Source organism: Labeo rohita, chromosome 8, assembly GCF_022985175.1.
Source record: "Labeo rohita strain BAU-BD-2019 chromosome 8, IGBB_LRoh.1.0, whole genome shotgun sequence".
In the NCBI taxonomy this organism is placed as follows: Eukaryota; Metazoa; Chordata; class Actinopteri; order Cypriniformes; family Cyprinidae; genus Labeo; species Labeo rohita.
Genome location: NC_066876.1, coordinates 7,113,566 through 7,257,744, shown reverse-complemented (window position 1 = coordinate 7,257,744; position 144,179 = coordinate 7,113,566). Strand labels below are relative to the sequence as shown.

The 144,179-nt window shown below is 36.7% G+C and overlaps 4 protein-coding genes across 9 annotated transcripts in view; 2 read left to right on the top strand and 2 right to left on the bottom strand.

Annotated features, from left to right (window-relative positions):
* The window catches only part of adgrd2 (adhesion G protein-coupled receptor D2), a 34,283-nt gene extending 14,788 nt beyond the window's left edge, over positions 1-19,495 (bottom strand). The window contains exons 1-13 of the mRNA XM_051116614.1: positions 19,293-19,495; positions 17,671-17,720; positions 17,503-17,563; positions 15,710-15,940; positions 11,134-11,781; positions 9,520-9,645; positions 9,333-9,418; positions 8,935-9,213; positions 7,550-7,661; positions 7,334-7,459; positions 7,140-7,251; positions 6,555-6,660; positions 1-35 (exon numbers count right to left, since the gene is read on the bottom strand). The exon at positions 1-35 is cut by the window's left edge and continues 18 nt beyond it. Coding sequence (XP_050972571.1) covers positions 1-35; positions 6,555-6,660; positions 7,140-7,251; positions 7,334-7,459; positions 7,550-7,661; positions 8,935-9,213; positions 9,333-9,418; positions 9,520-9,645; positions 11,134-11,781; positions 15,710-15,940; positions 17,503-17,563; positions 17,671-17,720; positions 19,293-19,329 — 2,009 coding nt within the window. The 5' untranslated portion in view covers positions 19,330-19,495. The remainder of the gene's footprint in view (positions 36-6,554; positions 6,661-7,139; positions 7,252-7,333; positions 7,460-7,549; positions 7,662-8,934; positions 9,214-9,332; positions 9,419-9,519; positions 9,646-11,133; positions 11,782-15,709; positions 15,941-17,502; positions 17,564-17,670; positions 17,721-19,292) is intronic.
* A 44,988-nt stretch (positions 19,496-64,483) lies between these two features.
* On the top strand, positions 64,484-69,441 carry fgf17 (fibroblast growth factor 17). 2 transcript variants are annotated; one of them, XM_051116676.1, is made up of 5 exons: positions 64,484-64,857; positions 65,212-65,248; positions 65,806-65,950; positions 66,435-66,541; positions 68,869-69,441. In XM_051116676.1, the coding sequence occupies exons 1-5, from the start codon at positions 64,826-64,828 to the stop codon at positions 69,157-69,159; spliced, it is 612 nt and encodes a 203-aa protein (XP_050972633.1). In that variant the 5' UTR covers positions 64,484-64,825; the 3' UTR covers positions 69,160-69,441. The 2 variants fall into 2 exon arrangements, with proteins under 2 accessions (XP_050972633.1, XP_050972632.1); XM_051116675.1 differs by having other exon boundaries at positions 65,770-65,950.
* A 1,860-nt stretch (positions 69,442-71,301) lies between these two features.
* bcl2l16 (BCL2 like 16) lies at positions 71,302-102,296 on the bottom strand. 5 transcript variants are annotated; one of them, XM_051116678.1, is made up of 5 exons: positions 102,126-102,293; positions 101,408-101,501; positions 100,086-100,195; positions 99,533-100,003; positions 95,727-96,900 (listed from the first exon to the last, which is right to left on the bottom strand). In XM_051116678.1, the coding sequence occupies exons 4-5, from the start codon at positions 99,998-100,000 to the stop codon at positions 96,769-96,771; spliced, it is 600 nt and encodes a 199-aa protein (XP_050972635.1). In that variant the 5' UTR covers positions 100,001-100,003; positions 100,086-100,195; positions 101,408-101,501; positions 102,126-102,293; the 3' UTR covers positions 95,727-96,768. The 5 variants fall into 5 exon arrangements, 4 of the variants coding, with proteins under 4 accessions (XP_050972637.1, XP_050972635.1, XP_050972636.1 ...); XR_007828232.1 differs by lacking the exons at positions 95,727-96,900; positions 101,408-101,501 and adding exons at positions 71,302-77,403; positions 79,966-80,187 and having other exon boundaries at positions 99,533-100,195; positions 102,126-102,296; XM_051116679.1 differs by lacking the exon at positions 101,408-101,501.
* Positions 92,727-95,417, top strand: tubb2b (tubulin, beta 2b). The gene is made up of 4 exons (XM_051116644.1): positions 92,727-92,875; positions 93,826-93,934; positions 94,023-94,133; positions 94,213-95,417. The coding sequence occupies exons 1-4, from the start codon at positions 92,819-92,821 to the stop codon at positions 95,271-95,273; spliced, it is 1,338 nt and encodes a 445-aa protein (XP_050972601.1). The 5' UTR covers positions 92,727-92,818; the 3' UTR covers positions 95,274-95,417.
* Positions 102,297-144,179: the final 41,883 nt, after the last annotated feature.

Here is a 144,179-nt window from a genome sequence, read left to right as displayed (position 1 = left end):
AAAGAACAGACAGGTGTCATATTCAGTGAACTGTTCTAAAAAATGAAAAAGAGAAGCACTGTGGTTTGAGTCAGGCATGAAAGTCCAACAACACACTTCCAGTTGGACACTTAATCAGTCCTGATTAATCTTCATATTTAAAGTTTTATTCGACAAGGATGGATATAATTGATCAGAAGTGACAGCAAAGACATTTATAATGTTGCAAAACATTATTTCCAAAAAATAAAAAAAATAAAAAAATAAATAAAAATAATAATAATAATAATAAAATAATGATAAAATTGATAAAATAAAAAATAATCACACTTTTCACAATTATATTAAGCAGCAAAAACATTTCCTGAACAGCAAATCATGTTAGATTGATTTGTGAAGGATCATGTAACACTGACTGGAGTAATGATGCTGAAAATTCAGCTTTGTGTCACAGAAATGACATTTTAAAATAGATCCAAACATAAAACAGGTCTTTTAAACTGTACTAAAATTTCACATTATTTCTCTTCTACTGTATTTTTGATCAAATAAATGCAGCCTTGGTGAAACATTTGAACGGTAATGTAGATTTAAGTCTTTAAGTTTTCACACAAGTCTATCCACGTATTCAGAAGACTTGGAATAAAACATGCATATATTGTTCTGTTAAAAGAATAGTTCACCCTAAAATTAAAATAGTCAAATAGCTCTTGGATTTTATCAAAGATATCTTAATTTGTGTTCTGAAGACAAATGGAGCTCTTACGGGTTTTCTCCCTCTGCTGCTACTACTGCTACTTCCTGTTTGTCACTATATAAAGACTGGCCATGTGCTTAGTACTTCGCGAAGTATTGCCAGTTCCATCTGCCTTACCGAGCGTTTATATTACTCTGTTGGATTACCTGTTGCTATCTTGCTTTGTTTCTGGATTATTGAGTTTACGGATTACCCCTGTCGGATTGTTTGCTAGATTGGACTGTCTTCTCGGTATTTGACCCACTGCCTGTTTTTTACTCTGCTGCTTGGATTACCTTTGTGTTGTGTATGCTATTGGACTGCCTTTCCGGTATTGACCCCCTGCCTGTTTCTCTGTACTCTGTCAACGTGAATAAACAACCGCAAATGGATTCTACTTCTGCCTCAGCGTCCTCGTTACAGAATACTTCGCCTCCCATGAATCCAGTGGAAGTTACGAATACACGACCAACCATGGACCCAGCAGATCGTCTCATCAGTCTCAGACAAGGAAACCGTCCAATAGAGGATTACGTAACCAACTTCTGTGAACTGTGTTATCAGGTGAACTTTAATGATACATCCCTTAAAGATCTTTTCCGTTTTGGCTTATGTAAGGACATTTCATATCTGATGCCACGCAATACCCCACATTGGACTCTTGAAAGTTACATAGATCTTGCACTCCGGTTAAGCGGCTCACCTTACACTGTTGGGATTGCGGACGAGGGACCCCGCAATCCCGCAATCCCGCAGCAACCACCACGCCACAGCCAGCTCAAGTCACGTCCACCAAGCCAAAGCCTGTTCACGTCATGCCTGCCAAGCCAAAGCCTGCTCACGCCACGCCTGCCGCTCCAGGGCCTGCTCACGTCATGGCTGCCCGTCCAGAGTCTGCACCTGTCATGGCCGCCCGTCCAGAGTCTGCACCCGTCATGGCCGCCCTCCCACAACCAGTCCACAAGATGGCCACCATCCCAGAGCCACTTCACAAGATGGCCGCCGTCCCTGAGCCAGTCCACAAGATGGCCGCCATCCCAGAGCCAGTCCACAAGATGGCCGCCATCCCCAAACCTGTTCACAAGATGGCCGCCATTCCAGAGCCAGTCCACAAGATGGCCGCCTTCCCCAAGCCAGTTCACAAGATGGCCGCCATCCCAGAGCCACTCCATAAGATGGTCGCTGTCTCCAAGTCACGCCACATGATGACCCACGTTCTGGACTCACCCCTAATAGCTGTATGGACAGCTAAGAAGGCACTCCCTCATGTCACGGCAGCTACCCCTGATTCAGGTCAAACTGCAGAGCCAAGTCAAGCTGCAGGTGCATCTTCAGAGTCAGGTCAAGTTGCAGCTGTGTCTCCTGTGTCAAGTCAAGCTACAGCTGCTGCTCCAAAGTCCAAAGCTTCCAAGTCCAGTCAAGCTCCAGGGTCAAGTCAAGTTTCAGAGCCCAGTCAAGCAACAGAGTCAAGTCAAGCAACAGAGTCAAGTCAAGCAACAGAGTCAAGTCAAGCCAAAGCTACTGTTCTCCATGAATCAAGCCAAGTTACAGCTGTTCTCCATGAGTCAAGCAAGGACACAGCTGTTCCCCATGAATCAAGCCAAGTTACAGCTGTTTTCCATGAGTCAAGCCAAGACACAGCTGTGCCCCACGAGTCAAGCCAAGACACAGCTGTGGTTCTCCATGAGTCAAGCCAAGACACAGCCGTGCCCCACGAGTCAAGCCAAGTCACAGCTGTGCCCCATGAGCCAAGCCATGTTGTTCCTGAGCCAAGCCATGTCGCAGCAGATCTTCACGAGTCAAGTTGCTGCTGTCTTCCCTGAGCCAAGCCATGTTGTTCCTGAGTCAAACCAAGTTGCAGCAGATCTCCATGAGTCAAGTCAAATTGCGACTGTCGTCCATGAGCCAAGCCAAGCCACAGTTGTTCTTCATGAGCCAAGTCAAGTTGCTGCCGTTGTTCCTGAGCCAGGCCAAGCCACAGTTGATCTTCATGAACCAGGTCAGGCCACGACAGGCCTCCCTGAGTCAAGTCCGGCCATGGCAGGCCTCCCTGAGTCAAGTCCGGCCACGGCTGTCCTACCAAAACCTCACCAGGTCCCCTTTAACCTTCTCAAACCACCTCACATATCAGCTGACCTCGCAGAGCCCACGCTCCCAAGCCACGCAGAGCCCACGCTCCCAAGCCACGTAGAGCCCACGCTCCCAAGCCACGCAGAGCCCACGCTTCCAAGCCACAAGTCCATAACATCCACACCCTCAAAGTCACCAGACATCCTACTGTCTACTGTGCTGCCTGTAATGGCTGTTGCCATTTTCAGTGTGTGGGCTGCACACTCTGCTCCAGAGGCCTCGTCTGTCCACAAGTCTGCTCCAGAGTCCTCGCCGGTACACGAGTTAACTCCAGAGGCCTCGCCTGTCCATGAGTCTACGCCAGAGGCCTCTTCTGTCAACGAGTCTGCGCCAATGCCCCCAGAAGCAGCAGCTCCGGCTGCAGAACCCCCTAAAGGGGTGGCGTTTCCCCAAGGACTCTCTGCCTGTCCTGTCACGGCCATGAAGGACGTTTATAACTTCCCTGCCTCACCTGCCCAAGCATCTGCGCCCATGCCCCCAGAGGTGTCAGCACAAGCTGTGGATCCTCCTATGGGGGCGGCGTTCCAGGATGAACTCTCTGCCCGCCAGGTTGCAATCAAGAAGGCCAATATGGAACACTCTGTCGGTCATGCCACGACCAAAGAAATCATTCATGTATACACCGCTCTGCTATGCATGTCATTAGTCCCACTATGGATAACTCTGCTCCTGTCTGCTCTACCTGCCCTGCAATGGCTCCCTGTTCTGCCTGCTCTGCCTGCCTCGCCATGGCTTCTTGTTCTGCCTGCTCTGCCTGCCTCGCCATGGCTCCCTGCTCTACCTGTTCTGCCTGCCCCACCATGGTCCCCTACTCTGCCATTGCTCCATGGCCCAGGCCCTCCAGTACTTCATGGTCTGCTACTGCTCCATGGCCCAGGTCCTCCAAGGTTCCACTGTCTGTCACAGCTCCACGGTCCTGGTCCTCCAAGGTTCCACTGTCTGCCACAGCTCCATGGTCCAGGTCCTCCAGTGCTTCACTGTCTGTCCCTGCTCCACGATCCAGGTCCTCTAGTGCTTCACTGTCTGTCCCTGCTCCACGATCCAGGTCCTCCAGTGCTTCACTGTCTGTCCCTGCTCCACGATCCAGGCCCACCTGCTCTACATGGACCTGGCCCTCCGTCCCACCCCCTGTTTTGCTTCTGTTCCCCCACCCACCTGGACTGTTGCTGTTTAGAGCGCCAGGAGTCGCTCCTGGGGGGGGGGGGATTCTGTAACGCCAAGCCAGCAGAGGGAGCCCTCACCCTAGGACTGCCTGCACGCTCCCTCTGCTGCTTCTACTGCTACTTCCTGTTTGTCACTATATAAAGACTGGCCATGTGCTTAGTACTTCGCGAAGTATTGCCAGTTCCATCTGCCTTACCGAGCGTTTATATTACTCTGTTGGATTACCTGTTGCTATCTTGCTTTGTTTCTGGATTATTGAGTTTACGGATTACCCCTGTCGGATTGTTTGCTAGATTGGACTGTCTTCTCGGTATTTGACCCACTGCCTGTTTTTTACTCTGCTGCTTGGATTACCTTTGTGTTGTGTATGCTATTGGACTGCCTTTCCGGTATTGACCCCCTGCCTGTTTCTCTGTACTCTGTCAACGTGAATAAACAACCGCAAATGGATTCTACTTCTGCCTCAGCGTCCTCGTTACATAACAACATGAGAGTGAGTAATTAATGGCAGAAATTTCATTTCATTCACCTCTTTATGGCTGCTTTTTTGTCCTTTTAAAGCGTGAATGCCTCTTATGATTAAACTATGAAAAAGATCTGCTTTGAAATTCAGCAAAATCACCTGTTCCATGACAAAAAAGGAAGTCTTATAGGTTTGTAATGGAACTCATGTGTGGTCAAATGATTCCTGTAAATGACTTTTTAAATGTTACATTTGTGACTGAAAACTATTGTGTGCGACTATGAAAAAATATTTAGGAGCACTAGTGCGAGTGACCCGATCAGCATATTTGTGTTTGCAATGAGGGGAGCTTCAAAGGTTTCTATGTGTCTTTGCTTTGCAACTTTGAGTAATGCATCACAGACATATCTCACGAATCCTTTCATAAAGTCTAAATAAGAGGTTCATTGTGCAGTGTAGAGAGCTTCGTTGATTATAATGGGACTTTGTGAGGTCACTAAAATGAGTGACAGCTTTTAATGATTTAAGGAAGTGTAAATGAGATATTGATTAAACACAACAGTTAAATAAACGAGAAGTAAATATTATATGACTTACATAGTCTGACTATAACACTATTGCCTGATTTTGCTCTTTCGTCATCAAAAATGGTTTAAAAACAAGTCACAAGTGAGCTGTTGCGCATCTCCTTTTACACACTTTCGTTTATCAATGAACGTGCATTTTTAAACTAATCTAGTGAGCCAATGATTCAATTTCCCATTCATAAAGACAGTCCCTGCATCCCAACGTTCATACTATCCATCCTAAATAGTATGTGAGATTACAATAAGTGTGTCCCAAAACATAGTATGCTGAAAAGAGTATGCCAAAAGTCCCCGGATGGTCTACTATTTCAGGTTGATCTTTGAAGTGTGAATCCATGCACACTCTAATGGCTAATATTGCCCACAGTCTATTGCTCTACAAACACGAATAAAATGCATTAAAAACTACAAACGTGGTGGATATGCATGGGTTGTGCCTAGAAGGGATACATCTCCAACCGGAAACTAACAATGAAATGAATTGTTCTACCTACTGGATTGTGTGGGTTTTTTTTAACGTCTACACCTACCCCAACCCTAAACTTAGCCCTTACTATAATACAAAAACAGTTTTACTGTTGTACAGTATGACAAAGATAACGTTAGACTGATGTGCGCATGAGATGTTTAGAAAAAGGGGTCTGAGTGACTAATAATCAACATTTACCTGGTAAAAAAAATATTTATTTAATGTTATCTGTGTTATATTTCATCTGCAACAGCATTGCGAACTTTTATAAAAATCCTTTTGATCGTTAACTTTTAAATGCATCATTATGCAGAAAATATGCGCAGAGTATTCGGCATGAAAGACCTACGACTGGGAGAGCAACATGCTTCTTCCTTTCTCTCCAATACGGTAGGAAGTTAAATTAAATTAAATGTGGAGGATGTTAACTGTGACAAGATGATTGACAGGTTACTGTGACAGGGTAAAGACGCAGTTGTGTGACGCTATAGTATGTCCCAAAGCTTGCCTACTCTTCTACTACACACCCAAAAGTGTGTACTTTTTCTTCACCAAAAGAGTACATACTTTTAGGGCATAGTATAAGTAGGCACATTGGGACACAGCAAGTCACTTGCTTCATTCCTGAATGAATCAACCATTCGAACGAATCAAATGAATGAATGATTCAGTGATAAAAATCAAGTGAATTATATAATAAATGAATAATAAAGAATTTGATATTTCTTTATTCAATGTCCTTTAATAAAGTTAGAAAAATGCCATCACAAAGGTAAAAACAAAATTCCCCTGTAAATTACTTTAAAGAGTCAAATATCACCTCGTAATGGGAAGGCTAATTTTTGATCAGATTTTCTGATTACTGATTAGAAGGTGCTTCTAAAATTTTGACTGTGCTCCTACATTTTTTAAGTCAGGAGCACAAGCGCTCCTAAAAAGAAAAGGGGGCACAGAGCCCTGGAAATGGGTTCAGAGCTACAGAAAATTTGCTATTACAATACAAATTCTGCATCTTATTTCCAGTACCTGAATCCTGTGCTGGAGTGTGAAGTTTATGGCCATGCTGATCGGCTTTCCATCTGCCAGCACTGTACTGGAGATGACTGATGAGCCCAATACTGTTTGAACTTTCCTGATTTATACAATCACACAATCCCATCAGAAATATGACAACACATACATGTTGTAATTGCACTGTAATATGAAATAACAAGCAATTCTCTGTGTATTTTTGTCTAAGCTAAAAGCAAATTCTGTAATAAGGAATTTTTTAAAGCAATTTAAGTTTGATGTGTCACACACTTTTAAAAATAGAGGCTTGTTATTGGCGTCTATGGTTCCATGAAGAACCTTTAACATCAATGGAATCTTTACGTTGCACAAAAGGTTCTTTATAGAAGAAATGGTTCTTTAGATTTTTAAAACGTTCCTCACACTCAGAAAACAATGGTTCTTTTAGGAACTGTCCACTGAGGTTCTTTGTGAAACAATGGTTGCTCTATGGCATGGCTGTGAAAACTCATTATAGACTCTTTATTTTTAAAAGTGTGTTTATGTAGTGCTCATAATTCATTAATCTAATGCATCAGCATACTGTGTATCATGACTTACCTATGAGACCCATCACTGACTATAGGAGAAGAAAGGGTAATGTTCTCCTCCCTGTCTGAGAGACATTTCACAAAGTTGTACCATGTATTCAGCAAAGTCACCTTTTTGAAGCCTAAACAAACATATATAAAAAATTAAGGGAAGAAATAAAACACAATTAAAAAACTTAATGCCCTAGTTAAAAATATCCCTACCATTGTTCTGTAGTTCCTTCATGTTTTCAGCTGGAACAGAAATGCAGTCACTATCTCCCACATCCAACCCACAAAATGCAGAAACGTGAGAACCTTCAGACAGCAGCTTCTGTTGGACCTGCATCTCTGCAACACAGGACCACAGTTTTTTGACTTTGGTTTATATTTCAGTGCTTGTCAGTCTGTATGTTTCCTCTGTATGTCTGGGTAACTTACTGATATTATCGCTGTGTATCTGCACACTGTCTGTGTCGTCCATCAGCAGAGAGTTAAGGTTGCTCGCCATGCGGTCGACAGTCTGTACGACTGCCATTGGGCCCTTCACTACCTACAAAGCACAGATTTGTAAAGACATTCTTTTGGACTACTGAATCTCAACAGCCATTCACTGCCATTATAAAGTTTAGAAAAGCCAGGACATTTTTTAATGGACATTTTTAGAACTATCCCTTCAAAGAAGTGTGTCAGTCTATGAGATCATCAATCTATTGTGCTCTTACAAAGTCCTGATTTTGTTTTGGGGGTGTTCTAGAACATGCTCTCATGCTTTGTGGTTCTAAAAACGCATTATTTTTCAGATAATTTACATTATTACAATATCTTTTTCCCCAGCCTGGCAAAAATGGCTCGATTAGTTCTGGGTTTAATGAAGGCCTGCTTTCCGAAAAACAAAATGTGTTGTGACTGGTTGGCTGTCCCAGTGCACTGTGATTGGTGAACAGCTTAGACAGCGTTTCAGTACTGCCACGCCCCTTGCCAAAGCAGCAAGTTCCATGTACAACTGAGTGATTCTTACATTTTAAATATGGACATTTTTCTTACAAAAACGCATTGATTCACTACAGGAGGCCTTTATTGAACCCCCGGAACTGTGTGAGGCACTTTTTATGATAGATGCACTTTATTAGACTTGTTTTGGACTGATGAAGAGAAACACCCGTCTATGCCGTTCTGAAGCTTGGGAATGCCAGAATAAATTTAATATAACTCCAATTGCATTCGTCTGAAAGAAGGAAGTCATATACACCTAGGATGCATGGAGGGTGTTAGGTCCTGTCTTCAGCCTGTGAGATCGCGATACATGATATTATCGTGCTAATTTAATTATTTACGTACTTATTTTCATTGCCCAAAATCAGCTCCAGCATAAGGATGGTAATGTTTTTAATTTGACTTAATTTGTATTTAACTTGACAACAATTGGATAAAAACATTGCAAGTTACTAATTATAATGCTTACATTTCAAAAAGCAGCTAAATCATCACTGATTAGCCTAGCCTAGTCTAGTGCAAGTTTACGAAATAAAAATGTTCATTATTACATCCAACAACATGTCTAACTTACATCCCTGCTCCGGCATCGAAACAATAGAGGTCTGACTGTTACAGCTGACAGGTCTGAGGTAAGACGCTCATGTCAATCAACTATTGTGGGAGCGGCCTCTGTGGGTGTGACGGCACACCGACAGGCATCTGAGAATGGCTCGATTTGAAACACACATTAATGTTAAAACAACAAGTGAACTTTGCATCCGATGACCCCTTTAATAATTAGTAATTAATCAACACAAAACAGTTAATAAATACATTGCTTCGGTCACCTCTTTGATGCTGTTCCATTTACTGACATTGTCTTGGCTGATGAGTGAATCTGCAATGGTGATGAAGCTCTGGCCGAGCCTCTTCGCATCGTGCCGACTATGGTTGGTGGTGCTGGGCAGGTCAGCAGCCCGAGAGAGAACATGCATGAGAGAGACCATGTCCCTGTCCTCCAGCTGCTTGTGCTCCTTCAAAACAACCTGCTCAGACACGTTCAACAAACGGGACACTGAGGTCCAGCTCTGCCCATCTACAGTATCAGACAGCACATCGTCTGCAGTCTGAAAGAAATAGGACAAAATACAAGATGCTAACGCAGATCATTTTTTTTTGTATTTTCTGTTATACATTTGCTTGAAATATTCACGCTAAGAAAGCACTTTTTAGAAATGGACTGTACCACGCCATACTGCATGAGACTTCGCATGAAGGAGCTTGGGTTGGATGTCAGAGATTCTCTCAGGTTCTTCATCTTCAGATAGTGGTCTGCGGATCAGAGAGCTCACATTCTTCAATACATTCACACTTTATTGAGCTATAGTAACTCCCACATACATGCTCTCTCTCTCTCTCACACACACACACACCTATGCTGACTTTGCAGATGAAGGGAAACATGTCTGTGCAGGGGACAGTGCTGTGCTGAGGATGATGATCAGACCAGCCTTTTATCTCACATTCCTTTTCCCTTATCTGTGCTTTCTTCAGCGACCCTGCAAAAACAGGCATAGTATTTTTAAGTTAACAGAAACTTGGATGGAAATTACAATTAATTATTGATAAAAACAATATATAATATACAATACATACAATTAAAAGCTAACATTTAAATCTGCATTGACACTTAAAATAAATGTATTAAATAGCAAATATAACAGAGAAAATATTTTTTTTTAAATAGTTTTGTAATATATATATATATATATATTGAAATATCAGAAGATCCAAGAAGAATCGGTAAACAAATAATGATAATAATATTTATTATTATTATTATTATTATTATTATCATTACTTAACAATATATGTATATTTTAACATATGGTAAAACATTTTAACATAATTTTTTTTTTAAATGTTGAACTTAATACTGAAGTAATATTATAATAAGATACAAGAAGGATCTGTAAACAAATAATAATAATAATAATAATAATTATAGTAAATTATTATTTGAATTATTTTAAAATATATGTAGGTATTTTAACACATAGTAAAACATTTTTAACACGCACACACGCATATACATATGGGCCATTCTACAAAATTGCTGCAAACTAACCTTAAATAACCTTAAGTAACCTTAATATATATATATATATATATATATTTATATATATATATAGAATCATCATGTAGTGGGTACTTTCAGTTGGGAGGTGGCTGTCCCAAACCCTAACCCCTAAATTTCAACTTATGAAAATTATATTTAAATAATGCATTTTATTACATTATTGTTTTTAAAAAGATTGTTTACTTTGTAAAAATTAAACTTCAACTTATGAAAATTAAATTTTGTATAAATTATGAAACTTCATGTAAAAAAAAAATAAATAAAAAAAAAATAAAATGTGTCCCGCATTTTCACGTCACTACCGAAACTGTGTGTTTTAGTCCATTGGCTAAGACTGATTTGAACTACACCCCTACATATATGGTCAGGAAATATTCATGTGTCCCTTTCTCTCAAAGCTACATGTTGAGTACAGTAGATGGGCCCCACCATTTTGAGGTAAATATGTTCAAAAGTATGGAAATTTGTGTGTAACTTTAAAGAATGTCACTACCAAAACCATTTTTTGGAAGTTATTCCATAACATTTAGTTTTTATATGTGCACAACTAGCTAACATGTGGTGATTAGCATTTTGTTGATTTACCTCTGAAAACTTTTTAATAAAATATAATTGATATATTTACAAGGAAGATATAAACAAAATCTTAATAGGTCAATATAACCCTTCCTATTATATTATATATTACTGTGTTTCAGGAGTGACAAATTCCGAGAGAGGACAAATGTGTACCTTGGATATTATACAATTTGCATACATACAAAATTTCTGGAAAAAGACACATTTTGTCAAAGACGTTTCCAACTCTGACCTTGAATCGATTCTGTAGAAAATATATACATGTATTATACATGTATTCACATTATTATTATTGTGGATAAGTGGTAAAACGACAGATGAAGCTAACCTGGACAGCTGAGTGTTGCAGACACATTCTGGACAGACTGATGGACAGTGAGGTTCCAGTCCTGCCATCTGAATATGGCTCTGTGATTGGTCAGTTGTGAGCAGGTGTTCAGCGCCGCCACCTGTTCTGGCTCCAGAGCTTCTCCCCAAACGTTCAGGTCAGTCAAGTTTCCATAAAACGGATCCGTGAAATTTCCACCAAAAGTATCCTGGTCTTGTCCCAGTACAAATATCCCGTCTCCGTGGATATCCTTTTCATTTTCCCGAGCTCTCCCTTTCCCACCATCTTCCTTTTTCCCATCCACATAAATTGCCCAATCTTTATGGGTCGAGCGCCACGTGACGCAAACATGATGCCAGTCTCCATCAAGGGGCAGCTCGGCTTTGTACGATGGGTGATGTCCTTGAACGATAAGCGCTAGGCGGACTGTTCTGTCATGACTTTTCTTGGGCAGAGTTCCGCGCAGCTGGAATTCATTGGTGAAAGCACGCGCTGCGTAAGAGAACACCGTGGACACGGCCTCTCGTTTCTGCGGCGGGTCCCACTGTACGCGCACACAAACGCTCACAGCGGACAGTGGTGGGAATGAGGCGTTCACACGGGCATAGCCATCTTTAGACTTGAAAGATAATCCTCTGAGCGTCATATCTGTTAAGTTTCAGAGAAATTAATTGACTTTACTGAGATATTAGCCCCTTTCATGCAGTAATACCAGTAAATTACTGTAAAATTACTTAAATAACTTTCCTGAACGAAAAATGTATTTTTACAAGTAAGTCACCATTCACACATTGGTAAATTCTGTGATATCATTAACCAGAAATGACCTCTTAATGGCTGAGCCTCCTGGTGTTTTGTTTGTAAACATGGAGGGGTATGGTGCAGTGTTCTGTCGATGTTTTTAATTTTGTGTCAGATGTTCATATTCACGCAGCTGCTTTTGCTTCAGAGACTTCAAACCGAACTACACAGTGCGGTAAATGCAGGGTTGCCAGGTTTTCACATCAAAACAATTACTACTCAAAACTAGCCCAATCACGTTTCAAGGGTAACATTTTTTCTTTTTGTATTTTACCCCCCAGTAAAAATTACGCTGGGGGGTAAAATACACGTTTTTTGGCGCTTCCCCTGGTACAATGTGCATTCCAGAGGCTAAATATAACATTATTGGGGTTATTTGGGTTTCTCCAAGCGGCAACCTCCCGGTCTCCCTCTTGAAGCCAACACGGAAGTGACTAAAACTGCAATTCATCGACTGCCGGCTAGAGACTGGCTGCAAATGTTAAAATGCCCAACTTCACAGCAGAAAAAGCTAATTTTAGCTAATTTTGCCCTTTATGTCAACTGTGAGGGGAGTGAAGTTTTTTATAACTCATCCATTTAATTTATATTAAGCTGTAAAGTTCTGCATAATTTAGGGCGTGGCCACTTGAGTGACAGGTGGATTGCCGCTGCTGTCACCACCATTGCGCTAGGCGGGCGTGGTTTCAGCAACCAGCTTAACCCAAGTCCCGCCTATTTGCCCATTTTCGATTATCCAGGAGTGATGTGCAATGACGCAATTCCAAGATGGCGACAGGCGACGGCCGACTCCCGCCCACTAAGAGCTTCAAAAATGCTCTTCAGAAACCTACGGGTGACATCACGGACACTACGTCCATGTTTTTTACAGTCTATGGGTTTCTCTTGTGAACTATATGTAAACGTCTTTTATGTGAAACATCTTACTCAGGTCAATACTAAATAAAAATGATCCCTCTTATTTCAGTAAAATAATGGTGTACATTTTTACTTAAAGGGGTCATCGGATGCCCATTTTCCACAAGTTGATATGATTCTTTAGGGTCTTAATGAAAAGTCTATAATATACTTTGGTTAAAAATTCTCAATGGTTGTGTAAAACAACACCCTTTTTACCTTGCCAAAATGAGCTCTGCAAAAATCATCCTATTCTGGTCAAGGCTGCTTTAAATGCAAATGAGCTCTGCTCACCCCGCCCCTCTCTTCTCTCTGATTTTTTACAGATTTATCAAAAACCACTGCAAGGATTTCTGTCATTATAGGTTAGATTTGTACCAACACACATTAATGTTACATGTACAAACTTACATGTAAAAGTGAACTTAGCATCCAATGACCCCTTTTGTCACACCCCTGGACTTTCTAGTTGGTTTCTCCCATCATCTCCCCTGCAGTTCTGTGTATTTTGGTTTCTCCCTCATTGTCAACACCTGTGTCTGTAATCAGTCTGTGTGTATATATAGCGTGTGTTTCCCCTCTTGCTTTGTTGGACGTTAATGTTACTACCCTGTTTTCCTGTGTCTCCTGTGTTCCCTGTTGGATTTATTAAATACCTTTCGTTTATTTACGTCGTTGTTCGTGTGCTTCGTCTGAGCGTGACAGAACGTCCAACTGAAACAGTTTTTTCGTGCTTTCCCCTCTGTTTTATTTTTCGTCATTTTTTCCACAGTCTTTTTCCGTTGTGTTTCCCCCATGGCTTCCCTACTCCGTCCTGAATTCATCCTCCTTCGGCTGAAGCAGGGGGATTTACCGCTCGAGGGATATACCATCATGTTCCAGCTAGTAGCTCACACCACCAGCTACCCGGACGACGCGCTCTGTGCGTTTTATAACGCCAGCCTCAATGCGTCATGCAGAGCGCCGTCGTCCGAGGACGGCCCTCGAGCGGATTTTGCCGCATTTGTGGAGTGGACACTGGCGAGAAACAAACCCTCGTTCCCCGCCTGCTCCTTGGAGAGTCTCGCTAGTGCCACTCCGGACCCAGAACCCAGCCAACCACCACCCCGACACGCGGAGCACGAGCCCGAGCCCACCGCAGACGGATCCCACGCTACCAGCGCGACCCAGGAGCCATCGCCCATCGGAGCGACAGAGCGAGCGATCGCCACGGAGCTGGAGGAATTTGCGTCTGACCAGGTGCGAGAGCCGGCCACAGAGCCTGCGACGGTGGACGTTCCTGATGGGCGTGAGGGTGCTGAGGACAGCACCGCCCACTGCACCACCGCTGAGGGTGAGCAGCGCCTGGATCTGGGACAAATTTTTCTGGAACAAAATTTGACTAATGTCTTTGAAGATATATATGAAGACATGCCCGCTCTCCTTCCACCATCTAAATTACCTGACTGCCTGGATTTCCCACCCACCCTCCCTCTGTCTATTGTTTCTGCGGCCTCAGTCCCGCCACCGCTGTCTCCTGGCAGCCCATCTGCTCACCCTCAGCCCACCATCTGTGCGGTGGGTTCGCCGCAGGTCTGCCAGTCTCCATCGGTGTCATGGCTGGAGGATCCCTCATCTTTGCCTCCAGCCTCTGAGTCCTGGACTCCACCTCGGCCCTCCGACCCTGCGGCTCCACCCCGTCTCTCAGCTCCCTCGTCTCCACCGTCGCCCGTCGGTCCACCAGCTCCACCGGGCTCCATCGTCCCTCCGGCTCCGCCCTGGTCAGTCGTCGCCCCACCTTCACCTCTGGACTCCACTCCTCCGGCTGCACCTCGTCGCTCCGTCCCTCCGGCTCTGTGGACCTCCTCCCTCCCGCGGGCACAGCCTCTGTCCTCTGTCGCTCCGGCTCCGCCGCTGACCTCCGGATCTCCACCTCCGCCTCGGTCGCCAGAGCCTTGGGCTCCGCCTGGGCCCTCCGGATCCTTGGGGTCGTCCAGGATCATCGGCTCTCCGTCTCCGCCTCGGGCTCTACCACCACCTGCTCCGCCTCCGTCGGTCGGCCCCATGGAGTCGTTAGCCTTTCCTCCACCATGGCTCCTCCCTCCATCGGCTCCACCGTGGGGCTCCATCATGGCTGCGGTCTGGGTCTCACCTGGCTCCTCCTGCTCCAGCCCCCTCCTGTCACCTCCTTGGCTCCTCCCTCCATCATCACCTCCATGGAATATCCCGTCATCAACCTGGACTCCATCTTTTGCCCTCCTCCCGGGAGTCCGTCCTCCACCGAAGCCCCCTCCTAAGACTTTGTACATCTTGTTGTCCCTGTTTGTCGGCGCGAGGACGCACCTTCCGGGAGGGGGAGGTAATGTCACACCCCTGGACTTTCTAGTTGGTTTCTCCCATCATCTCCCCTGCAGTTCTGTGTATTTTGGTTTCTCCCTCATTGTCAACACCTGTGTCTGTAATCAGTCTGTGTGTATATATAGCGTGTGTTTCCCCTCTTGCTTTGTTGGACGTTAATGTTACTACCCTGTTTTCCTGTGTCTCCTGTGTTCCCTGTTGGATTTATTAAATATGAATTTATTAAAAATGAATTTCAGTGGCTCTGGATTGGCCAATGTAGACGTTTTACGTCATCATGTTCTAAACTCTTTCGTGCTCATACCGGTAATCTTCATTCTGCATTCACACAGAGCAGATTACCGGTAATTTACTGGTAATGTTACAGCTTCTCATACCAGTGAATTGACAGAACAAATTTACTGGTATTTTTGAAAAGGTCCTGTTTACACATGATCTCTTAATAGTAATTTACCATTAAAGACTGTATGTGTAAAAGCGGCTAATGACTCATCACCAACATCACACAAAACATCATCACCAACATCATAACCAAACTTACTTTGTCTGGGAAGGGGCAGATGAGATGCTGGTTTCTGTGTTTTGTCAGTTTCAAACCAAACGGGCTTGTTCAGTTTGGATTGATTGAGTAGTTCCCGGGCTTCATCCTCGTCGACCCCTGAGGTTGTGAGGGTGCTGGACTGACCACGGCAGTAACGCAGAGCTTGATCAAAAGTGAACGATGTGTTCACAAGATGGTACACTGCATTATTCCGGATCAGAAGGTTTGAGTCTGGCACATATGCAACAGGTTGAGATTGTGTGAACGGTAAGCTCTTTATTAAACCTTGCTTAATTTTATGATCAAAGCTCTGTCTTTAATTGTGGGGGGAAAACATATAATGCAATGCAATATAATGATGATTGTGGGAGATAAACATTCCTCAAAAGCCTGCAGGATGCATCATATTTTTAACATGAATTTTCTAAAATATGATGTATTCATAATCAAGTAAACTTAAGTAGCTTTCATCCAGTAAATGTTCATCTTGAAATATTTGTAACAATATAAAAGTTAATCAGTGAAGATTGCACAGCAAAAAGACACCTTAGAAATGTACAGTTGAGATCAAAAGTTTACATACACCTTGCAGAATCTGCAAAGTGTTAATTAAATAAGAGGGATCACACAAAATGCATGTTATTTTTTTATTTAGCACTGCCCTGAATGAGATAGTTCACATGAAAGATGTTTACATATAGTCCACAAGAGAAAACAGCTGAATTTACAAAAATGACCCCGTTCAAAAGTTTACATACACTTGATTCTTAATACTGTGTTGTTACCTGAGTGATCCACAGCAGTTTTTTTTTTTTTTTTTGATAGTTGTTCATGAGTCCCTGGTTTGTCCTGAACAGTTAAACTGCCCACTGTTCTTCAGAAAAATCCTTCAGGTCCCACAAATTTTCAGCATTTTTGTGTATTTGAGCCCTTTCCAGCAATGACTGTATAATTTTGAGATCCATCTTTTCACACTGAGGACAACTGAGGGACTCATATGCAACTATTACAGAAGGTTCAAATGCTCACTGATGCTCCAGAAGGAAACACGATGTATTAAGAGCTGGGGGTGAAAACTTTTGAACAGAATGAAGATGTGTACATTTTTTTTTATTTTGCCTAAATGTATATATATTTTTTTTTCATTTAGTACTGCACTTTAGAAGCTACAAAAGATATTAACATGTTTCCCAGAAGACAAAATAAGTTAAATTTACCCTGATCTTCAAATTCAGAAAGTTTTCACCCCGTCTCTTAATACATTGCGTTTCCTTCTGGAGCATCAGCGAGTGTTTGAACCTTCTGTAATAGTTGCATATGAGTCCTTCAGCTGTGCTCAGTGTGAAAAGATGGATCTCAAAATCATACAGTCATTGTGGAAAAGGTTTCAGATACACAAAAATGTTGAAAAACCAAAGAATTTGTGGGACATGAGGCATTTTTCTGAAAAGCAGTATAGTTTAACTGTTCAGGATAAATAAGGGACTCATGAACAACTAGCACTGAAAGAAAAAAAAGCTCATTCAGGTAACAACACAGTATCAAGAATCAAGTGTATGTAAACTTTTGAACAGTGTCATTTTTATAAATTCAACTATTATTTTCTCTTGTGGTCTAAATGTAAACATCTTTTATGTGAAATATCTTATTCAGGTCAGTACTAAATTAAAAAAAATGACATGCATCTTGTATGATCCCTTTTAAAATTTTGACTTCAACTCTGTACCAAATATGATACAGTAGTATCATATTGTTAATACTGTCTGAGAGGCATAAATACAACATTTACTCACCCAAAAGTCCTTTTTCTACCCTGTCTGACCATGATTGAGTTGATTCACACACACCATTAATCTTCATTGTTAAACACATAAAGAAAAAAAGGCACCAAAATATGATCATACATAAAGAATTTCAAAAGTGAGATACAGAGAAGCAAATCTCAACAAATTCAACCTTACCACAGCATTAGCCAAAATCACTCCAAAGAGCACTGGGGACATCTTCACATCTGGACGTATAAATACAAAAAAATGCTTTAAATAATAACAGGAGTAATGCAAAACAAAGGAGATGAGTATCTAATTACCAGTATAAAACAGACATGCATGCTAAGTCACTCTCACTTGTGTTCCTCAAATTTAAGTTCCTTATTCTTTTGTAAAAGCATTAATGTAATTGTCAAAGCATGATGAAACAGCAGTATGAAACACAAAACCAGATATATCCAGATATGACCACAATCAAATGCTATTTCTACTATTTAAATGTAATTTTTATTTATGTGATTTCAGAGCTGAATTTTCAGCATCATTACTCCAGTCAAGTGATCCTTCAGAAATCATTCAAATGTTCTGATTTGCTGCTAAAAAAAAAATGATATAGTGTATAATGTTACAAAAGCTTTTTTATTTCAGATACATGCTAATCTTTGGATCTTTATATTCATCAAAGAATCCTGAAAAAAATGTACTCAACTGTTTTAATTACTAATTTATAATAATACTATAATACTCTAATAATAACAAGAAGAAGAAGAATACATATTTCTTGAACAGCAAATCAGCATATTAGAATGATTTCTGAAGGAAGAGTAATGATGCTGAAAATTTAGCTTCGATCACAGAAATAAATTACATTTTAAAATATATTCAAATAGAAAGTAGTTATTTTAAATAGCATAAATATTTAAAAATTTTACTCTTTTTGCTGTGCTTTGGATCAAATAAATGCAGGCTTGGTGAGCAGAACAGTCTTCTTTAAAAAAAAAAACATTAAAAATCTTACTGTTTAAAAACTTTTGACTGGTAGTGTATTCTAAACATTGTTTTAAGATTAGGAAAACCTATATTTAATTTACAAAATTATTTTAAATGTTTACATTTAAAAATGTTACATTTAAAAATAATTGTCATTTTAACTGTGTAAAATTGCTACAATAAAGACTTGTTTCACTGCTATATGCAACGAAAAGCTGTAATAGATGTAATGGAACAGTTAATGTATTTTACAGCAAATCAAAAAAGTTAAATGTACAGTTTGTGAATTTTCTGTGTAATGCTTCACATAATTTTTAATATATATATATATATATTTATTATCAGTTATGTATGTGTTTTGTAGAAATTTCTAGAAATTTCTGTTTACCTCAGTTTGTGGAAAGGCTACTTGTGTAACACTTTACTTAAAGCCCTAATGTATAATGCATTGTTAAAGATTATTAAAGCGTATAATGCATTATAATTAATCATAATGTGCATTGTAATACATTATAGCTTGTAAATAATTATAACCAAATTTAAAATGCATAGTGTAACAATGAATTGATAAGTGTTATAATGTGGTTACAATTATTCATGAGATTGTACAATGCATTATAAGGTGCATTACAAGGCATAATTAATGCATTAAGTCTGCTTCTATAATGCATTATACATAAAGACGTTTAGTAAAGTGTTACCGCTGCTTGCAATGAACTTTAAATCATCATATTAGAAAAGAAACACATTAGATATTAGAAAAGCATACAAAAAAAGTAGTGGTATCAGATTTTTGTATTGTATATGTTAGAGATTTGACTTACAGGTGTATTTGTAGCGCTGCCTTCTGCTGTTTGCCATGTGATGATCCTCAACAGTTTGAGTCCTAGCATCCAAACATTTGTTTGCATCTATATACGTATCTCATAGTGTCTATATGCACTTACACTTTCTTCATCTTTCATGTTGCAAGTGTAACATCCATACCAAAATCCATCTCATCCAGACCGTCCTTCTCCTTGGTCCTGGTGTGTGCCTCTGGCTTTGGTAAGGAGGTGAGCACAAACCCCCTCGTAGATGTCCAGCCCACCAGCTCAGCCGTCATTTTAGCACCAAGCTTTGTAATGCTAATGCATGTCATTTATTAAAGTAGACTTCTTGCGCAAGCAGTGTGAAAGTTGGCATACAGAGTTCATCAATAGCTGCGGGACCACCTACTACCAATGCAAAATGGCACTTATTTATATCCATTTATATCCACTTCACACACACAAACACACTGTATAGTATTACAACACTTGTTCAAATGGTGAAATGATCACACACTGTAAGCTCACTCAAAACGAAATGAATTTGTCGGCATGCATGAACTGGCACTAGTGAAAGTCATTTCACCATGATGTTTGTACAACATTTTTGGCTTGTTGCATTGAAAGCCTCTCTATGAAGGCGGGTTGTTTTGTGTAGGCTAAGCTTTAGTGTCCTGCAGGACAACAAAAGCAGTGACATCACTAATGCACAGTGTACACCAGCAGGCCAAAGAAAGCCTGCTATTAGTATGCACTGTAGGCAGGAGCTCACGCAAGTCTATTGAGTGTAGCATCAACACCATGAAGAGCTCTCAGATCACGACTAATGACCGATCTGTTTGTATGCTAACTCTACAACTGTAATAATGAATATTATATAATGGTTTCATAATGCATTCCAAACAGGATCAGGGCAAAAATCAAGATCAGTGCCTTTACAAATTCAAAATGCATTGCTACATCTAAGATAGTTCTTAAAATGTTATTTGAGACCTACACTGAAAAATTTGGTGTAGAAACTTTTTTGTTCAGAAATTCAAATAATTACAGAGAAACAGCAAGTTACACATTGAATATGTATGTATATGTATATTTTAGTTTAAATATTATTATGTAAAAAGTGTTGTTAATAATGATATTAATGTTTAAATAAATAAATAGTTAATATTTCATTAATTAATAATTAATGTGTAATGTAAAATAATGTAAGTAAAAAAAAAACCCTCCTAAATGTGAAAAAAAAAAACATACAAATGAGGACAATAGAAGCTATAATAAAATGTAGAAATTAATGTAAATATTAAATAAATGTTTTACGTTATTTTTTGTACACTACCGTTCAAAAGTTTGGGGTCAGTACATTTTTATTTCTTTTCTTTTTTTTTTTAAGAAATTAATACTTTTATTCACCAAGGATGTATTAAGTTAATAATTAAAAGTTTATTAAAAGTTAATAATAAATAATTTACATTGTTATAAAATATTTATGTTTTGAATAAACACTGTAGAATCCTGAAAAAAAAAGTCACAGGTTCCAAAAAATATTTGGCAGCACAACTGTTGATATTATCCAACATTGATCATTCTAATAATAAATCCTCATATTAGAATGATTTCTGAAGGATCATGTGACACTTAAGACTGGAGTAACAGCTGATAAAAATTCAGCTTTTCATCACAGGAATAAATTCTATTTTAAAGTATGTTAAAATAAAAAACATTATTTTATATTGTAAAAACATTTTGCAATATTACTTAGTTTTTTTTCTATATTTTTAATCAAATAAATGCAGCCTTGATGAGCATAAGAGACTTCTTTAAAGACTATTACAAGTCTTACTGACCCCAAACTTTTGAACGGTAGTGTAAGTTTAAATAATCTTATGTAAAAAGTGTCCTTAAAAATATTAACGTTTAAATAAATAAATAGTTATTTCATTAATTCATAATCTGCGTAATGTAAAATAATGTAAAAAAAAAAAGCTCTCTTAAACGTGAAAAAAACATATGAAAATAAGTAAATATTAAATATATATATGAAATATTCACACTGTACTCTAATAATCTTTTAAAGAAATCTTAATTTTTTTGTAAATTTAAATAATCTTATGTAAAAGGTGTCCTTAATAATGATATTAGCGTTTAAATAAATAAATAGTTAAATATTTAATTAATTAATAATTAATGTAAAATAATGTAAGTTAAAAAAAGAAATGTGAAAAAAACTTACAAATGAGGACAATAGAAGGAATATATAATAAAATTTAGAAATAAATGTAAATATATATATATATATATATATATATATATATATGTCTCAGCTATCAGAGTTATCTGTTTTCGCAAATAAACTCTTCATATATCATTTTAAATATATAAATGAATTATATAAATATATTTAATGTAAAGTGTCAATTTTCTTGCACTAATTTGTGAATCTGTATATTTAAAATATTTAAAATATAACAAGATAAAATAAAATAAGAAAAAAGAATATTAAAAAAATGGAAATATATCATCTAAAATTAACTGTTATAGAGAATAATTTCTGTCTCTGATCTATGGAAGGCTGTTTATGCCACTGAATAAAAAAAGAAAAAAAAGGCAATTTCATCTCACAATTCAGACTTTTGTTTTGCACAATTGCAAGTTTTTCTCAGAACTGCTCTAAACTCACAATTGCAAAAGTAATCAGAATTGCGAGACCTAAACTTGCAAGTCTAAGAAATAAACTTTTTATTTTATTTATTTATTGATCTTTTTAAACCTTTAAATTCATCAGTAATTAAGTTTTAAACGTTTATTTATTTTCATTTTAAGTTGTTTCCCTTAGCTTGAGAATCTCTTAGGACAGGCATTCAGAAAGCCAGCAGAATTCCCCTTTCCACATAATGTATGATTCCCCAGGGCCTCAACAAAAGCTCACAGACTGCAGTGACCACACACTTGCCCCCTGAATGTGGGCTCCGTGCCCCAGCCATCCTCACGTTATTGGCTCCCACACAGCAGACTAAGTTATGTGCCAGTCAGGAGACTGGCACACCAAAGAGAAAACAGGAGGACTTACTAATGCAGTCAGGGTAATCTACAACAATACAAATGCTATTTACGGAAGAAAACTGAGCTATTTCTTTGCTGTTGTTGTTCCACAGTTCGATTGACCTTTATGAGGAACCTCTTGGAAACTTGTTTCAAAGCTGTAACACCTACAGCTGGCAGCCATACTGGATAGAGTAACTTAGGATAGTAGTTACAGCAATGAATCCCGGGTCATAAAACGCAGCACTGCTTTGGCCTTAAATGAGTATTACTGCCCTAGAAGAAGGAGGAGAAGTTCAGGCATTTTCCAAAGGGAACCCAGAGCAACAGACGACCGCAGTGTGAATAAAAGCTGAGAAGTACCTTTTAAACACTCGCTTTGTCATGGCAGATGCTCAATCACTCACTAAACAGCTGATTAGTGCTTTTCTGAAATGACTCAGACCAAACACATGCTAGCTAGAGGGGTTCAGATAAAGGATTGGGAAGTTTTAACACTGGGAAATTTTACAGGGTAATTTCCTATGGAAGCCTATTTCCGCCACTGAATAATAAAATAAAATAAAAAAAATGTTATTGCAACTTTTTATCTCACAATTCTGACTTTTTTTTCTTCTTATAATTGCATGATACAAACTTGCAATTCTGACTTTTCATCTCAGGATTGTAAGATACAAACTGACAATTGGGAGAAATAAAGTCAAAATTGCAAGATAAAAACTCGCAATTGTGACTTTTTTCTCGCAGTGGCGAGTTTATATCTCACAATTCAGACTTTTTTTTACACAGTTCTGATTTTTTTCTCAGAATTGTGAGGTATAAACTCCCAAGGGGGAAAAAAAAGACTGATGTGTTTTTAGAATTGCGAGTTTCTGTCCCACAATTCTGACTTAATCATTTGCAATTGCGTGTTATAAAACTAGAATTGTGAGATAAATTCACAGTTCTGAGAAAAAAAGTCACAATTGCAAAATAAATTTGCAATTCTGAGAAAATGTAAAAGTTTATATCTTGCAGTTCTGACTTGACAGAGTTGCAAGTTTATTTTTTTTATTTTTTTTTTTTTGCAATTGTAAGTTTATATCAAGCAATTCTGAGAGAAAAAAAGTCAGATTTACAAGTTTATATCTTGCAATTCTGAGAAAAAAAGATTTGTGTGAGAAAAAGTTGTAATCACCTTTTATTTTTTTATTCAGTGGCAGAAACATGCTTTTATAATTTCCTGTTAAAACAAAAATAAAATAAAATAAAATAAAATAACAGATTCATTAACTTAGTAACAAAACAAATAGCAACAAATAAAAAAAATTGGCCTGTTGAAAAAAAATACTGGAAAAATGTAATGTAAATTACACATTTCTGACAAATTAAGATTGCACAATTAAAAACTATGTAAAAATATGCCCTTGATAAAAAAAAGTTTGGAAAAAATAAATTATATAAATATATAATATATAATTAAAATTACATTTAAAAAAATGTTAATTTCTGACTAGCTAACTATGTTGTAGCGCAATTTCTGGCTATAATTACCAATTATAGCCATATTTATATTTTTATAAAAATAAATATTTATGAAATGTTAATTCAATTATTGTTTTATTAGATTTTTAAAATGACCAAACCCATACTAGCTAAAGGAGTTCAAATGAAGAATTAGGAAGGTTAAATACTAGGGAATTTTTTTTTTTTTTAAATGAATAATAAATAATAAATGAATAAATAAATCAGATTTATTAACTTAGTAGAAAAACATCTAAAAAAAAAATGTATTCAACTTCAATAAGAAGTTTAGTATTTTAATTTATATTTACAGCACTGTAATATTCCACATCAAGAGGTTTGAGTGGGACTTTAAACAACAGAACAACAAATCACGTCTCATCTTCCAGTAAGTCCCTCCTTCTTTTTCAGTTCGGCTCCATCTACATGCCGAATGCAGCCAGCTGCTCCTTTTAATCAGCCTTGACCCATCATGCATCCAGAGCTAACAAAAGCATACAGGCATTTATCTTCCTTCCCTCAACATTACACTTAAATTCACTGACAAGCCCCTTTCTTTCCCTTCACATCCACTGTAGCCCACCACCACCACTGCTTGTTGCACATTTCCATGGCAACATTAGCTTTCTATGAATGGCATCACAACGTCAAATACTATCCCGGCCCAAAACAGGAGAGACAAAGACAGGATGACCTACATGTAGAGAGAGGAAGAAAATCTTCCCAGAAGAACCCAACAAACTCCAAGGGAAGTATACAGCTTTGTGACTGTGTTTTGTATGTTTTTTTTTTTTTTGTTTCACGCCCCTGTCATGTGATCTGTGATGAATGAAACAAGCTTTTAACTTCATGGAAAGACAGACGTGCAACATGAGAGGTCACCTGATCTCAATAAATCTTGTGGAAACATTACCTTCTTTATCTTTTTAATTGTTTAATGCATTCTTAACCCGTTTAGTTTGATTTATCAACTGTGGGAACGATCTATCCCAGGTCTATCTATCCAACTTAGAAACTAGTTGAGTAAATTTGAGAACAAACTTTGAGTTGTAAAAGTATGAAAGCTGATTTTGCCAGCATGATTTAGCACATTGCTCACATGATTTAATATGTTGTTAGCATGTTTTAGCATGATTAGTTTGTTAATTGCATTTTCATAGGTTGATTACAATGTTGTTAGCATGATTAGCATATTGTTAACATGATTAGCAAGTTACTAGCATGTTTATAGCATAATTAGCATGTTGCTAGCATGTTTTTAGCATTATTAACATGATACTAGCATGATTAGCATGTTGCTAGCATGTTTTTAGCATGACTAACATGTTACTAGCATGTTGCTAGTGTGTTTCTATCATGATTAACATGTTACTAGCATGTTTCTAACATGATTAGCATGTTACCAGCAGGATTAGCATGTTACTAGCATGTTGCTAGTGTGTTTTTAGCATGATTAACATTATAAACATGTAATTAGCATGTTTAACATGTTACTAGCATGTTGTTAGCATGATTAGTAAGTTCTTAGAATGTGGCTAGCATGATTAACAAGTTATTAGAATGTTGCTAGCATGATTACCAAGTTACTAGCATGTTGCTAACATGATTACAAGTTACTAGAATGTTGCTAGCATGATTAACAAGGTGCTAGCATGTTTCTAGCATGATTAGCATGTTACTAGTATGTTGTTAGCATGATTAGAAAGTTCCTAGTATGTTGTTAGCATGATTAGAAAGTTCCTAGAATGTTGCTAGCATGATTAGCATGTTACTCGCATATTGCTAGCATGATTAGCAAGTTACTAGAATGTTGTTAGCATGATTAACATGTTCCTAGCATGTTTCTAGCGTCATTATCATATTACTAGCATGTTGTTACCATGATTAGCATGTCACTAGCATGTTTCTAGCATAATTAGCAAATTACTAGCGTGTTGTTAATATGATTAGCATGTTGTTAGCATGATTAGCAAGTTACTAACATGTTCCTAGCATGTTTCTAGCATCATTATCATATTACTAGCATGTTGTTACCATGATTAGCATGTCACTAGCATGTTTCTAGCATAATTAGCAAATTACTAGCGTGTTGTTAATATGATTAGCATGTTGTTAGCATGATTAGCAAGTTACTAGCATGTTGCTAGCATGTTTATAATGTAAAAGCCTGGGAGACCAGCCAAAGCAGCCATTCAGCTTACCTTGTAAAAATAAAAAACACAATTTGTTGAGTCAGCTTAAAATAATTTGTTACCCTGCTGCCTTAAAATTTTAAGTTCAGTCAACTCAAATAAGTTCAGTCAACTTGAAATGTTAAGTTGTACTAAGTAACAGCTTAGATATTTGTGTTTGCTAAACGTAACAGATGGGTAAGTAACCCAGCTGCCTTAAAATTTTAAGTTGATTCAACTCAAATATCTAAGCTGTCGCTTAGTATAATTTAACATTTCAAGTTGAATAAACTTTTTTTGAGTTGAGTGAACTTAAAATTTTAAGGCAGCCAGGTTACAAATTATTTTAAGACTCAACAAATTGTTTTTTACAGTGTAGGCTGGTTTAAGCTGTTTTTTTAAAATTGGGATTTGTTAAGCTTTGCTATAGCAATAAACAGCTTAGATGCACCATAGATCTCTTTGTATAAAAGTTTTCACCCCCTCAATGAAAGTCTATGGGATTTTACATGGGTTTGATAGTCTGGTTTTTGAAAACCATGAGCCGGATCGGTTAGACAAGATATACTAAATAATAGACAAGCCAACTAAATAATAATGCCATAGTTTTGTTCATTTATTTATTTAAATATCTATATATTGAGAGGCAGGTAGGACAAGCCATCATAACCATCGGGCCCAAGGATGTTTGGTCAAACATTTTTATGGTCCTATCTCTTATACAGACGATATAAATACACAAAGTAATTTAGACCGCTTAACTGAGTGACCGCTATCGGAATGTAAATAGTCTTTTAGCCAACATTAAAAATGTTGTTGAACTGAATCACCTACCCTGCCTTTAGCTTCAGTTTCACTTTGCAAGTAAAAATCCTATTCCTGTGTGTAGATAGTGACAGAACTACCAGGAGTGTAATTTTACAGTGCAGAAGCAATTAAAACCATCATTCACTGCAAAGATCCTCTGGTGTCGTAAAACTCCTCAGGAGAGAAAGTGGACAACGCAAACTATCCTCACTTTTATGACCAGAACAGCACTGTATTATTTGATTAGACTGATATGTGTACATTTTTTTCAAATTGTAAAATAATGGAATGTCTTGTCATGTACAAACATTCCTATCAGACGCTTTTTGTGTGGCATGTTTGTCAAAGCCTATCTGACCGCAGCAGACACGCTTTATGACCGCTCACACTCTCGACCATCAGTCCGGCCCTCTGACGGCCAACAAATCACCATAGAGACGCTCTTTCAGAAGGTCTGCCATAAATGCTGAGGGTGTCAGTGGCAAAACAAAGAGGTGTGAGAGAGAAAAAATCTGGGCCAATCAGAAAATGCTGAAGAGGGTTTTAGGTGTGCAGGGTTTGGATGGTCACATGACCAATTTGTCCTTACTGACCCCAGACTTCAAATCGTCATAATGAGGATACATGTTTGATGGGATGGGCCGGAATGGCGTCGGCTGTGTTGTCTGTGTGTTCTAATGTAAGGAGAACAATCAGAAAATGTTATATATATATATATATATATTTTTTTTTTTTGAATGTATAAAGGCCTACCTTGCTTTTTCATATGGAAGTTAGTTCCATAATGTTTTCCGCTAGCAGCCTTCTGACATACTGACACCTTGTGGCTACTTGAGATACATCATACATCATTGTTATCATATTGGTTTAATGTATTATCGTAATCACAAACACACTGGTTTGTAGCGCAAATAGTTTACTGTTTACAGCACCTTGTTATTCACTTTACGACGAAAGAACCCAAAAGATTATTTAAAACTATATTTGTGTATCACATCACAAACTGCAGCTTTAGAAAGAAATATTTTATTTGATTCAACAAAATGTATTACACATACACTTTTAGGCTGCAACTGCCTAATGTAAACTATGGAACATAAAAGAAAATAATTTGAGAAACATCTCAGTATTATTGTCCATACAATGAAAGTCAAAACAGCTTTGTTACCAATAGTCTTCAAAACATCTTCTCTTATGATCCACAAAGGAAGGTTTGAAACGACATGAGGGTGAATAAATTATGACAGAATTTAAATTACATTTTTTTTGGATGAACTCTGTTTTTTTTTAATCAAAATGATACTCTAAAAAGAAACTAAATCTGCCAGCAGGTGGTGAGTCATTCATTCGATTCGTTCAAACAACTGATTCATTCAGGAGTTCTGCAAACTGCTCTGTTTATGAATGGGCTTTTGACTCATTGGTTCACACGATTCATTCAGAAACTAAACACCGTTGTGTTTCTCAGAGAGGCGAAACAATTCTGCTATGGCTTCAAAGCTAATATGTGACCCTGGACCACAAAACCAGTCTTATGTTGCACGGGTATAATTGTAGCAATAGCCAAAAATACATAGGATGGGTCAAATTTATTGATTTTCCTTTTATGCCAAAAATCATTAGGATATTATGAATAGATCATGTTCCATGAAGATATTTTTTATATTTCCCACCATAAATATATCAAAACTTAGTTTTTGATTAGTAATATGCTTTGCTATGAACTTCAGTTGGACAACTTTAAAGGCGATTTTCTCAGTATTTCTATTTTTTTGCACCCTCAGATTCCAGATTTTCAAATAGCTGTATCTCGATCAAATATTGTCCTAACAAACCATACATCAAAGCTTATTTATTCTGCTTTCAGATGATGTATAAACCTCAATTTCAAGAAATTTACACTGGTTTTGTGGGCCAGGGTCACATATGTTCTCTGCAGATTTGAGCAAAAACACAAATATAACACAATATAAGCTTATGTACTGAACTGTTGTGTAAAATTACATTTAAGCTTGTGATAGTGCAGTGAAATATTAGGGTTTTGTGTTTTTAATTAATTAATGTATTTATTCTTTTTTTTTTTTTTTTTTTTTTTTTTTTTTTTTTTAATAAAAGGTCAAAATGATTAACAGTGCAGATTTATTTTCACAGGCTTCTTTGTTGTTTCACAGTTCTTCTTTGTTCAATCATTTTGATATATAAAAACTGGAAACACAACATTAATTTGAAGTTAAACCTGCCACCTTAAGTAGCTCTAGTCTTCCTCCAGGAAATCAACCTATTCAATTCAGGACTAGACAAAGTCTAAGACTATTTACTGTAAAACCAGTGTTGGGGGTAATGCATTACAAGTAACGTGAGTTACGTAATCAGATTACTTTTTTTCAAGTAACTAGTAAAGTAACACATTACTTTTTAATCCGAGTTAAGTAACGCCAGTTACTGTTTTCCGACATTTATTGATTGAAAGCTCTCCTGTCCCCATGTTGAGAGAAATCAGGAGTAAGATGTTACTTTAGTTCTAGACTAAATGTGAACATGCATTAATTCATCTCACTCACAAAAAACGTCAGTATTCCTCAAAATGAATAAAAACAGTGAAATGCAACTTAGAATATGATGCAAACCTGCAATTAAAGATGTTAAATAATACAAATATCCTTTAAGCATTTAATCCCATTTTATTAACTACTGTTTTTGCTGCTGGCCTTTGATGATCCAATTCAACCATAATAAGCAAAAATTACTTGATAAATTAACATTTGTTCTTTTTGTATTGCAGAAGAGTGTTGAATTCTCTTCTTCTGCTTTCTACTGTACAAACGTGAATTTACTTTTCCTTCAGCTTCAGATTTAAAAAGTAATACAAAAGTAACATAATGCATTACTTTCCAAAAAAAAAGTAACTAAGTAACATAATTAGTTGCTTTTTTAGGGAGTAACGCAATATTGTAATGCATTACTTTTAAAAGTAACTTTTCCCAACACTGTTTAAAACTATGACAGAGAAAGCGGATTATTCTGGTTTAAAGGGCCATTTTAGTCTAGGACTAGGCTTAAATAGTTTTTTTTTTTTAAGTTATATTTTTGTGCATTTTTGTGGACTGGATAGTGGAGAGATGGCAGGAAAGTACTGGGCAGAGAGAGGGGAATGGGATCGCATTGCACTTGATTTTGATTGCACTTGATTTTGTGATCAAACTTTGTCACTACACCTGGACCAGTTTGATAATAGTTTAGGTTGCAATGCATGATCTGTCCACAAGAGGCCATTATTGCTGAAAAACTGCTCTCTTTACCATCTTGCATTCTGCTTGTCACTTGGTTTGACATGAGTCAGAAACCAAACCTCATTGTGAACTTTTTGTATACAACCACAGATTAATACGATTAGTCTGAACTCTATAGAAGAATTTTATATTAATCTCATTATAATTACTCACTGCTATTGGTCTAAAGCGCAGCCTTATTGAAAGACAAGTGAGCCAATTCTAATAGTATTAATCAGTTGTGCTGTGCTTTAAAAAAAAAAACTAATTTAGATGAAAAAATATTTTTAACCTGTGACATTTTTCAACTCTGTTAGAAAGAAAAAACAGTTGTTTTACTCATTGTGTTTTCATGTATTGAGACAGACGGCATCTCTCTTTTGATGTGGGCTGAGTGTGATCCAGGTGAGCGTGTTTACACTCTCTGCAGGGGTCAGCGTGTGCGGATGGGGTGTGTGCTGTTGCTCTGAGGTAATTTGGGGCTCAGTAGGACAAGTCTCTAGAAAGCTCAGTCGTGAAACCTCACAGACCCTTGGAAAGGATGACTCTAGGCTGCCACAAGGACCAGAGTATGACTTAATGGACAGAAAAAAATGATCTTAGCTGCTTTTATATAGATAACATTTAGATTTTTAGTTACTTGCAGTTAAATGTGCTTGCCAAAGATAAATTATGGCCTTAAAAGACCTCTAGGCACCAGCCTCTTTCCCTTATGCAACATAAAACCTTTTAATTTTGAGTTTATATCTCAAAATTATATAATGCAAATGTCAAGTGCTAAATAAATATCTAATTGCGGTTTACAGTATGTCATCTAAAAATGAAATCATTTACTCACCCTGTTTTTCTCTGGGACATGAAAGATGATATTCTGAAGAACAAAACAATGTTGGACTCCAATGACTTTTATTGTATGGACAAAATAAAACAAACAAAAAAGTCATAGAGGGTGAATTAATGATGACAGAATTTTAGTTTTGGGGGGCTGAATGAACCCTTTAATATATATTTTATTTGCATTGTGTCCAAATGACAAGAAATATCAAGAAAGTGAATTGTAAATATAAGAAATAAAGTAGTAATTGTAAAAAGAAAAAAGTCCAACTCTTAAAAAAAATAAATAAATAACTTTTTTTATTGTAATATATACATTCTACTGGTCTGGTTTACATTCCTGAGAATAATTAATATATTTTTTATTTTGTTTTAAAGTTTTAATGCATTTATCTGATCAAAAACAAAGTAAAACAATACAATTGTGAAATATTATTACAGTCTTCAGTGTCACATGATTTTTCAGAAATCATTCTTATATGCTGATTTGCTGCTGATTTTCTTAATATTATCAATGTTGAAAACAGTGCTGTTTCAAATTTTTGTAGAAACTGATACATTTTTCTATTCTAATGAACAACATTTATTATAGAATTTATAAATAGAATTTATAAATGTTTTTACAGTCACTTTTGATCAGTTTAATGTGTTACTGCTGAATAAAAGTATATATATATACACACACACACAAACGCACAAATTTAATGTAATATATTTTATAATTTAATATCATTTTAATAATTTTATTATTATTAATAATAATAATAATAATATAATGTAATTTTATTTATATATTTGTTTCTTTTTATTTATTAAAAAATAAAGCTTGATCGTCTAACATTTGCGCTCTCTATTTCTATTCTAATGTTTTCTTTTTATTTTATTATAAAAACTTGACCCTCTACACTCTATTTTATTTCTATTCTACCTGCTTTTCATTTTATTCATAAAAAAAATGATACTCCACACTCTTTATTCGATTTCTTTTCTACTTACTTTTTACCTTTTTAATCAATAAAAAAACTTGACCCTCTAACACTAGTACTCTCTATTCTATTTTTAGTCTATCTACTTGTTAAAAAAAATGACCCACTAACACCAGAATTCTCTGTTCTTTTTTTTTTTTTATTATTCTGTTAAGTTGTTTTCTTTTTATTTATTATTAAAAAATATTGGTTTGGATAAAAGTGTCTGCTAAATGTCTAAATGTGAATGCAATGTTAATTCTTTTTAATTAAATTCAAATCCTGTAGCCTACTGCGACCTCAATTCAAATCCAGGAACTGGAATTCTAATTGCCGCACAGCCGTGTCTACCCCGGACAGTATATTACAGTTCAAATGGAGTCTTTTGCAGTACATTCCTCTTTGTCTCAATGCAGTCGGCTCGACTGATCTTCTGTTCGTTTCCCTGTGGCTACAGCAGCCGCAGTTTACATCAAAGGGGGCAATAGAGAACTGGGCCAAACAAATGCACAAGTAGTAAAACTTAACAAGGTGTGAATGTCCCCATGTTGCCCTGACTCAAGTGATGCGTAACACCGGCCTGTTTGCTGTTTTTGGAATGTGTGCATTTTCCAACGGACTCTGTGTTTTGGGGTTACGTGATCGACGACAGGTTTGTGTGCGCTAATGCGTTAAACGGAGAAAGTCAGCGGTAGGTGCCAGCTCTGGCGGGGGGCAGCGGGCAGATCTGTTTGTAAAGGAAACATCAGGTGTTTGAAGCAGCTCTGTCTGTGCTTGCACACCCTGATTTATCTGTGCATTTCAGAATTATGTTCCCGACCTCTTCACCTCGGTGCCATTTGTGTTCTTCCCCCCGCTCTGTTCAGGCAATAAAACAAGCGTGTATCTGCACCCCCCTGCCCACCTCCAGAGAGTTTCTCCTGCTCCGGTGTCACCCACAGTTCAACGTCCGTGGACGGACTGCCAGCCGGCCGACCCGACGGGGACTGCGTGGGTGGGGGGGCGGCTATGCTGAACGGTGCATTCCAGGACAGAGAAAACACCTCTCTCCCCATCCCCAACACACGCTTTGTAACTGGAAGCCACAACACAGACGTGAGACTGTGCACACAATAGGAGCTGGTGAGTCGAACGGCTTGATGTGGCGAGATTGATAAGCCGTGAAAGCATGAATCAACAGTCAGAAATGTTAATGGGGTTATTAAGCCATTACGCTGATCAATGAGCGTTTTAAGAACTTTTCATGACTGATGATGCCATCACTTATCGCAGGAGAAATACTTCATTAATGTCACAGGACATTTGATGTTTGGACCTACTGAAGTCTCAGTTGCCAAGGATGGGGCCCGGTGTCCTGAAGGGCTTCTGTCCTACCAGAGGTCTTGAGAAGGCCTCAGTAGCCTAAAACCCTAAAAACATGGTACTAAAAAATTTAATATAGAGGAATTTTACTGTATTTTTGATAAAGTAAGTACAGTCTTGGGCCTTTTTTCAAACACATAAAAAAAAAAAAAAAAGATCAACCCCAAACTTGCTGTGTTGAATTCCATTAAATTGCAATTTGGTAAATTCCTCTTTCTGTCAATCCAGTTCAACATCCTGTAGGTGGTGGCCATTTTAATTGAATTCCAACTTCTTTAAGGTGCATAGTGGAATGTTTTCCTGCAATCTGAATGAATTGAATTTACCAAAAAGTGTAAATACAGTGGCCCTGTGGTGTTTTTAAAGGGATAGTTCACCCAAAAATGAAAATTCTGTCATTAGTTACTCACCCTCATGTTGTTCCAAATCCTTAAAGTTCACTTCCAGAACAGTTTACAGATAATGTACTCATCCCCTTGTCATCCAAGATGTTCACGTCTTTCTTTCTTCAGTCATAAAGAAATTGTGTTTTTTCAGGATTTTTCTCCATATAATGGACTGATATGGTGCCCTGATTTTGAACTTCCAAAATGCAGTTTAAATGATCCCAAATGCAGTTGTAAACGATCCCAGCCGATGAAGAAGGGTCTTCTCTAGCGAAACGATTGGTTATTTAAAATAATACAATTTATATACTTTTTATTCTCAAACGCTCATCTTGTCTTGCTCTGCCTGAACTCTGTGTATTCTGACTCAAGACAGTTAGGGTATGTTGAAAAACTCCAATCGTATTTTCTCCCTCAACTTCAAAAATCATTTCAAACATCCTACATCACTGCAGAGGTACCGACCCAGTCTTTGCAAAGTGAAGATGCAAAGAAGATCAAACACCCTTTAACAAAAAAGGTAAAACAGTGATATAGGACGATTTTGAAGTTGAGGGAGAACATGAGATGGGAGTTTTTTGACATACACTAACTGTCTTGAACCAGAATACACAGAGTTCAGGGAGAGCAAGACAAGACGAGCGTTTGACATTAAAAAGTATTTAAATTGTTTATTTTTTTTATGAAAATAACTGATTGTTTCGCTAGATAAGACCCTTCTTCCTCGGCTGGGATCATTTACAACCGCATTTGGGATCATTTGAAGGCTCTAAACGATCCCAGCCGAGGAAGAAGGCTCTTATCTAGAGGAACAATCGGTCATTTTTTTCGAAAAATAAAAATTTGTATACTTTTTAAGCACAAAAGCTTGTGTAGCACTTGTGTAGGCTTGGGGATGCTACGCATTAGTAATGGGTCGCTCTTCAATGATTCTTTCATTTTGAACAAATCTTTAATGTGACTCGGGAAGAACAATCGTTTCACTAAATAAGACCCTTCTTCCTCGGCTGGGACTGTTTAGAGCCCTTTGAAGCTGCATTTAAACTACATTTTGGAAGTTCAAAATTGGGGCACCATATCAGTCCATTATATGGAGAAAAATCCTGAAATGTTTTCCTCAAAAACCATAACTTCTTTGCAACTGAAGAAAGAAAGACATGAACAGGCTGTGCAGGGGATGTGATGTGCAGGGATGGGTTGGTGTCTAAAATATAAAATAATGCGAGCCACAAAGGGACATGGTTAGCTTCTTGCTAGTGGTAGCCTTTTACATTACAGTACATAAGATTTCACTTACCACATAAGCAGAGTAAAGAGAGATGACTGAAGACAATGGCGAATGATTTACAGATCTTAAGCACCACTGACAAGCATCTGATCTTGTAAAATGTGTGGTAAGAACTGCCGATCTAGTACACACAGAGCATGTGCGATCGCAAATCTCGAAAGTGAAAGTAAAATGTGATTGTGCATTCAAAAGCAGTTTCAATGGCCTGTATATTAATAGCAGCTCCTTGATTAAATATATTTTTTCCTCCCAGTGTTTCCTTCCTGCTGTGTGAACTACTGAAATGAGCCACACTGTGAAACAGCCAATCAGAGCAGAGCTCAATGGTTCATCTGACATCAGTGGGCTAACTGTAATATTATGAAGCTACAAGAATACTTTTTGTGCACAAAAAAAAAAAATAAACAAAAATAAAACTTTGTTTAACAATTTCTTCTCTTCCGTGTCAGTCTTTAACATGCGTTCATGAGAGTATCATGACACATCGCGAGGCATGGCGATTTCTGAACAAATTTGCCCCTTTTAAACATTTTGGTTTGTTTTGATTCCTGTTTCTTTGACATAAAAATCTTATTTCTAGAGGCTAATGTAAAATAATTCTAGCTGTCACACTCGAATTTAGAGACAAAATGATGACTGAGTGCAGAGAGGATTCTGCTGAGGACCTGATGTCAGTTGTGGCTTGCATGGATTGCTTCACGTTTTTGTTTTGGAAATTCTTTGCGTCTACCTGTACACGAAAGGCTTTCCTAAATTGCATGAAGGAATGCAAAGTCAAGTGATTAAAGGAGCAGAGAGCAGGTGATATTTCAGTGTAAGGGGTACTTAGTATGTGAAGCCTGACTGGAGGAAAAAAAGAGAGGAAAAGAGAGAAGTGTGGAGAGAGAGAGAGAGAGAGAGAGAATTTGCTGCTATAGGTAAAGCTGTAATATCAGGTTCTGTGCAATACAGGCTCACATCTTTCTCTGTTCAGCTTTGTATGACTGGGTGAAGTATGATAAGACCAAGTATGAAAGATCTACAGCTCAGGTTTCCCTTTGTATAATTACAAAGAAACGACAAGTAAAACATTTAATTAAATCTGATTTTTCTAAATCAAATTTGTGAATTCAGTTAATTGTTAACTGGAGACACAATCTGACCAGATCATTAGAATCAGTCAGTTGTTGACTCGAAAACAGCTACAATCCGCTTTGTGAACCGATTTAAAGGGACAGTTTACACAAAAATGAAAATGCTGTTATTAATTACTCACTCTCATGTTGTTCCAAACCCGTAAGACCTTTGTTCATCTTCAGGACACAAATTAGGATGTTTTGATTCTTTCAATTCAAAAGCTTTCTGACCCTATGTCAGTCTTCACCGCACATTCACGACATGTGACGTCAGTCTCTCTTAGTTTATTGTCTGTACATTCTGGTTCAAATAAGTAAGGCTGGGTGAAAAAAATTGTAAGTCATCCTCTCTGTCGAAATCTTCAGATATGTTTATGACGACGATATGTTTTATGTATAGTGTGCATCTTCTTCTGCTTGTAATAAAGGCATATCCAGGTTTGTCGTCAGAATGCCGGCTCCTGCATCAGCAGCACCACACATGTGTTGTGGTACTCTCGTGAACGTGTGGTGAAGACTGACACGGAAAAGAAGAAACGATCGGTTATTTTCATAAAAATATTACAATTTATATACTTTTTAATGTCAAATGCTCGTCTTATCTTACTCTGCCTGTACTGTTTTTTTTTCCGGGTTCATGACAGTTAGGGTATATCGAAAAACTCTCATCTCATGTTCTCCCTCAACTTCAAAATCATCCTACATCACTGTTTTACCATTTTTTTTTTGTTGTTGAGTGTGTTTGATCTTCTTTGCATGTTCACTTTGCAAAGACTGAGTTGGTACTTCTGCGGCGATGTAGGATGATTTTGAAATGACTTTTGAAGTTGAGGGAGAAAATACGATTGGAGTTTTTCGACATACACTAACTGTCTTGAGCCAGAATACTGGCTCAGGCAGAGCAAGACAAGACGAGGGTTTGAGATTAAAAAGTAATTAAATTGTATTTTTTTTTTAAATGAAAATAACCAATCGTTTCACTAGATAAGACCCTTCTTCCTCAGCTGGGTTCATTTGAAACCACATTTGGGATCGTTTAAAGCCGCATTTAAACTGCATTTTGGAAGTTCAAACTCATGGGCACCATAGAAGTCCACTATATGGAGAGAAATCCCGAAATGTTTTCCTCAAAAAAACAAAAAACAAAATTCTTTATGACTGAAGAAAGAAAGACACAAACATCTTGGATGACAACTGAGTAAATGATCTGTACATTTTTGCTCTGGACTACTCCTTTAAGTATAGTAACAAAGTAAAAATCCACCACTATTAAGAGCAAATCAAATGCTGAGACAAACATAGGAATATTAGTAAAAGATAAAAAAATAGGATATATTCACTTCCTAATAAGCAAACAGCATGTTTTCATGCAGGTGTGAAAAGCTATACTAAGTCCAAAAAACCATACACTCTTAAAAATAATGATTCAACAATAAAGGTCCCACAAGGGGGTTTCTTAATGAAAAATCTATAATATACTTTGGTTAAAAATTCTCAATGGTTTTGTAAAACAACACCCTTTTTAACTTGTCAAAATCAGCTCTGCAAAAATCATCCTGTTCTGGTCGAGGTTGCTTTAAATGTTAATGAGCTCTGCTCGCCCCGCCCCTCTCTTCTCTCTGTGGAGTGACAAACCTGTTTACTTTAGCTGCATTTATCCCCATTTAGCTGCTAAACTTGCAAACTAGCATGTTATTAGGAAAGGCGATCGCAAAGATTCATACTCTATGCGCTTATACTCACTTCTGCTGTAAGTGAAGCTGGATCACAAATGATTTGCGGAAACATAGACACATTTATGTAGATCAGAAAGCACATTCCCTTTACAAACAAACGTAATCTACTGCATCTTCAGTGGCTCAGATGTCAGGAGTAAATGATGGCCACTACGTTCATTATTACATCCAGCAACACAACACCTCAATCGCTCAATCGGAGATATTCTTGTCTGATTTACATCCCTGCTCCGGCATCGAAACAATAGAGGTCGGACTGTTACAGCTGATTTAAGGCGGGTCTGAGGTAAGACGCTCATGTCAATCAACTATCGTGGGAGCGGCCTCTGTTAGTGTAACACCACATCGACAGGCATCTGAGAATGGATTGATTTAAAATAAGGAAATATTATTTTTACAGATTAATTAAAAACCACTGCATGGATTTTTATCATTATAGGGTAAATTTGTACATACACTGCCAACACACATTAATGTTCAAACAACATATAAAAGTAAACTTTGCATCCGATGACCCTTTTAAAGATGGAACCAATAAAGAACCTTTACTTTTAAGAGTAAAAAGTAGATTTTTGCAGCAGAAGAACCATTTTTGGTTCCACAAATTGTAACATTTCAGTAAACAGTTCTAAAAACAACCACATTTTGCTTGATATAAACAACATTTTAATAATCTAAAGAACCTTTTTCCACTTTAAGGAACCTTTCGTGCAATTGAAAGGTTTCATGGATGTTAAAGGTTCTTCAGAGAACCGTAGATATCAATAACCTTTATTTTTAATAGTGTTGGTTGCCACGAGTGCCCCCTTTCAAGCCACTATGTGCCGCACACTTCATCCAAAGTGTTGAGGGTGGCATTTGAGACGGTCCCATGTGACAGAACACAAGACACGTGAGTTTCACAATGACAGCAACCCACAACATGCAGAATCAAGGGCTAAAACACTGTATTGCTGCCTTGAATCCACTATTAATTCCTTCAGGAAATGCAAATGTTTTGCAAATTGTTTTTCTGTCTTGTGAGATGGGAGTTTAGGTGCAGAGCGAGAAAGGGAGGAGAGGACATACCTGAAACACAAACGCACCACCTTCCTGTGTGAAAGGCCTCTCTTGTCCCGTCAGGGGTCTGAATGTGGGATTAAGTCTTTTAGCATACCTGCTTTGTCGCACCTGAATGTGAAAGAAAGGCAGCCATTGTCAAACCCTGACTATATCGCTTAACTCTCGTCCGTGCCTGGGCCTCTCAGCCCACCTCTGACTGAGCCTCCACCTCCCACCCACAATTAACCACCTAAATCAAACCTCCGCCTGGGGAACTAATTGTTTCTAACCGTGCTTTTGTACCAAACGACATGCTGTTTCCCTGTCGCCCATTCAGAGAGGATTCTTTGGCTCAGCGTGGGTGAGATTGGGAAGGCATACCTCGTTCTGCTCGGTTAAGATGGAGATAAACCAAACCCTTGTAATGATGCCCCTCACCCCCAAACCTCATTTCTGCCCCGCTTCTAAAGGGTAGCTGCATTTGTGTATTGAAACACGGTCAAGGGAAAGAAGGTCGTACAAAAACAGAATGACAAAAAGAAAGGTGCCACACAAGATGATAGTGGCATTTGACCCATCTTTCATTATTAGATTTCAATACCTCTGCAGTTGTATGGTTGCATGGAAATATTTCTTTGTAGCAATAGTGTTGTAAAACCTTTTATTTTCTTCTTCTTCTTCTTAAAAAAAAAAAAAAGCTTTATGAGAAAAACTATGCAGCAGAATAAGACTTACGAGAGTGAGTTATTTTATTTAATTTTTTTTTTTTAATTTTTTACTGCTGTCAAATGATTAATGCGGTTAATCACATCCATTTTGTTTACATAATATATATATATATATATATGTGTGTGTGTGTGTGTGTGTGTGCTGTGTATATTTATATTTATTATGTTTATATAAATACACACACATGCATTTGTATATTTCAGAAAAATGTGTTTATGCATTAAATATATTTATATATAATATAAATTATATGAACATAAATATATACATGTAAATATTTTCAAAATATATACTGTATGTGTGTGTCTTTATATACTAATAATAAACAGTGCACACACATATATTATGTAAACAAAAACTTTTATGTTGGATGCGATTAATCACGATTAATTGTTTAATTATTATTTTATTTTATTTTATTATTTTATTTTATGTTTAGTGCTGTCAAAGAATTCATCATGTTTAATCACGTCCGTTTTTGTTTACATAATATATGTGTGTGTACTGTGTATATTTATTACGTATGTCACATATATTATGTAAACAAAATATTTTATTTTGGATGCGATTAATTGTTTAACAGCACTATTTTATTTTATTTTATATTATTTTATTTATTTTATTTTATTTTATTTATTTTATTTTACAGTAATTTTAAATATACATACATACATTACTTTTGGCCCTGTGAACTTTAATGCTGAAATTATGTTAAAAGTATTATCATAGTTAGCATTATGTCCTAAATGACACAAATAATACTTGACATTTTTCTGCATAACTTGACAAAATTACAATGTAATTGAAAATTATACACAATATAAAGTGATTAAATTACCTTGAATTTTTAATTTTTCTTATTTCAGATATTTCATAAAACGTAAAAACACATATTATAGCCTAAATTGCTTGTTATGGTGAAAATTGTTGCAAAACTATTAGAAAGGCATTTATTTGTTTTTGAAACAGTAAAACAATAAATAAAATGAACTACTACTACTACTACTACTACTAATAATAATAATAACATGAAAAAGAAGATAAAGGCACAATAATATATTTCCAATACAATTTTATTGTGGCACTTATATAACAAAAGTTTAAATCTTTTCGTTTTAATAAAAATACATTTCCAGGACATAAAAGTACCTGAAGTTGAAGAGAAACAACTTTATATTTCACAAAAAAAGCACATGAAACTGAACATCTGCCAATTTAACATTACACTTCAAGCAGAATCTAGTGTAAGTTAAGAAAATGTAAAATAGCAATCATTCCAGTCAGACTTTATGCATGACTTCTTTAAAAAGCAATGGCAATTGAACAGAAAACAACACTGTAAGAAGTTTATTTAATAACTGATATTAGCATGCAGGAATATCAGAGATATGAACAGACTGGAATGAACAGTATGACGAGAGGCTGCGGTCTGACAGAGTCTGTCTCTGTGTATTTGAAACAGAGTGTGACAGAAGCACTATACAAACCACTGTATGATGGACAGCTAGACTTTTCCCCTTATCTCACTGCTTCCCACACACACTCACACACAGGGGAGGGAAAGAAAGTGTGAGACATGGAGACAAAAACACTGTGAGAGGCCGATATTTTTTCTGGAATGTTCTTGTCACAGAGGACTGACACGTAACCATTGACCATTCAGAGATGTGTGTGTGTGCATGCATGTTCATGCTGTCTCGCTCTCCACCTGTGTTTATGTTATCCGGCCATCCACGTTACACACTCCGGCAGCTGTACGGCACGTCTCGATGCAAAAAAGTTTCAGATCATTTATTTTAGCCATGACAGTTCGTTCACTACAGTTATTGTACCACAATTAAGGGGTGTTGTTAAAATTGTTCATTTTATAAACAATTATTATGCCACATAATAAAGTTTATTAGCCTAAATAGTTTGTCAATGGTTGTCAAGCAACAATTAAACAATTAAAATATGTAACAATTAAAAATTATTCATTGGAAGGTGCAACCACACATATTCAAGAAAAAGTGCAGTCAAATATGATAATTCTGTCACCATCTGACACAATTCTGCTTTATTTTATTTTATTTTTTTTTAAACATGTGCTTTATTGTGTTTAATGTACATTTGCAATGTCCATTACACTACCAATCAAAAGTTTTTGAACAGTAAGATTTTTAATGTTTTTTAAAAAAGTCTGTTTCTGCATTTATTTGATCCAAAGTGCAGCAAAAACAGTAACATTTTGAAATATTTGTACTATTTAAAATACGTTTTCTATTTGAATATATTTTGAAATGTAATTTATTCCTGTGATTTCAAAGCTGAATTTTTAGCATCATTACTCCAGTCACATGATCCTTCAGAAATCCTTCTATTATTTTAACATTTATTATTAGAATTAAGTTGAAAACAGCTGAGTAGAGTTTTTTTCAGGTTTCTATGATGAATCGAAAGTTGAGTTATTTTAAACAGAAATCTTCTGTAACATTAAAATGTCTTTATCATCACTTTTGATCAATTTAAAGCATCCTTGCTAAATAAACGTATTAATTTCTAATAATAAAAAATAATAATAAATGTTTCATGAACAGCAAATCAGAATATTCAGATGATTTCTGACGGATCATGTGACACTGAAGATTGGAGTAATGATGCTGAAAATGTAGCTTTGATCACAGGAATAAATTATATTTTAAAATATATTCAAATATAAAGCAGTTATTTTAAATAGTAAAAATATTTCAAAATATTACTGCTTTTGCTGTATTTTGGATCAAATAAATGCAGCCTGGTGAGCAGACGAGACTTAAAAAACATTAAAAATGTTACTGTTCAAAAATTTTTGACTGGTAGTGCATATTGTAATATTACTGAAATAAAAAGCCAGTGAAGTGTACTTTAAAGTTTATTTTAAAAATGCACTTTGCAATAATTTCAAACTAAAAGTTTGTATGTTAAAATGTATGTTTAACTTTAAAAATGTTTAAATCATTATGTTTTAATAATTTAAATAATTTATTTTGATGTGGTCTACTAAAGCACATGTAAAGTACTTTATTATAATTTTAATGGTAGAATTATATTTGATATTACATTTAAAGTAAAAATATTTAAAATGTACTGAATTGCAAATGTGAAATTCTAAACATATTTAAATATATGACATAACAAAAAAAAATCAATAAAAATGACATAAAAGTATGGTTTAGCATAAATGATTGTCAATACATTCAGCTTCCATTTAATAATATTTCAAAGCAGAAACAATTATGAAATTACATATAAAGATGTACTTAAGTGTGCCAAAAAATCACTCTTAAATTGCATTTAATACAAATTTAAACTGCTCTTTATATATTTCTTTCAGTTGCAAATAACATGCAATTAAAGGGATAGTTCACCCAAAAATGAAACTTCTGTCATTAATTAGTCATTGTATTACATGGCACTGTGGTACTGAGTGCGAATTCTGACATGGAAGAGAAGGAATTGTTTAATAAAGTTGTTATTTTTATTTTCTTTGCACACAAAAAGTTGTCTCGCAGCTTTATAAAATTGTGGTTGAACCACTGATGTCACATGGACTATTTTAACAATGTCCTTACTACCTTTCTGGGCCTTGAATGTCTATGCAGGGTCAGAAGTTCTCGGATTTCATCAAAATTATTTTAATTTGTGTTCTGAAGATGAACGAAGGTCTTACGGGTTTGTAACAACATCATGAACTATCCCTTTAAGTGTTCATTTATTTATTTTAAAGTATATTATTTCCATAAAAATGCTTTATTTTTTAAGATTATATTGATTGTGGTAATTTTTTATAATTTTGTTTATGCACATAACAAAAATAGAGCACTTGGAAATTCGCTTTAAGTTTCTATTTTTTTTTTTTTTCGAGAACATCACCGGTGAGAGGTAACCACTGTCTCTCTCTCGTTGGCTTTTCTCTCTCATTACTCTAGTGTTGGGATGAGTGTGGCCCCTGTGCCGTCACTGTTGGGGGTCCTGTAGTAACTTGCAGAGCTCTCCTCAGCGCACACATCCGCACAGGTGACTGGAAACAGGAGCTGAGAGAGTGTCTCTCACTGAGTGTTTAAGTGCTGTCTGCAGCGGTGTTCTGTTACCCTGCTCTCTGCCCGACCTCAGACACACACACACACACACACACGGCATCAAAGCCACTCTCCATCACTCGCTGTGTGCTGATGTCAGTGCTGGAGAGAGCATTTGATTTGGCGTGTTTAAAGAGACGAGTCTACTGCGTTTCCAAGAAGCCAAATGCTAAGGTGTCCAGTGATCTCACATTTCACATAGAAAGTTTAAAGTCAACATGAAAAATTCACCCAGTTTACTTTCCTGATGCATATTCCCAGTCGATTTACTGAATGGTTCACCTGTGCATGTTTTTTCTAATTAAAAATGCTTTGGTAATCTTTCCTTTTTCTTAAGTTTCTTAAGCAGCACAAGTTTCTGAATAACAAACAGAAAAATAACTACAGTGTTTTACCAAACGTGCATTCAGTTGACGGTAGCCATTGACTTCTATAGTATGCTGAAAAAAATAATACAATGGAAATCAGCTGTTTACCAACATTCTTCAGAATGAATCATCTTTTGTGTTCAACAGAAGAAAAAAATTCATACAGGCTTGGAACAACTTAAAGGAGAAGTTTACTTCCAGAACAACAATTTACAAATAATTTGCTTACCCCTTGTCATCCAAGATGTTCATGTCTTTCTGTCTTCAGTCGTGAAGAAATTATAGTTTTTGAGGAAAACATTTCAGGATTTTTCTCCATATAATGGACTTCATTGGTGCCCGATTTTGAACTTCCAAAATGTAGTTTATAAATGCAGCTTCAAAGGGCTCTAAACAATCCCAGCTGAGGAAGAAGGGTCTTATCTAGCGTATAAAATGATAAGTCATTTTTTTTCAAAAAATAAAAATTTGTATACTTTTTAAGCACATGAGCTCGGGTAGCACAGGCTCTGGGATGCGCGTCCACGACACTACAAATCACGAATCTGTGTAATCCGGCTCAAAAAGAAAAGTATGGCAAAAACTTCAGAATCGTCCGACATCATTGTACCTTTTTGTTTGTAAACAGCGTTTGACTTACTTGCACGTTCTTAGTCTTTGTGCATTCGCTTTGTAAACACTGGGACAGTAGTTCTGCGTGACCTTTCGACGTGATTCAATAGTACGTAGTGTCATGGACGCGCATCCCAGAGCCTGTGCTAAATGAACTTTTGTGCTTAAAAAGTATACACATTTTTATTTTCCGAAAAAAATGACTGATCGTTTCACTAGATAAGATCCTTCTTCCTCAGCAGGGATCGTTTAGAGCCTTTGAAGCCGCATTTAAATTACAGTTTGGAAGTTAAAAATCGGGGCACCAATGAAGTCCATTATATGGAGAAAAATACTGAAATGCTTTTCTCAAAAACCATAATTTCTTCACGACTCAAGACAGAAAGACATGAACATCTTGGATGACAAGGGGGTGAGTACATTTTTTTGTAAATTGTTGTTTTGAAAGTGGACTTCTCCTTAAGGGTGATTAAATGACAGAATTCTCATTTTTTGATTAACTGTTCCGTTAAGTACACTTAAGTGGCCTTTTATGTAATATTTTAAAATATAATTTTAAGGTTTGAAGTACACTATAAGTGCAGTACAGTTAAGTGCACTTTTTTCACAAGGGCTGTGCATCCCTGTTCAGTATTCAGCAGCTACAGTTTTTCCCGCCACACCAGCACCGGTCAGGTTTGCCATTGTCTTCAGCTCTGTGTACTAACAATGTGGTTTACACTAATGCTAAGTTCAAATTTAAACTTTGAGAAAGTGTATCTCCTTTCTTTTCTGCTGGGGTAGAGCATGCCTGGGGCAAGGATATCATGTACTTTGTCCAACTTTTGCCATGCTAATTTTATGGAAACCTGTTTCTGCCACTGAATAAAAAAATAAAAAAAGGTAATTGCAATGTTTTTTTCCCCCTCACGATTCTGACTTTTTTTTCTTGAAATTGTGAGTTTACATCAGAATTGTGTTATATAAACTTGCAGTTACAAGTTATAAACTCGCAATTCTGAGAAATAAAATCACAATTCTGAGAAATAAAGTCACAGTTCTGATATTAACTCACAATTTTTTTCTTAAAATTTTTTCTTATAATTGCAAGTTTATATCTCACAATTGTGACTTTATAACACACAATTGTGAGTTTATTTGATGCAATTCTGAGAAATAAAGTTGCAATTCTGAGAGATAAAGTCAGAATTGCGAGATATTAACTCACAGTTGAGACATTTTCTCAGAATTGCAAGTTTATATCTCGCAATGTGACTTTATAACACGTAATTGCGAGTTTATATCTCATAATTTTGAGGAAAAAGTCAGAATTGCGAGAAAAAAGTCAGATAAAAGAGATAAATCATTTTATCTCACAATAACAATTTTTTGCATTTGTGAGTTTATATCTTGCAATTCTGACCTTTTTTCATTTATGAGTTTACATCTTGTAATTCTGACTTTATAACTCACAATTGTGAGTTGATATCATGCAACTGATCATGCAATGCAAAGAAAAAAGTCAGAATTGTGGGATTTTATTTTGCAATTCTCACTTTTTTTTGCATTTGTGAGTTTATATCTCACAATTCTGACTTTATAACTCAGAATTGTGAGTTCATATCACGCAATTCTGTCAAAAAAAAGTCCGAATTGTGAGTTTATAACTCACAGTTGTGAATTTATATCACACAATTCTGTCTTTAAAATTCACAAATGTGAGTTTATTGCATGCAATTCTGAGAAATAAAGTTGCAATTCTGAGAGATATAGACAATTTCGAGATATTAACTCACAGTTGTGACTTTTTTTCTCAGAATTGCAAGTTTATATCTTGTAATAGTGACTTTATAACATGCAATTGCGAGTTTATATCTCACAATTTAGAGAAAAAAGTCAGAACTGTGAGTTTATAATTTGCAGTTGTGAATTTATATCACGGAATACTGACTTTATAACTCAATTGTGAGTTTATGAAAAAAAGTCTGAATTACAAAAAAAAAAAAGTCAGAATTGCGGCATTTTATCTTGCAATTCTGACTTTTTTTTTGCAGTTGTGAGTTTATATTTCACAATTCTGACTTCATAACTTACAACTGTGAGTTTTTATCACACAATTCTGAGAAAAAAAGTCAGAATTGAAAGAAAACATTTTATCTTGCAATTCTGACTTTTTTGCGTTTATAAATTTATATTACACAATTCTGACTTTATAACTCACAATTGTGAGTTTATATCATGCAATTCTGAGGGGGAAAAAAAGTCAGAATTGTGAGATAAAAACATGGCAATTAAATGTTTTATTCAGTAGTGGAAATGGGCTTCCATACTAATTCAATAGAACAGTTGGGGAAAAATCACCTTACAAACAAACATCAGAAATGTGGTGTTGAAGCAATGTCTACTAGATTTCCTGACATTGTCAAATAGCCAATTTAATAGCATTTTACAATCTGCTGTGTTCAGGTGTCCACTAAAAATTAATTGAATAATAATATTAGTTTGGTAGTATGTGGGTAAAAATTCAGCCCCACAGGTGGATTACTGTATCCCACAATGCAGTGCACTTGAGTTGACTAGGGAAACTTGACACAACAAACACACACAAAACAATCAAACATTTGAAAGGTCTTTCTGCATTTTACTTCAGAGCAGGTGTGATTGAGAGGTCACTGCAGTGAGAGATCCAGCTTTAGATTGTGGAGGTGAGGAGATCATTGAGAAGGAAGAAGGACTGAGAGAAAAGGAAGGTGAAGAGAGATTGACGGGGAGTTCAGGGGTCAGGGACAGGTAAGAGGGCATGCCGGCTGACCCGAATAAAACCACACAATTCCCACGCTAAATGACCGCCTACGGACAAGATACTTCACTGTCAAAAATGACCGGAATAATCAACAAATAATAAAATAAAATAAATAAAAGTAAAATATTATATTAATATTATAATATTATAGAATATTATATTATTAAAATAAATAAAATACATAGAACTTAAAATATTTTAAAATCTTACAATTTCCCCTCAACATTCTTGAGAATTATGAAATACCAAAGCATATTAAATCAAATGCATTTCTGATACACTCAGTTCTTGACTTTATGAGGTGCATCCATAAATTCCTTTAGTTATCATAAGTTTGAGTTTATTCATTTGTACACAATATTGTTTTTATATATGTAAATATTTTAAAAGATTCGTAAAGAAATTCCTACATAGCCATAATTTATATTTGTCTCTAAAGCTAATTCTAAGTGTAAGACTTTAGATTTTACAAAATCCAAACTCTTGACAGTTACTTTATGTGCAAACATTCCTCCTGTACATTTGATCAAATATGAGCTCACCTGGCAAACAAAAATAAACAACAACAACAACAACAAAACAATAGCATCTAATATGAAGAGTGTAAATTATTATATCAATGATCTTTCACCACTTGCTCTTATTTCATTCTCTTTATTTGGTAGTTCAGTGTAGCATTTAGTGAGTTTTATCTTTAAATGCATCCAGAGCAGGTCTGTTTCATCAGCAGCAGACGTGAAAATGACACTCATGTCTTCTAAAAACCAGATGTTGTCATCAGACTCCTCTTACCTGAAAGAACCTCTCAAATTTAGGGCAACAACACTCAGAATTTAAAAACAATTTACAAAGCATAAAAGCTTGTTGCTCTTTCAGATGAAGGTGTGAGTATACAGTGGTGTGTTGTGGTGATCTAGTGTGCACACTAGTATACAGACTGTGACTGGCATATATTGTGAGTGTGTGTGTGTGGCAGTTGTAGGGGCCGCTGGGGGTGGAAGGAGGGGCCGGACTAGCTGCTAGAGAAAATAGAAAATGGAAAATTCCTGTGTGAAGTGCAGTGGTTTGGGATCAGGTGTGAACTACAGAGAGATCAGACACACATGCTGGAAGGGGAGGGGCGGAGTCAAAGGCTAGACAGCTGCCCCCCATTTACACACACACTAAACACACACACACACTAAACACACATGCACATGTCCGCCTCAGAGTCATACTTTACAAAGACAAGCATTCTGATACTCCTGTAGTTTTCAGTAGGGCCCTGCTGATGCTAGATGCTAGGGTGGTTGCTAAGGCATTGCTACGCAGTTTATAAGATTTTCTGTGTGTGCATGTGTTTTTTTGTAATGTGTAGCTATCAGTATGTTCAGGATGGTCACTAGGGCATTTCAGTGTGGTTGCGAATTTAGTGAATTTAGTGTGTTGCTATGTGGTTGCTAGGGTCTTGTTGGTGGTTGCCAAGTTGTTGCTATGCAATTGCTAAGGTTTTCTGTGTGTGTGTGTGTGTGTGTGTTTGTTAATGTGTAGCTATCAGTATGTTCAGGATGGTTAGTAGGGCATTTCAGTGTGGTTGCTTAGTGATTTCATTGTGTTGCTATGTGGTTTCCAAGGTGTTGCTCTGCGGTTGCTAAGGTTTTCTGGGCGTTTTTTAATGTCTAGCTATCAGTATGTACAGGACAGTTACTAGGACATTTCAGTGTGGTTGCTTAGTGATTTTAGTGTGTTGCTATGTGGTGGGTAGGGTCTTGTTGGTGGTTGCCAAGGCATTGCTATGCAGTTGCTAAGGTATTCTGGGTGTGGTTTAATATGTAGCTGTCAGTATGTTCAGGATGATTTCTAGGGCATTTCAGTGAGGTTGATAAATGATTTTAGAGTGTTACTATGTGGTTGCTAGGGTGTTGTGGGTGGTTGCCAAGGTGTTGCTATGCAGTTGCTAAGGTTTTATGTGTGTGTGTTTATGTATAGCTATCAGTATGTTCAGGACGATTTCTAGGGCATTTCAGTGAGGTTGATAAATGATTTTAGTGTATTACTATGTGGTTGCTAGTGTGTTGTGGGTGGTTGCCAAGATGTTGCTATGCTGTTTCTAAGGTTTTCTTGGTGTGTTTTTAATATGTAGCTATCAGTATGTTCAGGATGGTTACTAGAGCATTTCAATATGTTTGCAAAGTGATTTTAGTGTGTTGCTGTGTGGTTGCTAGGGTGTTGTGGGTGGTTGTCAAGGCATTGCTATGCAGTTACTAAGATTTTCTGTGTGTGTTTTTATGTGTAGCTATCAATATGCTCAGGATGGTTACTGAGGCTTTTCAATGTGGTTGCTAAGTGATTTTAGTGCATTGCTATGTGGTTGCTAGGCTGTTGTGTGTGGTTGCCAAGGTGTTGCTATGCAGTTGCTAAGGTGTATTTTGTGTGTTTTTAATATGTAGCTATCAGCATGTTCAGGATGGTTGCTAGGGCATTTCAGCAGGGTTGATAAATAATTTTAGTGTGTTACTATGTGGTTGCTAGGGTGTTGTGGGTGATTATCAAGGTGTTGCTATGCAGTTGCTAAGGTTTTCTGGGTGTGTTTTCAACATGTAGCTATCAGTATATTCAGGATGGTTACTAGGGTGTTTTAATGTGGCTGCTAATAAGTTGTAAGCTAAGTGTGTTGCTTTGTGGTTGCTAGGGCATGTGGGTAGTTGGAGAGGTGTTACTATAATGTGTTCTTAGGTGTGTTTTTATTAATGTATGGCTGTCAGTTTCTAAGGTGTACAGGACAGTTGCTAAAGTTTTTAAGCAATTTTAAGTGTGTTGCTATGTGGTTACAAGGGGATTGAGTGTGGTTGCCACACCATTCTACTTTTTTAAAGTGTGGCTGCCAGTATCGAAAGTGTTCAGAATACTTACCAGCGCGTTTTGTATGTTATTAAGTGTTGCTGTGTGGTTGCTAGCATGTTGTGGATGGTTGCAAATGTGTTGCAATGCAGCTGCTAAGATGTTCTGGATGTTTTAGTAAATTGTGACTATACGTATCTATGGTGTTTAGAATGGTTACTGTGGTTTTTATGTGCTTTTTATTAAAGTAATGTTTAGTGTGTTGCTATGTGGTTGCTAGAGTGTTGTGGGTGGATTCCATGGTGTTGCTATGCAGGTGCTAAGGTTTTCCGGGTGTGTTTTTAACATGTAGCAATCAGTATCAATCAGTATTCAGTGTGGTAACTAATGTGTTTTTGAGGTGTTTTTTTTATTTTAGGTGTGTTGCTTTGTGGTTGTAATAGCATTGTGGGTGATTGCCAAAGTGTTTATTAGCAGTTGCTAAGGTAATCTACTGTTTTTTTTTTATGTGTGGCTGTCAGTATCCAAAAAGTTTAGAATGGTTACTAGGGGATTTCAGTGTGGTTCCTTAGGTGTTCTAAGTCATTTTTTAGTGTGCTGCTATGCAGTTACTAAGGTGTTGTGTGTGGTTGCCAAGCCATTTCTAAGGTGTTTTTAATGTGTGACTAGGGTATTTCAGTGTTGTTACTATGGTGTTTAAAGTAATTTTAAGTGTGTTGTTATGCAGTTGCTAGGGTGTTGTAAGTGATTTCAAAAAGATTGCTATGCAGTTGCTAGGCTATTTAGAATGTGTTTTTACATGTGGCTGTCAGTTTTTAAGGTGTTCAGGATGGTTACAAGGACATTTCAATGTGGTTGCTAAAGTGTTTTAAGTAATTTTTACTGTGTTGCTATGTGGTTGCTAGGGTATAGTGGGTGTTTGCTTCTAAGGTATTTTAAGGGTTTTTTATGTGCCGCTATCAGTTAAGTATTCAGGATGGTCACTAGTGCATTTCATTGTGGTTGCTTAGGTGTTCTAAGTCATTGTTATTGTCATGCAATTGTTGTGGGTGGTTTTCAAGGCATTTCTAAGCAGTTACTAAGGTATCGGATTGTGTTTTTTAATGTGTGACTATTAGAGTCAAGAGTGTTTATGGTTATTAGGGTATTTCAGTGTTGTGTGGCATTTAATGCAATTTTAAGTGTGTTGCTATGTGGTTGCAAGGTTGTTGTGGGTGGTTGCAGAAGAGTTGCTATGCAGTTACTAGGGCATTTCAGTGTGGTTGCTTAGGTGTTCTAAGTCATTTTTAGTGTGTTGCTGTGTGGTAACTACAGTGTTGTGGGTGGTTTCCAAGGAGTTTCTAAGCGATGGCTAAGGTATCGTATTGTGTTTTTTAATGTGTGACTATTAGAATCAATTGTGTTTATGGTTACTAGGGTATTTAATTGTGTTGCTGTGTTGTTGCTAGGGTGTTGTGTGTGGTTGCAGAAGCGTTGCTATGCAGTTGCTAGGCCATTCAGAGATGTGTTTTTTAGCTGTCAGTTTTTAAGGTATTCAGAAGTGTTTGAAGTCATTTTTACTGCGTTGCTGTGTGGTTGCTAGGGTATAGTGGGTGGTTGCTTCTAAGGTATTTTAAGAGTTTTTTATGTGTCGCTATCAGTAAAGTGTTCAGGATGGTTACTAGGGCATTTCAGTGTGTTTGCTTAGGTGTTCTAAGTCATTTTGGTTACTGTGGTGTTGTGGGTGGTTTACAAGGCGTTTCTAAGCAGTTACTAAGGTATTGTATTGTGTTTTTTAATGTGTGACTATTAGAATCAAGAGTGTTTATGGTTACTAGGGTACTTCAGTGTTGTTACTATGGTGTTTAAAGCTATTTTAATTGTGTTGCTGTATTGTTGCTAGGGTGTTGTGAGTGGTTGCAAAAGCATTGCTATGCAGTTGCTAGGCCATTCAGAGTTTTTAAGGTGTTCAGGACAGGTATTAATGTTGTTGTTAAAATGTTTGAAGTCAATTTTACTGTGTTGCTATGTGGTTGCTAGGGTATTTTTTTAATGTGAGGCTACTGGTAAAATGTTCAGGATGGTTACCAGAGCGTTTCAGTGTAGTTGCTATGGTGTTTTAAGAACTTGTATGTTTGTTCTTATGCAGTTGCTAAGGTGTTGTGAGTAGTTGCCAAGGTGTTGCTATGCAGTTGCTAATATGTTCTGAGTGTTTGTAATAAGTGGGTATCAGTTGCCGAGGTGTTGCCAATGGTTACAAGGCTGTTTTAACATGGTTTCTAAGGTGTGTTGGTTGTAAATGTGGTTGCTTTCATCACTGCTAGGTAGTTTCCAAGTTGTTGCTTACTGGCCCACTTTAAATGAGCCTACGTCCTCTGTCTCTGTACTATTTTGGTCTCTGGAGTTATTTTGGCTCTTCCTTCAGTCAAAAAAAAAATATATATATATATATTTGTGCTATTTTATCATCCTCCAGGTGAACAACTGTATGTTTATGCTTTACAAATGATTTGAGGAAGCATATTAAACATAAAGCCTGCAGAAAATCCTTGTCAACGTAAGTCTCATGTCTTGCGTTGTGTATGCTTTTTAGGCTTTATATGTGGTATGTTCTCCTGCTGGGGCGAGTCAAAGTGTTTTCTGAGTTGCTAATGTGTTAATGTGTGAGCAATACGATGAGATGTTTCACAGGCTAATTTTACCAGATGAAAGGCACAGCTATTGGTCCACTTGCTGCTTGCTGAAGAAAGAAATGAACTCCCTCTGAGTGAATGTAGCAGCGCTCTTCAAAAGCACACTATAAGGAACTTTAAGTGGCTCTGTAGAACTCAATAGAACTGTTAATGGAGCCTGCTGTGTGTTTGTGAGTGTCTGTGTATGTGTGATATGAATGTGATGAAGTGTTCGTGTTTGCTGATGACAACATGAGTCCTCAATATGACCGCTGACGAGACCCTGCAGCCGCAGACTAGACTGCTGATATAATGGACGTATGCGTCTCCACTGGGACATGGAGGTCATGTCAGTCTGTATAAAGAACCATGTTACAGTTTGGTCAATTTCTAAGCTATTCAAAAACATGATGATTTGCTTTCAGGTCTCCTTTTAAAAGTAATAATTATCTTTTATGATTGTTTTTAGAAATGTGAAACAACTTTGTTTTAAAATTCTATTAATATTTATCAATTTTGTATAACCAACATGCAGGAAGCCATTTTGTAACAATGTCAGTGCATTTTTTTCTTTTATGTATTACACATTTATTTATTTGTTTATTTGTTTGTTTGTTTGTTTATATATGGTAAGTTTGTCCAAAACATTAATGTGTGACACCAAGAAAACATCAGAATATTTTTATTTAAATTCAAAATTTAAATAAACAATTAAATAAATAAACAAATAATAATTTTAATTTAAAATTCATACAAGCACACACCTTCTACACACTGAAGAAAACATTAAATATTTTTATATCAATTTGAAAATGAAATAAACAATTAAATAATAATGTAAAAAAAAAAATATTTTTTTATTTTTAAATTCATACACACACACACTACACTCTACACACTCTCAACAAAACATCAGAATATTTTTATTTAAATTCAAATGTTTTATTTAAACAAATAATCATTTTAATTTTTAAATTCATATGTACACACACATACACTATCAAGAAAACATCAAAATATTATGTAAATTCATAATTAAAATAAACAATTAAATAAATAATTTTAATTTAAACAAATAATAATTTTAATGTTTAAATTCACACACACACACACACACACATACACACACACACACACACACTCTACACACTCAGGAGAATAAAACAATATTTTTAAATTCAAAATATGAATAAATAATTAAATAAACAATAAATCATAATTTAATAATAATAAATAATTCACACACACACACACACACACACTACACACTGAAGAGAATAAGACAATATTTTTCATGCAAAATGTAAATAAATAATTAAACAAAAAATAATAATAATTAATAATGTTATAATAATAAATAATTTACACACATGTAATATAATATAATATAATATATTTTTTTCCTGCTTAATATTTTTGTGGAAACAGTTCAGAAAGTTAATATATATATATTAAAAAACTGACAATAAAGACAATATTATATTATATTATATTATATTATATTATATTATATTACATTATATATTATAATATTATATTATATTATATGTGTATGTAAGTTATTATATATATATACAATTGAACATCTTTATTTGTAAATGACCATATAATATTTAGCAGTAATAAGCAAAAACGCACACCATCACAGCTTCACTCTCTGTCTTGTTAAGTTCCCCAGTGTTGGTCAGTCCAGTCTGCTGATAAGGCTCTGACCGGAGCCCCGGATTCTGTCACACATGGTCCTTCTTTCCGCCTGTTCACTGCACGCTGACATTTTGCCTCTTAAAAATAACACAGATGTTTGAGTGCTCCTGGACAAAGCAGGCCATGCAGTGCCTGTCAACCCCCTCCTCACTGTCCAGCAGGCGGCTATTTTAACTGCCCGTGCGAGAATGACTACAGACTGAGTAACATGACTGGATTTGGGCTCTGAGATGTCGGCGGGACGGGTGGCAAATGAAGCAGTCAGCGGCTGTCTGCGGCTATTGGGTGTTAATTGAGGAACACAAACTCAACTTTCCACATTTGAGGGGACATATTGGAGTAGGGCGCTTACGTATTTGTGTACGTATTCATGTCTTACAGAGATTCCAAGCATATCATAATTCACTGAAGTACTAATGTTGACAAATTAAGATTTAAGGGAGGGAGTTGCTTTGAACCTGGCATGTAAAATTATAACTTATGCATGCTGAGGTACACAAGTATATTTATACATACATATATCACGCTGTCATCACAGTGTCTAATCGACCTTAAAGAGAAAACACCTCACTCAATGGATCAAGTGAAGTTTTCTGAAAGACAGTGGATCACCTTGTTTTCCAAAATAAGTAAATAAATAATAAAATGAAATGAAATTTTTTTATTTTTATTTTTTTCTGTGAAACCCAAAAGAAGATATTAGGCACAATGGCAATAATTTTGTTATTGTCTTTTAATATTATTTATTAATTAATTTACAATATAATATAATATAATATAATATATATTTTTTTTTCAAAATAAGATATTAGGCACAATGGCAGAATGGATGGTTTATAATGTCAAACTCCAAAAATAAAATAAAAAATGAATCCACATGATTATGTGCAATATTTATTCAGAATGTAAAACAATACAAGTTTGTTATGACGTGAGAATGAAAAAATTAGGAAAAAAGTATTATAACTTTTCAATCCATTTCCAAGCAATATTTCTGTGTTTGTGTAAGATTTATATAACATACATTATCTACTATAATTTTGTTATTGTCTTTTAATATTATTTATTAATTAATTTACAATATAATATAATATAATATAATATAATAAAATATAATATAATATAATATAATATAATATATATTTTTTCAAAATAAGATATTAGGCTTCATGGCAGAATGGATGGTTTATAATGTCAAACTCCAAAAATAAAATAAAAAATTAATCCACATGATTATGTGCAATATTTATTTAGAATATAAAACAATATAAGTTTGGTATGACATGAGAGTAAACATTATATAAAACATTTTTTGAATAAAATTATTATAACTTTTTAAACCATTCCTAAGCAATATTTGTGTTTATGTAAGATTTATGTAACAAACATTATTTACTATAATTCTATTATTGTCTTTTATCATTATAATATAATATAATATAATATAATATAATATAATAATATATTTTAGCTGACTGCATTAAAAATTGCACAGAGAATAATTTTTGTACAATGATAACACGTGCTAATAACTATGACAACATTCAGGATCAAACAAATTTATTACTATAACTGTAATATTGTAATGAAATCTTCAGATAATTACATATTTATGCTATATTTTTGTGTAATTAGTTGCTTGATAATCAAATATTTCAAAAATAAGTACCCCTACTTAGAAGGCCTAATGGTCATGTGACCCTCTGCCAGCCATCTAAAGCTCTCTTCATGTCACATGACCATCACCCTGGGAAAATGTGACTACTGTTTGATTCCTTTTCACTTGATTCCGAATTCACCCATTAATTCAGAACCGTCATAAACTGTGATGAGCTTTTAGGACTCTAAATACATCTCAATCTGTGAATTTGTGGCTAATTTGAAGTAGTGTGTTTGTTGTGAGGGTGAGGGGCTAAAGGCCTCATTACAGATCAAGGGGGAGGTGGAACTAGTTCAAATTTATTGCCTGTGTCAGCTGTGTCAAATTTGGCAAGCTCAAATGGTCAGCTTGCAAATGGCTGGGGTAAAACGAAGGGTCAGCGGACAGTGTAATAATTAGCCATTAATCCACCCTGAACACTTCATTAGAACAGAAATTTAGGTTTTGGGCTTGTCTGAAGGCTGTGACAGATTCTTGTTGTGTGGTTTCATGGTTGTGTGTCTCAGACGTCTCAGGTGAGAGTTTTCTGATCCCATGCTAATGTGTTCTCATCAAAGCACATTAGAAGTGTTACAGAGACAAGAACTCAACCTCACCCTCACACAACACTAATTTTTTCATAGAAAGCAGACCACCCACTTTCTGAAGCTCTGTCTCTATTTTTGTGGGGTCAGAAACGAGTAGCCAGTTGTTCTTTATGGTCCAGTTTTTTTACGATGTGGTTTAAGCTGTTAGGGAGACCACCAATCGACCTTTCACTTGCAGCTCGTAGTACACTAACATACAGCTAAAGGCTAATGTTGATGATGGACAAAAATAAGAGCATGTGAGATAAAGAATCCAGGTAGTAAAAATATTTAACATAACTGTTTCACTGCTTATTCATATTTTAAAAAAAGGCTAAATCAAAGTCATGCGGTGCAACCAGAAAAGTCATGTGGTGCAACAAACATGCAGAAAAAGGCAGAAAATGATATCACAGAGACATGCAGACCCTCATGACTGTGTCAAGGTCAATAAGACCATAGATATGTATACATGAGATGCCTCTTTAAAGAGATAGTTCACACAAAATGACAATTCTGTCATTAATTACACACCCTCGTGTTGTTACAAACCCGTAAGACTTTCATTCATCTTCAGAACACAAATTAAGATATTTTTTGATGAAATCCAAGAGCTTTCTGACCCTGCATAGACAGCAACACAACACGTTCAAGACCCAGAAAGGTAGTAAGAACATCATTAAAATAGTCCATGTGACGTCAGTGGTTCAACTGTAATGTTATGAAGCTACGAGAATACTTTTTGTGTGCAAAGAAAACAAAAATAATGACTTTATTCAACAATTTTCAACAGTGAAGCAAAACTACTTCATTGCTTATTCATATTCACATAAAAAAAAAAAAAAAAAAAACATGTGGTGCAACCGACATGCAGAAAAAAGCAGAAAATGATATCATAGAGACCCTACAAACCCTCATGACTGTGTCAAGGTCCATAGATATGTGCATATGAAATGCCTCATTAAAGGGACAGTTCACCCAAAAATGTAAATTCTGTTATTAATTACTGACCATCATGTTGTTCCAAACCCGTAAGACCTTTGTTTGTCTTCAGAACACAAATTAACATATTTTTATTGAAATCCGAGAGCCTCCTGACCCTGTATAGACAGCAATGTAACTGACAGGTTCAAAGCCAAGAAAAGTAGTAAAGACATCGATAACGCAGGAACCAGCATTCTGACTTAAAACTTGGATGCGCTGCGCCCTGTTTGCAAGCAGAAGAAGATGTCGTGGTAGTCTCGCGAATGGTGTTAAAAACTGACACACAATTGAATTGAATAAATTTGTTATTTTTGTTTTCTTTGTGCACAAAAAGTATTCTTGTAGATTCATGACAGTACAGTTGAACCACTGACGTCACATGGACTATTTTATCGATGTTCTTACCACCTTTCTGGGCCTTGAACGTGTCAGTTGTGTTGCTGTCTATGCAGGGTCAGAAACTCTCGGATTTCATCAAAAATATCTTAATTTGTGTTCTGAAGATGAACAAAGTTCTTACGGGTTTGGAATAACAAGAGGGTGAGTAATTAATGACAGAATTTTAATTTTTGGGTGAACTATCCCTTTAAAATATCAGATAATTTGACCATATTATGACAAGTCAAGGTTAGTTCATGTCATGCTGTGTAACTCCCAAAATCTTAATTATACTTATGAATTAATAATTCATGATCATTTAAAAAAACTTTTAACTTTGAAAAATAAATTCTAAAACTGGGAAAATATTGATTAAAATGTATACAATCAAAGATGGTTACACCAAATAACATCATGTTTTTTGAAAGTGGTTTAAAACTAACATGAATACAAAGTACTTGGCATGTGTCTTTTAAACGCAATTTCTTCATAAACACTACTGTCAAAACATTTCACTATAGCGTTACTCCTTAAAAAAGTAACAAATTATGTTACTTTTTTATGGAAAGTAATACGTTACGTTACTTTTGCATTACTTTTCATATGGGTGCAAGGCTTGCTTGTTTGTTAAATAAAAAAAGTTATATTTTTGGCAAATGTAAGGCCCTTTCACACCAAAAGTGAAATGAATCAGCCTCAAGCTAAAAGAAAAGTAAATTCACATCTGTACAGTAGAACACAGGAAAAGAAAGTTCAACACTTTTCAGCAATAAAAAAATTAAAATAAAAAATAAGTTTATCTAAAGTAAGCAGCAAAGGCATTGGTTAATGAAATGGGAATAATCACAGAGAGATGGGTAAATGCATTTTCAAAATTAGCATAATACTACAGTAGCGTCATGTTTACACTGTGTACACAATGCCTTATTCCTGATTTCTTGCAACATAGGGACAGGAGAGATTTCAGTCAATAAATGGGAAAACACTTATTCGAATAAGTAATGCAGATATTTTCTTGTAAATTAAAAAGTACTTTATTAGTTACTTGAAAAAAGTAATCTGATTACGTAACTCACGTTACTTGTGACACGTTACCCCCGTTGTTCTTTTTTTATGGAAAAAATCTTCATGAAGAATCTTCAGAAAGCCTCATTTCGTGTTCCATGGAACAAATAATTTAGAATGAAATATAAATAAATAATGACCAAATTCTCATTCTAAAATGTATCATCATGTCCACTAAAAGAAGTGACTGCTGTACATGCTCTAAGAATATGAGGATGACCAAACAACATGTGGCTCTTATACGCAACACATGCACTGTCAATTAGCAATCACTCAGTAAATAGATTAATGTGTTATGTTTTATAACTAGTTAATTTTAGAGCTGCTTATGTTGGACCTGAGCCATTCGGGACATGACTGCGGTAGAAATTAATGGCTCAACACGTCTGTGCACTGTCATCACGTGTCAACACTTTGACATTGAAGCTCTGAACCCAAACAAGATCCCATGTCCACTTGTCATCTGTGTTTTTTTACAGCATCTCCCAGTCTTTATTTAACGGGATACCCGTGGGTATATTCTGGGCCGGGGCTGTGGTTGGGGGAACTGCTACCTAGGCTGCTGTTGCTAGGTGTCTGATCGAGACTCCGTGTTGGTTTATTTCCATCGCTAAGGTAGCACCAGCAAAGCTCGAGACGTGAATAAATAAGATCAGGTTTCAGGGCCTCAGATCTCACCGCCGCTTCGTAAACTGAAGGGGGTGTAGCGAGGGAGGAAAAAAAAATGGGTGAGGGACATGGGGGGTGTTAGACGTGTGGTGTTTCATTAGGACACATCACATCCCTCTTGCTCTGAGCGGCACGATCCTAAAAAACCGTGGCCGACACCCTTGGCATCCTGCTGGGGCCGACGGAATTCCGGTCTGGTGAGAAGATCCACTGCTTAAGCCCTCTGATGCTTGCCGTTCACACACACACACACACACACACACATAAAGAGCCTCTGTGGGTCTTCAGTTCAAGCTTTCGCAAAAGCTGCTTTGTCTCTATGTGTCTATCAGGGTGTGACTGTTTAAATGTACAGTATGTCAAACAGTTCTGAGGGTCAGATCACAGTTTAATAAACATCTGACTTCCTTTGATTTCCCACCACTGGACATTGTCTCTTAATAGGTGAGGAATTCACATATAGTTTCACATAACTCTAGCAAAAGAATATTTTCAAGTTGGCAAGACATTGCTTTAAATTAGGGCTGCAAAGCGATTAATCATGATTAATCGCATTCAAAATAAAAGTTTGTATTTACATACTATATGTGTGTGTACTGTGTATTTATTTATTATGTATATATAAATACACACACATACATGTATATATTAAAGAAAATATGTATGAATACAATATTTATATATTATAAAAATTATATACAAGTATAAATATATATGCATACAAATATTTATTCAAATATGAAGAGTTCAGATGCAAAACCAGCTAAAAGCCATCTTGGTCAAGTGAGTGAATGCTCCTGACACATATTATAATCCATCAAAACATTTTTCTTCAAACTCGCTAAAATACCAGCCTCAGCCCAATCAGACGTACCAGTACTTACATAGAAACCTATACATGTGAGCCTGATTAAAATGCATTTTTTTAAAGAAAGACGTCAGATGGATTTTGGTTTTGCATTTGGTTTTGAACTCTTCATATATACATGTAATATACACTGCATGCACACACATAGTATGTAAACATAAACTATTATTTTGAATGTGATTAATTGTGATTAAGCATTTTGCAGCCCTACTTTAAATATTAGATCCCATAAGCAAGTCCACATGGAATCTGCAACCGTAAAATTTCACAGAAAGCAGATTTGCACCAAATGAACATTTTGCAACATTTTTACAGACTGTGATGATGCATTTCCACAGCTGTTAAAGGGATAGTTCACCCAAAAATGTAAATTCTTATTTTTATTTGCGCACACAAAAAGTATTCTCGTAGCTTCATTACGATTGAACCACTGATGTCACATGGACTATTTTAACAAGTCCCTACTAACTTTCTGGGCCTTGGATGTGTCAGTTGCATTGCTGTCTACGGAGGGACAGAAAGCTCTCAGATTTCCTCAAAAATATCTTAATTTGTGTTGCGAAGATGAACGAAGGTCTTACGGGTTTGGAACAACATGAGAGTGAGTACACTCAAAAATAAAGGTCCTTTAAAAGGTTCTTCACAGCGATGCCATAGAAGAACCATTTTTGGTTCCACAAAGAACCAGTTAGTCAAAAGTTCTTTAAAGAACTATCTCTTTCTTACTTTCTTATAATCTGATGAACCTTCTTTCGCCACAAAGAACCTTTTGTGAAACAGAAAGGTTCTTCAGATGTTAAAGGTTCTTTATGGAACCATTTAGACAAAAAGGTTCATCTATGGCATTGTGAAGCACCTTTTTTTTAAAGAGTGTAATTAATGACAGAATTATCATTTTCCTTTAATATTGTAAATACAGTACACTGTTGGGCAAAGTTACTTTTAAAAGTAATCAATTACAATATTGCCTTACTCCCTAAAAACTAATTACGTTACTTAGTTACTTTTTATGGAAAGTAATGCGTTACATTACTTTTGCGTTACTTTTTAAATCTGGGCAGGACTTGCTTGTTTGTTTTTTCATATAAAAAGTTTTATTTTTGGTTAACGTAAAAGCCCTTTCTCACAATGCATAAAGGATCTTTGTGTTATTTAACATTTTTAAGTATTGCAGGTTTGTGCCATATTCTAAGTTTGCATTTCACTCTTTTTATTCATTCTGAGGAATCCTGAATCTGTCTTTGTGCAAGTGAGATGAGAAATGCATGTTGACATTTAGTCTAGAAGTACAGTAACATCATGTTCACAGCACATACAACGCTTTTGCACTTACTCCCAATTTCTCTCAACATGGCAACACAAGAGCTGTCAGTCAATACATGGGAAAACGAAGTAAATGGTGTTACTTATTTGAAAAAGTAACTCAGATATTTTCTTGTAAATTAAAAAGTAATGCGTTACTTTACTACTTCAAAAAAAGTAATCTGATTGCATAACTCGTATTACTTGTAATGCGTTACCCCCAACACTGTGTGTGTATGTATACACATATATTCATTTATAACACTATATTATATGTTTTGTTATTTTGACATTAAATTACCAAAGACCATTTAAGCTGACAAAAATGGCAAATTTGACATTTCACATCTTTTCTCACCAGTGTAATCAATCTCTTTTTCCTCCTTTGGAAAGTCATAGAAACACCATAATGGATTTTCTTTTGAAATTTGCGTCAAATGGGTATACAAAAAATTCCTTTCAGTTCACCACTATATAGAAGCTGGGTCAACTACACTGTAAAAACAAAAAAAAGGACTTTTTATTGTTAAAGACAAAGATTATAGAGATGTTTTACAAAAAAAAAAAACTATTTTAGTATTTCTATTTCAAAATGACATATTTATTTCAATATGTTACTTGCTGTTTCTCTGTACTTCTGAGTGAAAATTGTTTCTCCAGTAATTTTTTTTTTCAGTGTATGATGAATTTAATTACTAAAAACTGTCAACCATAATGTTTTCTCGCCGCTTGCATGTTTGTTTATGAATTATTTATGCGTTAGCTGCAAATAAGAGTAATGGACTACTACTCTTAGTTCAGTTTAGTATATGTTACATCTTAAAATTCATTCTGCAGATTTCCCTTCCAAAATTAGTGCAGAACCAAAGTTGTGTCTGGGCTTGCCCATTAGCTGCAAAAACATTCACCAGCAAAAAAAAAAAAAAAAAAAAAAAAAAACACAATAATTAAAAAATACATAAGTAAAAAAAAAACATTAAACTGCCTAAATTCTAATAAAATGATAATTAAAATTTATTTTCATTTAAAAAATTCTAATACTTATTTTTAAAATTTATTTTAAATCTGTATAAGATATCACTGGAAAAGCAAAAGACTTGAGCTATGAGAATGTACTTATTCAGTCCTCTGGTTACACTGTCATCAAACACACACCTGTCTCGCCCATCTTTATCGGCAATAACTATTCACACCTCTCGACTATCTGTCTATCGTTAACAGAATACAAACTGATGGGTGGAGAACACGTTGCAATAAACGCCAAGAGTCACGTCTGTCACCATCATGCCCACTCAGATGGACAGTTACCAAATAATAGGTATGCATTTAAATTCCTTCCACAAATTAGATCAATAATAAACTGAATAAAAAAAGACTTGACATAGATTTGACAAAATAGTGATATAAAAAACTATAACTTTCTATAAATAAAGTCATAAATAAGCTCCCAGCAGTGGTTCTGAACTGGTGGGCCGTGATCCAAAAATATGCCACAATCTAGGTTGCAGTAGGAAAAATGCAACTAATTGCATTGATAAATTCACAAAATCTTTACACATTTCAGCATATTTTGGCCTAAACTTTTTTGATTTTGATGCATTCAATCAAACTTGTATTTTCGTAGTTTGTCACATTTGACAGACTAAATTCCACCATGGGCAGGTTGTGGGACGTGTCCGGATTCTCAAAAATCATAAACAATACTACATCACATGCTACATTAAACATGGTTTATGGGTTGGTTGTGTTGGGTCACCACATGATAACAGTGTTCTGAAGCAAAACCATTGATCAACATATATAATCCTTGAGTTTCACCCTTCTAGGGGTGAAAAAGTTCACATGAATTTTCATTTGAAGGGACCAAGTGGCAACTCCGGCATGGTCACACTTGCAAGACAGCACTAACTGCTGCGATGCAACTTAACTATGCGTCGGAAAGCGAGCATCCTGTTGACGTTATATCGTTAGTGCTTGATGTTGATTCCTCATGAGCTAACAAAAGCCCGCTGGAGTCCTGTGATTAAAAGCCACCATTGTTTTCTCATTAGAGCTGCCAGGTTAGCAAAAGGTGTGAGCCGCGGCCCCTTCACGGGGATAGACCAACATTGAGATGGGCCCTAACAAACATCAAGCGGCACACCCCTTTCTGCAGGAACCTCAAAGCTTTAAATACAGAGGATGATCTGAAGACATCAGATTAATCATCTATCACATGGGACCAAATTAGAAGGCCTTAAAACTACTCCAGAAATATGTAGGTTGTGGATAGGTTCATTTGAATATTATAGAAGTTGGAAACACCTCCACATGTTCATCTAAGCTCAGGAGTCTCTGAAGAGGGAAAAAGGTGCAACACTCATGGGAGGGATCTTGACGTCTATCACATTGGCGCAGTGAGGGATCCAGACGCGCAGAGCGCGCTGCGCCTCTCCACAAGTGACAGTGCCAACACAACATCAAGAGCACACTGGACCCACTGCAACATTATCATCAAAACTATGATTTAGACACCGACCTGCCTTGTAGAAAGTCATATGATGGAACTCCACAATCTTCTGGACTACATGTGGATCGTTTTTTTCCTAATCGGATTTACCCGCGTGTGTGTTTGCGAAGACGCGCATCTGAGGCGCTTTTAAAAGATCTAGCGCTGCTGAAGTCTTTACTGGCGTATGGATTTGACTCAGACTCAATTCATTTAATCGGGAGATCACTACGAACTGGATTATCATTCAGGAGAACCCTGGATACGACATTATACCTGCGTTCCCACAATGTATGGAATAAATCAGCGCTGCTTGTACATGTGAGTATATTGATATTTAGCTATATTTATAAGAGTTTAGTCTTAAAAATTAAGGTTGCAGATAGAATTGTTACAGTCTGGTGCTATAAACCCTGACTTATTGGTTGCGCAATAAACTCTTTTTTTAACTCTAAAGGACCATACGACCAACTTAAGAACGCCGTATAATGAACATATATTGTTTATGTCTTTAATCAATTTTAAGAAGCAAATCCTTGCTGAACTAAAAGTAACTTAAAATAATTTGTATGGGTATTACGTATTGCATGATGCGCTAAAATATATTTTACATAGCATATGTATTTTATATTTAGCATATTGACTAACTTTTCTTATTTTTGCTTTGTTTTGTAGCTCTTTTCACTTCTTCGTGGTATGGTGTCACGCACAGGTAAATGTTTATTACATTTTACTTTGTTTTTTGTAACACGTTAAAGTGTGTCATATGCTATTTATTGCACGTCTCTGGCAATAAATGTGAATTTTGTACCTTTTTTACTTAATTTCACGTCATGCTTTTATAGCAGGCTACATGTCAACGTTTCAAAAGTGATTAATTTCATACAGTTTCAAAAACTGTAATACAACATTTGTTGATTAAAATGGGATACGAGGTCAGTTTACATGTCGAATGATTATAGCGTTCTAATCAACATCGATTACTTATGAATTAAACTTATTTGAAATCTTTTTGCGGCTGCTTTTAAGTTTGCTGAGGCCCTCTAGCGGGCCCAGAACCACTGCTCTCCATTAGAATTCATTTTCTATCTCATGTTAGTCGTTCAGCACTCGGATATACAGACTAGCGTTGGATCAGTGCTCTTGCTGGCGTTTACAAAACGAAGAAGGTTTTCTATTCCAGCAACAGAGAGAGAAATATATGTGATCTTATTTTCCCTTTGCACCGAAAAGGGGGAGAAGAATCACCCTTCTCCTAATTTTAAGCAGTATGTGAGGGAACAGGGCTCACTGACGGACCAGCTGAGCCGGCGGCAGGTTCGAGTCTATCAGCTGTACAGCCGAACCAGCGGCCGACACGTGCAGATCCAGGGCAAGAGAGTGAGCGCCACCGCAGAGGACGGAAACACTTTCGGTGAGTCGGTCATTCATTTACAGTAATTAACTCACGTTAGGTTTCGGTGCAGATAGCGCTGTTTTCGCGGCTGATTGGTTTATTGGTTGAAAGGGGACTCGCTGATAGTTCAAACGACTTGTCTTTGCCTAATCGTTTCCCTTTTGTGTTGATTAGGATGTGTTAATTTGCTTCAAACAGCAAGGGGAAATGAGACTGATTTGACTAGCCAGGACTTATGGGATTTCAGGAACACACTGGGTTATGTGTGGAGTCACTCATCTTGAAAATCATGATATTGCAGTATTCATGTAACTAAATCACAAATATACTTAACTACCAATAAACAATCTGCCTCATGTGGTAGATCAGCCTGATTACATTGGAAAATAATGCTGAGCTAAACTGGCTATGTTTTTATTATGATGGTGTTATAGTCTATGGAAGTGATAAATGCTGCAGTATTTACCTACAGTTTGTTGCTAACACTTGTGCTGAATTACAGCCAGACTTTATGTGGAGACGGACACCTTTGGAAGTCGTGTTCGGATCAAAGGAGCTGAAAGTGGCAGATACCTGTGCATGAACCGCAGGGGGAAGCTAGTGGGCAAGGTATGTATTGTTCTTGTCATCTTGAAGATTTCTGAGGAAAAAGAATTAGATTTTTTGCTCGGGGCAAGTGTAGCAGATTTTTGAACCAATTGGATTTTGCATGGGATCAAAAAAAAAGCTTGATAATTAAGTTGTATCACTGTTGTAGGGTAAAAGTGTTGTAAGGGTTTTCAAATTGGGGTCCGGCAACCCCCAGGGGCCCACAATGGTGTGCTAGGGGCCATGGAAGAGTTTAGAGAAAAACTGTTTAAAAAGTGTAAAAATAAATAAATGGCAAAAAATAAGATTAAAATAAGCAAATAAATAAAGACAGATATAAATAAATAATACAAACTTGGATTAAATAATTAATAAAATAATATATAAACATCACACACACACACACACATGCTAATAAGCCAATAAAAAAGATAAATAAATAATAAATAAATCAAATGATAAGAAACAAATACAAATTAGATTAAATAATTAATAGATTTAGATGTAAAAGATTAAAATAAGCAAATAAAAAACAGATAAATACATAATAAATAAATAAATAATAAAAAAATTAAATAATTAATAAAGTATTATATAAATATCACACACACACACACACACACACACACACACACACATAAATGCTTAAATTTTAATTCAAATATATAGATTAAAATTAATAAGTAAACAAAATTAGATTTATTTATAATTTACTTATTTATTTATTTATTCATAAATTAATGAATGAATGCAAAATAAAAATCAGCTTAAAATGCCCATGGGTCACTATGGTGTGCTAAGGGGCCGTGAAAAAGTTTACAGAAAAAAAAAGGTTAAAAAATGTAAAAATAAATAACTAAAAATAAGAAAAAATTGAATTAAATTCAGAATAAAAAAGCAAATAAAAACAGATAAATAATAAATAAATCTAATGAAATAATAAATAATTAAATAAATACAAAATTAGACTGAATAATTATTACAATTATATATAAATATATTACACACACACACACACACACACACACACATAAATAAATGCTAAAATTTCAATTTAAATAGATAAAAATACTTATTTATTTATTTATTTACTTATTTATTTATTTATGAATACAACATGTTCAACTGTTCTCAAAGAGAGCCATTTCTTAGTGTGAAGAACTTTTTAAATATCTAAAGGACCTTTTTTCACTGTAAAGAACCTTTTGTGGAAAAGTTCCATGAAAATATCAATGCCAATAAAGAACCTTTATTTTTAAAAGTACAGTACAGAAGTTTAATGAATACAAAAAAAAAAACAACTTCATATATATTTACTATATATTTTTCAAATAATATTTTAAATTAGTACAGCATATAGTTGACCAGTTTAAATCAGTATAAACTGAGGTTTTATGCATGAATAAAAATACATATTTGGGTATGAGGATGATCATATTTCTAAAAGAATGAAACTCCCTGGTCTAAAGCGTGGTGACAGAAATCTAAATTTGGTCAGATTAATCAAATCACATCTTCCATGATAATTTACTTTCATTTAATTTTGAATTTAATTTGCCACTCCAAACTCATATGATTGTTTACTGTTAAAAATAAAAGGAGTTATCAAAATGCCAAAGCTGCTTTTTTCAGTACAAAACTCACTGCCTGTGCAGTGTTGTGATGGGTGAGGCAGAGCAGGACGTATAGATAAACAACTAGACAGTGTGAATGGCATCTAGAGGACGAGTGAAAGTCACTGAGACTTGACTGCCAGGCCTGTGGAGGAAAACAGCTTTCACACCCATTCTGTGTTTAGTCAGATGTTAAGCCGCTTCTTCCTTAACGGAAATGGAAAAAATGTCTTCAGCGCTATGGATCTGCTGTGAGACCAAGCGCTGGGACAACTAGATGGAGACAGTGAGGGCATGAAGTGAAACGTGTTGAGAGATGAGGGCACAGGGAGCGGGGAAGAATAAATAATAATGGGTCAAAACACTGCTTATATAAGATCCAAGCCATTTAAAAGCACTTTGAATTTCCTTTTGGAAATACTAAACAAACTACTAAAACAAAGACTGATCATGGTGGCTGCCATGTTGAGATCACATGACCAGCAACCAGCGGTTAAAGGGGCTTCACCCAAAAATGAAAATTCTGTCATTAATTACTCAACCTAATGTCGTTCCAAACCCGTAAGAGCTTTGCTCATCTTCAACACAAATTAAGATATTTTTGATGAAGTCAGAGAGCTTTCTGACCCTGCATAGACAGCAAGTTCAAAGACTAGAAAGATAGTAAGAACACCGTTAAAGTTTGAGTCTAAAGTTCATTGAAATAACATGTGGCTTCTTCTCTCTTTCTCACAGCCTAATGGCAGAGGAAGGGATTGCATCTTCACAGAGATCGTCCTGGAGAACAACTACACCGCTTTCCAGAACGCTAAATACGAGGGCTGGTACGTGGCCTTCAGCAGAAAGGGTCGGCCCATCAAGGCTTCCAAAACCAGGGAGAACCAGCGGGAAGTTCACTTCATCAAGCGCCTGCACAAAGGACCGCTCCCCTTCCCAAACTCGGACCAACCCAAACACTTTGAGTTCATCAGCTTTCCACCGACCCGCCGGGCGAAACGCAACAGAAAGTCCCACTCCGCTTCCTAACACCGTGCCACACAAACTGTTTTCCTGTTAATAATAAGAAGAGGCAGCTTTATTTTTTATATATTTTCGTACTTAATGGACTTGGAAAAAGCCAGCAACACTGAATGGATGCTCATTTTAAAGGGGTGACTTGTAAATATGGTAAGATAGTAAAAGAGAATGTATATATTTAATTAAGGTGGTATTTGTATGTGTGTTGTGTGAGCATTTTGTAAAGACCTTAAGACAATATGCTCAATATTAAACACAATAAAAAAGCAATTTACCTTTGAGGGGAACATAAACGTGAAATGAAATATAAATCAACATCCGTTTCAACCAAAGATGTTTGACATTACCTCATGTGTCTGGGATAGAAATAAATAAATATGAGTCTTCAAATGATTCTCATCAATTGATTGCTATCTGGCAATGTACTTTTAACAACAAAACATTTGGGGTCAGTAAAATTAGGCTATTATTTTAATTATTATTTTGAATACTTGAGTGACAAAGATCGGCAAATCAGCATATTAGAATGATTTCTGAAGGATCATGTGACACTGAAGACTGGAGAAATTATGCTGAAAAGGTACCTTTCTTACTTGATGAAGGCCAACAGCACCACCAGTCCAGACCTGAAGAAAATATAAACAGTCATTTTTCTCAATTCACCCACCAGTCATCTTGAACCCATTTTCATGTATGAACTGAAGACATTTTAGTAGGATTGTGTGGGAGGCTGAAATATACTTTGGCAGAATGTCTAGGGACAAAGTTAATGTACCTGATCATAGATAAAAAGAGAAGAGTGCAGGGACACGTTTAGAAGCAGCTCTCTGCTGCCACCTGCTGCCCTGATTATGACACTGCAGACACATTCAAGTGCTCAGCGAGACACAGGCAGAGCTGGGTAGATTACTTACAAATTGTAATCCATTACTGATTCCAAAATACATGACAAAAACTGTAGTCAGTAGTGTAATCCATTACACATTTTAGGTAATATAATCAGACTACTTTTAGATTACTTATAGATTACTTTTGACCCAACACATTTATCACATTGGTTTAAACAGGATAATATTGTACCATAATGGTGTAAAAATACAACATGAAGTGCATTAAACATTATATTATATCAAGGTTTATCAAACTGGGGTTCGTAAATGAACTGCAGGGGGGTTTTGTGAGTTTAAAGGAGAAGTCCACTTCCACAACAAACATTTACAGATAATGTACTCACCCCCTTGTCATCCAAGATGTTGATGTCTTTCTTTCGTCAGCCGTAAAGAAATTTTGTTTGAGGAAAACATTTCAGGATTTTCTCCATATAATGGACTGATATGGTGCCCCGATTTTGAACTTCCAAAATGCAGTTTAAATGCGGCTTCAAACGATCACAAATGTGGTTGTAAACAATGCCAGCCGAGGAAGAAGGGTCTTATCTAGCATAACGATATTTCAGTTATTTTCATTTAAAAAATACAATTTATATACATTTTAATCTCAAGCACTCATCTTGTCTTACTCTTCCTGACCTCTGTTTTTGTTCCGGTTCATGACAGTTAGTGTATGTCGAAAAACTTATGTTCTCCCTCAACTTCAAAATCGTCCTATATCGCTGTTTTACCTTTTTTGTTAAGGGTGTTTGATCTTCTTTGCATGTTCACTTTGCAAAGACTGGGTCGGTACTTCTGCAGTGATGTAGGATGATTTCGAAATTATTTTCGAAGTTGAGGGAGAAAATACAGACGGAGTTCTTCGACATACCCTAACTGTCTTGAGCCAGAATACACAGAGTTCAGGGAGAGTAAGACAAGACGAGCGTTTGAGATTAAAAAGTATTTAAATTGTATTTTTTAAATGAAAATAACTGTTCGTTTCACTAGATAAGACCCTTCTTCATCGGCTGGGATCGTTTACAACCGCATTTGGGATCGTTTGAAGCCGCATTTAAACTGCATTTTGTCAAACTTGGGGCACCATATCAGTCCATTATATGGAGAAAAATGCAGAAATGTTTTCCTCAATAAACATCATTTCTTTATGACTGAAGAAAGAAAGACATGAACATTTTGGATGACAAGGGGGTGAGTACATTATCTGTAAGTGGACTTCTCCTTTAATGAAAGGATAATAAGTAATTAAATAAAATGTAAACTTAAAATAAGCCCTTTTAAAATAATCAAGATAACAGACTTACTGAAAAAGATGAAATATTTTATGTTTACCTGCAAGCCATATGACCATTAACCAATGTCAGAGAACCGTGAACATGCAAATGTGATGATTATTAAAACATGTATTTTAAACTCTCAGGGGTACTTAAAAGGGGTCATCGGATGCCCATTTTCCACAAGTTGATATGATTCTTTAGGGTCTTAACGAAAAGTCTATAATATACTTTGGTTAAAAATTCTCAATGGTTGTGTAAAACAACACCCTTTTTAACTTGTCAAAATCAGCTCTGCAAAAATCATCCCATTCTGGTCGAGGCTGCTATAAATGCAAATGAGGTCTGCTCGCCCCGCCCCTCTCTTCTCTCTGTGGAGAGACGAGCCTGTTTACTTTAGCCGCGTTTGGTGCGTTTAGCACATTATTAGGAAAGGCGATCGCAAAGATTTATTTAAAAAAAAAACCTTATACTCACTCCTGCTGTAAGTGAAGCTGGATCATGAATGATTTGCACAAACATATATGGATATATGTAGATCGGGAGCCGCATTCCCTTCACAAACAAACGTAATCTACTGCATCTTCAGCGGCTCAGATGTTGGGAGTAAATGACAACCACTATGTTCATTATTACATCCAGGAACACAACACCTCAATCGCTCAATTCTTGTCTAACTTACATCCCTGCTCCAGCATCAAAACATGGAGGTTGGACTGTTACAACTGATCTCAGGTAAGACGCTCATGTCAATCAACTATCGTGGGAGTGGCCTCTGTGGGTGTGATGCAACAACGACAGCCTGTGAGTTTCGAAGACTGACACAGAAGAGAAGAAATGGTTGAATAAAGTGGTTATTTTTGTTTTCTCTGTGCACAAAGAGTATTCTCGTTGCTTCATAATATTACAGTTGAACCACTGATGTCATATGGACTATTTTAACGATGTCCTTACTACCTTTCTGGGCCTTGAGCGTGTCAGTTGCTGTCTATGGGTAAGACAAAGTGTGTGTTCAGAACATGAACGAAGGTCTTACAGGTTTGGAACAACATGAGGGTGAGTAATTAATGACAGAATTTTCATTTTTTTGGGTGGACTATCCCTTTAGGTTAGCAATAGCATCATGCCCTGTTGTCTGTAAATAGGTGATTTCTTCTTTCATCTTGTTGTGTTCCTTTCAAATTATAGTAAAATCTTGCTGCAATTATTATTAAAATGTCTAATTTTACCATTATGTTGTCATTTAAAACTCATCACATGGTGACTGAGTATCTCAAAAATTACTGTAAAAGCAACATTGCAGCAGATTTAATTGGTATTATCTTTTCCCACTAAGTGAAAATTTTTATGACCACTTTCATCTGAAATTTCAATTTTGAACAATATCACGTGAGCTTTAAGTAAAAATGAGAGTACACAGCATCCACTGATTTCTATAGTGAATCTGACTGACAGTGCTATTTCTATAGCACACGTACATGAGCTCAACATACTTGTCTAGTTTATGTCAACAGGTTTGTTATTTTCATAAGCTCTAATCACACAACAGCTGCTGAGAGCAGATATCAGCCCTGAAGCCTGCTGATCCACTGAAAGGCCAATATAATTGTAAGATTATCCTTTGTAATGGATTTGGCAACAAAAGCAGACATGAGTATTGTATTTAAATATGTTATTTATTTTGCCATTAATAGCATTCCTCTCTGTGCTAGGAAAACAACTTGTTATTTAGTTCATTTTAGAGTTAAATACATAACTGTTCAAAGGTATAGGGCAGATACATTTTTATTATGTTTAAAAATTACAGTAAAACGAGTGATATTATTACAGTTTAAAAGAACTGTTCTCCATTTTAATATATTTTAAAATGTGATTTATTTCTGTGATCAAATCTGAATTACTCCAGTCTTCAGTGCTAAAAGTCTTACTGACCCCAAACTTTTGAATGGTAGTTAGTCTGTAACACAGAGAATAAATGTAATCTGAGTCAGTCATATGGGGTTCAAGAAAGGCAGGTGTGATATATATTTATACTCACATGACAGCATTTCATTAAAAGAAGATTTCAGTAACATACTAATATAACACATATTTTGATATCTGTGGTCAATTCTAAACCAAATGCCTTTAACATGGGCCAAGGGCCAAATAGTGATGGCTAGAAAGGTGTAAAAACACACAGTGCATTAGTGTCACATTATAAATACACAGGATTCATTGTTAACCCTCAGGTAAATTTTGTGCAGTGTAAAACATGAAGAAAGATGTTTTGAAATTCATGTGTAAAACCATAATACACCTATAGTATCTCCACTGTTTTACATAGGCCTCATTAGTTTGCTAATAAATCTGTGGTCTCCAAAATGCTTATTTATTGTTAATTATTACCTTAATTGTTATGTATTCTAATGATATTGAATAGAAATTTGTCAGTTGCCAGGCATGACTTGAGTATATAGCTGTTTGATAGAATAATATTCATTTAAAGAGGCCAATACAAAACACACATGATATTAAAAAAAAAAGTTGTATCACTGAATGTCTATATCAGTGCCTGGAACTTGAGTATAGAATACCAAGAGGCAAAACTCTGATGATTTTTTGGTAACAGCCACTAGGTGGTGCTTCGTCCGCCATTTTGGGGTGAAAATGCCAACTGGACAACAGCACAGAAGCAGACAGAATGACAACGAAAGAGATGTCAAAATTGGCGAATCTCACTGCCAAATCTGAAGGGCAATACAAAATTTCTCAAATCAGTAAATTTTATGACTACTACAGTAAATGTTGTATTGTATTATTATATGTGTTTTATGTTATCAGTTCTGGAATCCAACCATTAATTATACATTGAGGCAGTTTTAGCCTGTTTTATTGAATATTTTCATTTTATGCAGCCTTACACATTACTGTCATTATTATTAGTTACTATTATAGGTCTGAAATATATATTGTATTAATATTATATCGTATTATATTGTAGGCTACATTTTAATTCCCTGGAACACACTACAAACATGATGATCTTGCAGAACATGATGCATTGCTGTGTCTGTCATAACTGAATAAATCATTTTGGAGACAGTGGCTATGTCTTTATTTTTTTTACATCAACAATTTTTTGTTTACAGAATTACAGTCATGCTTTAAAGGGGTCATCGGATGCCCATTTTCCACACGTTGATATGATTCTTTAGGGTCTTAATGAAAAGTCTCTAATATACTTTGGTTAAAAATTCTCAATGGTAGTGTAAAACAACACCCTTTTTACCTTGTCAAAATGAGCTCTGCAAAAATCAACCCATTCTGGTCGAGGCTGCTTTAAATGTTAATGAGTTCTGCTCGCCCTGCCCCTCTCTTCTCTCTGTGGACTGACGAGCCTGTTTACTTTAGCCGCATTTAGCCGCTAAACTTGCTAACTAGCACGTTATTAGGAAAGGCGATCGCAAAGATTCATAAAAAAACCCTTATACTCACTCCTGCTGTAAGTGAAGCTGGATCATGAATGATTCACGCGAACATAGACGGATATATGTAGATCGGGAGGCCCATTCCCTTCACAAACAAACGTAATCTACTGCATCTTCAGCAGCTCAGATGTCGGGAGTAAATGACAACCACTATGTTCATTATTACATCCAGCAACACAACATCTCAACTGTCAATCGGAGATATTCTTGTCTAATTTACATCCCTGCTCTGGCATTAAAACAATGAAGGTCGGACTGTTACAGCTGATCTGAGGTAAGACGCTCATGTCAATCAACTATCGTGGGAGCGGCCTCTGTGGATGTGACGCCACACCGACAGGCATCTGAGAATGGCTTGATTTGAAAAAGGGAATATTATATTTACAGATTAATTAAAAAACCACTGCATGGATTTTTATCATTATAGGGTACATTTGTACATACACTGCCAACACACATTAATGTTCAAACAACATGAACTTAGCATCCGATGACCCCTTTAACGGACATTAATATAAGACAACACTGCAAAAACAGTTTACTGCGAAGCTGTTATATATATTTATTGTCTAACATTACCAATTTTTTGATGCATGTCCTTAATTTAATTTTACATGTTCGTATTAATTCAGCATTTATAATGCTAATACTTGCACTTAAAATAGGAATTTTTAAGCATCGCCACCACGCGGTCGCGTGATTCACAGAGCTCTCCAAACAAACCAACATTAGAGACGACAGCTTCACTATACAGGTATTTGCAGCAAATTTGGTAAACATTACAGTATATTATGCATTGATTTTTACGTCGATGACATTTACAGTACAATTTTATTCTAGAGAGTGATGGAGAGGCAACCCTTACGAAAATCGACCATGGTTTTACTACAAAACTACAAACAAAACAAAACAAAAAAACAAAAAACAACAACAACATGGTTACTATTTAAACCATGGTAACCACAAATTACCCATGGTCTTGCTACACTAACCATAGTTTAACCATGGTATTTGTAGTAAAACTATGGTTATACAAATGGTAATCAATGCGCCAAAAAATGGTTACTACACTTTTACTATAATAAAACCATGGTTAATTTTCGTAAGATTAATATGGTTTTCTTGTATTTGACCCTCAGGTATTGCTTACTTATTATGTGACCATACAGCTTAACTATTTTTCAATTAAAAAAAAAGTTCTATATTTTAGTTCAATAATTTTTAATATTTTAAGGAGATCATTTAGTACTAAATACTATTTGTCTAATAAATATGGTCCATTAATGACTTAAAATATATATATTATTTTATATTTCTATAACTTATATTACAATTAGTGTAGTATTTAAGCTTAAATAGAGAAAAGGGTTTTAAATTCCAATGCAAAGAGGCAAATTAGAGTCATTTTGTGATCGGGGAAAAACATCATTTTCATTTGTAATGCCATGGTTTACCCACTAGGTACCTGTATGGCTCTTTACTAAATATATGTGTATCTAGAATATTGCAGGTCATACCTGCTTACTTATTTTTAAGTTTTTCATTTGAATAAATATTTAGAAATGATTAAACACTATATTTTTAAATGTGAAATTTAAAAAGTTAATAACTTACATTCTTTTTTTAATGATACTCATAAGTACACACAATGAATGCAAGCAAATATGGATTTTAAACCAACTTTAAAATGGTGCTTTAAAAAAAGCACTTAGGTGCATTTTTATCCCCTTATATGTACAGTGTATACATATAAATAGATATGGAATCGAGATCGCCACCCCCAACCCAACCCCACACTCCAAAACAAAAAACAAAAAAATCTCACTCCAAACTGAACTTCAGTGTTGGCAACCCTGCAGATGTACATACAATAATGCTGAAATTAATATTACAGAAACATACAGAACCATATTTCTTAACAACCTCTGTTGTGCATTACTCTTCCTGTCCACATGCTGCTGTTAGAGTCACCTCAGTGAGTGACACCAATAAACACCAATAAATTAACACCGTAAGTTCAGTAACATTGCACATGGTTGCTTGTAGATAGAGAGATAGTGTCTACATTTATGCTTTACATTTACATTTATGCCTTACATGTCACAGAGCCAACAATATTTGCAACATGCATTGCCACCAATCTAGCTTTCTAATTAACTTTCATTGTATACTGTGAATATTATTGCCTCTGTTATACATTGTTCATGCTCCTCTAGGTCGCTTTGGATAAAAGCATCTGCTAAATGCAAATGTGTAAATATAAGGCATAAATGTAGACAGACAAACAGACAAATAATGACAGTAGTTTTGTTTTCTTTGTATTTTGTGAGCAGTTATTTTAAAAACAAATGATTCTAACATCGCTCTTCTCTGTTTTATGTTGTGCATGACTCTCTACATCTACACGTCACTGTTTGAGCCACCACAGTGGTAAATGTGGCTCATGTCACAACAGTAAATTAACAAGGTAAGTTCAGCAACCCTAATTTTGTTTAGAGTAAAATCAGAATGCCTTTAATCTGAATACACCTACCTAAAGATTGTTGCAGACTGTCTTGTCTCAGAGATCCCTGGACCATTTCGGATGTCTTGTGGAGCCCATGCCTCGATGCATCAGAGCTGTTTTAATGTATTAGGTTTTTTAGGCTGTGTTAGTTTTAAACATATCACAAATCCTGTTGATCTTATTGATTTTAATGCATGATACTTAACAGGTGTACTGTAAATTCTAAATGGCACACCTATTGAAAATTATTCAGATTTTTCACTTTTTGTAAAGCACACTGAATTATCACTGTGAAATCTGCTATTGAAATAAACCTGCTTTGGATTCTCACAAACAAATGTAACATGATGAGACTTATTGTATGATTGCACTTCACTCTCAGCACATTGCATTTAGTCTAAAGAGGAACTTCTTAAGTATTTCCACAAAACATGTTTTGCTGTTTCATAAAGTGCCAATGCATGTCACAATGTCACTTTTACAACACTAGAGGGAGCCACAGTTATTTGTAAGGTAAACATGGGCGAGGCCCTAGTCAGTACTTCAGAGCTGACAATGGCATTTCCAACAAATGTTTACCATAAATGCTTGTCTGTACATTCAACACTACATTTTAACCATGTCTCAAAGACAACAGAAGTAATTATGACATTAAATACAAGATCTGCCTACATTACTGGCCAAAGGTTTGGAATAATTAGCTACAATTTTTAGTGTTTTTGAAAGTGTTTTCTCCTACGCTCACCAAGGCTGCATTTATGCAGTAAAACAGTAATATTATGAAATATTATTACAGTTTAAAAGTAACGTTTTCTATTTTAATGTCATTTATTTCTTTAATGCAAAGCTGAATTTTCAGCATTATTACTCCAGTCTTCAGAGTCACATGATCCTTCAGAAATTATTCTAATATCTGATTTGCTGCTCAATTATTTCACTTATTGATCCTCAATTATTAATAATGATTCTCATTATATTTATTATATATATACTTATTATCAAGTTGAGATAATAATGCCATTTAAAATAACTGCTTTCTACTTGAATATATTTTAAAATGTATTTATTTCTATAATTTCTAAGCTACATTTTCAGCATCATTACTTAAGTCTTCAGTGTGACATGATTCTTCAGAAATCATTCTAATATTCTGATTTGCTGTTCAAGAAACATTTATTTGTAGTAGTAGTAGTAGTAGTAGTATTTAAATCAGTTGAGTATTTTTTTTTTCAGAATTCTTCAAAAAATAGAAACGTAATAAAAAAGCTTTTGTAACATTATACACTATACTATTCAAAAGCTCAGAGTCTGTGTGTGTATATATATACTGTGTGTGTGTGTGTGTGTGTGTGTGTGTGTGTATATATATATATATTTAAGATTTTTATTTAGCAAGGATGCTCTAAAATGTTTAAAAGCGATGATAAAGACATTTATAATGTTACAAAAGATTTTTATTTCAGATAAATGCTGTTCTTTTGAACTTTCTATTCATCAAGTACCTCTAAATTAATAATAATAATAGTAATAGTAATAGTAATAATAATAGTAATAATAAGAATAATAATAATAAATGTTTTTTGTTTTTTGTTTTTTTAGCAGCAAATCAGAATATTAGAATGATTTCTGAAGAATTTCTGAACAAGTAATGTTGCTAAAAATTCAGCTTTGAAATCACAGGAATAAATTACATTTTAAAATATATTCCTATAGAAAACAGGTATTTTAAATAGTAAAAACATTTCAAAATTTTACTGCTTTTGCTGTACTTTGGATCAAATAAATGCAGGCTTGGTGAGCAGAAGAGACTTCTTTAAAAAACATAATATAATATAATATAATATAATACATAAAAGACAATTACAGTGCTACAAAACTTATATATATATATATATATATATATACACACACATAAGTCTCTTATGCTCACCAAGCCTGCATGTATATGTATTTATATTAAAATATAATTTATATATAATTTTATATAATTTTTTCGTAGCACTGTAATTGTCTTATGCAGACACACAGATATATATATATATATATATATATATATATATATATTAAAATCAATTATTCCAAACGTTTGGCCTGAAGTCCTACTGTCAATGAATGTTACAATAACATTGTTTTAACATTAGAGGGAGCCACAGTTATTTAAGATAAACTTGGGCGAGGCCTTCTTTAGTGTTTCATAGCTGACGATGGCATTTCCAACAAATGCTTTTAAATGCCTTTCATTCAAGTACTTTAGCTATATTCATACAACATGAGACATTAGAATCTAAATGAAAAAGAAGCACGTTTCTATTTTATTTTATTTTTTTACAGATTTAAACTAGGTTTAAATAGATAAAGGTAAATTTGCCCTATGCTGGTAGCTGGTGGATCAGCAAAACATAGCTGGTAATAATTGACAAAGATGATCTTGCTATAAATACATAAAACAAATAACCACCATATTGTGTGTACAGCAGATGTTGCGTTGGCAGCCTATCGCCAATCACTTCCTGATTAGGAAACGGCTCATGACTCACTAATGACCTTTGATCCATAATAATGTCTCGCTATTGATTGAGAAGATACAAAACCCTCCCCCTACAAGCAATAAGGATCCCTCAACAAGGCCTTCGGAACAGGAAGTGCCCAAGCATTAAAAGTAAAACGTGCCTTACCGATTGCACTTTACAGTAAGAAAAACCAGTTTCACCAGCATGCTATTTATCTCCAGTCTTGTGTATCACTGCATCAGTGACTATATCTGCATACATCTGTGTTCTTCTGTCCACGTCTCCAGGGCCTCATCAGCATTGACTGCAGAGAAGAGCAGAGGGGGTGGGACAGTCCACTTGCATTACCATCAGAGCTCATATCCTGCCAGCACTTCCCTGGAGAGACTGCAAGAGCAAGACTCAATCAGATGTGGGCAGTTTTAAATGATTCTCAACCCCCACAGCTGTGTGTCTGCATAACTCAATACCACAAAACGCACACTGACCACTGCCAAAGAGAAGAGAACTGCCCATTAAAACAACATGCTTCTTTTGAGTCTAGAACATTCATTCGAGCACATCAAACGAGAGTTAAATATGAAAGGTGGTACTGTGGACGATTGGCTTACATGTCAATGATTTACTACAATAGTGGTGCATTGCTCATACATATGCAAATCAGCCTCCTGCCATTTTTGAGCCTTGCTACAGCTGTTGAGCAAAGCCTCCTAATCTCCATCTGCTCCGCCGGTGTATTGATGACTATTTGAGGATCATTCTGTGGAATCCAAAGCCTAAATAGCTAACATTAGCACTGTTTCCCTATCTAGTATGCTGCCTACATACACAGCATTTTAAAGCATCAAAGGCAGGCTGCCAAAGCAAAAGTTACTGGAAAAGGTGGGTGGAATTATGATGCCTTCTGAAATTTAAAGGCATAGATGAAACATAATATAATATAATATAATATAATATAATATAATATAATATAATATAATATAATATAACATAATAATATCTAAAGTACAGTGTAAATTTCACAATATTTTACAATATTAATGTTTTTACTGTATTTGATCAAATAAATTCAGCCTTTTTGAGCATAAGACCTAATTTTCGAAAGCATTAAAAATTAATAAAACATTATTATATATTTTTATATAAAATTTAAAATAAAATAAAAATTTAAATAATATCTGTTGTAATTGTTTAAACATTAAAAATGCTGTGTACACATAAATTCATATTAAATTTTAAAATTAAGTGATTTTAAGTTTTTTTCTTTATCTCAATGATCTGGCCATAGACTTAAAAAATGTCATGTGGTGCGACCATGATTTATTTTAATTAATTTTCCTTAACATGCTTAACTTTTTTTTAATTTTATTTTTGTTTTTGTTTTGTTTTTTTTAGATTTTCTCAGTAATTCAAGTGTTTAGAAACAAAGTATTTGCATTTATTTTGAATTTTTGTAAATAATGATCTCATATTTTTGTTTTATAAAGTTGCCTTCTTAAATGTAGTTAGCAGACTTATTTTTCCTGTAAATTGCATAAAACTGATTCAAAAATATTTTAAAAATACCATTCACTTAGGCATGCTGTAGCAGTGATTCATATTTCAACCACAGAAATGAGATTACTTTTTTTAATACAGTTATTCCTGTTATTGGTCGAACCACATGATGAGTGGTCGCTCCTAATGATGCAAAGACCTTATATAATTAAAAAAACATATTTAAAGAGATGTGTGAAAAGTGTAGCACATGACATTAACTGCAGGTATTTCTTTAGCCCCAGTTATTTCTGTACTTGCCCAATCTTGGCTGCTCAATTTGCGCTTGACTGCAGGGTAAGAATTAACGTGTTGCCTATAGCAAGCATTTGTTTTACTTTGCTTGGCAGTGGAATCTGGTAAAATAGACTGAAATAGTTATTAATAAATACACAATAAATTACTAATAAATGCATAATTACCAAAACTAAAATTATATGCTCTAAATTAATTTTTGCATTTTTTCCACATACTGTACAACGAGTAAACATAAACCGTCTGAAATGACCCAAATTGCATAAAAATTCCAAAATGATTCATATTCCAAATGATACTAAAATAAAGTATTTTATGTATATAAACCTTCAATATTAAATATTCAATATTAAATTAAATATTCAATATTAAATAATATTAAAAAGCACAAAAACTGTCCATCTGGGACATATATCTGTAATGGAAAACACTCTGAAGTGGTCGCACCACATGATATTTCAAATTCAGTCAAAATGTACTAGCACAGAATTGGCCACCTAAAAAAACAAGGTAGCTTCCCACAAAAGGTCACTATGAAATTTATAATAAAAATAAATACTTAAAGAAATAATATTAATAGTTTTTTTGAGGTCATACCACATGATATTTAAATATGGTTACTGCATACCAGCCGTTAAAAAGGTTAATTTTTTTCAAAATTTGAAAGGGAGTTAGAAACCTGCTAGATGGGTCATTGGCAAATTGGTATATGATGCAAAGACCTATTTTTGAATGGATTTCAGCATAAAAGTCCCAAAATGGTAGTTTCTTGATGGTCGCACCGCATGATATTTCATAAAATGGAAATCACTGGACAAAGTTTGTTTGTAAATATGATGGAAATTTAAATACAAATGCTTTGCAATTTTATACAGGATTACAAAACACTTTGGAAATCATGCCAAATAGTGTAGAAAAATAATTTAGAATAAATTAAGGGTCATTCAAAGACGTTTCCAAAGCAACAGTTATGGCCGATGGTCGCACCACATGAAATTTTGACACTTTGATTAACAGAAAAGTTAAATTAACAGAAAAGTTAAAGTGGGTCCATATTTAGGAGAAGTCCTTCATATGTTTTTTTTTATTGCATTTAAACCATTTTATTACATTTTTTTAATAAACTTGTACACAAGCACACACACACATATATATATATATATATATATATAGCAATAATATTACACAATTTTATTTTTACTGTCTTTTTTGATCAAATAAATGCAGTCTTTATGAACATAAGACACTTTGTTCAAAAATTCTGAAATATATTTCACCAAACCCAGACATGCACATACACATTTACACATATATTTTCAGCTAGTTAGTTTGATATGACTAAATAACTTGATGTAAAACAACTAAAACTGAAATTTAAAATAAATAAATAAAATTTAGGATGACATAATATAGATATAAAAAAATAATAAAAATGACAAAAACACCTAAATAAATGACTAAAACTTTAACCAAAATATAAAATAATTACTAATTACTCAAAATATTAATAAAAAATAGAACAGTACCCCAACGATACTAAAATAAAGAGAATGATGATAACGAAATACTGAAAATGATCTATAAAATAGTTTTACCTGATATTTGTGTGTGATGTATTTATTATAAGACTACATTGTTAGCTTAGCAACATGCTAACATAAAACCCTAGGTTTTTAAACAGAGCTACAGTCTCATTCATCGCATTCAGTCAAACTTGTTGTTATCTTTCATATACGGAGGCGGCACATGAACTTCTCTTTAAATCTGTGGAGCCGCTCAATGTATGAGCACAGCCTCAATCTGCTCTCAAATAATAGGGCAAAAGGAGAAATGATTATAAGCTTGTTTCTCATGAGCGCTTAAAGCTGAGTTAGAGCATTTGAGACCTGTATAAAAAGAGCCTAATGTTGAGGTCAAACGCACTTGTAAGTTCTGTGTACGAAGCTCCTTTCAGGCCTAAGCAGTCGGCGTCTAGAACAGCTGACTGTGGGAAGTGATTTAAGGATGAAGCCATGACTCAGGCTCCGACTGCTGCGGGGGGATGGGCAGATTCACTGTACAACAGCCAAAGACCAGCGTTCAAAGAACACTTCCTGAATAATGAACAACAGTGAGTGCATCTGACACAGCTGTTTACACTACAATGCGGTTGTAAAGCGTTATGTACAGAGGTGGATTGCTGATCATGACATATTGATCATGTGTACAGTGCAACCTGATATCCTGTGGGATCTCAGTGAATTTCCCATCTACAGTCGATGCTTAGTGAAAAACAGCTGCTGGAAATTATAGACTGAGATCTCACCCATGACTAATGAAGTGCAATAGCTGAGCATTATGTCTGCTTTATCCAATACACACACACAGGCTTCAGAGTGCATAATAATTAAGGGACTCTGTAACAAATCACTAATCTACTTACGATTTGGGACATTTTTGTAAGATGACTTCTGTGGAAAATAAGTGTGCGTAATTGTATTAAATGTACTTATAGTGTACTTTAAATCTTAAAAGTATAAAACACTACTTGCAGATAATATAATAATACTGAAACAAAAGACCACTTAAGTGTACTTAAAGAGAGACACTTTCATGACTGTTTCTTAACACGCTTAAGTACACTTTTAAGAATTTAACTTTGTAATAATGTCAAATTGAAAGTTTTACTTTCAAAGCATATTTAATCTTTTGTTGTGCTTTGTAAACTTATTTTGATGCGCTAACTAAAATACTAAAACACATGTAAAGATTAGACCATCCTGTGACCAATGCACTTATAGAGTCATTAAGTCAATTTTGATTTACAAGTCATAATTTCACTTAAGCCTAGTCCCCGACTAAAATGTAAGTCTGAGCTGTTTCAACTGAAAGACACTTGCACTGATTGATCCTGAAATATTTTAGTGCCCTTGTTTTGTCTCATGTGCACACCAGTAATGTTTTTTCTAAGGCATTTTTCTAAAAATGACTTTAAAATCCTAATTGAACTATGGCCTAGTCCTGGCTTAAGATAAACCCTGTCTGTGAAACCAGGTCTTCGACTTTATCGCCCTCACAGACAAGGCTTAAGCCTAGTCCTAGACTAAAATGTAAGTCTGAGCTGTCTGAACTGAAAGACACTTTAACTGACTGATTAAAATATATCAGTGCCTTTGTTTTTAATGTAATAATTTCAGCTTTATAAGACACAATTTTGACTTTTTATCTCATAATTATGACTTAAGTAAGTCATAATTTTGACTTTTAAAGTTATAATTTCGACTTTTTATCTCGTAATTATGACTTAAGTAAATCATAATTTCGACTTTTAATGTCATAATTTAGACTGTTTTTTTAAAAACTTTTTATCTCATCATTTTGAGTTTATAAGTCATAATTTATCTCGTAATTATGACTTAAGTCATAAGTTTGATTTTTAAAGTCATATTTTTCAACTTTTTGTCCCATAATTTCAACTTTTAAGACATAATTTAGACTTTTATATCTCGTAATTACGACTTTAAAGTAATAATTTCAACTTTTTATCTAATAATTTCAACTTTGTCATAATTTCGACTTTTTATCTCATAATTATGACTTAAGTAAGTCATAATTTCGACTTTATCCCCCTGTTTCTCAGACAAGGCTTAAGCCTAGTCCTAGACTAAAATGTAAGTCTGAGCTGTCTGAACTAAAAGACACTTTAACTGACTGATTAAAATATATCAGTGCCTTTGTTTTGTCTCAAAATGCATAATGTTTTTTTTTCTAAGCACCTATATAAAAATTACGTATGGCCTAATTCTGTCTTAGTCTAAGCCCTGTCTGTGAAACTGGGCCTTTAAGTCATAATTTAAACTTTATATCATAATAATTTCGAGTTTATATGTCATAATGTTGACTTTTTAAGTCATTATTTCGATTTTATAAGTCAGAATTTTGACTTTTTATCTCATAATTATGACTTAAGTAAGTCATAAGTTCGATTTTTAAAGTCACATTTTTAAACGTTTTGCCTCATAATTTCAACTTTTTAAGTCATAATTTAGACTTTTTCTCATAATTTTGACTTTTTATCTCGTAATTATAGTCATAATTAAGTTTAAAATTATAATTAAATTATAATTAAAGTTATAATTTTGACTTTTTAAGTCATAACTTTGACTTTTTATCTTGTAATTATGACTTAAGTATGTCATAATTTTGACTTAAGGCATGATTTTTTTCTTCCATGGCAGGAACGGGCTCAATACATTTGATATTTCATTTTAAGTTAAGTTTAAATGTTCTAAGTTGCAACTTCATTAAAAATGTGTAACTGCAAATATATCTTAATACAAAACACAAGTTTCAACAGAAATTACATTATAGTATAATTTAATTTAGTTTACCATAAATGCTTGTCCGAACATTCAGCAGTACACTTAACCATATATTTCAAAGACAATAACAAATAATTATGAAATTACATATACAGATGTACTGAAAATCCTACTTATGTGGTTCAAAAAAGCATGTTCAACCAACTGAATTTAATATAAATATAAACTATAATACAGTTTAATTGTAAATAGCATGCAATTAATTGTCTGAAACATTCAGATCACACTTAAGTATATTCTTTTAAAGTATATTGTTCATGTCACAAGTAGCTACTCTTTGTATGCTGAAGTTTTCACAAAGGTAATTCTGATTTACCAATGCTAAATGCTAACACTATGTAGTAGTGATTGCTACTCCCTTCCTGTTATGGTTTTGTTTAGTTTTCACAATAACCTTTTAAATATTTAATAATATTTGATTAGATTTTCAAAGTAATAAATGTGTTGCTTGCGTGTACAAAACTCCCTGTCTGAATGTTAGGGGTCTTTGTGCTCAGGGCGACTTCAACTTTCAATGTATCTTATAAATAAACAATCCAAAAAGTTTTTTTTTTTTTTTTTTTTTTTTTTTTTTCACAGTTATGACATAGAAGAACTATTTTTGGTTCCTTAAAGTCGATGTAAAGCAATATTAAATATGTGTTCTAAGTTTGTCACACCACAGGAAAATTTATTAACCACAGAGCCAAATCTGAATGACAAGAAAAAAAAGGCAAGTAAATAAGTTATAAAAAAAAATAAGCAGTATTTTCTGCTCTCAATCGCTGGGGGCCGAAGCCACGCCCACTCATGGGAAACGTGCCATCTCTCTCAGCCATCAAATAGAGCTACAGCCTGAATGGATGACCGAGCTGTTTTGTAAATTATTGCAACCAGGTAATATGTTCACATGATGAACTGTAGGCTGTAGTAACTGTAATGACTGTAACTTGTGATTGAGCAGGCAAACAATTGTTGCTAATGCTCCAGTTATTATAATGTTAGGGGACAGCCCATGCTCAGTGACTGCAGTGTGTCATCGAGACATGATTTCAGGCCCGCCCAAAAAACCTGAACACAAACATGGTAAATAAAAAACTAGGTCCCACTTTATATTAGGTGGCCTTGACTACTATGTACTTACATTTAAATTAATAATTTCACAATTCACTACTACATAGTTTACAGTAACATTTTTTTTAAAAAAAAACTTAAGAATGTGATTATTTATGGCCTATTTTATCATATGCCACATAAGAATTATAAGTCTCATAGCTTAGCAGCAGTAACAGTATCACTTGCCTTAGCAAGCACTAGCATGGTTCACTGGCAGGACATATGCTGAGTCAGAGATGAGAGACATTCACTGTGCCACCTCAGGGGATCTCTAATCAGACGGTCAGCCAACAGAAGGCTAGGACATTGCAGACAATTCAATACAACCAAACCTAGTCACTGTAACATACGTGTCCTTACATGGCTCTGTACTGCTGTCACCCAGCATCAATTAGACTGAGCAAACAGAACTAGAATCAGCATAACGACTTAAATGCTCCATGTTTAGCTGCCTCGCTGCGTAAATAATTTATTAAGCAACCAAAATGTTTTTGCGACAGCTGACCAAGGAGAAGTGGTGAGAGAAGAAAAGACGCAAGTCCTTTTATGTACTTCCTCTTTTACACAACAGCATTCATCCTCTTGTGAAAAGAAGTGCAATTAATTGTGCTGATTGTGCACTAGTTTACTGCAAATCTTAAACATATGTTTTTAAAAAACTAGTTGCAGATCATATATTATTGTTGAAATAAAAGCCCACTTGTTCTGAAAGAGAGTATACTCTCATGACTTTCATGTTTAATTTTAGAAAGTGCACTTTGTAATAATATCAAATTAAAAGCTTTACTTATAAGTACAGTTTAAGTCATTGTTTTATTAATCTTTTAAAGCACCTTAAAGATATTTTATGTGCTGGCTAAATTTGTTGCATGTTAAATGAATGTTACAATTGAAAATGAATTAATTTAAATGTATATTACACATGCAATAAGTTAAACTTATGTGCATTTGGTAAATTAAAATGTATTTTTTGGTGAACATTTATGTCATGTATTTAACCATATTTTAAAATTACACATTTGTAATGAAGTAGCAATTATGTACATTTAAAATGTATTAATTTAAAGTATATACAGGATGTTATTTCCGTAATAAGTACTCATTTTAAAAGTATGATAAAGTCTACATCTTTTTTAGGGTGGCTAAGGATTTCATAAATAAGTGCTTTCATTTTTTTTTTTTTTTTTTTTTTTTTTTTTTTTGCAATTTGGAAATGATCACAGTGTGTTTGTCTATTTTACAGAGGTGTAAAGAGAGACAGATAGACATAATTTTGGTAATCAAGCAATCGGTTGATTATTCTGACAACTAATTGAGTAATCGGGTAATTATAATACATTTTTTGGTGGCAATTAAAATATATCTATGCAAACAGTAACCTTTAAAATGACTTAAAATACATAGAGCAATGAGGCCAAAATAATTAGCTCAAATAAAGTATCAAAAGCAAGTAATCATTTTAATAATAATTTTAAAATTAATAATTTAATAATTTAAAAATAATTTTATTAAACAAAACTGTTAAAATACATCATGTATTATAAACAACAGAACAAACGTACATTATGCATTCTAACAAATGACTGCAGAGGGTGCCAATGGCCTGACAATTGTTTTTACACTTTATTGCATGATCTAATCCTTATTTAATAATTCTGACTAAACAACATTTCATTCAAATGTCCACTTAATCTTTAAAATTTGGCCGTTTCTTTACAACAGAACTGTTACAGCCACTGTAATTTACTGAATATGTGGACATCAAAAAGTACAAACTAAGTAAGGGTTTGAGCTTCTATTTAGAAATCACAATGAACAGTTAGCATATTTAAACTGTTATTGATGTATTCTCCTGTGTTTGTGAAAGTTTATAAAGGATTTACCTTAGTGCACGATGCGTTCCCAGATGAACCTTAAAATAAACCAAAAATCACAGCAATATGCAAAATGATAAAAGTTTGTGTGGAGCAGCATTTACTGTGAATGGATCCACTCTAAGATGCACTCACCTGCATGCATGTAAATAAAGCACATATATTAAACCTGGATTGCATAAATTTAACTCAACCATAGAATTTGTGAATTCACAATGGCAGTATTCTTTATTATGATTTTGAAATGGATTTAATATATCATGCAGCCTTGGAAAACGGTCTAATAATGAATTTCATGGATTCTCATCCATGAAATACGCCACTTCTGGTGTTTTGCCACGCAGGCAAAATGCAATTGATGATTTTTTAAAATCGAATACTAAAATTGAATCGAGGAATCGTGATAGCCTTACTATTGTCATTTTTTTGCAAGACTAAGATGGCCGCTGAGTGGTCAGTATGAATCCCCATTAGAAACCCATTTTACTTCTGAAATGTCACATATTTCCTAGTGAAACATTATTTTATGGTGAATTGTTTGGATTCTAGCTATCTGACTGTTGGTAGAAATCCACTTCCAGAACAAAAATTTACAGATAATGTACTCACCCCTTTATCATCCAAGATGTTCATGTCTTTTTTTCCTTCAGTCGTAAAGAAATTATGTTTTTTTTAATTAAACATTTCAGGATTTTTCTTCTTACAAATACAATGGACGGGTATGTTGCCCCGATTTTGAACTTCCAAAATACAGTTTAAATGCGGCTTCAAACGATCCCAAATGCGGTTGTAAACGATCCCAGCCTCTGTGTGTTCTGCCTCAAGACAGTTAGGGTATGTCAAAAAACTTTAAAAAATCGTATTTTCTCCCTCAACTTCAAAAATCATTTCAAAATCATCCTACATCACTGCAGAAGTACCGACACAGTATTTACGAAGTGAACATACAAAGAAGATCAAACACCCTTAACAAAAAAGGTAAAACAGCGATATAGGACGATTCTGAAGTTGAGAGAGAACATGAGATGGGAGTTTTGGCAGAGTGAGACAAGACGAATGTTTGACATTAGAAGTATATAAATTGTATTATTTTTATGAAAATAACTGATTGTTTCGCTAGATAAGACCCTTCTTCCTCAGCTGGGATCGTTTACAACTGCATTTGGGATCGTTTGAAGCCGCATTTAAACTGCATTTTGGAAGTTCAAAATCGGGGCACCATATCAGTCCATTATATGGAGAAAAATCCTGAAATGTTTCCTTCAAAAAATATAATTTCTTTACGACTGTCGAAAGAAAGACATGAACATCTTGAATGACAAGGGGTGAGTACATTATCTGTTAATTTTTGTTCTGGAAGTGGACTTCTCCTTTAATATTATCAAGTAGCCTGTGTGGCCCAAAGGAAAAGTAATTTCAGAGGAAGAGCGAGTTGACGCATTTTGATTAAAGGTGCAAAGAAGTGGAGTAATGTCTTTTCTTCCACATTGTGACATACATCTAAGTAAAAAGGATTATTAAAAGAAAATAATGTAGGACAGGGGCTTTGTTCTATGCATTATTTGATAATTGGGTTTGAGATGTGGGCATGCATTTGACAATCTATAACATGCATGACTAAGAACATATAGAGCATGTTGACTTCAAAGGTAATTTGGTAGAAGTGAAGGTAATACAATAGTAATGCAGAGAGAGATCAGTGAAAATGAGCACTATAATCTGACAATAGATCTCACAAATATGACAGACATCATAAACACGGAAATATATCAGTTTACAAATATGTACACAGCCTTTGATTTCACCTGCACATTAAGCTGTTAGAATGACGTCTTCGTTTGACTCTCACCCAGATCTCACTTTTCATAACCCTGACCCGCTCCACCCTCTTTTACTCACACATTCCCTGGGAAACTGGCCCATCAGATTCTTACTGTATACTTTCAAAATCAGAGAAGAGTGAGGCTCTTTGAGACTCATTGTTTGTGATTCAGACATGAGGGGGAATAAATTACGCCAAAATCGCAAGCATTACTTTGATTTTTTCTATATCCCTAACTGGAAAGTTCAACTCATTAATACTGAAAGAACTTCATGAAACTGCTGTGACTCACCTAAGTGCTCTTATTCTGCAAGTTATTCACTGTAATTAACCTATTTTTGTCGTCACCATTAAGTGAACTGAGCAACTTGTGCATTGTAGTGAAACAATAGGAGAACTGTACATAAGTAGCCTCATTTCAGATTATTCCAATCAGAAAGGCATCAACGTGCCATCTGCTTCTGTAACAGTATCTGCAATCTTATCTGGTCAAGCCTGTAAAATCCCCTGAGGACTTTGCCCATGATACAGCAGGAGGACTGGGGCAAACAACTGTGCCAAGGGAGATTGTATTACCATGCATTCCCTCTCCTATACAGTCAGATTGTTTCTTAATAAACCAGAACTGTGTCTGCCTGGGAAACATGAAACCTTAATATGCTTACATGTATCTCTTCCTCACTTTCACATGTACACAAAAGCACACATCATTTATTTTTGAGAATGACTGCAAAAAGGCTTCATGTTGCCAAAATCTTAATAACTATCATGAGTCATATGCTGCTTGATCTGACTCTGACAAACAAAATAAAAAAAAAAGACTAAAAGACTTCTATTGAATGTGCACTAACCTAATGTAATATTAATGAAGTAATATACTATAAAACAGGCATATAATATTTATGAATATAATACAATCTATAAAATATGAATAAAATAAATAGACACTTACGTATAAGTGAACTTTGTAATATTGTCAGATTAAACATGTTAAAGTACAATTTAAATCATTTTTAAATATTTTGACTTATTTTGATGTGTTGACTAACATACTAAAGTACATGCAAAAGTACTAAATTACAAATGTGTAATTACAAATATATTTCAATACATGACACGTTTTAACAGAAATGACATATTGTCAGAACATTCAGCAGTTATACTTTAACCTTTTTTTCAAAGACAATAGAAATAATCATGAAATTACATATAAAGATGCACTTACGTCCTACTTAAGTCAATTTAAACCACAATACCTATGGATTGCATTGCAATTAGCATGCAATTATGTGTCTAAAAACATTACATTCAGTTCACAATTAGGTGTATTCTTTTTAAGTGTATTATTTACTTAATAAGCACTCTTTTAAAAAATGCTAAACTGTATTTTATTTTCAAAAGGGATTGTCTACTCACTCTTTTTTCTTTTTAGATTTTAATTACACACCATAGCTGGAAAACAGAGAAAGGAATCAATGGAGGAGGCCAATATTTGCTACCAAGCTACTGGCTACAGTATAGTAAATGCAGGGACAATGAATAACAATGTTTGTTTGTTAAATGTTCTTCTCTACAATATCTTAAGCAGTTTTATATTTATGTTATGATTTAGCCATGACTTGACTGCTAAACATCATTTTACATTGTGCTTCCTGTAATAACACTGAGCTGTTTAGATTGAGCCCTGGCACGCAAAACACCTCAGAGCTATAAACAACCGAGCGTTTGTGTGCGATTTACAGCTTCATTACAGGATTTTGCTTCTGAGGTATGTCAAATATTTTCGTTTCTTTTTTATAAAACAAAGTACTGCGTAGAAAATCATACGTTGACATGAAATTTGACTGACAGGCGATGAGGGCTAATCAGCATTCTCGGTCTCTACTGTGATTGGACAGAATGACACTTTAGGGCGGGCTCTTGACAGACAGCTAATGGCGTGCTGATACATACTAACCCTGTGTCTGGGCGGGGGATGGGGAGTCTATTTATATGGGGGAAGCCTTCATTCTCAACCAGTAGAAGAAAGAACAAGGTTTACTGCTTTCTCAAATCTTCTTACCTTAAGAGTAAAAATGAGGGAAATCGTGCATCTTCAAGCTGGACAATGCGGCAACCAGATCGGAGCCAAGGTCTGTTTATTTTCTTTCAAACTTGCAGCTGTTGATTTATAACGTAGATTCATTTGAAAACAAGAAACTGCGTTTTCTTTGAAAAATATTTGTGAAAAAGCGCAAAATTAAGCTATTCGCTTTATTTTCTTTTATACACCGTGTTATTCGCATTATCAGTCCATAACGAGCCGCAAAAGCGGATGGTCTGATCGAGTTTGAATGAAATCTAGGTCAGCCATGTGCTTCCTCATTCGAGTTTTGTTTTTTAACATTGTTAAGCGCTTGAAAAATGAAAAAGACGACGATATGTAATAGTTCCTCAAGAAATAATCATATTTTCGTGCCAAATGTTCGTTCTCGCCGGCGTCTGTCTGGAACTTCCCTTTGTGAGATTCACTGCAGTGCGACAAAAGGAAGTAGAAGCTAAACGCAAGCCTAAATACACCCATAGCTCATTTTTAATTAAATATTTCTACAAAATATTACTAGACTACAGTAAAACAACGTAAATCGGCTAATCCAAATATATTTTATACATTTTAATGAAATTGGGCCGCGAGAAATCGATTAGTTCGTACAGGCGCCGGAAATGGATCTCAGCCAACCGGCGTGCGTGCCGCGCGCGCGAGTTTTAGGCGGGAGGAGTTTAAAGAACGTCAATTGTTTGTAACGTTGCAACGCATTTAAACGACATTTTAATTTATAAACGTTCATTTGACGTACAAAGGACTTTTTATACATCGTATGGCATGCGAAAAATGCGTGGGAGTTGGCATTTTTTGTAAAACCCACGCCGTGAAATATTTGAAAAGAACTGACTAGTTATCTGAAATATTTTAGTCCGAGATAAAAACGCGCTTTGTTGTTTTTAAATCTGATATGAATAGCATTGTCATGGTTGTAAACTATTGTTTTATATTGAATCCTCTGAATTACAATCGTCTAATATTATTTATTATATTTTATAGTTCTGGGAGGTTATCAGTGATGAGCATGGTATTGATCCCACCGGCACATATCATGGCGACAGCGACCTCCAGCTCGACAGGATCAATGTTTATTACAATGAGGCATCAGGTACGTCCACGTCAATACTATTGAGTGAGGTTGTGCATTATTAGGGTAAACCCTTTTGTCTTTTTAACTCTATTTTGCAATCTTTTAGGAGGCAAATACGTGCCCCGTGCCGTGTTGGTGGATTTGGAGCCTGGTACCATGGACTCTGTGAGATCCGGACCCTTCGGTCAGGTCTTCAGGCCAGACAACTTTGTTTTTGGTGAGCACTGTTGTTAATATAGTGAAATTTATGTTAAAAATAAGGATGTGGAAATTAAATGCTTTGACTATTGCAATAGGTCAGAGTGGTGCAGGGAACAACTGGGCTAAAGGCCACTACACGGAGGGAGCGGAGCTGGTAGACTCTGTCCTGGATGTCGTTCGCAAAGAGGCCGAGAGCTGCGACTGCCTGCAGGGCTTCCAGCTCACCCACTCTCTCGGTGGCGGCACTGGCTCCGGCATGGGCACCCTCCTTATCAGCAAAATCCGTGAAGAGTATCCCGACCGCATCATGAACACCTTCAGTGTGGTGCCTTCACCCAAAGTGTCCGATACTGTAGTAGAGCCATACAATGCCACGCTGTCTGTCCACCAGCTGGTCGAAAACACAGATGAGACCTACTGTATCGACAACGAAGCACTGTACGACATTTGCTTCCGCACCCTCAAACTCACCACACCCTCATACGGTGACCTCAACCATCTCGTCTCCGCCACAATGAGTGGAGTCACCACTTGCCTCAGGTTCCCTGGCCAGCTCAATGCAGATCTGCGCAAGCTGGCCGTAAACATGGTGCCCTTCCCTCGTCTCCACTTCTTCATGCCTGGCTTCGCTCCTCTCACCAGCAGGGGGAGCCAGCAGTACCGCTCCCTCACCGTACCAGAGCTCACGCAGCAGATGTTCGACTCCAAGAACATGATGGCCGCGTGCGACCCGCGTCACGGCCGCTACCTCACAGTCGCCGCCATCTTCCGTGGCCGCATGTCCATGAAGGAGGTGGACGAGCAGATGCTCAACGTTCAGAACAAGAACAGCAGCTACTTCGTCGAATGGATCCCCAACAACGTCAAGACCGCCGTCTGCGACATCCCACCCAGGGGACTCAAGATGGCAGCCACCTTCATCGGCAACAGCACGGCCATCCAGGAGCTGTTCAAGAGAATCTCCGAGCAGTTCACGGCTATGTTCAGGCGCAAGGCTTTCCTGCATTGGTACACAGGAGAAGGCATGGATGAGATGGAGTTCACCGAGGCCGAGAGCAACATGAACGACCTGGTGTCCGAGTACCAGCAGTACCAGGATGCCACCGCTGAGGAGGAGGGCGAGTTTGAGGAGGAGGGAGAGGAAGAGCTGGCTTAAGTCTCCTAATATATGTGTTTTCCAGGCTGTATCATTTTGCTCTTGTACAAGGAAACAAAACGTTCCAAAGCTGAATTTTCTTTTTTCCATTCTCGTCTCTCTTGTTTGTACAGATGTCATTAAAAGCTTTTTCTTCTGTTAAAATGTCTCAGTCTTTATTTCCTTAGTTTTTACTTTGCACATATGAATGAATTAATCGTATGAACCGATGCTCATTCTTCACTGGTCACATACACTGACACATCCTTGTCAAACCTGTTGGGATTGCCTCTAGACATCACATGAATTAACAACGGAACGTTTATTTACGTTGGCAGTCATAAGTTTTAACAGTCACCAATTATATAACACCCATATATGCACATTTTGTCATTCTTCTAATTGTATGTTAAGGCTAGTGGTGATAACATAAAATAAGGATGAATATTTATGATATAAATATTGGTTTATGCGTTTTAACATTTTATGTTGTGTAAATGAAGCTATGTATTGTATAAGAACAGTGGATGTATATTAATGTTGTGAAATTGATGTCAAATATTAAAATTATCAGACCTAATAACAAATGGGAGTTATGCAGTGACCAAAAATGCTGAATTTGTTTTGATTTTGGTTTTATGCATCATTGTTCTAACAATCTCATATGGCTTTTCATTCACACTCTGATAGAGATAATTTAATATTCTTTAATAATAATTGAGTTTTGTAAGAATAACAAAGAAAAAAACCTATGCGATCTGTATATAGAACCAATTTTAAGCATTGAAGGATCATTTACTCACTGTTATGTCTTTCAAAACCTATACAACACAAACGACAATGCTGTCCACTGTATGGATAAAAACACAGAGACATTTATTGAAAAGAAAATGTGGTCTTACAATTAAAATATAGCTATGTTGCCAAGTCTGCCGTTTCCCCGCGGAATTAGGCTACTTTAACGCTGTTGCTGCGGGTTGAAACTACCCCAGTAATGTAATATTTTGCAGCTGCAATGCTAATTTCACGCGATTTTTACCGGGGGGTCCCCCTTTAAAACGCCATTGTTTTTGAGTAGCAATTTGACGGGTGTTGTTGTGAAAACCTGGCAACCCTGAAACACAGTCTTACAGATTAGAACGACATGAGAGTGAGTAAATGACAGAGTGTTAATTTTAGAGTGCACTATATCAAATAATATCAAAGCTTTTTTTAAATAATGAGAAACATATCAGACATGTGCGGCCAAAATGTTTTAATTTAAATGAATATTAGCTACAGTGTACTAAACTGGTCATACGTGCACATGTGGCACAGCATATTTAGAGCTCTTCGAATTGGAAGCGTTGATAACATGGTAATCATTAACAGGAGAGATTTATTCTGAGCAGTTATTATATAACAATTAGTGTTTATAGCTTTAAATCCAGCTATAAATATGCTATCTGAGTCTTACCACAAAACAAGCGAATTATGAGTGTCCTTATTACATTTTCTCAGCAGATGGTGCTGTTGTCTAAGTTTTTCTTCTCGTCCATACAAAGTAGGATATGATCCCGACACTCAGCAAGAGCAGAGACCAGCAGCATACCTTCATCACCTGGTCTTCAAGATTCTGCTTCTCACCAAAACGACTGATAAAACCTGACTGAGAGCAATACACAATATTAGATATTAATAAAATAATTTTAAGTATTCACCATGTTTTTTAACATAAAAGTAAGCTATTTCCTGTGAATGTGCGAGACTTCCTATTAATTAGCCGTATATAACTTGTGCACTAAACGGTAAAACTATGTTTTTTTAAGGGAGTGGACACGGTCATTTGTACATTTTGTGGGTCTGGTTTCCAGTCTCATCCACGTCCAGCTATTTTTAGCTGTACAATACAATTAGTTTTGCTGCTTTATATTGCAAAGTGGTGTGTCTTACCATGTTATTTTAATCTTAATTACAAACACACTGGTTTGTAGTTGAAGCAGTGTTACCGTTTACTGCACGTTGTTATTCTTCTCGTTATTTCCCCATTAAAAATCAGGAGTAAGATATTACTTTAGTTCTAGAATAAATGTGAACATGTATTAATTCATCTCACTCACAATAATAATAAAAAAGACAGATGCAGTATTCCTCAAAATTAATAAAAACAGTGAAATGCAACTCAGACTAAAATGCAAACCTGCAATAATGAAATATGTTAAATAATACAAATATCCCATTTTATTAACCAGTGTCTTTGCTGCTGACCTTCAATGATCCAAATGCTCAAGATAAACTAACATTTGTTATTTATTTATTTATTTTTTATTATTGTTGAAGAGTGTTAAACTTTCTTCTTCTGTGTTCTACTGTACAGACATGAATTTACTTTTCCTTCAGCCTGAGGGTTTTGGTGTGAAAGGGCTTTTACATTTGCCCAAAACAGAACTTTTTATATTAAAAACAAAGAAGCAAGCCCTGCCCAGATTTAAAAAGTAATGCAAGATTAAGGCATTACTTTTCTTAAAAGTAACTAATGTAATTAGTTACTTTTTTTAGCTAGTGATGCAATATTGTAATGCATTACTTTTTAAAGTAACTTTTCCCAACACTGCATATAAGTACCATGTAATCCTACTGACAGAATTGCCTACTTTCGTAAACCGAAAACACAAATAATGGTAAGAACATTGTAAATGTACAGTTTATCCTTTTGATTTAGTCTTTCTCTTTTAAACACAAACACTGGACTGGACTAGTGTTAAAGGTAACGCATTACAAGTAAGGCGAGTTACACAATCAGATTACTTTTTCCAAGTAACTAGTAAAGTAATGCATTACTTTTTAATTGTTTTAATTTTAATTGAGTTGCTTTTTCAAATAAGTAACGGCAGTTACTTTGTTTTCCCATTTATTGACTGACAGATCCCCTGTCCCCAAAAAGTGCGCAAACCTGTGATAATTAAATATGTTAAATAGCAAATATCATTTTTATATATAATTACAATTTTATATTTGCAGTAAAATAGAAATTTTTTATATTAAAAACATGCAAGCAGTCCCAGCCCAGATGAGAAAAAGTAATGCAAAAGTAACGTAATGAATTACTTTCCATAGAAAGTAACTAAGTAACACAATTAGTTACTTTTTAGGGAGTAAATGCATTATTGTAACGCATTACTTTTAAAAGTAACTTTCCCCAACACTAGCAGCTAATGAACCAGAAGTCTCGCCCATAGGCTTACCTCCACGTTGAAGAATAAGGTGAATACAAAAATCTATTTAAAAATCTAAAATATACTACAAAGCAGTGTGTTTATGATTACAATTATAAATTAAAATAATACGATAAAATAGCAGTTTATCAAGCAGCAATACAGACTGCTTTTGTACAGCTAAAACAAATTAGACGCTGACACCAGAAGTTTCGTACATTTAAAGGTAAAACGGCTCTTACCCTAGAAATAAGGGCGATATTGGTTATTTTTTCAGGTGCAGTGATATTGATATTGACAATAAGTATCAAATAAGTGATCATAAAAATGTCCTGTAAATTCAGAAACTGAATTTCTAACTAAAAAAAACAACAGCTAAAACCAAGTCCAAGCTGGTTGGCTGGTTTAAGCTGGAAGTAGCTGGTTTTAGCTGGTTGTTCCAGCTGGTTTCCCACCCTGACCAGCAAAGGAAGTGGCCAAAACCCCTCTAAAACACACTCTCAGAAAAAAAGGTACCAGGAAAAAAAGCTGTCACTGTGATGACACTCTTTCAAAAGATTGTACCTTTAGACCTTTGTACCTTCTTTACCGCTAAAGGATTCCTTTTAGTACCTTAATGGTATATACTTATACTTAAAGTGTACATATTAGTACCTAAATGGTACATATTTAGCAGCAATAAAAACCCTTTTTGCTTCACCTAACGTGCATGAACGTCCTACAGGTAAAAGACTGTGAAGTGTCTTCAGTCATGCCTTTGGCTCCTTTCCTTGTGTGTTTTTTATTTATTTATTTATTTATTTATTTGTTGCACATTTTCTGTGCTAATATTGCAGGAAAATATTTCTGTTACATTACATTACATTAATAGCATGATCTAATGTTTAAAAATATATTTAAAAATTGCAAGTTTCTCTACAGCATCTTGCAAGTCCAGATTTCACTAGATCTCACTCCAGTATGTTTGAAGCATCTGCCTCAACTAGCATCTGCTGACAATAATGAATCATCATAATGATTTAGAATGGAGCCAAATGGGCCCTTAGGCTTAACAATAAGAGACCTCCTTTGACCTTTGACACTTACCCATCCTCCTCTGTCTCTGATCTCCGGGCAGATGACCCTCTCAACGTAGCTGCCCACGCACTCCTGAATCTGTGGCAGGATATCAGACATGCCCCGCTCCTGGCAATGCAGTGCCAGCTGTCCAGAAAGAACAAACACGGACAGCACAGCGCTCCAGGCGAGGTCTCTACGTCGTGTGGGTGCAAAGTGCTCATCCAGAATGGAAACGAGGGTCGAGCAGGCCGTTCGGTCCGTCACGTCCTGGAAAACACGTGGCCAGCGGCGAAAGAAGATGGGGAAGCGAGTGAGCAGTTCATCTCCAGCGTGACGCAGGGCGGCCGTTGCACGGGATGGTGCTGGACCCACCGGGATGCCTGGTTTGGCCGTCACATAGTTGATATAGTCATATGCCATCAGGTATGCCTCACGCACCAATGGGTCAGGACTGTTCAGGCCTCGGCCAATCACAGATTTATCTGACAGTCCCATGACCTTAAATTACAACAGTCTGCCCTCAAAAGGCAGGTAAAACTACAATGTCAATGTCAAATCTTTGTATCTCTGTAGTACCCACTCATTTTAGGTGTTTATGTCACATTCCATGCCATGGATCATACATAAACTGTCACTGGTCATCCACACTCAGTGAACTGTTGGTCCAGAGTCATATCAGTCTTGGTCCACCTTGGAAATAAAAAGAAATTCAAGATCAGATACTGCAGTTTAACTTATTATTATGTCAATGGCACCCCTTTGTGATTGTACAAATGGTTCCTTTGGAAGAAGGTTTCTCAGATGTTCTTCACACTAAAAAAAGAAAAGCTCACTGAAAGATTTTTTGGGAACCAAAATTGGTTCTTTAATGGCATTGCAAAAAAAAAAAAAAAAAAAAAAAAACTTTTTGGAACCTTAATGTTAAATTCTTGAAAACATTATAATGTAGTTTGGCATTATTGGCTTTTATTATTATATTATATTATATTATATTATATTATATTATATTATATTATATTATATTATATTATATTATATTATATTATTTATTTACAAACTGCAGCAATTATCAAGGTCCAAGCGTTATAAGGCATTTAAACAAATATGAAAAAATACCCAATGTATTATTTAGCAAGTCTGTAATGACCTACATCAATGATATCTCTTTCCGTTCCAAAGTTATAGGCATTTTAGTAAATCGGCCCTGGCCCTTTCAAATGTTTTTGCTTTCCTTTGCGACGATGAGTTGAAAGTTAAACTTTTTTTTTTTTTTTGATAATTAATGATTGACTTAATGATGACTTCATTCTGACTGAACAGTTTTTTTCTGGTTCATGACAGTTAGGGTATGTCGAAAAACTCCCATCTCATGTTCTCCCTCAACTTCAAAATCACCCTATATCGCTGTTTTACATTTTTTGTTAAGGGTATTTGATCTTCTTTGCTTGTTCATTTTGCAAAGACTGGGTCGGTACTTCTGCAGTGATGTAGAATGATTTTGAAAAGATTTTTGAAGTTGAGGGAGAAAATATGATTGGAATTTTTCGACATACACTAACTGTTTTGAACCAGAATACAAAGAGTTCAGGGAGAGCAAGACAAGACGAGTGTTTGAGATTAAAAAGTATTTAAATAGTTTTTTTTTTTTTTAAATGAAAATAACCCATCGCTTCGCTATATAAGACCCTTCTTCCTCGGCTGGGATTGTTTACAACCGCATTTGGGATCGTTTGAAGCCACATTTAAACTGCAATGAACCTGAAATGTTTTCCTAAAAAAACATAATTTCTTTACGACTGAAGAAAGAAAGACATGAACATCTTGGATGACAAGGGGGTGAGTACATTATCTGTCAATTTTTGCTCTGGAAGTGGACTTCTCCTTTAAATCTTTACGACTTACGGTTTGGTCTGCTTGATCAATTTTGCTTGGAGATTGCTGATCCTTGGCCATTCTAACGATTTCAACAGGGTATCAGCGGTATGCACTTGAACCCCTGAAAAACACATGCAGGGCATGTGCAAACTCTGACATTATAACATGTTTATAAAAGTCAATACGACTCTTAAAGTATTAGATATCCTGACCTTTATATGACAGGGTTAGCTTAGGTTGTGCAATGATGGGTAAAGTGGTGCAACTCCCTGAAGACCTAGTAATATTTATGAATTAATTATGACGTTTGTGAAAATACTTTTTATACCTTGAAAAGTATGTTTAAAACCTTTTTGAAAATAATGAAATGGGTATACACGCATGCATTTTAGAAAACCATATAAAACCAACATTAATTTCAAGTTTGCATTTCTAAGAATTTGTATTTTTACATTTTTAGCATGTATACTTACATTAAAATAAAAATAAAATAATATAAAAATATATATAATGATAAAAATAATATAAAATAATATAGAAATACCAGTGGACACTCTTATTTATCTTTGACCTCTGTGTTAGAAACAGCATTAAAGGAAGTTAAATCAGTTAACTTGGCAAATAACTATCAAATTAATCAAAAGCAGAAGTCTCTCATTTAAATGTCCAGACTATTGCATTACAATAAATCGGTCGAAGGAAATATCAAATTCACACACACCGCAGCGAAGGCCCAGTGACTCACCCTTCTTGCGCAGACGTGAATCATGCCACAACCAAACAATCACGATTAGTTAACAGCTGACAGAAGGACAGTGTACAACTGGAGATTCTATAGAGTGAGCCAACGTCTGTGAGATTTACATGTGCATGTTGTTGCCCGGCTCAGACTATATTTAGTTCCCTTGTCTGTAACTGATACAGAAGCTCATTGCTTGCTCAGTCATTTGGGAAATGACACCAGGACTCTGTCCTGCATGGGTACAGCTATAAATACTCCACATGCAGAAGCGTTCAGACAACAGGCGGCTATAACCCGCTGTGCCTTTTACTACCTATGTGGTGTGTTTGTCTATAACTTGAAGATCCAGAGTAATATGAGGCTACTTTGAGGCTTTTAATTTGGAGATTCTTCTTAAATATGTGAGTGAAAATCAACTGATGTCCACGATGGGTGACACACTCTCTAGCCAGTTTGGCATGTTATGATTCATAAATTATATCCACCCACATTGGACAAGAAGTCCGATGGCTTTAAAATAAATTAATTGTTTTTAAAATTACGAAAAGGTCATTAATTAGGGTGAATTAAGGGTGATTGGGACAGTTTTTGAAATTCCGTCTTAATAAATCAGCCCAACACATTATATATTTCTGTAATACTGAAGATGTTAACTACCAATCTGAGGAGGAAACAATGTTATATTAGAATGAACTGATGTGTGGCATACACTTTTCTGTAAACTGAGCCAAAAAAAAAAAACCATTTTTTTTTTTTATTAAGTGCCCATGTTTTTTTCTGTTCAACTTTATTTCTCAGTTCATAAATCTATCCAAAATGCGCAATATACAACACATGTAACTGAGGTAAAAGGCCTGAAGTCCAAATGCTATTGAAAACATTTAAAAATCAAATAGACAAGAAAAAAAAATCAATAAATAAAAATAAATGTCTAGTGGCCCCATCACCAGTTAACAAACATATTTAACCTGCACAAACCTTTAATAGAAACATGAATATGATTATATTATTATAATCATATATTATTACTGTATAATATAATCAATATTATTACTGCAACAAAAACAATAAATAAATGATCTATGATGCTTCTATGTTCATAATGGTTCTATTTCTGAATTTTCTTTTTTTGGCAAAAATCTAGCTGGTTCTTGAATATTTTTGTGGTTGATTAGGGCTTGCACAAATAAAAAGGATGGAAACCACTGATTTAGGGCATAAACAGCATATACAATAGTTCACTATTACAAGGTCAATCATTTTCTTAATTAGCAAAGCCTTTAAGCACTGTCCCATCTACCCAAATTATGTTTGGATGGTTGGGACAAAATAAAAACAACCTAATTCAGAGAATAAAAACATGATATTAGCACTCTTTTTTTTACTGATTTTGTAGAAGTAGTGCATCATATTTATGTTTCCATCAAAACTTTGTATAATATAATAGCTATGACAATTTTAGGACCAAATTAGCAAAAGCTTATGTCATTTTTCTCCATTCATGCTTTTCATGGTCAACTTCCTGTTTGATGCATGCCCCACCCACCTACAAGATGTCACACCAATGAGAGCATCCCATTTTATTTATGTGGTCTTACACCTAGGGCTCAGCGAAAACAAAGTTTTTATTTTCATTAGGTGAGAAAATAAATTCTGTATAGTTATACTGTCCCATTTTACCTTTTGTCCCAATCACCCTTAATTCACCCTACTGTTCCTACTCGTTTTATTTTATTTTCAAGGTATATGCACATATCGATTAAATGTCTTTGCATTATATAATATGAATGCAGTAGCGTTTTCCTTAAATAAATATAGAATGAAAAACTCTTCAGGCTTGATAGGCTTCATACATCCACTAAAATAAACAAAAATCAAGTTAATGTAGTTACTTACTCTTTGTCCATGTTATAGACCTTAATCAGGTTGGACGCCATACTGAGTTTAATACAAATGAAAACGAGGGACAGGCAAAGGTACAAACTGTATAAAGGTAATTTTCACAACTCACAACTTTTAGAAGTATTTCATAGGGTTTTTTTCTACTGAAAGTCTTTCCAAGAAGGACGTTCTCGTCAGCTGAGCAATCGCTATGTTGTTTAACAGCAGTCCATTGAACGCATGTACTTCTTTTATCCCTCACATCCTTGTTTTTCATTCCTGTCAAAAAATAAACATGACGCTACTCTAAGATTTACAGTACTGTGCAAAAGTCTTAGGCCACTAGTATTTTCATTAGCTAAAAATGATTTAAAGTCAGTAGTGCTGTAGTGTGTCAGTAGGAAATATCAGTTTACATTTCTAAACATTCATTTTGCCATTAATTGTAATAATCCAGTGAGATTTTTGTGTGGAGCACAGGCTGTTGTCAGACTCCTTGTGCAAACAGAGATCTGATCTCTCCATCATTTAATCCAGAAAAAACGGAGACAGACTAAATCCAGAAGAACTGTGGCAACATCTCCAAGATGCTTTAAGAGACCTACACCTACAAAGCTACAGTACTGTTAACATTTTTAGGCAGTTAGGCACATAAAATGAGGATGCTGTCAAAAACAATGTCATAGATAGATTTTCTTTATCAAAGAACTTCTATTAACTAAAATAAATAAGCATTTGATGTGACCATCCTCTGCACAAGTGCCCTATGTGCACTTGTGCAGAGTTTTTCAGGTAGCTTTGCAGGTAGGTTACTTGAAACATCTTGGAGATGTTGCCACAGTTCTTCTGGATTTAGTCGGTCTCAGTTTTTCTGTTTCTCCTCTAGCTAGACATTTACTGACCACTAGGGGGCATTGTTATACTATTAAATGGGCTTCACAATGTCCTATAAAACAGTCCAATATCTTAAGCCAATTGTATTCTTTTGTCAAAAATAACAACATTAGACGGGTTCCTGCCATGTGTGTGAATGATTCACTGAATGCATATAAGCTGTGATAATTAATGAATCAGAATTAATATTCTGAAAGTAGGCTACATCACCCACAGAGCATTTCAGGTATTTACTAATTTCATACAGGGCAGGTAAATGATTCTAATAAGGCTAATGATTCCAGGTATACTAGTCTGTATAATTTATTTTGAAAAACCATGTGATATTCTAACACTTTGTAACACCTAGGTTACTAAAACAATTTTAAAAATATCTAGTTAACGTTTCAAATTGGTTATGTTAATGCGTTGTAAAATTTTAAAATGCAGTGCATTGCACACACTGTTCTGAAGGGTCCTTTCTTTTCTCTTAATTGTGTCTATTAATTAAAATGATTAGCCTTCGTATTTAAATGATTGACCTCTATTTGCAAAGGGCTTACATTTATTTGCATGTAGTTTGGGAAAATACTGTGAAGAGCGTGAGAGTGTGCGCGTGCACGACGACCCCTATTAAACGAAGTTATCAAGCGCGAAAGATTGAGAGCCGTCGTCAAATTCTTCACCGGTCCACTTTAAAACGCTGCGAATAATCAGTGATTATTTTCTCATTTCGGAGCCTCTGTGGTTTATGGGTAATTTTAAAAGGTTTTTAATTTCCTGTCGAGTGCAGAGTGCTCAGATGTGTCCGTGTGTGCGCGCGAGGGATTTGTGTTTTTGTTTTTACAGCGTGCTGTGCTCAGAGCTGGGGTCGTGTGTCATGTAAGATTTTAATACGGAGCTCATTTCCTGGAGCAGCTAAGATAGAGATCAAAGCCTTTGCTTGCTCTCATTGCTAAGTGTGGGACAGTCTGGGAGGTGTGTGGGTCTGCTGCACATTTAAACCTTGCTCCCCAGCTCTTGTGTCATCAGCTTTCTCTCATATTGGGCTCATATCGTTCATTGTTTTACCTCATGTTAGTACTCTCTGTGCTCTAAATCAGGATAATTCAGTTTCGAGCCTGAATGACACAACCGTACTGGCATGTCCGCCCTTATTAGATGGACTCTGGCTCAGTGCACTGACTGTAGAACATTTTTCCTCTCGTTACAGCTTGTATAACTGCTTGTATTTTACAAAGCAACACTGGGATGCTTTTTATTTTATATAACCAGATTATGCCGATATTCTGGTTCATCGAAATCTGAATAAGACAATAGCACATATTAATAGTTGTCATGTAAACACCACAGGATCTGAACTGGGAGATATAAACTTTGCACAAAATGAGCTTGGAATTGCAATTTGGTTTCGTATAAGGTGATTACAATATTTTATTTGCAATTCCAAGCTCATATCTAGCTATTCTGACTTTTTTTTTAATTAGAATTGTAATTCTCGTAATTCTGATTTCTTTGTCTTTCTGTAATTTTTCTTGCCATGGAAGAAAAAAAAGTAATTGCAACTTTTGATCTAACATGTCTTGCAATTGTGAGTTTATATCTTACAATTCTGACTTCAGAATTGCGAGAAAAAAATTGAATTTATTGGTCAGATTGTGTTTATCTGTAAGTGTAAATTAAATATAGACCATTTCGCTAGATGTAAACAACACTGGTCCAGAAGCGCTTCCTGTTTTTTGTTTTTTATTTTTGTTTTATTTCACATATACAAATACATTTTAAAGGTGCTAATTTAACATTTTCATCCAGTCAAATGTTATGTTGGTTATATTTTTTTGTGATGTTTGTGTAAAGTTAAAAAAACAAACAAACAGGAAGTGTATCGGGACCAGTATGTTTACATCTAGCGAAATGGTCTATATTACCACCTTTTATGAGTAATCAGTGTGGAAATTCAGATATAAGAAATTTTGGCATCCATCACTTGTGTGTTATATTGAAAAGACATGAATGAGAATTAATGAGCTGAAAAAATTACTGTCAAAAATGTCTAAAAATATATTTTAACAAGTGGCAAGTGTGGACTTTTCCCTTTTTAAAAAAAATATAAATAGCAAGGAAAAAATGCTGGAATATTCCACTAGTTGAGAAGGCTATTGGAGCAGAATATGAGCCATACTTGGGAAAATAAGTCACTCAAAAAATGTCTAAAATTGTACCCTTATGGGTACAACAGCTGGTCATTGGAGCAATACCAATAAAGGGACATCTCTAGACCTTATTTACCACTAAAACATTCATAGTAATGCCTTAAGGGTACATAGCACTCTTATGGGGGTAAGGTTATTGAAGACTACTTTATTAAAGATGAGGCTTTTCACATTTTACTCAGTTTTACCAGTGAGTTTAGTAAACACAATACCCTTGACACAACTGTTTCATATTGTCTGTAAAAAATGAACACCGAAACATGTTCTTTGAGATATCTTCGGCAAGCTTTTTGTTTAGTTCCTTGCACCTCTATAATGGTTTTATTGTATGTAACCTTTTTCCATTTACTGTGATTTCTAAAATGGGTTAGCAGACATCAATAATCTTTTTTGTGACACAGAGGGAGGGAAAGAAAGGAAGGTATAAAAGAACGAGTGAGTACACCTCACCGGCTGAGCATGTCTGATTTGATAGAGAGAAGAGTAGGGAGTCACTGCAAATTACAGGATGTTTTTATTGTATTGCGCCAAGGGCGCCTTCCAATTTCCCTCCTCCCCATACACCTATCACTTATTTTAAACCCCTGCCTCTCACAGTTCATCTTTTTCCCCTCTGAATCGCTCCCTTCCCAAAGTGGAGGATGGCATCGAACGGAAGAAAAGAGAGGAAATTTTCCCTGTGTTATTACTTTAAAAATAGGGATGAGACAGGAAGAGAAAGAGGGTAATTTAGCTGTTTGAGACTTGCTGCTAGGCTAATGGCCTTGCTAGGTCTCCAGCACTAAGCTCAAACAATAGCTAAGTCTTCCTACTGACACATTAAGAACAGGATAAAGAGAATGAAAGAAAGATTGAATGTTTAAAAGATGAGAACTCACAACATGAGGAGGTAGGATAAGGGCTAGGCACCGGTTAAAATGTACTGTTTCAGCCCGAAACACAGCACCTGATAGAAGAGCTCTTGCAAGGGTTGGAGGGCATTATAGCTAGTCTTGGGGAAGCTTCTTTGAAACCCCTTGTGAAAAAGAAGTGAGCTTAATTTGACTTAATGTGCATTTGTGTACTTCAAGCATGCACTGATGAGCCAAAACATTATGTTCACCTGTCTAATATGCTGTTGGTCCTACTTGTGCTGCCAAAACAGGACTGACCTGTCGAGTCATGAACTCTATACGACCCCTGAAGGTGTCCTGTGGTGTTGTCCAGTGAGGTTGAGCCACCATGGATTGGACAGGTTGCTGAAGAACTTGGAGATCAGGACTACAAAATGAACTCTTCATTATATATCTTCAAACAATTCCTGAACAATGTGTGCAGTGTAGCAGGGCACAGTATCCTGCTGAAGAGGCCACTGCCATCAGGGAATACCATTGCTTTGAAGGGTGTACTTGTTCTGCCGTGAAGTTTAGGTAGTTGGCATGTGTCAGACTGATGTCCACACGAATTGCCAGAAAAAGGGTTTCCCAGCAGAACATTGTCCAGAGCATGACAGTCCCTAGAACCAGCTTGTCGTCTTCCAACAGTGTATCCTGTTGCCATTACAAGTAAATGTGATAAAAAAGAAAACAGGACTCATTGAACCAGACGTCCTTGGGCCACTGTCCAAAGATCCAGTTCCACTGATTGTGTGCCCATTCTAAGGGCTTTCAGCTGTGGACAGGGGTCATCATGGGCTCTCATGGTGGTTCATTCACCAACATAAGCCCAGCATTAAAATTGTCGCTACACAGACTTTCTACCATGAATGAGCTTTTGGACACCCTACACAATGTCACTAATTTGTAGTTTGTCCCTCCTCTGACCATTGTTAGCAGGTTCTCACTAATGCTGACTAGGAGCACCCAACAAGCCTAGCTGTTTCAGAGATGCTATGACACAGCTGTATGGCCACAACAATTTGGCCCTTTTTGAAGTCACTCAGATCTTTACTCCTGTCCACTTCTCCTGCACAAACACATTGCCTGCATGAACTGATAACCAACTAGTGTTGGGTCTGAGCCTACCTTGTCGAGTCTGAGCTGAGCACTAGTCTGAGTGTGAGTGGAAGATGTTGATGATGAGAGGAGGTATTGTCTGTTTATCGTAATTTTTTTTTTCATGTTTCACATGACATGTATTCAACTGTACTCTGAAAAATTTCTGTCCAGTGTGTCTGAGTCTAAGTTCATATATAATTGCGTAATTCCAAGTACAAGTCCACCAGAGTCCAAGTTAATTCATAATTGCAGTCTGAGTCTGAGTACAGGTCCACCCAATTCCATCCAAGTCCAAGTTCATTTAGACCGGCAGTCCGAGTCTAAGTCCAGATCCACCTGAGTCCATCCGAGTTTAATTATATTCATAATTGCAGTCCAAGTCTGAGTACAAGTCCACCTGAATCAGTCAGAGTGCAAATTCATTTATAATTGCAGTCCGAATCTGAGAACAAGTCTACCCGAGTCTATCCGAGTCCAAGTTCATTCAGAATTGCAATCCAAGTCCATCCAAGTGCATGTTCAATCATAATTGCAGTCAGAGTCTGAGTACAAGTCCACCTGAGTCCATCTGAGTCCAAGTTCATTCAGAATTGCAGTCCGAGTGTGAGTCCAAGTCCATCTGAGCCCAATTACATTCAGAATTGCAGTCAGAGTCTGAGTACAAGTCCACCAGAGTCCATCTGAGTCCAAGTTCAATCAGATTTGCAGTCCAAGTCCATCAAAGTCCACTGGAGTACAAGGTTATTCAGAATTGCAGTCTGAGTATGAGTCCAAGTCCATCTGAGTCCAGTTACATTCATAATTGCAGTCAGAGTCTGAGTACAAGTCTACCTAAGTCAGTCCGAGTGCAAGTTCGTTAATAATTGCAGTCTGAGTCCAAGTCCACCCGAGTCCGTTTGAGTCCAAGTTTATTCATAATTGCAGTTTGAGTACAAGTCCATCCGAGTCCAAGTTCATTCAGAATTGCAGTCCAAGTCCATCAAAGTCCACCCAAGTCCAAGTACATTCAGAAATGCAGTCTGAGTACAAGTCCACCCGAGTCGGTCCAAGTGCAAGTTCATTCATAATTGCAGTCCAAGTCCACCAAAGTCCATCTGAGTCCAAGTTCATTCAGAATTGCAATCTGAGTCTGAGTCTAGGTCTGAGTCCGTCTGATTCCAAGTTCATTCAGAATTTTAGTCCAAGTCCATCAAAGTCTACCCGAGTCCAAGTTCATTCAGAATTGCAGTCCAAGTCCATCAAAGTCCACCCGAGTCCAAGTGCATTCAGAATTGCAGTCCGAGTCTGAGTCCAGGTCCATCCGAGTCCATCTAAGTCCATCTGAGTCCAAGTTCATTCAGAATTGCAGTCCAAGTCCATCAAAGTCCATCCTAGTACAAGTTCATTTAGAATTGCATTCCGAGTCTGAGTCCAAGTCCATTTAAGTCCGTCCGACTCCAAGTTGATTCATAATTGCAGTCCAAGTCCTCCAAAGTCCATTTGAGTTCAAGTGCATTCATAACTGCAGTCCAAGTATAAGTTCATCCAAGTCCAAGTTCATTCATAATTGCAGTCCAAGTCCACCAAAGTCCATTCGATTCCAAGTTCATTTATAATTGCAGTCCAAGTCCACCAAAGTCCATTCGAGTCCAAGTTTATAATTGGTCCAAGTATATAGTAACAGTCCGAGTCTGAGTACAAGTCCACCTGAGTCAGTCCGAGTGCAAGTTCATTCATAATTGCAGTCTGAGTCTAAGTCCATTCAAGTCCAAGTTCATTCATAATTGCAGTTTGAGTCTGAGTCCAGGTCCATCCGAGTCTGTCCTGGTCCAAGTCCATTCATAATTGCAGTCTGAGTCCAAGTACCCCAACTCTATAAATTACCCAGACCTTCACATGTTACCTTGTTAGGAAATAATTAACAATATGTACTTAACCTATGAGTGGTCATTATGTTTTGGCTCATCAGTGTATACTTTTATATCATTAGAAGTTACATTGGTGTCTGGGAAAGCTGTCTGTGATTAGTTATCTGAAAGTGAGGCTTCACACAAAAACACTGTTTGTTAAAAGTGCAAAATTTAAGCAAAAATAAAAGTTTCAAGCCTTTTGGACAAAATGTGAATGTTTGTCAAAAGACCTTCACTATTCAGTGTAAATTTTCAAAAGTAAAACTCATAAAATTGGATCATTTTATTTCACTCTGGTGTTGACAGTGAGTTGAAGGTGACTGCAGGAGAGCTAACAGAGGATTGGTGTGTGCGATTACCCAGCATCCCTCTCCTCTTCACCGTAGCAGCAGGATGGTAGCGGTCATCCAGACGCTCTCTCAGGCCTCCATTACTCTCGCAGTGTGAAGCCAGGCCACTGAATGGAAGAAATTACACTGAATCTTCCAATCATTTAAAATGCCGATCGCACCTTATGGTCCGATCCCCTCCAAGCATGAAAAGACACGGCTGTTTCTTGGTCGCCAACTATCTCTCTATGCCATTCACTCACGTACACCAGCCCAAACAAAAGACAAGCCTTTCTCTTTGATTATTCTGAAGCACATTAAATGGTCCCCTGTTTTGTCCCCTACTGCACAGAATTGATGCAAACTGGTGGCATCCCAATTATTGTCTGCTTGCGGGATAACACACGCACACATACACACAAAGAGCCCGCCATGGTAGATTGCAGGTATTGATGCTGTACCTTTGTATCTGTGGGCCCAGCAGGACCAGCAGTTTGGGTAGTTAAGGGGAAATTGGGGATCCTTAGGTGGAAAAAGCTTTTATTGATCCCCAAACCTTTTATTTTATTATGGACCAAGTTTTACAGAACCTAGAGACATTTTCAGGAGAATCGTTGGCTTGCACAAACTTCTTTCCACTTGATTATTTGAACTGCTAAAGAATGCAGCTTCAGTTTACAGCAAAATTTGTATAAAATTTTAAGTGTGATAACAGAAAGACTTGACTAAATCCCAGACGCAACATCATCAACAACAACACAATTTTTGTGTACTATTCACATTAACTAATACAACACATTTGAAATCGTATACACCTAATTAGATGGTACATTTTTAAAAAAACTTGTTAATGAAACGCTAGGGTGTTCTGAGGGCTTGCTGAGTGGTTGCTAATACGTTGTTAGAATGTTCTTGATGGTTCCTAGGACTGGTATATTATAATTCAGTGGCTAGGGTGTACTGGGTGGTTGAGAGAGTGGTTGCTAGTACATTACTATACAGTTTCTAGGGTGTTATAGGTAGATGCTAGTACATTGATAAAGTGTTTTGAGGGGTTGCTATGCAGTTGCTAGGGTGTTCTGGGTGGTTGGTAGGGCAGTTGCTAGTATTGCTCTGCAGTTGTTGGCTGCTAAGGTAATTAAGTGGTTGTTAGTACTTCGTTGTGCAGTTTCTAGGGTTGCTCTAGATGGTTGCTAGTACATTGTTATGCAGTTGCAATGTGGTTGCTAAGGTATTTTTAATGTGTGCTAGACTGGTTGCTAGTACATTGCTATGCAGTTTCTAGGGTGTTCTAGATAGATGCTAGTATATTGCTATGAAGGTGCTTGGTGGTTGCTAAGGTGTTTGAGTGGTTGCTAGTGCATTGGTATGCAGTTCCTAGGAGGTTGCTAAGGTGTTTTGAGTGTTGTTTTACTGCATTATTACCGCATCATTGCTAGGATGTTGCTATGCTCATGCTAAGGTGTTGGATGGTTACTATGCAGTTACTAGGATGTTTGCTAGGGTGGTTGCTAGCAGGTTGCTAGCATGTTGCTACGCTGTTGCTAGGTTGTTCTGAGTGGTTGCTAGTATGTCTCTATGTAATTGCTAAGTAGGTGCTAAAGGTGTTTTGAATGGTTGCTAATACGTTTTGATTGTTGCTAGGGTTAGTACTTAGTAGGGTGTACTGTGTGGTTGTTAGAGTGGCTGCTAGTACATTACTATGCATTTTCTGTGGTGATCTAGGTAGATGCTACATTGGTAAGGTGTTTTAAGAGGTTGATATGCAGTTGCTAGGGCAATTGCTAGGATTGCTTTGCAGTTGTTGGCTGCTAAGGTGTTTTGAGTGGCTGTTAGTACTTGGCTGTGCAGTTTTTAGGGTTGTTCTATGTGGTTGTTAGTTCATTGTTACGCATTTGCTGTGTGGTTGCTAAGGTGTTTTGGGTGGTTGCTAGTACTTTGTTATGCAGTTTCTAGGGTGTTCTAGATGGATGCTAGTACACTGCTATAAAGATGCTTGGTAGTTGCTAAGGTGTTTGAGTGGTTGCTAGTGTGTTGGTAAGCAGTTCCTAGGTAGTTGCTAAGATGTTTTGAGTGTTGTTTTACAGCATTGTTATGCAGTTGCTTGAGTGTTGTAGGCCATTGCTAGGATGTTGCTATGCTACTGCTAAGGTGTTGGGTGGGTGCGAATATGTTACTTTGCACTTACTAGGATGTTTGCTAGAGTGGTTGCTAACACATTGCCATGCATTTGCTAGGTTGCTCGGGGTGGTTGCTAATGTGTCACTCTGTTGTTAAATGTGTTTTGACTGGTTTGTAGTACATTACTATGCAGTTTCTAGAGTGTTTTTGGTAAATGCTAGTACATTGCTAAGGTGTTTTAAGGGGTTGTTATGCAGTCACTATTGTGCAGGGTATTCTGAGTGGTTGCTAGGCCAATTGCTGGTATTGCTCTGCATGTGTTTGCTGCTAAGGTGTTTAAGTGGTTGTGCTTGGCTATACAGTTTCTAAGGTTGTTCTAGGTGATTTCTAGTTCATCGTTATGTAGTTGCAATGTGGTTGCTAAAGTGTTTTGAGTGGTTTCTAGAATGTCGCTATGCAGTTTCTAGGGTGTTCTGGATGGATGCTAGTATATTGCTACGAAGATGGTCGGTAGTTGCAAAGGTATTTGTGTGGTTGCTAGAGTGTTGGTATGCAGTTCCTAGGTGGTTGCTAAGTTGTTTTAAGTGTTGTTTTACTGCACTAGATAATGCTAGAGTGTTGTAGGTCATCGCTAGGATGTTGCTATGTTACTGCTAAGGTGTTGTATGGTTTTGAATATGTTACTATCCAGTTTCTAGAATGTTTCCCTGGTGAAAAAAACAGCATATGCTGGTAGGTATGTTTTGATGCTGGAATGCTGGTTAGGTAGGTTTTGATGCTGGTTTAAGCTGGTCCTTTGCTGGTTCATGCTGGTCCTTGACCAGCAACACGACCAGCATAAGCCAGCAAAGGACCAGCTTAAACCAGCTTAAACCAGCATCAAAACATACCTAACCAGCATCCCAGCATCAAAACATACCTACCAGCATATGCTGGTCTTTTCACCAGGGTTGCTATCCTAGAAACTGCACAACCAAGTACTAACAACCACTTAATCATCTTAGCAGCCAACAACTGCAGAGAAATACTAGCAACTGCCCTACCAACCACCCATAACACCCTAGCAACTGCATAGCATCCCCTCAAAACATTTTATCGATGTCCTAGCATCTACCTATAACACCCTAGAAACTGTATAGTAACATACTAGCAACCACTCTCTCAACCACCCATTACACCCTAGCCACTGACTGTTTGCTATAGTGGTCGCTAGCATGTTGCTATGCAGTTGTTGCTAGGTTGCTAGATTGTTAGGTTGTTCTGAGTGGTTGCTAGTATGCATAGTATGCTTCTGTAATGTTATTGCTAAGTAGTTGCTAAAAGTGTTTTGAGTGGTTGCTAATACATTGTGATTGTTGTTAGGGTTAGTACTTAGTAGGGTGTACTGTGTGGTTGTTAAAGTGGTTGCTAGTACATTACTATGCATTTTCTATGGTGATCTAGGTAGATACTACATTGCTAAGCTGTATAAGGGGTTCTGGGTGGTTGCTAGGGCAGTTGCTAGTATTGCTTTGCAGTTGTTGATTGCTAAGGGGTTTGGGTGGTTGTGCTTGGTTATATAGTTTCTAGAGCTGTAGGGACTATCGTAATATAGTTGCAATGTGGTTGCTAAGGTGTTTTAGTGGTTTCTAGAATCTTGCTATGCAGTTTCTAGGGTTGCTAGAGTGCTGTAGGTCATTTCTAAGATGTTGCTATGCTACTGCTAAGGTGTTGGATGGTTGTGAATATGTTACTATGCAGTTATTAGGATATTTGCTAGGGCGGTTGCTAGCATGTTGCTATGCAGTTGCTAGGTTGTTCTGAGTGGTTGCTAGTATGTCTCTATGTAATTGTTAAGTAGTTGCTAAAGGTGTTTTGAGTGGTTGCTAGTATGTTACAATGCCTTCCTGAAGAGTTCTAGGTTGATGCTAGTAGTTTTTTGAGGAGTGTTTTGAGGGGTTGCTATGCAGTTTCTAGGGTGTTCTAAATGGATGCTAGTACATTGCTATGAAGATGCTTGGTAGTTTCTAAGGCACTTTGAGTGGTTGCTAGTGTGCCGCTATGCAGCTTCTAGGATGTTTACTAGGGTGTTAGCTAGCATGTTGCTAGGTTGTTCTGGGTGGTTGCTAGTGTGTCACTATGTAATTACTAAGTACTTGTTAAAGTTTTTTGAGTGGTTGCTACTAGATTACTATGCAGTTGCTAGAATGTTGTAAGCCATTGCTAGTATTGTTAAGATATTTTTAGTGGTTGTTAAGATGCTGCTATGCAGTTTTTTGGGTATTCTAAGTGGTTGCTATAGTGGTGCCTAGTAAGTTGCTATGCAGTTGGTAGGTGGTTGCTAAAGTGTTCTGATTGTTTGCCAGTACATTGTTATGCAGTTGCTACAGTGTTTTTGGTTTTTGCTAGGATGTTGCCATGCTTGTGCTACGATGTTGAGTAGTGTCTAGTATGTTACTTGGCAGTTGCTAGTGTGTTTGCTAGGGTGGTTGCTGGTATGCTGCTATGTGGTTGCTAGGGTGTTCTAGTCAAAAGAGCCCTCAGGATATTTTGGCTTGAGTCTCTAGTAAAAGCACATGTAACTTCAACAATTTGCACAATTTAAGGTGTCATTTATATCTTTTGGATACATTTTTACTAGGGTTAGGGGTTTTGAAAAATAATAATGCTTACTTAGCAAATGCACCAGAACATTTTTAACTAATGATGAAACGCATTAGTGATTCTGAGTGCTTCTGTATGAGAAAAGGTTATGTAATAATCAGCCAGCTCTTGAAGCTGTTAACTCCTACAAACACACTCCAATGGACTTCATGCTGCTTTATGTTTAATAGACAGCACTACACAATAAGTGCATCCTACACATCACATGATCAACACATACAAACACTTCTAGGTGCATTTGACACAGTGTTTCATCCTGTTTATATATTATTTCCAATACTTTGTTGCCAAAGTATAATAATGTCATTAAGGTGTCATTCATGAGCAAAACCTGTACTTCCAGAGGGAGTCCTGCTCCAAGCAGTTAGCAAGTACCTTGTTAAATGAGATGAATGGAAATGCTAACGAATAACTTTCTCCAGGTATTACATGCTCAGACCAAACCCGACTCTCAACCGGTTTCCCTTGTGAAACAGAAGCTGCACTAGCTGTCTGTTTAACATGATGGAGTGATAAGAACTAGAGAAGCAAACAGGAAACTCACACTGGTTGTTAGATGGTGATAAGATGACAGCAAACTGAATATTACTCAGTCTTACCGCCAGCAATGAGGACTCTGCCTGAATATTTCCACCTGAAAATCTGCCATAAAATCATAAAAGACAACAGTTTAATCATAACAGTAATCCCATCACATTAATCTGTACTGTAAGCTTTTTGCCATTTCAATGGTTTACAATAACGGTGCATTGTTATATATGTATATAGACTTCAAATGTGACTCAGATTTTACATTTTGAATCTTGTGTAATTTATAGCTTTTTTGCATCATTGCCTCAAACCATAGAGGGGTTGGTATTTATGTAGTTGAGTAGTAGGGGGTGGTATAATTTAAACAGTTTCAAGACCACAAGGAATTTATGGGTGACCCTGAACCACAAGACCAGTCATAAGGGTCTTTTTTTTAAATTATACATTAAATTATACGAATTATACATCTGAAAGCTGAATAAATTGATGTATGGTTTGTTAGGATAGGATAATATTTGTATCTGGAATCTGAGGATGAAAAAAATCAAAATATTGAGAAAATCACCTTTAAAATTGTCCAAAAGAAGTTCTTAGCAATGCATATTACTAATTAAAACTTAAGTTTTCATATATTTACGGTAGGAAATTTACAAAATATCTTAATGGAACATGATCCTTACGTAATATCCTAATGATTTTTGGCATAAAAGAAAAATCTATCATTTTGACCCATACAATGTATTGTTGGCTATATATACCCGTGCTACTTATGACTAATTTTGTGGTCCAGGGTTAGTTTATTGTTGTGAAAAATGCACAAAAATACAGTTTCAAACTTTATATGAAATATATATTTTCCAAGACATGTTTTACTCTAAAACTGAGAAAAACAAAGCCATAAATCTAAACAAGTTGTGTTTCAGATTTGAAGATGGTATCTCAAAAAATTGGCTTTCACTAAGATTTTAAGCGCAGTAGATGAAATTGGTTTCCTATTTGTTTCCAATGTGGCCATTTTTGACCACAAGGAGTACAATTGAGTTTTTTTCCATGATGTTCAAGGAAGCACACAGGAAACAGGGTAGCCAGAAACAAAGCAAAACTAACACCACTACACTCTTTAAAAATTAAGGTTCTTTATTGGCATCAATGGTTCTATGAAGAAACTTGAAAATCCATGGAACCTTTTAAATGCAGAAAAGGTTCTTTATAGTTGAAAAAGGTTCTTTAGATTTTTAAAATGTTCTTCAGAAAGGTTCTTTTAGGAACTGTTCACTGAAAGGTTCTTTGAGGAACTAAAAATGGTTCTTCTATGGCATCACCGCAAATACGCCCTTTTGGAACCTTTATTTTTAAGAATGTAGTAAATAATAACCAACAAGAAACAGAAGAAACTCAAGAGTATAAATGCACAGAAATGCACTGAACTAGAAACAGGTGTGGAACATAGTACAAACAATGAAATACTTAAAACTAGGGCACTATCTGTGTCCAACGTAGATATTATCAAGTGCACTCATTCAATTCCATAATCCACCACAATAATAAGTGTATAACTGACGGCTAGAAAATACCCATAAATTCCTGTGTCTTGCCAGAAGTCAACATGAAGTGGTGTTTGCAACTCATTTTACTTCCACAATTTGCATTTCTGAGTGAAACTGGAATTTCATTGAGAAAAAATTAACCATCTGGAATTGATTTGGGTGGTGAAAAACAGTCAAATATCTGCAGAATAGAAAAGTTGTTTCTTTTAATTTTTTTTTTCCTTCAAAATAACATTCTTTGGAATCATTTTGAATTTAGATGGTAAATAGGATAAATATAGACTCTAATGCCCTTGCCGTTCTGGCAGGAAGAGCAAAGTGTGGATATGCAGACTGGAAAGAATGAAAGACCATGAGAACTGCAGACTCACTGCAACTCCAAATCAAAGCAGATGGACTCATTTACAGCCAATTAGCTGCTGCACTTTAAGAACGGCCTCACCTACACAATTAAAGCCGTTACAAAAAACCTCCCCACAGCTTCAAGAAAGCATCCCCACCCCCAGAGCCCAGATGGGAGGCTGGAAAAGTGGTGCTCGGTGTAGGGCAACAATGGAGGAGAGGCCCACAGACACGGCCAGAAGGCTGGAGCACAAAAACACAGCAGACAAGAAAACAAGACACGCAACGCAACCTGATCCCAGGGTGTGATTCACACGACTCTGAAGTGTTTCAAATGATGGTGTTCAAGATATTTTATTGCCTTGTTCTTATAGGTCGGGTAGGAATGTGAGATCCTCCCTGTTTATGAGAGCTTCCATAATTCTGGTAATTTAGTTTGATCTCTAAACATCAGTGCTTACACTATGAGGAATGTAAATGTCTGCTTTTGAAATTGCGTGTACTGTATACTTCTTGTATGGACTAGTTTGTTTGTCACAGCTTAAATTAACCAAAAGAATGTCCCAGAGATTTGGAGAATAAAGCCGTGCAAAGATGGGAAGCATGCTAGTATTGTGTAGTAAGGATGGCTGGACAGATTGCCTCACAGAGAGAATGGAAATCATGCTGGAATGTTGCAGGAAATTTGGGATTATGTGTGAATTCAGCTTTAGAAACACAAACTGGGTGGCATTGTGTGTGTGTGTGTGTGTGTGTGCCACTCTAACATCTGTCATAGATTCAATTCGTATGAATTTATTTCTCTCTCTCTCTCCCTAATTTTCAGAAACACACACAGATGCTCATAACCACACAAACAACTTTATTTTTCAAGTATTAAATATCTAGAAACACTGAAACAGTCCAGTTCACTGTTTCTAAACTAAGCGTGGTTCTTGCTATAAGGTAAGCATCATTTGCATCTTTTTTACCTCTAATAGGTACATATTAGTGCCTTAGAGTAGTAATACGTACCCTTAGGTACCAATATGTACCTATTAGGGGTAAAAAAGGTACAAAGATGTCCTTTTAAGCTGTAGTACCCTAAAATGTACAATTCTGACCCCTTATTTTTCTGTGTGTACATATTTATGAGTGGCAAAAGTATGTGAATCTTTAGGATTAGCAGTTAATTTTAAGATTAAATTAGATTCTGTCTGTTTAGATGTGTTTTCAATCAATGGGATGACTATCAGGTGTCAGTGCATGCCCTGTTTTATTCAAAAAACAATGTCTATCAAAGTCTGATCATGTTTGTGAAAGTAAATCATGGCATGAACAAAGGAGATCTCTGAGGACCTCAGAAAAAGAGTTGCTGTTGTTCATCGGGTTAGAAAAGGTTACAGGTTATCTCTGAAGATTTTGGAGTCACAAATCCACAGTCAGAAAGAGTGTTTACAAATGGAGGAAATTAAAAACCACTGTTACCCTCCCTAGGAGTGGTCGACCAACAGAGATCACTCAAAAAGCAAGACATGTAAAAGTCTGAAAAGTTGCAAAGGAACCCAGGGTAACTTTTAAGCAACTAAAGGCCTTTCTCAAATTGGCTAATGTTAATGTTCATGAGTCCATCATCAGGAGAACACTGAACAATCATGCATGGCAGAGTTGTAAGAAGAAAGCCACTGCTCTCGGAAAAAGAACATTGCTGCCCGTCTTAAAGTGCTCCTATTATGCCATTTTAAAGGTTGCTCATATTGTTTTATGAGACTCCCAAAACAGGTTTACATGTATGCAAGGTCAAAAAACACTTTAGTTTTCTCCATAAATAGATGTAATTTTATCTAATTTCTAAATGATTTGTAAACGACTCGTTTGAAGCAGTTCAAAGAATCTCTAAACCCCTCCTTTCCGTGAGCCCTCACTGCTGTGATTGGTCAGATGGCGCAGTCCTTTATACCGCGTACAGCGCGTGCCAGAAATGCTTGTCAATACATAGAAAAGATGGCAAAAGTTCAACTCATCTGAACTTTGACCGCGGCGTGCGCGCCTTGCACGCTCCGCTGTGCGAGCGCTTTGGTCAAGGCAGAAACAAGCCATCCTCGTGCGGCGGAAGCAATTGAAATGAATGGGTTTCATTCGGTGTGAAAGCTACTTCGTGCGCCATCCTTTATCGTTACTCCAACTAATGAGACAGAATCGCTAGAAAATACAATCTTTGTAGATTCATCTTTTGGAAGTGAACATAAAACAAATTTAATCACAACATATACAGCGTCTATTACTATAATTAATATAATTAGTAATTAAAAAAAACTATAATTACCAAATATTTAGGTTCTGTCTGGGACTGAGCACATCTGTTTTTTAGATATTCAACCGCAGAAAGCCTGCTGATCTGCCTCTTAACATCATGATGAGCAAAAGCCAACACATCGCTAGGTCTACATTATTGTCACAAATCTGGTCCTGATCGTCAGTCCGCTCGCCACCAGAGGTCGCCTTGCCATTACACAGACTGTCGCACTACACCTCGGACTACATTTCCTATGCTCCACCTCACTCGCTGCAACCAGTCACGAACAGTATAAATACGAGGCCCTTCCCACTATTCTGGGCAGAGTATTGTACAGATCCCTGGATTTGTCATGTTTATCAGATTACCCTTTTGCCTAGCCTCCTGGATTACATTCGCCGTTGATCGACCCTCGCCTGTTCGCGGAATACTCTTGTATCTTGCCGTCCGTATACCTGTTTGCCGGTGTTCGACCCAGCCTGTTGACCATGTCTCTGTCTCATGTCAATAAAAGCTTGATCGAGCATAATCTGTATTAAAGAGAAAGAATCATTCACCCAATGTTTAAAGTGAATAAAATAGCCTTGACAACCTTACATATGCTCCCACCGGACTCGTATGTGCATCTGTAAAGGGGGAAACTAGGGAGGAGGGACTCAAATCATTTCTAAACTTAATGCTTTTTTGCATTTATATTGTTTTACTGCTTACAAAGTTATTTTAAGTATATGTCCATTGTATTATTTACAATACACAGAGTTGCTTGTAATAATATTTTAAGGGGGGACAACCCTCAGATGCAAGTATGTATAACTGCAGTCCAGAGATCTCCAAAATGGGTCGGGAACTCCAAAAGTGGACATAACCTCCAAAATGGGGCGGGGTTTCGACGCACAAAGACTTTCACCATTGGCTCTGGTTTCAATCAATTGTTATTAAAAATAAAACTTCATAAATTAAACATTGTTTCTATTGTTTTAAATAAAAGCTAAATATGCTACATAAATAAATATGCTCAGTGAGAGCAGAGCCCAAAGCTCGTGGTCAGTGGTGTTCAGACTGGAGTTATAACCTCTGCTTAATGATATAAACGGGAATCCCCCGCAAGCTTTCCCACAAGCCGTCACAGCGCAGCGCAGCGCAGCGCAGCGCAGGGGAAAGGCTTTAAAAAGGTCCCACTGTCCGGTGAGGTCCAGTTGGGGAGTTATGGAATGGCCCGGTGATCTTATATCGCATAATTTTATTAACTGTTTACCCACCACACTATTCAGTGCCAATCCCACCATGCATTCAATTTCACATGTTAAGGTTAGGGTCAGGTGTGGGGTAGGTTTAGGGGTTAGCATTGTTTGTAGCATAGTGTAGGAAATCAACACTGTGATTGACACAACCAATAAAACCTTTAGAATCAGCTGTGGGGCAGAGTTTGTGCTAAAGTGGATTGGGGGAAAAAATTGTGCATGTGTGTCATGTGCCTGTCTGTCAATGGGAGGAAGCCACGCCCTGTTTTGGAGCTCCCACCCCCATTTGGAGATCTCCAAGCTGCAGTTATACCCTTCTCCGCAGATGGGGGGTCCCTACTTCTTGTATCAAACAAGGTCTCATCTTTAAAATGTTGTCATTTTTTAAGGAATTCAAACAATAAATACGGTTTTGTGGCTCTTTAATGTGCCGTGACAGATCAGTGTATTGCCTTATTAGATCAATGTGTCACGGTTCACAGATCTGCCGTGTTCTCACGTCTCGTGATCTGTTGGTTTGTCATGTGATCATGTGCTCGCTCAGCTGAGCTGCCAATCAGTCCGGCACAGGTGTTTCCCATTACCTCAGCCTATAAATACTCACCTCATTCTCTCTCCCCTTGTCCGATAGTTCTACTGGATGTCGCGGTGTTGGTTCTGTCTTCGTGTGTGTCAGTCTGCAGTTGGGATCATTTCATGTTGGATTTCGTCGTGTCTTCGTGTCTGCACCACCTGGACTTCAACCACCACGGGACTCACGCCACTTCACCGCCTGCCATCTAACCCCTGCCTCACCCAGCCGAGAGACTTCACCATCAGACTTTTGTTCACATTCTGTTTCTCAATAAACCTCCATTTCACCTGCATTTGCTTCCTCCCTCATTTCAGCTCGTCACAGAACTATCGGACCAATCATGGAAGCAGCAGGCACCCCACAACCCACTCTGGAGGATTACGTTCAGGACTGCATCTCTCGGCTGGAGAAACAGGAGAAGTGCACGAGCGATGTTGGTTCCGCGATCCGTGCTCTTGTGGGGCAGGTGTCCGAGCTGACCCAGCGAATGCAACAGCTGCAACTTCCCGCTGCGCCAGTCACGCCACCCACGCCGCCCGCCCCTCTCGCTGCGGTCGGATCATCTGCCGCGGCTCTTCAACCCGAGCCCCGCCTTCCCCCGCCGGAGGTCTATAGCGGTGAGCCGAATTTCTGCCGAGCTTTCCTCACTAAATGCTCTATGCATTTCGCTCTCCAACCGCGCACGTTCCTTAGTGAGGAGAGCAAGGTGGCGTTCGTGCTCACCCTATTGACGGGGAGGGCGGCACTTTGGGGTACAGCGGTGTGGGAAAATCAAGATCCCTGTTGTGCCTCGTTCGCGGCTCTCTCCGCCGAGATGAAGAGGGTGTTTGACCGCGCGGCCTCCCTTCCTGAAGCCGCGCGGTCAAACACCCTCTCCATCATCTTGATGGATCTCCGACAGGGGGAGAGATCCGTCTCAGATTATTCTATCGAGTTTCGCACCCTGGCGGCAGAGTGCCAATGGAACGAGGAGGCGCAGTGGGATAGGTTCCTGCATGGGTTGGCTGATCGCGTCCAAAAGGAGATCTACGCCCTGGATCTACCCGCCGACCTCAACGGACTCATAGACCTTGCTTTGCGGGTAGACTCTCGTCTCCCGAGCCGAGCGGCGGGGATTATCCGCTCGGCTTCCCCTGGGGAGGGAGTTCCACCTCGAGCCAGCGGCCGCGACGCGATCAGCCAGTACGACGAACACGAGCCCATGCAGGTGGGTCGAGCTCGGCTTTCTCGGGAGGAGAAGGAGAGGCGGAGGTCCCAAGGTCTTTGCCTGTACTGTGGTGCTGGAGGACATTTTGCATTTAACTGCCCGGTAAAAGGGCCAGCCCGACAGTAAATTTGAGGCTACTGTCGGGTGGGATCTCCGCTAAGAAGACCTCATCCAGCTCGACCTCCACGCTCCTCCCGGTCAGGTTAAGATGGCAGAATTACGATCATCACTGCACTTCTGGACTCTGGGGCTGAGGGTAACTTTATGGACTACAGTTTTGCACTCCGTAATCATGTTCCCCTCTCTCCCCTCACCAATACCATCGCCGTCTCCGCACTCAATGGCCAGACTCTACCCAAGATCACTCTCACCACAGATCCCATCACTCTCACTGTATCTGGCAACCACAGTGAGAGTATCCCCTTTTACATTTTGGACTCCCCTCATGCACCCGTTGTTTTGGGACACCCGTGGCTAGTCAAGCACAATCCCCAGATTGATTGGCAGCTTAAGTCTGAGTGGAGCATTAAATGTCATGAGTCTTGTCTTGTGTCTGCTTGTCCCTCTGTTTCTACTTCTATGTTTCAGGAGAAGGCGGTGGATCTGTGTAACGTGCCCGTAGAGTATTTTTTTAGTTTTTCATGCACAGTCTGTTCCTTTTTTAGGGTACATCTTGTCGGCTGAGGGAGTTCGTGTGGATCCAGAGAAAGTTAAGGCTGTGGTGGATTGGCCAACTCCAGATTCCCGTAAGGCCCTACAGAGGTTTCTGGGGTTTGCCAATTTCTATCGGCGCTTTGTTCGCAATTTCAGCCAACTAGCCTCACCTCTGACCGCCTTGACCTCCCCCAGAACTACGTTCAGGTGGTCAGACGCAGCGGAAGCTGCGTTTGCCAAACTAAAGAGCCGCTTTGTTTCGGCCCCCATTCTAGTGACCCCTGATCCATCACGTCAGTTCGTGGTGGAGGTTGACGCGTCAGAGGTGGGGGTAGGAGCAGTCCTGTCCCAACGTTCGGCCACGGACGACAAAATGCATCCCTGCGCGTTTTACTCACATCGTCTGTCACCTGCAGAGTCAAATTATGACATTGGTAATCGAGAGTTGTTGGCAGTCAAGTTGGCATTGGAAGAATGGCGTCACTGGTTAGAAGGGTCGGGGGTACCTTTCATTGTATGGACCGATCATAAAAACCTCGAATACATCAGAACTGCTAAAAGATTGAACTCTAGGCAGGCTCGGTGGGCATTGTTTTTCTGACGTTTTAACTTTACACTTTCGTACCGCCCGGGTTCCAAAAATGTCAAACCCGATTCTTTATCGCGAATTTTTGACCATTCCGATCGCCCGTCTACTCCCGAGAGCATTTTTGCAGAGACACTTATCGTTTCAACTCTCACATGGGAGGTCGACACGAGGGTTAAAACAGCCTTAGAAGGGGTAACGCCTCCGGTCGCTTGTCCACCGAACCGCTTATTTGTGCCAGAGGAATTACGGTCCGAGGTTATTCAGTGGGGACATTGTTCTAATGTGGCTTGTCACCCAGGAGTTAATCGAACCTTACATGTGGTTAAGCAACGATTTTGGTGGCCTCTCATGGCTCGTGACGTTCGCAGTTTTGTCTTGGCTTGCTCAATGTGTGGCATTGGTAAGACTTCTAACAGACCCCCTGATGGGCTCCTTCAACCGCTGCCGGTCCCTTCGAGACCCTGGTCCCACATCGCGCTAGATTTTGTCACCGCCCTCCCGCCCTCCCAGGGCAACATGGTAGTTTTGACCGTGGTGGACCGATTCTCGAAGGCGGCCCACTTTATTCCCTTGCCCAAATTACCCTCAGCCAAGGAGACAGCGGTGACTGTCGTTGACCACGTTTTTCGGTTACATGGCCTCCCGACGGACGTGGTCTCCGACAGGGGACCCCAATTTGTGTCCAAATTTTGGCAAGAATTCTGTAAATTATTGGGGGCAACTGTTAGTCTCTCTTCAGGATTCCACCCTCAGACCAATGGTCAAACTGAGAAAGCCAACCAAGATTTGGAGAGAACGTTGCGATGTATGGTCACCAGAAATCCTTCCTCCTGGAGCCAACAACTCTCAATGGTGGAGTATGCCCACAATTCATTACCAGTATCATCTACGGGCCTATCACCATTTGAATGTAGTTTAGGGTACCAGACACCAATTTTTCCTAGTCTGGAATCCGAAGTCGCGATCCCCTCTGCCCACGCCTTTGTTCAGAGGTGTCATCGCACTTGGACTAGAGCCCGCGAGACTCTACTCCAAGTGGGAGCACGCACCAAGGCCAAAGCTGATCGCCACCGGTCGAGGCCTCCCATATACGTCGTCGGCTCTAAAGTGTGGCTTTCTACCAAGAACATTCCGCTCCGATCCGTGTCGAATAAACTTGCTCCTAAATTCATTGGCCCATTTCCTGTCACCAAGATCATTAGTCCGGTGGCAGTCCGCCTCAAACTTCCTCCAGTATACAGGAGGATCCATCCCGTCTTCCATGTTTCCAAAATTAAACCCGTGTTTTTCGCACGTATTAATCCGCCAGCCCCAGTTCCCCCACCGCCGTGACTCGTAGACGGGGAAACCACCTATTCGGTCAATCGCATTCTGGACTCTAGGCGGAGGGGACGCGGATACCAGTACTTGGTGGACTGGGAAGGTTACGGTCCGGAGGAGAGAAGTTGGGTACCTGCCAGGGACATCCTGGATCACTCTCTTATTGATGATTACAATCAACAGGTAAGGGGCTCTGGGAACGTCATGGGACGTTCCTAGGGGAGGGGGTACTGTCACGGTTCACAGATCTGCCGTGTTCTCACGTCTCGTGATCTGTTGGTTTGTCATGCGATCGTGTGCTCGCTCAGCTGAGCTGCCAATCAGTCCGGCACAGGTGTTTCCCATTACCTCAGCCTATAAATACTCACCTCATTCTCTCTCCCCTCGTCCGATAGTTCTACTGGATGTCGCGGTGTTGGTTCTGTCTTCGTGTGTGTCAGTCTGCAGTTGGGATCATTTCATGTTGGATTTCGTTGTGTCTTCGTGTCTGCACCACCTGGACTTCAACCACCACGGGACTCACGCCACTTCACCGCCTGCCATCTAACCCCTGCCTCACCCAGCCGAAAGACTTCACCATCAGACTTTTGTTCACATTCTGTTTCTCAATAAACCTCCATTTCACCTGCATTTGCTTCCTCCCTCATTTCAGCTCGTCACACAATGACATGTGAACCTACACTGTAAAAAACAATTTGTTGATTCAGCTTAAAATAATTTGTAACCTGGCTGCCTTAAAATTTTAAGTTCAGTCAACTCAGAAAAAGTTTATTCAACTTGAAATGTTAAATTATACTAAGTGACAGCTTAGATATTTGAGTTGAATCAACTTAAAATTTTAAGGCAGCTGGGTTACTTGCCCATTTGTTAAGTTTAGCAAACACAAATATCTAAGTTGTTACTTAGTACAACTTAACATTTCAAGTTGACTAAACTTATTTTAGTTGACTGAACTTAAAATTTTAAGGCAGCCAGGTTACAAATTATTTTAAGCTGACTCAACAAATTGTGTTTTTTATTTTTTACAGTGTACCCTCTTTTCTTCTTTACTTAAGCACAAAAAAGGTTTTTTATTTCAACCACGAAAAGACGTGGATACACACAATGTTTCAAGTTAATCTGCTCTCTTGTCTGATTTGTTCATTGGACAGAATGGCGGAGTCTGTGCTATGACTGGTCAGATCACCTGTCAATCAAGCTGTTTGCGAACGGTCAATTGTGTGTGAACACAACCACATTTACTAATGAAAAATTTTGTTTTATATACACAATCAGGTTTCATGGTAAAAACCACTCATCACAGCAAACTTCAGCCTCTTTCTGTTATGATCGGTGCTGTTTCTGTATGGTAACAGATTGTAGCCATGTTAGTTTTGTTTGTTGTTTCATCACCTTGCCAACTACTCATCTTCTGCATCACTCCTAGCACCACTCAATGCTAAGTGTAGCACATTACACTACTGAGATGGCGGCACTGATAGAATTGTTTCAAAACTTTTTTTTTTTTATCCCCAACAGATTGTCCTGTCCTCAAATGGACTGATATTGAAGTTATGCTCAGACTCGTTGCTGTGCACACAGTGAGATATGTTTCAGTAGTCAGACAACACAGACCTTTTCAGCATTTTTGTATTAGTCTAAGCTCAGTACAGGAATGTAACTGTGGCTCTTTGTCCTCATTTTCGCTGTTTTTCTCTCCTCTAATCAGTCTTTCTATCACTCCTCCAGCCTCTGCTTGACTCCTTTTGTGATGGTCCACTTCATCTCGGTTATAAACAAAGCCCCCAACTTGCCGTCATCTACACCAATCTTTTACTCTTTCACCCTTATTCACTCTCGTCTCTCTGCACTTTCATCTGTTCACTCCTAGAGAGATTATATTGAATTAGCTGCATGTTATTAACCTGTTAACAAAGAGTGACCAGGTAGTTTTTGAAGAAATAGATTACCAAATATATATACATATATATATATATTAATTCTGTCATTATTTCTTGTGTTGTATTTTTCTGTGAAAATGGAGGAATTTGTGTAATCATATAGTATATAGTTTTTTTTGCATGGACCACAGACCTTATGCTCTAAAAATGTTCAAGTAAAAAGCACACACATACACATCATATGATAGCTTTGTGTAGAATGCAGACCAAAATTTAAGTCATTCATCAATGATAATCTTAGGTTATTAACTCAAAAACTCCTGTTTCCAGATCACTGAGTTCATAAATTGTTCTGTTGGTCAACTAGTTGCACAACAACCCACTTATCAATTAGTCAAGTCAATTATTTTTTTATTTTTTTTTTTAACCATTTTAATGAGCATGATTTAAATTTAAAGCACTGCAGTAATAATAATTTACAGACAGGTGTGTTTGGCCGTTGCAATGTGACTCATACTGTGTTTTGCTTTTGGCAGACGCTTACATTGCATCAAAGTTGAATATTTAATCAGTTTGTGTATTTCTTGTGATTCAAACCCAAGTAAAGTTTCCTTTCACTTGGACATTCACCATTGTACTAAGCGGATGTTCATTTTGCTTCTGTTTAGTTTAAAAGATTATTTCACTTCCAGAATAAAAAAATTCTGACAATTTATTCACCCCCTATCTCATCCAAGATGTTATTTCTTTCTTCAGTCGAAAAGAAATTCCAGGATTTTTCCCCATAGGGGAGAGTCGGGTAAGATTACCCTTACGAAAAAGAAGCTTATTCAAATGTGCTATTAGTATTCTTCTTTTAAACTATAAAACAGGAACGTATACTTTCAGTGTACTTTTTAAGTACTTCTCAGAAATGTTCTTTATATACTTCTCAGAAATATACTTAAAATGACATTTAAGTATACTTGACGGATACTTGAAAAAAAAAGTATATTTGAGTTATACTTGTGTTTTCTTTGTGTTTTCATTGTTATACGCACTGTTGCACATTTTCTGTACAGAATTTCCACAACAGATGCTTCCCCATGTAATCTAACACAATCGTCAGACATAAAACAGCATCAAAACCATAGATATAACTGTGTAACGTTATGGAATAAAATGTCGACTCATGAACAGGTAAAAATGACTGACAAGCTTTGGGGTGTTGATCAACTCCATCTACGTTTTGATTATCATGAATAGCCTTTTTTTTTTAGCTTTTTGTTCAAAATGTTGTTTGTTTATTTATTTTTAAATTACAAATTACCCACATTCAAGTGTTTATAAAAAAAGAATGCATAGAGCTAGAATAAAATGTTTTTGTTTACAAGCAGATATCCTGCTCTTTCTTTTGATGTTTTGTATATTCAGATATTCATATAGCAAAATACATACAAATTAGTACTTAAATAGGGACATAGTAGTATACTTAGAGTATTATGTAAAGTTTTCTTTACATAATACTTTCTTTACTCCTGAAATCTGAGCCGCTGAAGATGCAGTGGATTACGTTTGTTTGTGAAGGGAATGCACCTCCCGATCTACATATATCCATCTATGTTCGTGGGATTCATTCGTGATCCAGCTTCACTTACAGCAGAAGTGAGTATAAGCGTTTTTTTATGAATCTTTGTGATCGCCTTTCCTTATAACGTGGTAGTTAGCAAGTTTTGCGGATAAACGCAGCTAAAGTAAACAGGCTCGTCACTCCACAGAGAGAAGAGAGGGGCGGGGGGAGCAGAGCTCATTTGCATTTAAAGGAACAATCCCTCAGAATGAGATGAATTTTGCAGAGATGATTTTGGCAGGGTAAAAAGGGTGTTGTTTTACACTGCCATTGAGAATTTTTAACCAAAGTATATGATAGACTTTTCATTAAGACCCTAAAAAATCATATCAACTTGTGTAAAATGTGCATCCGATGACCCCTTTAAAAAGTAATTAGTTATAGTTACTAGTTACATTTCTAATTAAGTAACTAATTATATATATTAAAATATATATAATTAGTTACTTAATTAGAGTGCACATATAATATATATATAGAAAAAACAATATACAGTTTTTTCTTGTTTCAGTTACGGTATTTTACTTTAAATTTTCTGGTCTTGTTTGGCAGCCGTACCTGCCAGTCATTTGACCCTTATTTTAGAGATTTTTCCTAAATTATAACAATGAAAGCACTAAATGTTCTACAGAGAAACACTGTTATTTTACAAATCATTACAATCAAAAATCTTCAATAAAGTGTCAAAGCATGCTCAAGATGGAAAATTTTATTTGGAACTTGGAAGACAAAATACAAAGTCTGTACAAATGCCATATAAAATTAAAATTTAAAAAACTGTACTGATGAAGAACATAGAACAGTTTCATCAAAATGTTGAATTAAATACAATATATTCAACTTAAAACTGAAGAAAAAACAATATACAGTAATCTTTCGTATCAAAAAAAATTTGTCATTAATGGATTAATATTTAAAATACCAGTCAAGTAATTAAATTACCAATTAAATTAACAATTTACAGATTATTCTTTGTAATTTTACAAAGTTTTCAACATAATTTAAAATAACAGAAAAAATACTGCAAAAATAATTCAGTAAATTTCCAGTATAAAAAAAATTAAAATTACTGTAATTTGTCTTTAATGATATAGTACCAATATCAGAAAATTACTGTAAACAATTTAGAGGGTTTTTTTTGTTGTTGTTTTTTTTGCTGTAAAATTAGGTTGTTGTTTTTTTTACAGTGCACATATACATATATATATATATATATATAGCTTAATGGCACAGTTTTTTTAAATATCTGACACTTAGCATCAGTCAGTCAAGCAATATAATATGACATAGTAATTAGTACTTTAGTAATTAGAATAACCGTGTATGAATGCATATTTGTATGGAGTGGTGGTGCTTAAGATATTGTTTGTCATTTAGTGTTTCTATAAAAAAGGGGGAAAAATAAAAATAATACTGATAACAAAACTACTACGAATTCTACTACTAATAATAATACAAAATGCACCAAGGATTAATGAGCTGCTGGGTTCATGAATATTAATCACGTTGACTGCGTTCGCTCAAACTGATTTGCTGAAATAAAAACAGGGGTTGATAATAGTTGAGCGCCAGCCAATGAGATTGCTGCTTGTGCATTAGTTCCGCCTACTACCGGAGAAACCTTTTGTTCTTAAAGAATTCAAAAGGAACTTGATTATTTTGACAGGAAAATACAACAAAGAATGTTGTTTACATGTAGCGCATCAATTCTTTATGATATATAAGACTCTCTCGCTCTTTATCTTTCTTTGCATGTGTGTGAGACAAATTTGTTTGATTGCTTGTTACTGAAAAAATAAGGCTGTTTATTTATAAAGCCGTTATTCCCATCAACGCGTTTCACATATAGATGGCAACACTGTCAAAATGATCCCTATTCACATGGATCTGCATGTGAAAAAACATGCAGTTTTTTTAAAACAGCCCATTTTCAGAATTTGCATTTTCAAGCTCCTAAAACACTGTTACCATTTAAATGAACGACCAAAATGCATAAAAAGTTGGAAAAATTGTGTCGTGAATATGATAAATATTAAACAGGACGTTTGAAAAAAAAAAATAGCTGACAGCATTAACACTGTGAGTGGACAACTGCAGCTAAACTGTCTGCCATGTAGGAAAATCCAGTTTAAGCTGGTAGTTATGATTTGAAAAATGGCAGCTGGTCATTAACTGGTTGACCAGTTCCAAAACCCTTTTTTTACTATTTCAAAACACAACCACCTGTTTAAACTGCATTTTTCAGCACCAGCAAAAAGTGCTGCTTACTTTTGTAAACAGCAGCAGATTGAAATGCTCACACCAGATGAGCAATTTAAGTAACAGTGCATTCAGTGAAGATTGTGAGGAAAACAATGATGATGTCAGTGACGATAGTGTCAACAATTACAATAAGAGATGAGGGTGAGGATGATCTAATGGTGATAGCAATAAGTCATATTTCATTTCAACTCAGTAATTATTCACAGCCTCAGTTCCTCTTAAGTGTCTGTTTATAGAAGAACCGCCCTGTTACTTCCCTGCTTATCCTGATTGCTATCAAACCGGCAGGAATTTCACCCACAGATCCACACACCATAGCTGACAGGGTGGAAAGAGAAGATTGATTATAGATGTCGCCCTGAGGTAATGAACACAGTACCACAAACGCCCTCTTAAAAGAGATATTTCACCTAAAAGTGACAGTTCTGTCATCATTTATTCACCACATATCAGTTTAAACCCGTATGACTTTTTTGTTTTGCACAGCTTAAGGTGACAGACTGATTTTGGGGTGAACTATACACTATAGTTGTGTTCAAGTGAAGCATTAGCAAAACCCCAAACAGACACAGCATAGGGGAGACTGGGGCTAGTTGTCACAGGGGCTGTATCTTATAAATTACATGGTCAGAAGTTGAACAACACAAATGTTTTCTGTGTCTGTGGTTTTGTTCAGTTGGTTTAAAACACCTTGTTCACCTTTTCTTAAATGTTTTATAACCTGTATCATTGATTATTCTTCTTAAAGTGATTTAAAAATCTAAAACAAAAGCAAAAACAGTAATATTGTAAAATATTATTACAATTTAAAATAACCGTTTTTCATTTTAATATATTTTAAAATGTAATTTATTCCTGTGGTCAAAGGTGAATTTTCAGCATCATTACTCCAGTCTTAAATGTCACATGATCCTTCAGAAATCATTTTCATATGCTGATTTGCTTCTCAAGAATTATTTGATTACTATCAAGCTCAGAGGAACCGCGTTTATTTATTTGTAACAAACCACTGTTATGATTGGCTAACGTCATTGCATAGGAAACAGTAAAACACCTGCTGGGTATTGCATGTGAGTTCATTTTGACAACATAATCAAAAATAAAACATTTCCAGATCATTTAGACTTGATCACTCAGACATGATCTGGCATTCCATTTAAAATAAACAGTCCTCTTTTTTGGATCATTCTGATATCTGTACAAAGACGTGAATGAGCGGTTTAAACCAAACGTGTCAAATCGAACGTTCTTTCACTCCATTTGCCTATTGGCAAATTTTTTCTTCTTCCGCTCTTGAGTCTATGGCAGCCCATAGAACTGCTTGCAGAAAAGTTGTGAAATTTGGCACACTGATAGAGGCCAGTCCCATCATTAACAACAGCAAGTTTGGAGTCTCTAACTCAAACTCTCTAGCGCCACCACGTGTCCAAAGTTTTACTCATATTTTTGCTAATAACCTCTGAAACGCAAGGCACAGAAGGAAAATTCTTTTTCCTTTTTGGCTCATGCCGAGTCAAAATGACAGCAAAATTTAAAAATCTAGACTTGGTGTGGTGTAGTTTTTTTGCTATTTTTAATTCGTTTTTAGTTCGTAAAACCTACCTTTTCTAACTTGTCCTAGATGATTTGTCTGATTTTCACCAAAATTAATCATCTTCAGACCATGCTGGCAAAAAGTTCTGGAAGTTCAAGTTGATTAGTCAAACCATTCTCGAATAACGCGTGAGCGAATTCTATGAAAAGCACCCAAAAATAGATGTGAGGCTTTACCTCCATAACAGTTTGGGGTAGTGAGACCAAACTTGGTGTGCTATGTAACAAGCATGATTGGAGGCTACCTGCAGTATTTCAGTGCAGTGCCACCTAGTGGTCAGGAGATATGAAAAATGGCTATTTTGAGTCAAACCATACCCAATTTTCTCATGTCAGCCATTCTGGGCGTTGGCCATTTTAAATTTTGTCAAAAAATGTTTTATTTTACGAACACATTGACCTATCGCTATGAAAATTGGTATGTGTTTTCAGCACAATATTCTGACAGTACTCAAAAAGTTATAAAGAAATTTTCACAAATTGCTAATAATGTTTAGCGTTTAAATAAATTGTATTTGTATCTATGTTCTTTGAATCATACGAAGAACATAGATACAAATTTTGCCATAATTCGCTAAACTTCCTGTCTGCCATTTTGATTAATGTTGAAAACCTACTTTTTTTAGCTCGTCCTAGACGGTTGGTCCGATTTTTACCATTCGGCGAATGGTGAAACTATTCGGAACAATTTTCATTTAATGCATCAACGAATTTGCTGGAAAGATACATCTGAGGCTGTATCTCAGCAAAGTTTTGACATATTTACTTTGTATGTGCCATTATCACCTCACACTGACCACGCCACATCAATTTGGTAAGAGCGCCACCTATTGGTCAAAAGTAATAAACCATTCTTTAGCTATTAATTATGAAAAAAAATGTCCAAAAATGCAATAACTTTTGATTGCATTAGCCTTTTGTACTGGTCTCAAAATATTCCTTGGGTCATGCCAACAACATAGATACCAATTATGCCATAGTCATGCCATTATGCCTTATGGATGCCTTGCTTGCCTAGTGCTTAGTGCTTGGCCAAAACATTGCTGCTTGCAGCTGTATTTTCTATCAGCTTTTGACGTGATACTCACATTTAACGTAATTAAATGTCAGCCGTTAAGCAACTGAACGCCGTTGGATGGGGTCTATGGTGAGAAGATGACTATTCATCGATGCCTTTCTCTGGATGGGGTGTTTATGCAAATGTTTGTGCCCAGGTGACATCATCATGCCCTCTCAGATCCAAAATAAGCTGTTTTTGGAACTTCATTAAATAAAAGCTTTGTTTATAATGAGGAGGGACTTGCATGATGTTTTAATGGTACAAGGATCTCTTATATGCCACAAGTTCAAGGCTAATTTGATTTCTCATGTCATGACCCCTTTAAGTATATATAAACCTACCCTGAGAAATATTCAGAAAGTGTAGTGTGACAATTTGCCCCAGTCTCCTCTACAGACTTCAGTTCTAAAGTGGTGAATGATTCAACAGAACTGAAAGTGAGAAAGAAAGAGAGTGAAAGTGAGTGCGAGAGAGAGCGATATTACCAGTCCCCTCAGTATCTGCTCAGTCATCGGTTTGTCTGCTGCACAGTGTCTACAGTCTGGCTCCAAAAGTCTTATCAGAATTCCTCTGTGACTTATACAATAACCTCACACACACTCACACAAGCACAGATGCATGAACACTGCACTGATTTTGTTTGTTGCAATGCTTTTGACAGGTTTGTTGAATTCACATACATCAGTGTATCTGATGAAGTGTACTGAGCAGTGTACTTCAGATGTTAGACCTGAAAAAATAATGCAAATGCTTGGCCAGTAAACAGCAAACTGTACATGTGTTTCTGTGTGTTATTGTGGCAGTAACAAACCTCAGTACTCACAAAGAGGTTTAAATGTCTGTGTTAAGTGGATGTGTTATTATTTAGGTAGTTAGCTAAACATTTGGACAGTCCAGCAAACTTTAACAGCTTTAACAGTTAGTCCACCATGACAGTAGCTCATCTTGTGACTAAAATCTGCTGTACCTGATCATAGACATAGAAATTCTTAAGCCAATCACTTGATCCCAAAATGCCATGTAATTAATCACTCTGGAACCACAGGACAATGACGTAATGCTAAATGGCTAACTGGCTAATAAATTAAGATCCCTAAAAATGGCCACAGGCCAAACATCTACTTTAATGAAATCAAATGTATTATTTATTAAATCAGAATACTTTTAAATGGCTGTCAGTAAAGAAATATGCTGTTTTCTCTGAGATTGCATAACATCTACAAGCAGAGGCTAACTGGGCTATGCCAACTTACCCAACCCAACCCCTAGTAAAAACAGTTTACATTAATGCCTTCTATAGTCAAGTCAATTCACCATTATTTATACAGCGCTTTATACAATACAGATTGTGTCAAAGCAGCTTTACAGTGTCAAACAAAAAAATAGCTTGTTAATAATGCAAGAGGACAATAACATTGTCAACAGATTTTTCACCTAAAGTCAGTTCATTGATAATTCAGTGATGTCATCATCCAGTTCAGCTCTCTTCCAATAGTATCTGTGCAATCAAGCCAATTTGCCAGAAATTATGTGTCCCCAACTAAGCAATCCAAAGGCGACAGTGGCAAGGAACCAAAACAGAATGACAGAATGGAAAAAAAAAACCCTTGAGTTCTCCTCTGGCCAAACAAGACCAGCATAATGTAGTTTAATTACAGGCTGCAACACAAGTCAGATTGTGCAGAGGACTTGTCTGGTTCTCGTGGTCTTGTTTAGGTGATGAGATCTTCGCTGGAATCTGTCTCTGGGGCTCATCTATTTGTCATGGTCTCTGCTGACATTCAGGGTTGTGGAAGTCGCCTCTAGGTGCTGATCCACCATCTGGACTGGAAACGGACTGGTCCGGGTGACTACGGTGACCTCAGAATAAGAATTAAACAGGATAATATAAGCGTGAATCCCATTCTTCTTACAATGTAGCAAGTACATCAGGTGTTATGGGAGGTGTTACCGATTCCGGTTGACACAATAACTGCCTGCAGCCTAACAATCCTTTAATGGATGTGAATATTAGAAATGTGTTAGTGTGTTATGTGTAAACCAGGTTAAAGAGATGGGTCTTTAATCTAGATTAGTGGTTCTCAAACTTTTTATACTAAGTACCACCTCAGAACATATTTCTCTCTCCAAGTACCACCATAATGACCAGCATTAAAATACAGTAGTTTTATTCCTAATAATATTATTTATTGTTGCCAGCCACTTTAACATTGTAAATACACAGTTTGAACATTAACACTGCACAGTGTCATGAACTGTGCTGAGAGGAACGACGGAGACATGGGTAAGTGAAACAGTCTTTAATAGATTCAAAATATGGGGTAAATCCACACAAGGAAAGGGGAAGACACACGTACACAACTTGGTAAACCCGACAAAGACAGAACTCACAGACTGGAACTTAAATACACAGACTAATGGGGAGAACACAACTGGACAGAATAACTAATCAGACTAAACAGGAACATGACCATATAAGGGCACACAGGAAAAGAAACGGGCGAAAACACAACAAGTCCATATTCCTGAAATATCACCCCCCTCGCAGAAGGCGCGTCCTCGCACCATAGAAACAAGGGAGAGATGGGTGGAACCTTCGAAGGAGACTCGGGAAGAGGACGGATACCCTGGAGGAGGATGACGAACAGAGTCCAGGGTGGAGACGACGGAGAGAGGAGCCAAGGAGGAAACAGGAGAAACCAGGTAGATGGAGGAAGGAGCCAGGAAGACGACAGGAGGGACCTGGAGCGGTATGAGCCAGGCGGGACCCAGGCCACAGCCACGATGACGACCCACGATGGAGCCGACGGAGGGAGGACCCATGGAGGAGGAAAGGCCAACGACTCCAGGGGACCAACCGTCAACAGCAGAGCAGGTGGTGGAGGAGCCTGAGGCAGAGATGAAGAGCCATTGAGCCAGGGTAACGAGGAGGATCCGGAGGGCCAAGGTGGAACTGACGGTTTCGGCGACCAGTGCAAAGGCGTGGATCCAACAGGCTGCGGTGGAGCTGGAGTGACAGAGGACCAAGGTGGAGCCGAAGGGATGGAGGAGCCTGATGTAGCCGGAGGGCTGCAGGGACGAGGTGAAGCTAGAGGAGTGGAGTCCCGAGGCGCAGGATAGTCGACACCAGACCAAGGCAGAGCTGGAGGTACGAGCCACTGGGTCGATGGGCCGAAGCGGAGTCCTGGACCTGGGCTGGAGGTGGAGACAGGGGATCTTCCAGCCATAACACCGATGGAGACTGGCAGACCCACGGTGGTGAGCAGAGAGGCTGCCAGATGACAGTGGAGGAGGAGGCAGGAGCGGGTGGGAAGGCGGGCATTTGTGAGCCTCTGGGCTCTTAGGGGTCCCCTTGGGAACAGAAACCCTCTCTTGACAGGACTTAGGAACAGAGTATCTCTTTGGGGTTGACTTGAAAACAGGAGCCCTTTCTGGACTTAACTTGGGAACAGGAACCCTCTCCGGGCTGGACTTGAAAACTGGAGCCCTCTCTAGGCAGGAAGTGGGAACTGCAGCCCTCTCTGGGCTAGATGTGGGAAGAGGGGTGACAGAAGGCTCCGAAGAAGGAGGGAGGAGAGGGGGCAGGTCAGCATCCCAGTCTATTAACTCTCCTTCCACTTTCCCTTTACCCAGTTCCATTAACAGGTCACCTTCAGGCATGTTTCAGTGGGCAGAGCTCCTCTCCGCGATCACACTGACCACGGCATTCTCCCTCGTGGCGGGGGTGGTAGCCGGCTCTCGCACCTGGTTTGATGGTAAATGCAGCTCTAGCTCCACTGCAATCCTCAGCTCTGTCGCTCCTTAAAGCGATGGCTCGTCGGCCGCGGCGAGCTCTTGCTCTCCATCATTGGTGGGCTCGGGCTGATGAGATATTGGGCTGAGCACTGGGTCGGGAGTGAAACTGGCAAGATTCTCCAGGGAACAGATGGGGAACGGAGATCCATTTCTTGGCAGTGTCCACTGCACAAAGGCAGCGAAATTTGCTTGAGGACCATCCTCAGATGACGGCACTCTGCACATGGTGAGGACCAGGAACAGTCTGGTAAGGCCCTCAAGTGATCTCTCCCCTTGCTCCAGCAAGAGGAGGAGGTGGTATTCATGGCAGGCAAGTGGATCTATGGGACACAGCGGAAACAAAAAAACATTTAGCAAAATGCGAAAAAACCGGAAGGGACACATGCAGTGCACTGTTTGTTAGGTCGGTCGTCTGTCATGAACTGTGCTGGGAGGAAAGACGGAGAGGTGGATAAGCAAAACAGTCTTTAATAGATCCAAAACACAGGGTAAATCCACACAAGGAATGGGAGAAGACACATGTACATGACTTGGTAGACCCAACAAAGACAGAACTCACAGACTGGAACTTCAATACACAGGCTAATGGGGAGAACACAGGTGCACAGAATGACTAATCAGACTAAACGAGAACAGGAACATGACCATATAAGGACACACAGGAGCAGAAAGAGAGGCAAAAACACAACAAAACAGGTCCATATTCCAACAGGTCCATATTCCTGACCCAGTGCAATTGTATTGTGTTTTAACATTAATTTATATTTAATTTATTGATTCCTCTGTGTACCACCAGAGGAAGCCAGTATACTACTAGTGGTACTCGTACCACACTTTGAGAACCACTGATCTAGACTTAAACTGACAAGTGTCTGAGTTTGTCTGCCTCTCAAACAATGCTAGGTAGATTGTTCCAGAGTTTGGGTGTTAAACAGGAAAAGGATCTTCCACCCACAGCTGACTTTGATAGGTATTAACAAATGGCCAAAGTATATATACTACAGCACCTATTCTGTGAATGTATATGTGCATGCATTTCCTTATTAACTGCACTTTGACAAATTTCAGAATGCAATGACATATGAACTCTAGTTTACTATAGTCTAGATTTTTTTCTTGGAAGGTGGATGCTTATTTAGAGAATGCAAAGGAAAGTGTTTTAAGAAGATGGACATTTTATGATTTTGTTTATTAGCTTTTGTAATGGCCTGCACACAGTTAAGAAAAGGTCGAAAGGGTATTTTAAGTAGCTGAGATGGTCAGACTAAAGACTATGTACCTCTTCAGTGCTATCCATATGTATATTACATCATCAAATATTTAGAAAAGCACTTAACAGAGTAAAACTAATAGTCATATTATGATTAAAGGAATAGTTCACCCAAAAATATACTCACCCTCAGGTCATCCTATGTATATGAGTTTGTTTGCTCATTGGAACAGATTTGGAGAAATTTACCACTATATTTCTTGCTCACCAATGGATCCTCTGCAGTGAATGGGTGCCGTCAGAATGAGAGTCCAAACAGCTGATAAAACTTAACAATAACTGCTTGTTAACCTAAAGGTTTATGAATTATTGTATGTATTATATTGACAACTGAAGGTTGTTTGAGTTGTCACAATTATTACACAATTGTATTACGAATTTATATAATCATTTGCATTCTGTGAAGCCCCTAAGGTCAGACATGTTCCTGGAGTAACATCTTTTTTTTTAATTTTTGAAACGACCTAAATCTATATCTCCCTACCCCTAAACCTAACCCTACCCATAATTTATTTGTAAAATCAGTGAAAAATGATAGCTGAATAAGCCTTGTAAGCCTAAAACTGACATACCTTGTAAACTTATTCCTCAAACCTGATTGGTTGATTGGGATTTTACAGAGAAATATTGTGTTCCCTCACAAAACCTTTGCATTTCTTCGAGAAATTTTGCATTAACTTGTCAAGGAACTTAAAAGTCTTGTGTTTCTCCAAAAAACTTTGCATTCCCTCATAAAAAACTCAAAATTGTGTTCTTTGTGTACATTTTTTGTGTTCCACCGTGAAACTTTGCGTTCGCTCAGTTTTGTTTCCACAAATAAAAAACTGCATTTACTCAGAAAGAACTCAATAGCACTGCATTTTTTTAAAAAATCCTGCAGACCTGCACTGAGTATGTTTTAGATCTACAACAACACAGCTCTGAAATTGACTCAGGCTGCACAAACATGCACGTTTACAAGCATAATCGTTGAGGTCAGTTGCACTGCTGAAAACTGAAAACCAAAAAGATTGTGCACAGAGATACTGAAGTGACTGTTTATCAAGATATTCACAATTGCATGCACACACTGAAGGAATAAACAGACCACAATTTGACTGTTTAGAGAGATGAAAGAGCAGGTGAACCCATGTGCACTTAGCATGGAGATTCTCCTGACCTTGCTTGATCACTTCTTGTTTCTTCCATAAACACACACACACACACACAGCCCCTATTGTCTGTGTGAGCAGGTGTGTGAAGGATGATAACGAGAGAGATGCGCTGTGGTTCAGTGAGGTGGGGCTGCCTCAGAGGAGCTGTACTGGCATTTACATACACACACACACACAGTTCTCAGGACTCACTCCAGCCCTGCCATTTCCAGGTTAGCCATAGCAGGCGTTAGACTGTAGCTCAGGCTTATCTCATCTGAGTTTGTCCGCTTTCTCAGTCTGTCAGTTCATGGGTTGCGGGACCCCTTCCCTCTTGGCTTTTTCCGCCTGTCTGTTTCAGATACACCCCGTCAGTGTCAGACGCACCTGTGAACACCTCAGCAAGAGCTGTGACTGAGAGTTTAGAGGCCACAGGAAGGGCTCGATCCTCTTTTCACCTTTTTGTGAAAGATATCGCTTCTCAAATGCCAAACCAACTGACATTTAACTACAAGATATTGATTTACATTGACAGCAGAGCATCTAACAAAACTTACCAGAGTGAGCACTACAAAAGTACTAAAGCTCTTAAAGCGACAGTTCACCCAGAAATGAAGATGCTGTCATCATTTACTCACCCTTATGTCCTTACAAACCTTTCTTTCTTTCTTTCTTGATTCTTTTTCTTGTTTTTCTTTTTTCTGTCTTTATTTTATTTTTATTTTTTCTGCCTTGTTCCTTTTATCTTTCTTTTCTTACTTTTTTCCTTCCTCACTTTCTTTCTTTTTCTTTTCTTTCTTTTTTACTTTTCCATTTTTCTTTCTCTCTTTGATTTTTTTCTTTTTTCTTTACCTTTTTTTCTTTCTTTTTTCTTGTTTTTCTTTTTCTTGTCTTTATTGTATTTTTTTCTTTCTTACTTTTCCCTTTATCTTTCTTTCCATATTAGTATTTCTTTCTTTCTTTCTTTCTTTCTTTTCTTAATTGTTTTTCTTTAGTTTTTCTTTTTCTTGTCTTTATTGTATTTTTTATTTCTTTTTCCTGTTATCTTTATTTTCATTCCTTTTTCTTTCTTTCTTTCTTTCTTTCTTTCTTTCCCTTCTTTTCCCATTTTTCCTTAATTTAATTTTCTTTCTTTTTTCTTTTCCTATCTTTACTTTTTTCTTTTCTATCGTTCTTTCTATTCTTACTTTTTTCTTCCTTACTTTCTTTTCCTTTCCCTTTCTTTTTTACTTTTCCTTTTTTTCTTTCTCTTTTAATTTTTCTTTTCCTTTCTTTACTTTTTCATTTTATTTTTACTTTCTTTTTTCATTCTTTCCTTTATTTTTTCTTTCTACTTTTTCCTCTTTTTTATAATTAATTTTTCTTTCTTTACTCTTTTCTTTCTTTCTTTTTCTTTTCTTAATTCTTTTTCTTTTGTTTTTCTTGTCTTTATTGTATTTTTTTCTTTCTCACTTTTTCCTTTTATCTTACTTTTCATTTTTCTTTCACTTTTTCTTTTCTTTTTTCTCTCTTTTTTCACTTTTGTACTTTTAATTTTTACTTTCTACTTTCTTTCTTTTCCCTTTCTCTCTTTTCCTTTTTCTTTTCTTCCTTTCTTTTCCCCTTTTTTTTACATAATTTTGAAGAATGTTTATGCTGCCCTTTTCCCTTTTGGAGATATTGAAAGCAGAATCCCAAATGCCTGTGAAGCACTAAATTGCACATAAAATTGCCAATTTTTCAATAAATGTATTATATATAGCCTACCTATATATATAATATATAGTATATATATATATATGTGTGTATGTATACTTTACCTGTGTGACGAAGAACAGATTGAACATTGTTATTCACAGAAAATCCTTTAGATTTGCATTTCTTCATAGTCTGTTTTTCAGTGCTGTGATTGGCTAAGTGACCACCAACTGGTGATGCAAATGTCCATTTGCATCACTGATGTCAGTATTCAAAGAATCTTCAAAAAATGTATTATAGTGTCTTGCATCCGTCTTGTTCACTTTCATAGTTTGGAAAAGAGTGGCGTGAACATCCTGCATAATATATGAGTTTTATGTAAGAAGCAATATCATACGAGTTTAGAATGACTTTTTCCATGAGCTACACCTTAATCACAGAACTCTGAGAGCTCAGACAAAGAGTGAGAGAAAGAAAAAAAGACACTGTAAGAAATGTCTTCTAATTGTGATCTAAATCCTGGGGATATTCAGTGTCTTGAAACTTTAATTGTGTGCTCTGCTACTGATGTCAGTCTGCATGTGTTTGTGTGAAGGTGTTTCTATCTGCATCTGTTCCTCTTCACAGGGTGCTAATGAACAGTCAAACCCACCTGGGCTGTGGGGGGATATAGATAGACGGATACAGAGAGAGAGAACGAGAGCGAAAAAGTGCAATGCATGCAAGAGGACAGAAATTAGAGTCCTTTACAATCAAAGTATCCACTTTCACATGACCTAGATACATCATGACCTCACTGGCATCTGATTGAATGCATCTATCATAAACCAAGGCAAAGAACAACTGTCATACTTTGGTCAGTAACATCTGAAAGCATATATAAAAATATATCAGTTGAACATCTGTGAATCTTTTAATATGCTTACCTGGGTTTGTATAAAAACAACTCAACAGTATGCAATACAGTGATCTTACCGTGGCTGAAATGGGTTTTAAGCAGTCCACTTCACATTTGTTTCTGAGATCACCCCTTACTTGTGGTAAAATAACCGTAAAGCACCCCTGAGTGCCTTATTGCTTTAATATACCATATATAATTGTTTATTAATGCCAGCATGCCTAATTATTTTTCTTGTTTACTTCCCTCACCGGGGAGAGGGTAGGGGATGTCGCTCTGTGTCAAGCTCTCCTGACAGTCTAGAGTCTGCATCAACAACATCCTAATCAAAACGTGCTTTGAAGCAGCCAATCTATGTTCACCGTGTAGTCGCTGTTAATGTTTTTTATTTAGTCAGGGTCCTCTGTTACATCGCAGTCTCTGGGGCTCGTAGCAGCATCTGGCTTCCCTGAGGGGAACGAGATGAGAACAGGGCTCTCCTGGGCCCTCAAACCGACACAACACTGCCACTATCACTGTAAACTGTCCTATCTGGAATCGAGAGGGATGTGGGAGAAAAATATGGACGATATAAAAATACTGGGCCTGATAAGGTGTTTGATGATTGATGAAGAGAGGGAAAGCTCCACTGCAGTGTTCATTCACATAAAAAATCAGGAAATGTAATCATTATTT

What these genes read in the sequence shown, in the direction of transcription:
- fgf17 (XM_051116675.1), top strand. Translation starts at nt 64,826, where the DNA reads ATGTATGGAATAAATCAGCGCTGCTTGTACAT. An exon ending in AGAGGACGGAAACACTTTCG is followed by an intron (nt 65,951 to 66,434) that starts GTGAGTCGGTCA and finishes GCTGAATTACAG; the next exon opens with CCAGACTTTATGTGGAGACG. An exon ending in GGGGGAAGCTAGTGGGCAAG is followed by an intron (nt 66,542 to 68,868) that starts GTATGTATTGTT and finishes TCTTTCTCACAG; the next exon opens with CCTAATGGCAGAGGAAGGGA.
- tubb2b (XM_051116644.1), top strand. Translation starts at nt 92,819, where the DNA reads ATGAGGGAAATCGTGCATCTTCAAGCTGGACAATGCGGCAACCAGATC. An exon ending in GCAACCAGATCGGAGCCAAG is followed by an intron (nt 92,876 to 93,825) that starts GTCTGTTTATTT and finishes TATATTTTATAG; the next exon opens with TTCTGGGAGGTTATCAGTGA. An exon ending in GCCAGACAACTTTGTTTTTG is followed by an intron (nt 94,134 to 94,212) that starts GTGAGCACTGTT and finishes CTATTGCAATAG; the next exon opens with GTCAGAGTGGTGCAGGGAAC.
- bcl2l16 (XM_051116678.1), bottom strand. Translation starts at nt 100,000, where the DNA reads ATGGGACTGTCAGATAAATCTGTGATTGGCCGAGGCCTGAACAGTCCT. An exon ending in TCAGAGACAGAGGAGGATGG is followed by an intron (nt 96,901 to 99,532) that starts GTAAGTGTCAAA and finishes TATTGCTCTCAG; the next exon opens with TCAGGTTTTATCAGTCGTTT.